We start from the raw sequence: 144,179 nt of genomic DNA on the forward strand, positions 1-144,179 counted from the left end.
TTAAACAAGGTTACACAAAACATTTTTCTGCCTGATGACAGGGACGGCTGGCAGTTATCGGGCAGTTATCGGCGGGCAGTTATACTTGCGGCGAGGTTATATTTAGCGAGAATTAAACGAACAGATTAATCTTGGACCATCTCAAGTGCAGTAATTTTATTATTATGAATGGGGCTTGCGTGAGGTTTCGCGTGCTCCAGTTTGCAGTGAATTAGTGTCTAATATGGCGTTAGCTTTAAAGAGGAAGGAGCATTCAAAAAATGACAAGTGTTCTAGCGTGCGGTTAGTACTGCTTATTATGTGCTGGGTGCGAAGAGGTCAGATGCTATTAGTTATGATGTGGATGCCAGAGAGTTCATATGACTGAAATTATTCTTAAAGAAAGGTAATTTATTTTCTTACGTGTTAGATTATTATATACTGCCATCCTGGATTTTGGTCGAGGTTTTGAGTGGAGTTGTATATGGCTCGGGCTTTTATAGGTACACGTTAGGTGTGGTGTTCGAGGCAGCCGATAACCAGGAATGTTAGTACTCTCTGGCGATGACTGCATGCTCGTAGATGGGCCGGTAATGTACAGTGTCTTCTGCACTGTTACTTATCTAGCGGCGTGCCACCTGGGTCCATCAAGAGGGCGATATCATCCGCATACATAGCATGCTACATAGATTGGGGGATGTTATGCCGCTTCTGGGCTACCCTTCTCATGACTGATTGGCGACAGGATGGAACCTGGCAGGATGGACCCTGGCGTCTGGAAAGGATTGGGACTTTCTAGTCTTGCACCATATTTTAAGTTTATGTCCCTGCAAGAACGCACAAGAAATTGATGAGACTCCTTGTGGGGCAATATTAGAGCTTCTCAATCACCGCAGTGTGTTCGAAATAACTAGACGTTGTGAACAAAAAAATGATTATTTGAAAATTTGCCAATGGTTTAAATTAATAAAGCTTCGGTAGGTCCCATAATTTTGAAGGATGCTGCCTGCCTTTTATTAAAGAATTGTGTGATATTTTACAGGATAAACAAGTCAGCCTTCTGCGCTCTGGAAAAAAGCAATTGCGGAGAAGATGCTCAGGTAGGCTGCTCTCTCTTCTAGCTTAATGTATGATTTTTCGGATGAAGTTAAAAGCTGCTATCACTAGAAATGACGGTTGATTGGAAGCGCTAATCAATTCTGCACGACGGCAGGCATGATTTAAAGTCGTACGAAATGTGCGTCAGGAAGCAAGTGTGTGATAATGTTAATAGGTACATTCACAAGCCCTGAGCAGAAACAGAATGCACTCACGCGCACGCGTCACAGTCTTTTTCTTTCAGCGACGCGAACAAGACACGACATATCAAGCACGCACACACGCTACTGAAATTTTGCCGAAATGTAGCTGAAGAAAGCATTGGGATCACAAGATTCCTACTGCGGGCTCCGGCGCGCGTGGTTCTGTCGTCGTGTCACAGAGCACCTAAGGTGGACGAGTGATGACGGGACAGACAGCATGGGGAGGGAACGGCCCGGATGCAGGCGTCAGCAGGCAGCAGGGTGGAGTGGTACTTGACCTCGGACCTAGGTGTCCGGCTGGGGCTAGCTGTATCTCACCTTGAAAAAATACCGAGCTTCCGGACGGGACGTCTCGCCACGCAGCAACGCGCTGACACGCTTCTGCTGGCACGTGGCCACACTGTCACTGTGCGCCCGAACCCGTCAGTATCCGCATCAGCACAACTGTCACTGTGCGCCTGAACCCACGCGCCGTCGTCGGTATCCGCATCATCACAATCTCTTGAAGTCTTTCCTTTAGGCCTTGATGTTCTAGTGCGAGAAACACAAGGGACAGCAAAGACAACGGGAGTGTTGTCGTCTTTACTTGCTGGTCCTTGTGTTCAACTACCTGGAATAATATGATGATCAGTAAAAAACTACCAAGTGCATGACACTTCAGCTTTTAGGTTTGGCACATGGGCATCAGCTGCCCTTTCCTAAAAAACAGACAATCACTGCACTGTAAGGAGAGAACTCCCGGACTTCCAAATAGTGCAGAAGATGCTTAACTTTACTTTGCATGGAGTTCGCCTTTTAGCATTGTAATCTCTTGATATATCTCTAGCTTTTTTGTTATTTTTGAAAAAAAAAAACTTGAGAAAAGGTGCTTGAACGAAAAGAGGTTTAAATATTTATTTTGGTGCGGTTACCGTTAGTTTTTAATTAGACTCCTTTCAACGACACCATACATCCTCCTATGGGACGTGAGTCGACATCTCGCATCATCTGGATATATGCTTCGCCACGGGCACATTAAACCCTCTGTTCGCATTCCGTCTGCCAATATCCGCATATACGTCATGCGTTTAAAAAGTCATGGGCTCGTGTAATCTTGTTCACGTACTTGACAAATTTCAGTTCCTCGACGATCTAGTTGAACTATGGAAAAGTTGGTCGCGTAATACTGGCACTGATCGCCGAAATTTGACAGAGACCTGAGCCAAACCGAGTCGGATGCTGAAGCAATTTATATCTCTGCCTTTATAGGCGCAAAGGCAAGAGTGGAGCAGAAGCTTTTTCCTGTTTTGTTAATATAGTATGTAACTTTGTGAGTCCCAGTTTTTCCTTATTGAGTGTCTGATTATGACGAGTAACTCTTTTTCTGCGGTCTTTGAACTTGACGTAATGCGCCAGCAGCTGCTTTATGCATCTGTTCAAATGATTTCTCTCTTACTTCTGGCCGCCGTTGCAAGCCACGCCGTGAACGACTGACAACCCTGGCGTATGACCCGGAAGTCCAAGCGAAGGTGGCTGTTTCCGCGGCCAACATGTTCGAGTGTTACCTGCGATCCAGTGATCCGACGTGCTCTGCGATTCGATGCAAAGAAAAGTAGGTCCGGGGATGGTCCCCCTCATTTCCCTCCACCAGTGGGAATGCTCCCGTTTCGTGACGTCATTTGCCACGAGCCAATGGGCGAATTTTATGACCGGACGATGAATTTTGGTCTCACGGGGCTTCTAATGCTACGGTATTAAAAATTTTCTCTGTATGTCACGGGGGTCCCCCGTTCGCAGCATAGCGCGCACCTACTACCGCCACCCGTACCACATGTGCTACACCCTGGACTTCGTAGAGTACGCGGAAACTGGCAGCACGTTTCTCCAGTGCAAGGCCCCGTGGACGTGGGGTGAGTCACTCTTGCTGCTCAACATTCACACCGTGCTCACTACAACGTCGCAGGTATTGTATGGTATACACGGGATAGTCCAGTTCTTGGTTTATTGTGGTTCCAGCTCGTCCTGCAGAAGACATTCACTTGATTTTAGAAGTGTTTTGTACAGCTGCCATTCAAGAAAAGAACGCTGCACTTGTCTTTCAGTGTAGGTTCTATGTTGCTCAATCGTAGCATTACCTTCCTTTAAAGCAGAAATTTTCTTAAAAATTCCTGACCACCGATGTCAGTCGCGATGCCTGGTGGTGGAAACGTGAGTAGAATCAAGGGCGTGTAAAAACATGCTGTTTTCTTCTGCTCGTTCCAGAGCTCGAGATGGACGTGTATTGGACGACGAGTGGGTCGGCTGCGATCGAACAGGCGAACAAATTTCCCGTGATTGTGCACAGACCCGAGACGTGCCTCCCAGATAAGCTGTCGGCGATTGTGGGGGAAGCTGGGGTTGCCTATGTGCTCTCCGTCACGCAAGTTCGTCTGCTCTTTGGCTGCTTTGTTTTGTTGTTTTGTTGCTTCTACGTGTTAATAAGCGCACATTCTACCCGTCTCATGTCTAACCGCATGAAGACTACGGGCTTTCTCCGTTTTTAACCTAATCTACCGTCAATTCCTCTTTCCTTTGGAGGAGAAAAGAGTCGTATGGAGCGTCAACTTGGAAGGCATACAAACAGGAGAAAGTGGCACGCATGTTGTTTCGCTGTGCTTATGTAGCTTGCAAGCGTACGCTTCATGCGATAAGTGCCAAGAGGCTCAGTTGCGATCCATCTCGCAGGAAACAGTTGCTCTTTGTACAAAACCGCCTTCGCACGGCGACGGCCCGCTTTCATTTTTCGGCGGAAAGTGCTAACCAATTCAACGGAAACTATGTAGTGACCAGTTCTTACGCAGGCGCAGTCATACGCTCTGCAATTTTAGGCACTTTGGGTCAGGAACTGCAATTCTCTCTCCCCCCCCCCCCCTCCCCCTTTTTTTTTCGACTGCATACTCTGGGCATCACTAGCAAACTCTTACAGATGGTTTTTTTTTTTCTTGCGCCATATGCGCATAGTCTCAATAACGTGTGATTTGCCATTTATGCCGCACAATGCAACTGTAGGCGGCCGAATTCGGCTGTGTTAAGTGAAACAAGTAATCCGTGTCGAAGTTTAAATTTGTACTTGCTGTCAAGCGAATTGTAAAATTATCTGTGTAAGAACTGCTTTGTCTTTGAAAGATCTTTGTTCTCAGATGTCGCAGTTCGAATGCGCTCACTTCTGTAACCTTCGGTACGGAGTATTAATGCGAAAGCACTATTCCGATCGGTAAACCCCTTTGCAAATCTTGCGATGTTGGTGGTTTTGTGCCAAGTTAAACAAACAAACAAACAAACAAACAAACAAACAAACAAACAAACAAACAAACAAACAAACAAACAAACAAACAAACAAACAAACAAACAAACAAACAAACAAACAAACAAACAAACAAACAAACAAACAAACAAACAAACAAACAAACAAACAAACAAACAAACAAACAAACAAACAAACAAACAAACAAACAAAACATTGCCGCGACAGCGATTAGAAACCACGGCGGCTCCAACAGATTAGCTTCACTGGGCAGTGCATGAGAGCTATCGCCGCATTTTTTTTCAATACATGGTATTTGTTACACGAGGTTATGTGCGTACAGAAAGGGGATATAAACAGATTATTTACAAAGCACGCAGCTAGTGACTGCACTGAACTAGCTTGACGTAAAACAACACAGCTAAAAGGGCTGCAGAGATCGACACCACATCAGCAGCGGAAACGAGTCCCGTATAAAGTTCTTTTCATTCCTACAGGGTTCGTTACTTTGCGGCCACTCAACCCGATTACGAACCATATGACATGTTTTTCCTCATTGGACTTCATAGCCTGTAGAAAACGCACATGCTGGACCGCAACTGTGAACCTCTTGTTTCAGCCAGAAGCCATTTCAGTCGAATGATGCTCCAACTCAGGGAAATTTATGAATTATGATGCGAGGCTTTCGCCGCAGCTGGTCACGCCTCGAGTTGAACCTCAACGCACCCTCGCGTTATGCATTGCACATCGTCGTCTTTATCAATCAACTTCCATGTGCGGCGCGAAGAGACAGAACTATCTGTCTTCATCGTGGTCGTTCTCGTTCATGCAATTCTGCTTTCGCACATTTATAGAGTTGAGGCAAGAATTCTTTGTCATTTCTTTTTTATTTTTCTGCACAAATATATGCTCATCTTCGTTGAAGGCAGAGCGGTGCTCAATACAATGCAACTCTCTCTTCCTCGAGCAGCAAACAGTGAAGCGCCTGCCGCCACCTTATTCATCCAAGTGTACCGATTACTCCAAATATGGAAAGCACAGCGCATACGGTGGATTTATGAATCAAGACGTGAGTAGACGCGGGAGACATGATTCCCCCTTCTCTCTCTCATAAGGAAAAGGGCAGCTTCATCCGCGGCAAAGGTTCTGTTCACTGCTACATTTGCTACGACGTAGACCCAAAGGTTTAATCACAATGTTTCTGCAAACAAGCAACGATATATGTACAGTCTTTGTCAAAAGTAACCAGGCTGCATGGTTTGCTTCTAGCTTGTATAGTGGAGCCCTTGCGGCTTTCATAAAGATCAAAAGGTGTCGGAAGGTAATAAGACCCCAAGTCCTTACCTTTAACGACCATTTCAGCTTCAGGGAAGCTGTAAGGGCTCCACTGTAAGAGCTAGAAGCAAACCATGCAGCCTGGTTACTTTTGACAAAGACTGTACCTTGGACACTGGTGCCTGTTCAGGGAAGGTGCTCTTCGTCGTCAAAAAAACATTCGAAATTCTGTACCAAGCGATTTGGAAATGAGCATGCAGAAGTTCTGACAAGACATCTTATTTTTCGGCAAAGTTTCTCTCCCGTTGAGTGTGATTTAGCATTGCTTCATCATAATCTACACGTCGAACTTTGGCCGCTCTCCGCGCTTTCAGACCTGTCTTCAGGACTGCCACATCCGGCTGCAGACAAGACACTGCGGCTGCGTGGATCCAACGCTGGGATTCGCAGGCCCCGTTGGCGCCAGGGCGTGTGCACCAGGCAGCGCCGGTGAGTCCACGTTGTTCGTGCTTTTTTCACGCGAGAGCGTTAGTACTCTCATGTCAGAAAAAAATGTCCGGCGTCGACGTCGACCGTTTGAAGCTTCGCAGCCGGAGCGGCCGGAACAAGTGGCTGCTCCGGGTGCCTAGGTGGGCCACCTAGGTCACACGGCCATGTGACGTCATCACATCCTGCCCACCTGATTGTGAGCAAAGTGACCATCGTGGCAAGTCGCAGTTAATTTAACGGTTGGTCGCGAGAGGTTGCTCGGGAAGGGCAACTGGGTCGCACAAGGCCCATAGATGGCAGCACCCACCATCCCAGGGCAGTGGCGCATCGCTTGGCCAATGCACCACTGCGCCAGGAGTGGCGTGAGGACTCCCAACGATCTATGAATGTAAAGTAGAGAACGACCGATTCCGCATGCATGGGCATTAACCTATTAACGCTATCGTGCGATACCCTCTTTGTTGGACAGTGGGACACATGCATCCCACTTTTTCCACAGCTATGTTTTGAGTTACGAGCCTAAAACCACTGCATCCATTGCTTTGATACCCCTCGCGCCGCCTCGTGGGTGTCCAAAGTGGTTTTTGCGCTTTTGTTTTAATAGTGTTGACCTGGTTCAGCAGATACTACTATATGAAACAAACCGTTCCGCTCGCGCGTGCTGCACTGTTTTGCAAAGGATTTTGGCGCGTTATACAGCCGGTAATTAATGAGTAGTAAGGGGCAAAGTTTATTTCTTGCTGTAGCAAAGCAGACATTTGGGCTAGTGTTTTCAGTCTTAGTTTGCGCTGTTTTTTCCACCATGAATTATTTCTTGCTCACGACTCCCTAGATATCTTATTTGCGTAGGTTTTTTTCGGTTCTGCCGTACAGGTTCGTCAAACAATTGTGCAACGTGTAATGCACAACCTTTTAGCAATGCATTTCGTCTGTGCTTTATATTATTTTTATATGTTTTTATAATCCGGTGGTGCTTGACGAAAGCAACAGAAGTGAGAACACGATACACATGCAAAGCCTGTAGACTACCTCTGTGCAATCTGGTTCCTGTGTGTTCAAAACGGTAAGTAGCCTGCTGCAGGCATACCCATGTCTGTTATCCGGATATCGACAGCGAGTGGATGCAACATGAACATTTCTGGAATATTTTTTCGCAGAAAGTTGGTTGTTGTATGTTTTTCTCTCATTTTTTGTTTGTTTGCCTGCACTAAGTTCACATCATATGACAACAAATGGTCTTTTTCTTCAGAAGCGGCTCTCTCTACGCGGAGTCAGCGTAGACAACAAAACGTCGTAGAGAACAATTTTCATTTCACTGCTGTCTCTGAATATTTGCCTTCTTCAGGAATTTGTCTAGCAAGGCTCAGTCAAAACAACACTCTGAAGGTGTGCCGAAAGAAATGCCGGGCACCGTGCAAGTAAGAAATTCTGCTCGCTCGGCCATTTCCTTCTCCGTCTTATATTTGCCACGCTGAAAAGCCTTTCCTTCCTGACAGAGACACCACGTACGACGTTCGCCTCACAGGAATGGGGGTCGCTTCGGTATGTATAAGAATGCCTGGACATAAGCTACGAGCAATGTTCGCTCTTAAAGCGCACGTCCTGAACCTTCTCGCCGGTCAATTGAACATGATTCAGGCCGCGGAGGAATCAAAATCATGAAGGAAAATAAGCTAGCGTACAATTTCACTCGCATGATTATCACCGTCCTGTTGTCTTGCTCTGTGTCGTCCCTAACGCAAAAAAAAAAAGAACACCCTTCTATTTTGGTCCAATGTTTAAGGGAAACCTCAAAGGTAGACTGTTGTTTACTTACCCTTCTATCTTTCAACACAAGGGCGGTGGCAAGAGCGCTCGAGACTGTAATATGTCATCAGAAAGATGTTATTTGCATCTGCCGTTTTACGTGATTGAATTGAGGTGCGTCCATGATAGGGAGACACTTTTGGTGGTCCCCGGCAATTAACTGTCGTCACGTGTCACAATGTCAAACTGTCCTTTTTTTTTTGAAATCAACAGTTGACGATTACATCTATCTTCCTGGAGTGAGTGACACCTATTTCATTTTATTAACTGACACACTTTTGCATTAAAAGGCAAAGAACAAACATCTGTGCTGTGCTGCCTTTGAAAAACAGGGCTCAGCTTCGATTTCGACAGCCTTCATTCCTTCATTTTCGCAGTACAATTTTGGCCAATAAAATCAAAACTAAACTTTTTTAGTGAATTTCAGTTAATTGATCGTTTATTTATCGAACTCTATCACGTACACAACGTACGCCTTGCTTTACAATCCACCTTCAGAGATAGCACAGATGTATCTCTCGCATTTTTAAAAATAAAAACCTTTAAACTTTCGATAAATTCACCCGACACAACTGATGACCGCTCCAGTATAGTTTCTTGGATATTTCCCGCACTTCGATGCACAAGGCGTCAATTTGTTTTCATTTAATATGAGATAACGCAGACGAAACAAAGCGCACGCCGATGGCGAGCCGCTCGTGTTTTTTCTGACCCTTGTGTTTGCCATTACTTGTTCTTTTTCTCTATTATTTTCCAGTCCAAGTTCCTTACGAGCGACGAGTAAGTTCGCTGTCATCAGCAATTTACAGACACGCGCCAGCTGAAAACCAGGTGTCAGTCCCTCTTCTTTCTCGTTTCAAGGGTAAAGCTGTTTGGCCTGACGATAAAGTTCTCCTCGGACACGCAAAAGATCTTCGTCTACGAACCTAATCTCACGGTGAGTGGCTTCGTCCGCATTCCTGGGACGTGCCTCAGGCACTCTCACCGTATGCCAAGGCAGCGAGACGTGATGCCCGGTCATATCCACAGAAAGGACAAAGAAGGGCCCTAGACCTCACCGTACAATGCATGAACGTTTTTATGATGTCACGTTTACAAGTACCATACAGGAAGAAAATGGCGCCCTTGTGCTGGCAGTTTCCTTAGCAAGTGCACTTGATAGAGTGTACTTTGCCCTTATTTTTTGGTCAGTGCAGCTTTTTTTCAGGCCGTGTTAAAATCGGTCTACTTAGAATAGGTACCCACTCCAGTACTCGTGTCGTAGATACAGTTCTCATATATTTTAGAGCTGTTTACTGTGGATTTCACGTACCTGAGCTGGGTGAAGCCTCAAACGAAACATTCACGGAAAGGGAAGAACGAACGGGGAACTTTTCTCTGCGAAATAGCATTGTGTTCTTCTGCTCTATGCTCACAACCTTTTGCATAACCAAAAGTGGCTCCACTACGCGCACCTGGAGATGCACTGCACTGATGCGTCATGAACGACCCGAGTTTGAATTTGAGTTGAATGGGAAGTAATACATAAGGTCTTCTGAACCCCTGAATCTTCCTTGTTCATCCTTTTTACACACAAAAAAGTATGCCTACGCATTTATTTCTTTTGTCCATTATTTGCGTTGGTGCATAAAAAAATGTTTGAATAAGGTTCTAAGACTGAAAAAACAATTCACGGGCAACACGGCACACCTACGTGGCTGTCTTTCGACCCCACTGGGCAGCGGGATGGTTTCAACGCAGTGAGAAGAGATGCTCAGCCATCTCGGATGGCGTCATCGGCTGCTTTCTGTTGTGCTCTGGTCCTCTGAGAAAATCTGGCGCCAAAATAACATCTAAATGCACCTGCGTTGATTTGGCTAATGCATTTCCATCAGCGCCCGATTACCTATTGTGTACTTTTCGTTCTTTTTGCATACAGACGCCTTTTCCCAGAGAAGCCATTCTCACAAGGCTTTCGCCTCCAACCCCATTTCCATTTACTGTCTGTGCTAGATTGTTGAAGCCTTCGGCTACATGGGCGGCTACCTGGGTATGTGGCTGGGATTCTCGCTTCTCTCAATACTCAAGGGCCTGGAAGAGAAAATACTCGATTTCTTCTTCGGGAGCGACAGAGTGACGTCCATTAGGATCTCAAGGTACTGGAGCACAATCGACCGTCTGCTTTTTGATCATGGTTTGCTTCTGGTCACCTTCAAAGGAGCACTATCGCTAAATACTGAAATCAGATATTTGTTTTGGCCGATTTTTGTGCATGCATATATACTTTTCAAGGTGTACTAATCACGAATATCGGATATAATGTACTTTTATGGCTAAGTCACCGACTGATTTAAAAACCGAGCTTCTTGCTTAAACGGGCGTCGTAACCGTGACGAAATGGCTTTTAGCTCGTGCGCAGCGTTGGTGTCGCCAGCCTCACTGACATTGGTGAAGGGTGCTGACGTTAGAGGTTGACTGTTGCTGGCGGTGTGGGATGTCTTGTTCCTCTCTCATGTGATGTCGTGACCCCATGCGATTACGAGGTGCACTTGCGAGGGCGCCGGTGAAGTGACGGTACTACCGGTATTATTTAGCTTCATGGTGTGGGCTAGTTGGCTATGAATTATGGGATTGCAAAAGCGCCCGAAAGACGAAGGCAAAGAAAGCACGCTGTGTGTCTGCCTTTCTGTGTCTTCGTCTTTTGAGCGCTTTTACAATCCTGCAAAGATATTCTTTTGCAGTTCAAACTGCAACCTGTCGCTAGTGCTCTGTGATTTGCGATTCCATACAGAGCCAGTAACCTGAAACCGTGACCTGACCTTTTGTCAGCACAGAATGCTTTCAGGGTATCGCCGAGGTATCTGGGAAGCACAGACTTGAGTGCTTGCCTACAGTCACACTGTGGAAATTCCTAGTTTTCGTCGTCAAGAAGGGCCTGTGACTACGGTCACATCTCATGATGATGATGATGTCCTCAGGCTTAATGGCACATACACATCTCATTTCCATGGCGAAGTCGGCTGTCATCCTTCTTCTTCTTCTTCTTCCTCTTAAGACATGGCTGTCATTCTGCCGCTCTTCAGTTTCACTTCCTTCATTCACTTTGCTAACTAGCCGCCTATTCGCCACAAAACCCAACAACCCATGCGTATAGTGCAGCCAACCGGGCATATTCCTGGTTTACTTTCCTGTCTTCTCCCTCTCTCTCTTTTAGTTAATGAACCAAAGTACATGGAACGAAAGAAACCAAAAATCATTTCTACCGTCAGTAAACAAGCTATCTCAGTTAACATACACCAGCTAAGCCAAGAGTTCTAGAGAAATGAATATGAGGGCATACTTGCAGTAGCCGTCCAGTGTTATATTTTTCTTCATCCGGATGAATTATTCGGATAACAATTTAAATATTTACTTTCTCGTTGTGACGTCGCTCAGAAGCCGTGCGGGGTCATGAGCAACGTCTGATTCAGGTGCTTCCAACCAATTCTCTTCTTCCTTTTCCTTCGCAGAAAAAGAACGATCCTTAACTGATGACAAACTGCGCGTGCCTACAAAGCAGAGCACTCAACCATCATAATTTAAAAAATTCCAGTGGCAGTATATTTACCGTTTCTCAATTGATTATTTTGTCTCTTTATTCCTGGTAGCTGCCGCCTGTGACATGAGCGGTGGCATAGCGCAAGCACTCCTTCGATTATCTCTCTCTTATCGCCTTCTAGCTGCACCTGTAGGGGCATATGGCGTATCCCTGCGGCAGTAAGGACGGCCCACCCTTCGACGCAGTGGTGAAAAGTTAGTCAAATGAAAGTGGAACACATTTTCAAAAGTGTCACTGCAACTAATGAGCATTAGTTTCATAGCTGGCGAGCAATGCAAGGAGCTTTTTCGGCTCCATTGCAATGGCCATAGTGGGAGCACTGCTGCCGCCGAGCATCTGGATCTGTCGGATGCGAGATCGATACGAGGATTTAAAGCACGTAGCGGGAGACACTACGAAGCAGAACATGCGGTGCGAGAGCCATGGCGGAGTAGTCCAAGGCTTCGAGGCTGCTCTGTGCCTGCGCTGGCTCGACTCCCGCTCAGGGCTAAGACAGCAAAATTCTTTTTTGTGCTAAAGACAGCTCGAATGTAGAACTTCGGAAATATTCGGGAACGTACGAATCTATGTTCTACTTCATGTTCACCTTAAGTTTTTTGTTAATTTTAGGCTCAAGTTCGCTGTTGTTTCCAATATCCGTCTGAATTTGACGAATGAAAGCTAAAAACGTTTCATGCATAAAAAAGAATGAATTCTAGAAAAGAGTCCTTAGAGATAACGGCCTTTGCCGTATTTTACAATGTCTATGACAACTATGATCAGTGTTCTTGGTTGAGCTCTAGTAGGTGCTTTTTTGCTTTGGTGTACTGATAGTTATGTGATAAGCTCTCTTTGTTGTGTGACATTAGAAAAAAAATGTGACAAATTATTGAGGACAGCTTAACTCCAACGCTTTCTGCATGTAAACGTTCAGTTCTCACACGGTTGCACTCTTCGTGGAAATTTCGCACCTTGGAAATTAAGAGTGCGTGATGGGTGAAGTGCCCCGTTTTCTCGCAGGAACGTCCCGAAGCAGGATGCAGTTCAAGCTACGCGTCTGCATCACCGCCGGTTTCAAGGATTCGAAAAAAGACCGTACTAGGCCGCCGTGAACGTCAAGTGGAAACAAGTTCAAGTAGATTATTTGCAGTGCTACAGTGTATGAACATGTACACTGTTGCAGTCACCTTGCAACGTCTTCAGCGCACTATCCCGCATGTTCAACCCAACGAGATTGCGACTGCCGCTTTTGCGCTTTTTTTTTTAACTCAGTGCTTGCACAGCTAATCGAAAATGAGCACTAATAGATCGTGTGATGTTCAGTTGACGTTCAGTTGTCTTTGTTGGTCCGATCACGGATGAGAGCGGCTTCCAATCTCACAAGACGATGCGCGGCACACTTAAGGCCCGCAAGCCGCTATGAATGGGCTAGCCGCGCAGACTGCCCACAAATACGCGGAGCCCTCGGGCGACGGCGGGAGCTTTAAACCTGCGACCGCGCACAGTCGCTGCTTCGTTAAAACTGAACCACACTAGCCGCCGCCGAACCTCTGTTCCTTCGGCGTGCGGCCCGCCCACGCCTTGCTTATCTCAGCAGTTGCGCGTCATTGCTTTAACACTCTCGCCATGGGTGCATCGTCCACACACGGCGCGTGTTTACATCTGCCGAGGCCAGCCATCGCGATTCCTAGGTACGAGCGGAGGCGTGAGAAACCCGGGGATGACCGGGCACCAGGACTAGAACCAGACACGGGTTTTGTTAGCGGCTGCGAGTGCTGCGTTCCAGGGTTCGGCCAGCGCTGGAAGAGTGCCACAGTGCCGACATCGCTAAAGTGCTTCTGCACGTCACTATTACCAGCATTAGTACCATTGAAATTTAGAGTATATTTATGGATAAGACGGAGTCGAGGCGTGCGCTTTAGTCTGTATTGCCTTTTCCTTTAGATCTGCGTATTTCCTGTAAGTGGGCTGTACTTTTTCAAACGTACTCCCGAAAGATACGGCACGGCTTTTGTTGGCCTGTATACATCGAACATCTTTTAGTTAGGAAATTGGTCAAGCTTGAAGAATGTCTAGAAGCAAAGAGCGCGAAACCTGGGACATCAGACGTCATAGACAAGACGTGTCGCTGACTGAAAAATGAGGCTTGTAATCCGCAGAACGCGAATATGCACGCCAGAAAGAAAATAGCCTGATCGCCCCATGTCCTGTGTTTCGCGATGTTGTTCTTCGATTGTGTGCCCACTAGGTGAACTTCGCACTTGCCTGTTGAATGTCTATGAAGTCTGTCATGTCAATGGAGACATTGGCAAACTAAATATACACAAAAAAGAGAGTGGTTTCAGCCAGGCATACGATAAAAATGGCGCTCGTCCAGCTACCACAATGCAGCAGTACACCGCAGACGCATGTGCGTGGGGACCATTCGTCATGACAACGCTTATTGAGTAAGTTCAACAGACCGTGAGCATGTTACAGTAAATGTGCCCGTACCGTGTCCTACTAAAACTGCGCAGCACTACAGATGCTGCAGCTGACTCCATCTAACAGATCTGACCAGGGCGAATCCACAGAGCTGTCAGCGGGAAAAAGCAGCTCGTGATTGGCTGATGCTTTGGCAATGTTGTGATTGTAAGTCGCGATTGGCTGCCTCACAGGGGTCGACTTCACGAGAAAGTAGCTTTGTACATTTCGATGGAAGTTGACGTGAGCTACGGCTTCGAAAAAGCTGCGCGCTTTTGCTTAGTTGCGGTCACACACGGCTACGAGCAGCGTTAAAGGAAGACGGCGTAAAGAACATGACCAGGGGACTCGTTCCTTTGGCTTTTCATTAATATAATGGAGTTGCATCTGTGCTCGGTCGAGACCCGACATGACCCGGGCCTTGTCCATCGTTCCGAGCATACAAGGCGCAAACAGACTCGGCGCCGATCGATCGTGCCTTTTGTGAGCTCATGCCAGTTTCAAGAGCCGTCCAGTTTCGTCTCTCCGAAAGGCGACGGCGTCGCAATTCTTCCAACAGTGAAGTGGTGGGCTGCAGGGTAAGTGCTGGCATATAAACACTAGCAATATCGTTGGTGAGTAGTCAAGGCTTAAGCTGAAGAGAAATGAATTATTATATTGAAGTGCAGTAATTGTGATTCCAAATTACGTGGTATGAGACGCTTCGACAACACATAAGCAGGAAACTCAAGCATCACATGTAAAAGAAAAACGCAGTTACCGAGACATCTCGGGAGACATTCCCACCAAGCCCTTATAGTGTCACTTTCGACGTCTCATGATAGTGCAGTAGTTACATAAAAAACAGTTATAACAGTCATTAGTAAGATAAAATAGAACAGGAAGGCGAAAGGCTTTTTTAGGCGTAAGCCTTACTTGCCCAATTGAGCGAAAACCCGTATGTGTGTGTGATAATTCACTCGATGGTACCCATAAAAGATGGCGTCCTCATGCAACCTGGCAGGTGACGGTTGAATTAACAATTGGCCGCGATAGGTTGCTCAGGAAGAGCATCCTGGATCGCACAAACCCCATCGGTGGCAGCACCTTCCATCGGAGGGCTGTGGCGCACCGCTGCACCATTGCACCAGGAGCGCTGTGAGGACTCCCACGCACCTACGAATGTAAAGCTCAGAATGACTTCATGCAGTTGGGCAGCGCATCCGAGTGCTACGTGGTGCGGCGTCCTGTTGGAGAGGGAGGCGTGGGCCGCTGTAGGGCGGCGACTGCCTTCACGAAGTTAGCGCACAAATCAGAAGGGGTGTGGTGGTGTCGCGGCGGAGGCTACGTAGAGCCATGCAGAGGTAGAATTGCCAGCTGCGTGGCGTAGGGTTACACCACGCCTCAGCGCGCGTTCACGAAAGGAGCGGGCGTGCTTGCGCCTTCTCACATGTAAGCAATCTTAAGTGTCTCGCCTGTGGAAAGCGAAGGGCTTTTTATTTATTTATGGTTTATGGGGAGTTGAACGTCCCAAAGCGACTCATGTTATCAGGGATGCCGTAGTGAAGGGCTCCGGAAATTTCGACCACCTGGGGTTCTTAAACATGGACTGACATCGCACAGAACACGGGCCTCTAGAATTTCGCCTCCATCGAAATTCACAAGGACATGTAAGAAGAGGTCGGTCCCCGACAGTGACCCCGGCACCGGCTGCTGCAAGTTCGTTACTTGTGCTGATGATAGCAGAAAAGTCACTAAACTTGAATGGCTTCAGAATTGGTAACCTGAACAAAGCTTTTTGGTGCCTAATCACTATTGGCTTCATAACGGGGATATGCGGGTGTGTGGTGATGCCTCTGAAGTTAGTCACGTGATGAGGGAAATGGCGAGAAATAAGCGAGACCTTGAATGAAGGTGATCTTGGGCAACGTGTAGAAATAAAATATTTATTTCCGCGACTGCGTTTCGAACCTGCTATCGCCGCAGCCGATCACGCATCGTGTTAAAGTGCGACGCACTCTGGCGCTGTGCATTCCACGTTGTCGTATTCATCAACTTCCATCTGTACGCAAGTCACGAAAGGAAAGGAAACGCTCTCCCAATCACGCTTTCACGTAAGTGGCGTTGGTGTCTAACTGCAAAAACTTGCTTTCGCACAATATTTTGTGGTTAGCAATGCTAGACTGAGAGCTGTTTTGGGGGGAATTCATGCTTCCAAATGTGGACAGCAAAATGCGAGCCTTGCAAATGTTTTTCATGTAATCACTGGCTTGCAGGCATCGAGTTATTTATGGTTTATGGGGAGTTGAACCATTACCTGGCTCTTTCTTGGAATGATGACGCTTGTCTTACAGCAAAAGATGCATTATGGCTGAGTAAATTGAAATAAATAAATATTCGAGCTCGACTGTAATGCCACAGCGTTCAACGGCTCGTCAACACGAAAACCCGGCGTCGCCAAAAAAGTGGCAGCGCTACAAAGCTCGCGAGTGGACGAAACGGTGTTCCGCCATTACAGGTGGGAAAATATGAAACATTAAACAGTTATATTCATTACTTACAACTGTACCTACTACACAGAAATAGAATAGGATCAGAATAGGATTGCGATAGTATTGAAATAGAATTGAACGAAACTGGAATAGATTTGGAATGGAATCGGAATACAATTATTCTCATCCTAAAAATAACGTGTTTACTTGACGTTTTCACTAGTGCTCTACTGCTCTAATATGTTTACTGATAAATATATTATTCTTACTTTCGTCTACATCAAATGTTTTAGCTTACAGGGGTTGGGACGCTTAAACGACTTTTGTTGGGTCCCTGAGAGAGAGGGAGGGTGGTAGAGAGAATAAACATTTACCATGTAAAAGGATACCTGAATGAATTGTGGGAACTGGTCACCAGTCCAGGAATCCAGTAGCTTCCGCCAACGCTTTGGCGATAGAGACTAGCGCCTCCTGATCTCCCAGGGTGCCCTTGGCCAGCGTCACCTCCCTCTGCTCCAGCGTCGCGTTGAGCAGCTTTAAGTGGTCGGGTTTAGCTGTGCGTGTCCATGTCGTGTGGGTAAATGTAGGAATACCACCACACCGGGGTCATGTATTTGCGTATAATGCGGTGTGGGTGGTGGATATTGGGGGAAGTGAGTCTTTGGATGCGGCTGAGGTGGTTCGAGTCCGCCGAGGAAAGTTGCTTATGTGGCGAGGGGTAAAGATGCCTATTTAGGCGGGTTGAAAATGGGTAGAGTCAATGTGCCCCGCCCGGTAGGTATAATCTCGAGCTAGGGCATCGGCCCTAATACTGCCATCAAGACCTGCATGTCCTGGGGCCCAGGTGATGACATGATCATATTGCCCGTCCACAAGTCAATGCAGTACCATAAACTACACCTGTTTGACACTCCAAAAACTTACTCTGATGCTTCTTTTTGCATCCCCTTGGGCTGCTCGAAAACAGGTTGGTCATCCTACACAATTTTGACGGCTTATCGCGGGCAGAAAACACCAGCACCCTCTTATGCCTGTGCGAAATGCCATGGATGTACGGCGTCACCGCCGTCCTTCTTTTTCCGGTGGACTGCTTGGATTGGCTCTTTCTACTCGAAGCAGTTCACCGGAACAAGAAGGACGGCGGTGATTTCGTACATTCATGGTTGAAGCGAAGAGCAAGGAACGACACATGCGTGAGATTACAGAAGCAAGAATGAGTCGCAAAAAGGCAGCCGAGTGCGTCAGAACACCATCAATTAATCTCTCGGATAAGGAAATGACGTTCCTGGATGGAATTTGCTACCGCATGCGTGGAGTTCTTTGTTATTGTATTGGCTTCAGTACTTATATGCTTCCATGTCGTCAATAAAAGTCAGTTGCAAGTTAGCGCTTTGCCCTGCCTCTCTCCCGCTTGTCCCCGTCTTCTTGTGCTCTTACTTTTCGTCAAAATGCAAGCAGTAGCCCAACACCGGCACTGACCAAGAACTTCTTGACACCCTCCGTTCCCAATATTTCGGTACTCGACAGCCACTTACCTCAACTAACACTTACGTCGGGGCCGCCGCGGGGGCTCAGTGGTTACGGTGCTCGGCTGCTGACCCAAAAGACGTGAGTTCGATCCAGGCCGCGGCGGCTAGAATTTCTTTGGAAGAGAAATTCTAGAGGCCCGTGTACTGTGCGATGATGTCAGTGCACGTTAAAGAACCCCATGTGGTCGAAATTTCCGGAGCCTTTCACTACGGCGTCTCTCATAGCCTGAGTCGCTTTGGGACTTTAAACCCCATAAACCAAACCAAACCAAACTTACGTCGGCTATGTCGGACAGACTGGCAGATGCCTGAATGAAAACTTAGCGGCGGTACACAAGCTCAGTGTGGCACAACCAAGATATGGTCACCTGTCAGAGCACTGCCATGATAGCCCCAGCAAAACTTGCGAGCCTTTATTCAGTGAGTGCATGGTTCTTATTTGTTATTGTATTGGCTTCAGTACTTATATGCTTCCGTGTCGTCAGTAAAATTCATTTGGAAGTTAGCGCTTTGTCCTGTCTCTCTCCCACTTGTCCCGTCTTCTTGTGCGCTTGCTTTTCGTCAAAATCAGTAGCAACAAACTAGCCCAAAAATCGCTTTATTGTACTGCTTGCAAGGTTCTATTGGTAGGCGCCTTTCTAGCTTCAGGAGGCTGCGGACTATGGCCCACGTTTCGGAAGTACTCAGGGTGCTACGGAGGGAGCCGCAAAACTGATGCCAGTTTTGGGTGGAGAGTTGCGTTGCGTAGTCCTGGACTTGAAGTGTAAACTGCGCTATGCGCTTTTTGAGGTTCATCGGCGGCACTGCGCTTCTAGAACTGCGGACTGGAGAGGACAATTAGGCAAAAGACAACTATCAGTGGAAAACTAAAAATAGCGCCCTAGAACTATACCGATGTGAGGTCGCTGTGATATTCTCTACCACAGCATACCGCACCACAGAATACTGCAAAGTATACATACCTTAACAACTGTTGCTGAACCTCGGGTTAACCAGTGGTAACCATTCTGTCAGTTTTTTTTATTAGTTTTCACTACAAATGTGTAGCTTGTATACAAATTTTGCAATGTTTTTCAATCTTGCTGTTGCCTTAAAAGTGGTGAGAACTCAGCCAAGCGTCTTCGCTATTTGTGCATTCTGTGACGGAAATAAAAATATTATTATCATTGTTATGTGATGCGACATACGACAACAGCGTACCTAGCATGCTGCTGTCGTTGTGAATCCCGTTCCCTGGGGACACTTGCTACACATGCCCGCTGCTGACTCGGTTCGCGAAACAATGACGCGTGTCGTCGTCTTAATACGACTTCGTTATTACTTTTGGTGACGCAGCTAAAGCTTTGACACTTGCCGCGACGGCATGAAAGAACTGTGTGACGTGCTGTGCATAGCTGCAACCTATCTAATTTTTGTTGTTTGTTTCCTGAAAGATGAACTTACACTCGTCGACAGTGGTGCGTGTGCTCGTGTGGCTGTGCTGCATGTGCGGCTTCCTGTACCAGACCTCGGAGATCATCGAGATGTACCGGCGCTACCCTTTCACGGTAACCATCATCGAAGAAGTCAGGCAGAACATACTCTTTCCTGCCATAACCGTGTGCGTCGAGAGCTGGTGAGTGCGGTTTCTTTCTACGCGCATCATCATCATCATCATCATCATCATCATCATCATCATCATCATCATCATCATCATCAACCTGACTACGCCCACTGCAGGGCAAAGGCCTCTCCCATGTCTCTCCAATTAATCCTGCCCTGTGCTAGCTGTGGCCACCGAATCCCCGCGACTCTCACCCGCCCACCTGACTTTCTGCCACCCCCTGCTACGCTCGCCTTCCCTCGGAATCCACTCCGTTACCCTTAAGGACCAGCGGTTACCTTGCATTCGCATTATATGCCCTGCCCAAACCCATTTCTTCCTCTTGATTTCGATTAGGATGTCATTAATCCGCGTTTGTTAGCTCACCCACTCTGCCCGCTTCCTCTCTCTTAACGTTACACCTATCATTTTTCTTTTCGTTGCTCACTGCATTGTCTTAACTTACGCTGAATCGTTTTCGTAAGCCTCCACGTTTCTGCCCCATCGATAAGTACCGGTAAGATACAGCTGTTGTGTACTCTTCTCTTGAGGGATATTTGTAAACTGTCAGTCATGATCTGAGAGAACCTGCCATATGCGCTCCACTCCATTCTTATTCTTCTAGTTATTTCTCCTCATGATCTGGATTAGCGGTCTCTACTTCCCGACGTAGACGTATTCCTTTACCACTTCCAGCGCGTCGCTATCAATTGTGAACTGCTGTTTCCTTGCGAGACTGTTAAACCTTACTTTGGTTTTCTGCACGTTTATTTTTGAACCCACTGTTCTGCTCTGCCTGCTTAACTCAATGATCACGCTTTGCAGTTCATCTCCTCAGTGACTTACCAAGGCAATGTCATCAGCAAATTACTTAGGTATTATCTATTAACTCTCATCTCCAACTGTTCCCATTTCAGGCCTCAGAATACCCCCTGTAAACAGGCGGTCAATAGAATTGGCGAGATCGTGTCCCCTTGCCTGACACCTTTCCTTAGTGGAATTTTAATTCTAAGTTCTAACTTTATGAAGGACTATGGTAGCTGCGCAGTCGTTATAGATAGTTTTACGTATTTTCACATAATACTCTTCTATACACTGATTCGGCAATGCCGGCATGACTGCTGAGGTTTCCACTGAGTGATATGATTTCTCGCAATATATGAGCGCCTAATATAGCTGTTGGGTATATTTTGCGAATTTTTCTGCAACCTGATTAGTGGTGTGAATATGGTCTATTGTCGAGTATCCTTTACGAAAGCCTGCCTGATCATTCGGTTGTTTGAAGTCTAAGGTTTTCTGATTATATTTGCGATTACCCTAAAATACTTTGTAGGCAACGGACAGTAAGCTGATCGGTCTGTAATTTTTCAACTCCTTGACGTCTCTTATGAATTAGAATGACGTTAGCGTGCTTTAAAGCTTCTGATACGCTCGAGGTCATAAGGCATTGCGTGTACAGGGTGGCTAGCTTTTTTAGCGCGCGGGATGTCTCATTGCTGAGCGCTACTGTCTCTCGCATTAACATTCTGATTACACTGGCTTCTGTATAGATCTGTGTAGAACTCTACGACTACTTTAACTATCTTCTCCATACTGCAAATGACATTGCCCTCTTTGTCTCTTAGGGCATACATGTGTCTTTTACCTATGCCTAGTTTCCTCTTCACTGGTTTTAGGCTACCTCTGTTCTTTAGAACATCCTCGATTTTCTTCATATTAAACTTACTTATGACGCACCTTGCGCTTATTTATTAACTTTGATAGCTGTGCCACTTCTACTCTGTCCGTAGGGTTGGACGCTGTCAGTCTTTGTCGTTTCTTAATCAGACTTTTGTCTCCTGAGATAGCTTGCTGGTATCCTGTACTACGCACTCCGTAATGATAGCTGTGAGATTATCGTTTATTGTTTGAGCATTAAGATCGTCTTCCTCAGTGAGAGCCCAATATCTGTTCTGCAGCGATATCCTGAATTCATCTATTTTCCCTCTTACCGCTAACTCGTTAATGGGCTTCTGCTTCACTAATTTCTTCCGTACCCTCTTCAGGCTTAAGCTAATTGGAGACCTCACCGTTCGGTAGTTGCTACAACGCACCTTTCCAAGGACCTCCACATCCTGCACGATACCAGGCTGAGCGCATAGTATGAAGCCTATTTCATTTTTAGACTCATCGCTGGGGCTCTTCCACGTCCGCTTCCTGTTCTTTTGTGTCCGGAAGAAGATGTTCATGATGCATAAATTATTTCTCTGTGCGAAATCTACTGATAACTCCCTCCAGCTATTCCTGGAGCCTATGCCATAGTTGCCTACCGCCTGGTCTCCGGCCTGCTTCTTGCCTACCTTCACATTGAAGCCGTCCATTAGTACAGTGTATTATGATTTAACTTTTTTCATTGCCGATTCCATGTATATATAGAAGCTTTCAACGATCTGGTCATCATGGCTGGATGTAGGCGCGTAGGCCTGCACCACCTTCAGCTTGTACCTCTTATGAAGCCTAATTACGATAGCTACCACCCTCTCGTTAGTACTGTAGCGCTCCTCTATGTTGCCAGCTACATCCTGATTGATGAGGAATCTCACTCCTAGTTCTCGTCTGTCTGCTGATTCACGACAGCACGCCACATGCCCGCCCACTAGTACTGTATACGCCTCATCAGTCCTCCTAATCTCACTAAGGCCTATGACATACGATTTAATGCCTGCTAGTTCCTCCAACAGCACTGCTAGGCTAGCCTCACTGGATAAGGTTCCAGCGTTAAAAGTTGCCAGGTTCAGTTTTCGTTATAGATATCTTCCAGTCTTTTTTACATAGGGCCTTCTACACCCTGATTCCACAGAGCCTGCATGACTGCTAAGGTTTCAGCTCAATCAAATGCTCTCTCGTAATCTATAAAGGCTGTATATAACGGTTGGTTACGCTCTGCACATCTCTGTACCACCTGATTGATAGTGCGAATATGGTCTATTGTCGAGTATCCTTTGGTTGATTGAAGTCTGGGGAGGTCCTGATTCAATTGGCGATTACCTCAGTAAATACCTTGTAGGCAACGGACAGTAAGCTGATCGGTCTGTAATTTTTTAAGTCCTTGACGTCTCCTTTCTTATGAATTCAAACAATGTTAGCGTTCTTCCAAGCATCTGGTTCGCTCGAGGTCATAATGCATTGCGTATACAGGGTGGCTAGTTTTTCTAGCACAATCTGCCCTCCATCCTTCAATAGATCGACTATTTCCTGATCCTCATCAGCTGCTTTCCCCCTCTGCATTGATCCTAAGGCGTTCTTTAGTTCCTCTTCCGTAAATGGCAGGATGTCCCATTGCTGTCCGCTACTGCGTCTCTCATTAGCGTTCTGGTTACATTTGCTACTGTATAGATTTGTGTAGAACTCTTCGGCTACATTAACTATCTTATCCATATTGCTAATGGCATTGCCCTCTTTGTCTCTTAGCGCATAGATCTGGTTTTCACCTATGCCTAATTTCCTCTTTCTCGTTTCACGCAGGATCAACACAACGCGATTGTGCGAGTTATATCCTACGGCGTGCACTGTCGAAGCACAGGTAAATTTCTTGCGTTATCTTTGCCTTTGCCTCAGCTTACTTTCTGCCCGGATTGATTTACCATGACTTGCAATCGAATCGAGATTGGTACTGGAGCCTTACTTTCTTTTGGAGTGTTGTGGAACTTAACTCTTGCTGAAGGGCAATGGAGACAAATTACGCATATACAGCGCCAAGGTAAATGTTCACATGCTTTTGTGAGGATTTTTTGTACAAGCAGAAATCAGCTCTGTTAAGATGAAATCGAATGTTTTTGCTCCCTCACTAATATAAAAATGACTAATTTGCAGACAACCTTATAATCATTATGGTCCTACTTCCTGGTGAACACGACCAAAACCTATTAGGTATGTTGAGTTCATCGGCTGTCGGTAAGAACACGTGTTGATGATAGCGTGGCTGAGGCGCAGCTAATTCCTATAGCATGTCTGCAAGGAACTTCCTGGAACATCTACAACAGAGTAACTGCTGCGCTAGCCCTGTGAAGGTATTCTGGGCAAATTGCAAATATTTCGAAGGGACTATGAACATCACCAGGCCCTTCATGACTGTGATACTGGGCTTGAACTTATCGCGTCATTCAATGGCTTCGTCTGTAAGTCGAAGCCAACATAGTGGTCGCCCTGAACAGCGATCAGTGGAGCTCTGTTGTGCTTCGCAGACGCTGACCGATGACGTGTTCCAGATCCAGTACGACCCTGAAATGCGACAACGCGTCGCTCTGGAGCAGAGGGACCTGTTCCGCTGTAGCATGCGCTCCACCGTCAGCTCGTGCCTCTCGTTCAACTGCCTCGAAGTGTGAGAAGCTTCGCGCCTACACTATGCATGACTGTAGGGCGCAGCGCGTTTGAGAGTCTGTGGCTGTAAAGGGGCGCTAGGGTACGAGCCTAGAATATTGGACTTGTTGGTGGGAGTGTATTTTACGAGCAGAGGCGGCCATTAGGGTATCTACGTGTAGTACGAGAGGAGGGAGTGTAGCAGGGGACGGCAGGTGGATGAGGTATGGAAGGATGGGAGGTGGATGTGATTGTAAAATTTGCGTGGATTGAATGGTTTCTCCTTGCACAGGACATATCGATGGAGAGGGCTTTGTCGTGCAATGGACGTAACAAATGTCACATACATACGAGTGTGCCAGACACGGCGCGTTCAATCTCAGGAGATGCCCTAGCCTGACAAGCTCAGCCAGTGTCAAACTGACAAATGGGGTAGTGTGTACCAGCTCTCTATGGTTGCAAGCAAGAGTATGGCTCACAGTCTAAAGTTCGCCAAAACAACCATTTGTGTACAGGAAATAGGCGATACAGAGGAAGTTCAAATAACTTGGAAGAGCTCAGGCAAAGTGTTCTGCGAAACAGTGCAATCCATGCAAAGCAATAGTTAACCGAGGCTATAATGCAAAGAGAAATGCAGATGAAAGGAAAACAAAAGAAACAAATAATTCACTAGCCACTGCAGCGATCCATCTATCGGGTGATAACGATGAGGCCGTTTCGAAAGATGGCGCGACCACTTTCGCAGGTCCGCGGTTGGGTTTCACTGGGCTTGAATCTCGGGGTTTGTGCGGCAGCGCCTCTTTGAAGTCAAACGGATGCAGCCGCTGGCATACATGACATATGACAACTGTCAATGCATGCACCCCAGAACATTTCCCAACACACCCAATGCTCCAAGCAAGAATGCCGAACTTGAGGCACACTCCCGCCTGCATTTCAACATGCCTTACTTGCTCAGTGCGTAAGACAGGTGCTTTCATTTGAGTTTTTGTCGCATTAGCAGTTTTCGCCCATTAAATGCCCATTGTAAGCTACTAGAAGACGAGAATTCGGCCCTCAAGAGAACAAATGAATTAGTACTTACTGAATGCATGGCTGCAAGCCATGTAACAGAGCTTTTGAGCATCCGAGGATGTCCTAAGCTTCGTACAGGCGAGTACCAGAGTTCCTCTTACGGTCAAGAGATTTGGGGGAACTTAGCGTGCTACACATCGTGGCCCGAAAGCAAAACTTTGCCCGAAGAGTGTACTACATTATGCGAGGGACAATTTGTTCCGTTTTTTTTCATCTTTGGCAACTGAGATGCGATACCGACACTACCAAAAAACCTGATACATCCAAATACCGCAAACTGGTTGCGACCGCACCAGCGTGTGCATAGAAGAGAAAACAGCTGCCCTTGCGTGGCATTTGCAGGATGAGGATGACGTACTTCCGGCCGCCGGCTTCCATGTGCTACACGGTGGACTCGAATCAGTGGTCGGACCAGAACCATCGCTTTCACAAGTGCAATGTACCCTGGACCTGGGGTTCGTAACGTTGCTCTTGTGTGCTGTTTTTTCTCCCGTTGCCATTACTTATTGCATCCGTGGAGATGAAAGTGGTTGAGCTGTCCCTTATACATTTACTCGCACAATAAATAAATAAATAAATAAATAAATTAATAAAAAATGGTTCATTAATTGTTCGTTGTTTCATCGCGCGAGCCAGTCTGCAAGCGTGTCGGCGCAACTTGCGCCGCAACCACGGTCGACATATCGGCCTGCCGGAGCAGTGAGGTCGTTGCGCCTTTCCAGCAGCTGATTTCGTTCACTTAAGCCAGGATTGAGAGCTGCGCAATCGTGGCGCGCGAATGCGCTAGTCACGTGATTTTTTTTGTATTTCGCGGACTTTCTTTGGAGCTCGGAAGAAAGATGCACGTGATGCTTTCTTTATCACCAATAAATAGAAGGGGGGTTTCTGAAGGTGCTCTTCAACTTTGGTGCTCACATCTTTCGCGTTACCGCTCGAAGGTTTGGCACGGGGCTGTCCAGCTCTCGTCATGGTGATTAGGTCGTGTTCGAGTCGTGCTAGGTGAGGTTTCTTTCCGCTTCATCTAATCAGTTGTTGCTGGGCATGCGCGTTTGGTTCCTAGAGCTCGGGAATTCGCTTCATATTTTTCAGTTGTAAGTTAGCGCTGGTCCTGTGTCTTGTGTCTCTCTCGTCCCTGTCTTTTTTCGCGCTACGCCTCCCTTAAACATGCTTTACCAACTGGCCCAGAACACCACTATGCTCAAGGTGTTCACATTTGCTGTCTAAAGTCGATATTTACGTGTTTAGAAAAATGATACTAATTGCTAATTAATTAATTGCGAAACAAAAATTGCCTATGATGCGAGAGCCGGTTAGTAGGTGTATGTACAGTCTTTGTCAAAAGTTTAGAGCCCGGGGGTTTGCTTCTAAGCCTCGCAGTGGGACTCATGTAACATTCGTGGTAGTCCTACCCATTGGAGGAGGCAGGACCAGAAATATTCTTACCTTCAGCAAATTTGGAGCGCTGGAGATGCATTACGAACCAGACAGTGTACTTCAGAAGCAAACCCCCTGGGCTTCAAACTTTTGACAAAGGCTGTACGTAGTTTCCCTGGCTTACCTAAAATATTTTATCTTTTAACCCTTGGCTAAAGTAACCCTGTATATACACACAACAACCTGCCTACCTGGTCAGGCAGCAGCTTATTTAATCGTGAGAGGCTGCTCGGGAAGAGCATCCTGGGTTGCAAACCAACACAGGAAAAAAGTCCCACCAATGGCAGCACCTGCCATAGAAGGGCAGTGGCGCATCGCTTGACCACTGCGCCAGGAGGGGTAGGAAGACTCCTATGTATCTATGCTTGGAACGGATGACCAATATTCTCCATATATGGACATTGACCCATTACCGCTATCTGAACACCTGCCTTCCGTGAACACTGCATCTGAACACCGGAAAGGAAAACCGACCTGCTAGAGCACCTGATTCACATTTGGCCCAACCACGCACCTTACGGCTGATAATTGCTGGAGTGGACACGCCAATTGCTAAGGCTGCTGTCCAAATTTTAGACGCTATTGAACCGGTGCTTGCCACCCTTTAATAGCACTCAAAAATTATGGCTCTACCGTCGTCAGCACCCTCACTACAGGAGAGAATCTCTCGATCGGCGGTATTACAATGGAATGCTCGAGGTCTGCGAGGCCGCCTAGCAGATTTCAGGCAGAGGATTTTCAAGTACCGATTTCCAGTGCTTGTAATATGTGAGCCTAATATCACATCTCCTTTTCGACTGTCTGGTTATGAAAGTTTCCTCTCTGAAGCGGCTGGGCATTTGAGCAAGGTACTACTATGCGTCCGTCGTGACCTCACTTACATTCGGCATCAAATTCCTGGGGGCAGTAGCAACGAGTATGTTGCAATCACTGTGACTCTGAATGGGCGCACAATCTCTATTATAGGTGGCTACATACCACCAAGGGGTCGATTTGATGCCCTACGACTACAATCGCTACTCGACAGCGTTTCAGAGCCCCATATAATAGTAGGAGATTTCAATGCGCATCACCACGGCTGGGGAAGCACCATTACGAACGTTCGAGGTAGGGATATCGCCACGTTCATGGACAATGCAGGTCTTGTTTTGCTCAATGATGGCGCGCCGACATTTCTACGAGGGACTACCTACAGCAGCTGCCTGGACCTTGCATTTGTATCCAGGCGCCTCTCATCGTTCGCAACGTGGTGTGCTGATATTGAAACTTATGGAAGTGACCACATACCAACGTATGTGCAGCTACGGTGGTTTCACCGTCTTCCAAATGCCAAAATACGTTGCACCGACTGGAGTGCTTTCCGCATTGCTCTAGAAGAAACCTGTGGAAACCTCGCTGATCCAAGAGATGTGGAACAGCGTATTATTTCGGCCATGCAAGATACAACGCGCAACATCTCGGCGCCCAATTCCACAGCTCCAGTGGATGTGATCTACGCGCAGCTTCGGGCGATTCGTCGGCGCGCAGAAAGAAAATACCGGAGGACAAAGGATGTCTCGGATCTCCGGGCCTCTCGACGTGCCCAGAAGCAAATACAGCGCTATTTGGAGAACCTAGGCAAACAACGGTGGCGGTAATTTTGCAGCAGATTGGATCCCCGCAAACCACTCTCCAAAATCTGGCACGTCGTTCGAGCACTGCCGACATTTCCCCAGCAGAAACACCCTTTCCGTGCATTGGCACTTTATGAAAGACGGCAAGAACTAGAGGTGGCAGAGGATTTCTGTTCGAGAATTGCCGGAAGCGCTTCTTCACCTCGGCAGCATCGATGTGCTCCCCCCACGATGGACGATCGACTGGACATCCCCTTCACAATTCAAGAACTGAAAGCGGCTCTTTCTGCTTGTACACATCCTTCGTCCCCAGGACCTGACGGAATAACATACAATGCGCTTCGTCATCTAGGCCCACAGGTAATGGAAGCCCTCTTAACATTGTTCAACCACTCTTGGGCCTCTGCCACTGTTCCACAGCAGTGGAAAAGAAGCCGCATTGTGGCCTTGCTCAAACCAGGGAAATCGCCACTCGACTTAGCATCCTACAGACCAGTAGCTCTGGCAAGTTGTATTGGCAAGACGATGGAGCGTATGGTGCTAACCCGTCTAGAATGGTTCCTTGAAAAACGTGAACTGTACCCTTCCACAATGACGGGTTTCCGCAAAGGCCGGTCTGCCATCGACAGTGTAATTGATCTCGTGTCAACGGTAGAACATGAAAAACGCCGTCACAGGTTGACTGCTGCTCTTTTCCTCGACATCAAGGGCGCATTCGATAATGTTCAGCATGATGCAGTACTAAATGCACTCGATGAATGTGGCATAGGCGGACGTCTACACAATTGGATTGCAAGCTATTTGACAAACCGGACAGTCTACATGGAGACTCTTGAAGGTGACACAGCAGATCATCATGTTGCTTGTGGTGTTCCTCAGGGAGGAGTGCTTAGTCCAACGTTGTTCAATCTCGTGCTCATTGGCCTTTTCAAACAACTGCCGAAGACTGTTTCGATATCCGCCTACGCAGACGATATTTGCATATGGACATCAAGTGTCACGCGTCCCCAAGTGCAAGCAAGATTGCAGCGTTCGGTTTCCATTTCGTCTGCGTACTTGCGCCGTCAGGGGCTTGAACTTTCGCCAACTAAAAGCGTAGCATTGGCTTTCACACGCAAGTTAATGGCGTGGTATCCGGTCACAATCGACGGGCAAATTGTTCCATACGTAACACATCACAAATTCTTAGGTGTTACGATAGACCGTGACCTGTCCTGGACGAAGCACATTTCTGTGCTCAAGAAAAAGCTCGACAGCTTTGCAAGTATTGTGCGGTGTATGGCAGGAAAATGTTGGGGTCCCTCTGAGCGATCTTTACTACATGTGTACCAGGCGCTGGTAGTCGGTCTTCTAAGATACAGTGCACCCGTTCTCTCGGGAGTCAGACTATCAGGCCTGCATGTGCTTGAAAGGGCGCAGGCTCGTGCTTTAAGAGTATGCTTGGGTTTGCCATGTAAAACTTCTACATGGGGCACATTTTATGAGGCCCGAGCCTGCCCAGCACGAATTTATTTTCAACAGGAGCCACTGCGTGTGCATTTGCGGCATCTGACCAGGCATCGTCATCACCCCCTGACCAACATTAGTGCGGCGCGTCCAGATGCAGCCTTTTCCAGAGCCCTTAGGATGCGGCGCAATGCGGTGCCTTCGAACTATGCGCCACACCAGATTGCGGAGGTGCCACTTTGGGCAGTACCAAAACCATCTATACGGACAACAATCCCCGGGATAACAAAGAAGACGCACATTCCAACAGTCGGACTGAAACAGCTGGCGCTGTCATACATTACATCTATGTATACTAACACCCAGCATGTTTTCGTGGACGAATCCGTGACGACCACTTCTTCAGCTGCAGCGGTGATAGTGCCAGGAAATGCCTCATGTCACCGTTTCAGGCTCATGCACAAAACGTCCTCTACGGCAACCGAATTGGCAGCCATACGAGAAGCCGTCCTTTATATTGGTCACCAGCCAGCGCAGCAATGGACTATATTCTGCGACTCGAGATCGGCACTGCAGGTCGTACAAACTTATCTAAAACCAAGGGCATGCGAGCAGCTGGTTCAACAAATTGTGGTTTTGTTAGCCGAAGCTTTCCACCGCGGCCATATCATAAAGTTTCAATGGATACCGAGCCATTGCGGCATAGCGGGAAACGAGCGTGCTGACGCCGAGGCTCGGATGGCACATATTCATTGAGATAGCCTTTTCTAGATCAGACATTGGAGCCTTGTTGGCGCATTTAATGCAAGCGGCAATGCAGTCGCACTGGCATGATTCGAGTCATCAACAAGACCGCGTCTGTAAGCTTGACGCTGGCTCACGATTACATTTGCCATCTATGGTGGTGCGACGTCATGGGACTTTACTCCACCGGCTACGGCTTGGCGTTGCCTACACCAAACACTATCTTCACAAGATCGGCATCGAAAGTAACCCAAATTGCGCACAGTGCCACACTCCAGAGACTATTGGACACCTTCTTTGCGAGTGCCCGAACTATACTGCTGAAAGAACAACATTGGAGGCGACCGTGAAACGACTGGACTCTCGCCCCATCTCTGAGGAAACTCTTCTGGGCGCCAGGACGAGACGTTCTGATTGGTGCCGTGTGACAAAGGCCCTGCTCAACTTTTTGTGTGAAACAGGCCTGGATACTCGTCTGTGACCGCCTGTGCACAACCTACATGGTTAATGACATGTGTCGGTGTTTGTATTGCTGACACCAGTTTTATGAGTTTTATGTGCGTCTACTCACCGCGATGCGAGTGCCAGCCAGTGTGGTGTGTGTGGTGTGTGTGTGTGCAGACATCACCCGAGAAACTCATTGTATTATGCCATCATCAGCCTTCATTCGCACTTTCCTTTTCCTCCTCTTCCCTTTCCCCTGTGTGGAGTAGCAGGCCAGGGCCATGTTACCACCGGCCGACCTCTCCACCTTTCCCTCATTAAAATTCCTTTCTCTCTCACGCAAATCGACCATTATTTTTTCTTTTTTTTTTGACAGCCCACTCTATTCTATTTGTTCAGAGGCCCGGGCGGTGCACTATCTCCCATTTATTTTGTTGTTGCTCACCTTATAACGGATGCGTTCATAAGCATACCATTGTGCCGGCAGGTGGCGCGGGGACAGCCATTTTAATTTATTTATTTTAATGGCCGTTTCAAAGTTTTTGTTCAGGAGCAAGATCAAGGCAGGCATTATGGAAAATTTTTCCACTTTATTGTTTTATTAAGAAGGTGAAAAATGATGCCCGGCTAATGTATGAGGACCTTGTTTGGCGCCCGTGCGGCTGAGCGTATTTATATTTGCTTGGATTCGTGTTGTGGGCGCGACTGCGAATCGCAGAGCTCTCCATTCGAGCCGCGTGGACTCCGGGCAAGGTGATGCAGCTGCAGGCCACGGACAAGCTGCCGCTGGTCATCCACCGGTCCGAGACGTGCCCACCGGACAGGCTGTCCTCCATCACGGTCAAGCCGGGGCTCACCTACACCGTCTCCGTGGCGCAGGTACTCGCTGCGTCCGCATCGCTCGCCTGCATGTACGGCCTTGGTAAAAAGTGCTGCTTTCGAGCCTTGTTACGAAGCACTTACGTCACACTTAGAGACTAAAAAGTCTTATGAACAACTCGAATTTCGCTCGAAGACGGAACAAATGAAAGGCTTATTTTTTCAAAATATTAGCGGTACAAAGAATATCCATCATGAAGGAAGGAAAACAACTTTATTTGAGGCCAGCTCTGAGGCCCAATGAAGAAGAGCGCTTATTCCGCCAAGGCCCACTGATAATCTGCCGTGCCCGAATGAAGCCGAGCACTCCAGGAAGGAGAGTGAGGGGAGGGGGGGGGGGTAACAAGGCTTCGTTTTCCTTTACATCTGCCTCTATTCATTTTACGCCTTCTGTTCATTTGGCATGTTCCGCAACCTCTACATCCGAGAGAGTGAGTAACGCTTTTTTGACTCATGGCTTGTGGCTTATGGGGGTTTAACGTCCCAAAGCGACTGAGGCTATGAGAGACGCCGTAGTAAAGGGCTCCGGAAATTTCGACCACCTGGGGTTCTTTAACGTGCACTGACATCGCACATTACACGGGTCTCTAGAATTTCTCCTCCAAAGAAATTCTGCCGCCGCGGCCGGGATAGAACCCGCGTCTTTCGGGTCAGCAGCAGAGCGCCATAACCACTGAGCCACCGTGGCGGCCGCAAATTGGACTGCGTTTACTATTATTACATTGCTGATTTCTAGTGGTATTTATAATTACTATAAAATTATTACCAAATAAATAAAAAATTACAGAGCTGCAGCGATAACGGAGAGATAAATAGCACAGTAAATGAATCGAAGAAAGTAGCGGCTCAAAATAATATGTGTGAAAAACATGGTATATCGATACGCTTTGTAATTGCCAGCGGAACTGAGCTTTATGTTGCGGTTCCTAACCCTTTGTTAGCCTCTGACTGACCTTATTTCATGTGACCGTGAAAATGAAGTTTCTTGCTGACATTTTTTGTTTGTTTATGGCATATGTGTGATGAGCCAGAAACATAGCTATTGAAAAACAGTCAAGTAACACTCATAGCTTTATTCGCTGTGACGCTAGCAGTATTGCACCTGCTTTAGATCAAGCGTTGTTGTGACCGTGCTGGAAACATAGCACGTGCGTAGGCATCACTGGTTCAGCGCTCATTTTTTGTGTTCCCTTCCCAGCAAACTGTGCGTCGCCTGCCGCCTCCGTTTGCATCGAGATGTTCCGACTACAGGGCAGCCGGTCTCAGGAAGGAGTTTCTGGGGTACCTCACCCAAGACGTGCGTGTCTTTGTTGTAACATTATGACATAATCTCGCTATTTTGTTTTGAAGGCTATCTTGCTGCTTTTCAAAGCGAGGAGGTTCGTACTGTATGGTACACCTGAGCACTACAGTTTACCGGGCATAAGATGTAGTGGATTTTCTTCTTTTTTTTTAAATGCGAAAGCGTTAGATGGCTATGTAGACGGCGGAAGTGTCCGCAAAATGTGGGGCCGGAAGTTGGTCCCCTGTGACATCATTAGGTATGGGACGTTAATAGGGAGATGAATAAAAACAGGAAAAGAAAATTGTGGTCGATGTGGGATTCGAACCCGGGCCGCCGGGGTTTGAGATGACGTGAAAGGACCACCCAAAATTTAGAGTGATGACGTCACACCCGAGATGAATCACAATCGTTGCCACGTCCAAAGAGGAGAGAGGAGGAATGATGGAAAGAAACGGCGACGCTGGTTTGAGCAACAGATATCGCAGGTGCGCATGAAATCCCAGCGGTGTCTTTTTTCTTTATTGCCTGGCTTTGACACAAAAAACTGGACAACACAAACAATCAACAAAAGACAATAACTATGTACACACGACTTGTGGTCAGCCAACATAAATCTGGCTTCGTCCAATTAAAATTCACGCAACGTACAGAGCGGCTCTAGTCTTGAGAGCCACTCCGGAGGCTCCGCAGCGGCTTTCTGAATGGCCAGAAACATCTCCATACTTTCGCGAAAGTAAATTCTGGCAGGTCTTGCGTCACTGTCACAATGCCAGCCTGCCATTCTGGAGCGCCATATACAGTGGAGGCCTGTCAGCATTATTAAATCGAAAGGCACCCCATCCTCATTTTCAACACATAAGAACCGGATGCCATACGGGTCTAGTGGAAATTCTTTCTTTAATGTTCGCTGCAATACATCCCAAAAATAAACCCCTTCCCAACAGTGTAAAAATACATGGTCTATTGTTTCCGGCTTTCTGCAAATTAAACAGTGAGATCCCCAGGGTAAAAACAATTCCTTTCCCTCTAAACATTTTTTAACCGGTAAGGTCCCGGTGTGCAACTTAAAAAAGAAGGTTTTTGTTCCAGGCGGCACCTGCATTTTTTTAACTCTTTTTAAAACATCTTTGCCTGGGCCTCCACTGTACAAGGCCGTGTACAAGGGCTCGGGGAAAACTACATCGCACAAGGCACGGTACAGTTTCTTTCGTTTCACACTGGACAGAAAGTAATTGGAAAATCGCGCGGAAAGAAACCTTACACTGGCTACGACTTCCCGGTAAAAACCGGTGACCCTACTATACACCTCAGCAGTTCCGACTATGTACTCTGGAAGTAGATGCCGCAGCCTAACTTGGCATACGGTACTCAAAAAAGGGTCTCTTGTGTCCCTAAAAAACAAAAAACGATTGACCAGCTGTCGCAAAAACAAATGGCCCAATCCCAACCCGCCGTCTTGTACCCGTCGGAACAGGTTGGTCCGGCTGCAGCGCTCCCATTCAGACGACCAGATAAAGACGGCGAAAATTCGGTGTAGCTTTTGAATACCTAACCGTGAACAGTGCAACACCTGCATTACGTACCAGAGCCTGCTGATAAAGAACAGGTTGCAAACAGTGGCTCTGGCGAAAATCGACAAGGTCGTTCCTTTCCACTTATCAGCTCTCTCCCGTGTCTCTTTGACCTGTCCTGTCCAATAATGTTCACTGTCACGGTAAGCATCGAACGGAACGCCCAAGTACTTATCTGGTGTTGTCGTCCACGGCACACTAGCAAACCTTTCAGGCGTAGACGCCCACCTTCCATGCCAAAGCCCGAGGCACTTCGACCAGTTAACCCCGCTGCCTGTAGCTTGGCTGAAATCGCGTACACATTGAACAGCCTCGCTTATGCCTCCCTCGTCAACGGCAAACACAGCAATGTCATCAGCGTACGCCAAGAGCTTCACTTCGGCTGCTTGTAATCTGAATCCGGTAATACTCCTGTTTTTCAGTATCTTTAAACAAAGGGTCTCCACATAAATACAAAATAAAAGGGGGCTGAGGGGACAGCCCTGGCGCACCGAACGCTGCACGCTAATGGGGGCCCCCAGACTCTTGTTAACGATCAATCTCGTCGTGCAGTTCCGGTATGCCAGGGCCACACCCTCGCGAATAACAGAACCAACGTTAACATGGCCTAATACTGCAAACAAAAGTTCATGGGCAACGCAGTCAAAAGCCTTTTCTAAATCTATCTGGAGTATAGCTACCTGATCATTAGTGTCATCACAGCATTCTAATACACTGCGCGCAACGTGGATATTTGTAAAAATGGACCGCCCTTTAATCCCGCAGGTCTGATGCGGACCAACTAATAAATGGATCACGGTCTGTAACCTTCGTGTCAAAACCTTCATGTAAATTTTGTACTCGACGTTAGTGAGTGCTATGGGTCGATATGCTGCTACCAGTCGTAATCTGTCTGTGTCGTCCGTTTTCGGAATCAGCACAGTATGGGAAGAGCCATAGGACGGAGGCAGTGATTTTAGTTTAAAGGCTTCATTAAAGATGACTGTCAAGACCGGGGAAATTACATGCTTAAATTCTTTGTAGAATGCCGCGCTGAACCCGTCCGGTCCAGGCGACTTACCAGGGTTTAAGCTGTCTATTGCTTGCTCAACTTCCAATTGAGTTATCGCCTGCTCTAATCTGTCTTTAGTTTCGTCGTCCAGGCGCGGCATCTCGGCCAGAAACGCCTCCTTAAAAGTGACAACGTCTACCGGATGCAATGCGAAGAGCGCCTGGTAATGCTCGAAAAAAGCTGCTTTGATATGATCGATGTCCGTTTTAGAAACACCTCTCCATTCTATTTCGTTTATGTGGTTTCTTTCGGCACGGGCTTTTTCTAAACCAAGCGCTCGTTTCGTTGGCGCTTCCCCTGCGGCCATGTCTTCTGCCCTTGCCCTCACCAGCGCTCCCCGATAACGTTCTTCTTCGATAAGCTGTAACTTTTGTTTGGTTTTCCTTATGTCTTCTATCCATTTACCAGGCGCTCGGCATTCCTGTTTTATCATCTTCTGAAGCAGTGCCTTTAGCTCCATTTCGTCTTTTTTTGCTTCATGACGTATACAGGTGGCTCTATCTATTGCTTTTAATTTTAAAGTTTCTTTAGTGAGCTCCCACTGCTGCCAAATCCTCATGTTACTACTTGGTTCTATTTTTGCTATTTCTTCCCTTACAGCTCGGTTATAAAATTCGTCCTGGAGTAGCTTCTCATTTAACTTCCACATTTCCCATGAAAAACCATTCCCCTTCTTAATGAATCCTATGCAGCATTGAACCAAACAGTGGTCAGAAAATGAAACCGGCAGAACTACATAACTATTGCATTTAGTGACCGTTTCCGCGGATGCATAAATTCGGTCTAGCCGTGCGTGACTTGTGCCCTCGAATCGTGTGTACCTTACAGCACGCGTTCCTTCAAGACACTCTGCTACATCCTCGAGGTTGCAGTTCACAATCATTCGTAACAACACTTCGGTGCTTTTATCCCTGAAGCCTCGGACGCTTGTCTTGTCGCGCGCACTAAGAACACAGTTGTAATCGCCCATAACAATGAGCTGCCTGTCCGTGCGAAGCCGTTCTTCGACGCTTTCAAAAAACGCGGCTCGGTCATCAACCACATTAGGTGCATACAGACAAACAATGCGCCAGTCGATGTTACAGAGCGAAAAATCGATGGACACGTATCGACCCGACAGGCACGAATGATGACCGTGTACTTCTATCCCCGGCAACTTCTTAACAAAAAGAATACAGCCAGCCGATGTGCCTACAGCGTGGCTAACGACGGCAAAATACCTAGACGTGAAACGTCGCACCATGCTCCCGGTCTCCTCCTCCCCGTCGACTTTGGTCTCCTGCACTGCCAGTATATCGATATCTTGCTCCGTTACAAGTCGGTACAGCTGGCTTTGTTTTCTTTTACCTGCCAGGCCTCTAACGTTTAGGGTGGCGACTTTAAACGGAGTTGCAGAAGCCATTTTAACTTAGGAAGAGGAGACCGAAAGCATGGTGCTTACCTCTCGCGTCCAGCATGTCGCTAGACGATGCCGTCGCCGCCGGTGTCACCCGGCGCGAGCACGTGCTCCTGGTCAGGCGGCGCCTTGTCGCCGCCACGCTTCTCAGTCGGGACCTTTGGGCGCGGCCGCAGGCTGGGCCGTCGCGCTTGCGGCGTCTTTGCCGGCGGTTCCTCCACGCTGGGCTCTGTTGCCTTCTCCCCGTTGGCCTTGGTCTCGGCGTGCGAACGCTTCGCAGGTGTAGTCACGCCGACGTTCACGCGGGAGTCGGCCTTGTCGTCGTGGCTCTCGCTGGCCGCCTTGCGTTCCACGTCCACGTGCACGGGCGGGCTCGCTCCATCGTTGGGCGTTTCCACTGGCGTCGAAGGCGAGTCAGCAGCTGGCGACCCGCTCTCCTGTGCGACAGCCGTGTCGGTGTTGCGACTTGCAACAGCTGGCTGAACCGCCACCCCGTCCGTTTTGCCCGCGTCGTCGATACCGCTCGCTGCTTCCTCCGCTTCGACGACGTCCATGAGCTCTGCGGAGTCGCTCGCCGCTACACGGCCGGTTGCCGACGCGTAGGTGCGCACGCAGTCAGCCTCGGAGTGTCCATAGCGACGGCACTTTGAGCACCTGGGCACCTTGCAATCACGGCGCACGTGCCCCGTCCCGCCGCAGCGCAGGCACTGCATCGGCCGCCCGGGCACCACCACGAGAGCCAACTCGCCGGCGACACGAACCTGGTGGGGTAGGTCATCCACCTTCATGCCAGGCTTCATCTTTAGCAGCACGGTTCTCGTGGTGGACCCCTTCTCCTTCATGCCGGCGACGCGCCACCGCTCCCGGGTGACCTCGGTCACGTTGCCGAACGCCGCGAAAGCTGTCCGGATGTCCTCGTCGGCGACGCCGTGCAACATCCAGTGCAGGCGAAGCTTCACCTGGTGGTCTTCTGGGTCGAAGACGATGCAGCGGCGTCCCTTAACCTCGAGCACCTTCATGGCGGCCAGTTTCTTTGCGGCATCCCCACTGCTGAAGGTTACCGCCCACACGTGGTTAATCTGGTACGCCCCCAACGCCACGACGTCGGGGAGCGCACCCACGTTAGCGAGGGCGTCTCTAAAGTCTTCGACCCTGTAGGGTCGCACACGCACGTCGCCGTGCAGAAAAACCGTGTTTAAAACAACACGTCCGGTGGGCAGGGTAGGCAGAACGATCTCGTAGTCCTTATCAGCGTCGCTGGCAAACCTGTTTCCGCGGCCGGCAACGGCTGCTATCGCCGCTCCGTGGGAGCCCATGATTCTGCGTCCGTCACGCTCGGTGGCTGGAAGTAGAATGATCCCAGCGGTGTCATCACTGGTTGTCCTTAATGTGGTGGCAGTATTCACGAGTACAGCCACAAAAAATTTGAGCAACGTTCGTCATACAGCATTCCGGGTGGCATTCCGGGTGGTGTCATAGCATTTCTCTTTGCATATAGCTTACATGTTTTAGTCGAGTTGGACGCTAGATTGTGAGATGGGTTCGGACCAATGGCATATGAACCTTACGGAAGGGTATATATACCATTCCGTCCTTCAATAAACCCAGTTGATAGTCAGCGCTTGTCTTGTCGTTGTCCCGCCTTTTTTGCGCTGTTCACCAGTATATATGAACCTTCAGTTGCATGCTTCAAGGCGCTGTTGAGGCGTCCACCGAGATATCGAGATTTCAGAGCTACTGCGCCCTTTTTCCCTCAAAACACGTGCTTTCCCATTCCACCACTTATGCAGACTTTAATGTCTTCAGAATTTTTTAATTGTGAACGTTAACACTGCACTTAATCAACTTACTTTAAACTAGGGGGGGGGGGGGGGGGGTCGAATAATAACGAAAACGGGCATAGAGAGCTGGTCTAGTTGGTGTGAGTTGAGAAACATTGGCGGCACTCATTTTCTTTCGACGACTCTTCTCTTCGACTCTCCTTTAATGCTGCTCGCTGGCCACAAGAAGTTTTTCGTACCCCTCTGCAATTGATGGCGCCATCTGGTCGGGAGGGGCCTGCTAGCAGGTTGGAACTAGCCATGGCATTCAAGCGCCTTCAATGGCCGTTTCTTGGCTGTTCCGTCTGGTGTCGCCGTTTCTCTTCTCCGTGAGGGCCCCGGCTTCTGCTACCGTCTCTTCTTTCTTTCTTTCTTTCTTTCTTTCTTTCTTTCTTTCTTTCTTTCTTTCTTTCTTTCTTTCTTTCTTTCTTTCTTTCTTTCTTTCTTTCTTTCTTTCTTTCTTTCTTTCTTTCTTTCTTTCTTTCTTTCTCTCTTTCTTTCTTTCTTTCTTTCTTTCCGGACTGTGCTGCTTCTTTATCTGTTTTCTTTACATAAGCTACCTTAAACGACTGAACCATGTCGGAACAGACTAAAAAAATGACGGAGAATTTTTGCCTAAATTCTGTAAACGTACGAAAGCAGAACTGCATGAACTTTGGCTTGTATTTTTACTTTACTGTTGCATTTTTAATGTTGGCTTATCATGCTGTTTTTCATGTCGTACTATCGTTGTGTACGCATGCTTTTTATCGAAATGAAGCCCACTATTGTGTTTATATGCCGACGGATGACGTCATCACGATTGAAGGCCGCGATGTGAGTGGGAGTATCGTCCAAACGAGGGCGCTAGGAGTGTAAACGATGTGGCACTTGTTCCCGCTGTACAGAAAATGGCGGCACGATCGGCAGTGATGGCACAAAACCACAAACATTTCAAGATCGTGCTCGCGGTTTACCCTTCGTAATAGTGCTTTCACGCTAAAACTAAACGCTGGTTTGGGCATGTGCCCGTGGGACCAGTCTCAATCCCAACCTTTTCACGGAGCTAGGCGACGAGAAAGATTGGTATTGCTTTGTTCACATGCCCGGTAAACTTTTGTGGCCGCGTGTACACCCGCGGTAAAAAGCTTATGGGAGAAAAAAATTAATTTGATCTACGCCTTTCCATGCATCGTGGAAAAAATGTGTGCAGTTTCAGCGTCACTGTGCGAATTACGCAGTGGGACATTAAATCTCGACCAATACGCTTTGGATGCAAGGAAATCAGATTTCTTCGGCAGCGTCGCCTTCTGTAAACTTTCAAGGGGCTCTGAAACACCTTCCGAGGAGAGAATGTCAACTCTCTCAACCACTGCAGTGTGTTGTCATGAACACCTGAGCCAAATAATACAGTTCTACACGCAGCAGCGGACCCACAATCACGCGCGAAAGTAGGCGAGCCCATAGCATGGCTCTGGGCGAACCCTTCCCGTCGTCTTTTACATGCTCGCACCCTCCTTCGTTGCTCACACCTGCGTTTAGAAGTTGAGAGACGGCTATTGATTAGGTTCTTTCAGGCGTCAGGCAGCTATCATGGCCGCGGCCAGTAAGTCGCGTAACTCCGCCGGGTCAGGAAGCCCCACCCCCGAAGGTGGGGCTGACGGAGCTGAACCTACCTTACAGCGTGCAAAAAGTGACAAGAGGGAAAGACGCGAAGACGCTGAAATTCAAAATTTTTCTACAGATTCTACTAAGCGCATTAAAAAAAAATTGTTGCTGGACAATATTCGTGAAGCGGCGCGCTTTAACATCCCAGGCATACCGCAACTTTATTACATCCCCGTTCAGAGCCCCTTTAAACTTTTGACGGCGGTTTACAGTCTTTCGGATTTTTAATATCTCACGACCGTCGGCCGCGTGGTGTGTCAGTGCCTTATAGCGGCGATAAGCAGGGAACTCGGAGAGACTCAGCGCAAGAGCACAGTAGTCCTATCCAGTGTGATAGTCATCTGCTAAGGTGTTCCCTGCATGTGGACGTACGTCCCGCCTCGTTAATTGTTAGCAAAAACATTGGGGGGGACACTGAAGCGCCACCTTAAGGGTATGACGAGGTAGAGTTAATGGGCTGATTCCCACATATGCAGAAGCTCATTTTCTGCTTTACATTCATAGACCCCTGGGAGTCCTCATACCACTCCTAGCGCAGTGGTGCAGCGGGTAAGCGATGCGCCACCGCCCTGCAATGGCAGGTGCTCCATGCGGCGGACCTTGTGCGGCCCAGGTTGCTTTTCCCGAGCGACCAATCATTAAATTAACTGCCATCTGCCGAGATAGGCAGGGCAGCAGCTTGGGCATGCTGGTTACTCATTTACGCTATCGCGTTCCATCACTAACAAGGAGGGGGGGGGGGGGGCAGTTTGCTCACTATCAGCTGCAAGGTCACGTGTCCTAGTTGGCCGAACTGCCTCCTAGGTTGCTTTATAGGGACCACCTGCCAGAGCCATGCTTGTGATATTTCGCTCACAACGCCGGCCACGCCGACAACGCCGACACCGGATTTTCTTGTGTAAGGGGCCTTTAAGGCTATTGCGTTACAAACCTGGGTACAGTGCAGCACGCGTTTGATTACGTGATCTGTTACAGCGACGCGCGTTCCCTTTTACCCTGCAGCCCACACAAGCGATGAGTAGGTAATGCGAGAGCATTTTATAGCTAATCTATTCCCTTTCTTATTACACTGTCTGCCAAAAAAAGCTGGATTTGGATGATTACCGGGAGCTATCGGGAGGGTGGTTATTACGAGTAAATTTAAAGATTTTTCGTTCCTTTCTTCGGAGGGGCTCCGGCGTCCCCAAACGTGGTGGTTCGGCTGTGATGAAGGAGGAGGCAATCGATGATGCAGATGACCAAACGAAGAAATATATTTACAGAATTTACAATACAGAAGACTTCAGGTTACATAAGCAAAGTCGCACAGGCAGTTTTAGCAAAGTGTAACTTAAAGCAAAACAATCGTAGGCAAGCTTGCTGACACTCGTTTGCGGCAGACATTTGGCGCTTATGGAGACGATGTCGTCCCAGACAGCGGTGGCGTCGGACACATGCGCACTATTACACATTACAATTCCTTTTCTCACACTGTCACGGTAGAAGTATCTGCCTTGGACGCGCACAAGCACCAAATCGCACGCAGGCACCACAGCCTAGAATTGCTCTATAAGTACCTAGAGTCGCGCGTTTGTTTTCCCTGCGCCGCTCGCGACTCTACTGGCAAATGCGATGATATGTCTGAAATCATCCATGCATTGCGGAGAAGGCAACTCCTTTGCATCGTTTAGCACTAGACAGTTCGTACACCTACTGTTCTCGTGCTTTGAGGCATTTTATTTTGTCCGAGTGCACATGTTGACTGAAAACGATGTTTTATTGCCGATAACACGCTATTTTATTGCAACTGTTCGCCAATTGTTAAAAAGAAAACGTTTCTGATTCTTGGCACTTACAACAGATGGCGCCACCCATCCGCCACATGGCGAATATTTCGTTCGTAACTCTTTGAGATAGGCCTTGGTGCAGCGGACGCATCACTCGAAAGTTGCGTCATATATTGCAACCGCAATTTGCCTAGAGTAAGGCAATTTCGGCAGCCAGCATCAAGGGAATTGAGCCTGCATTCGTTCTAACCACTGCACCAAGTACGCCTCCTGCATCCAAGAGTTGCGGCTTTCCCTCATAATTAGAGTGCTTGGGGGAGCAGTATGGCGGACCTACGCACAACTCTAGGGACAATGTAGTAACTCTACCTCAGCCATGCTTTAGGTGACAGCGGGAGTCCCGGAATGAGGCCCGCCTATGATTATGACGGATTATGATTATGGCGGGAGATTATGGCGGGAGGGGAGGAAGCAGCACGGTCCGTCTGCAGCGGCTGCGATGCCGCGCGTCTTCAACGGTGGATCGGAGAACAGCGATTGCCGAGGAGCAAGCATGCGTGGAAAACCTAAAAATGTTCGCTATAACTATACATATGTGCTTTCGAACTGTCTACCTCAATATATCGAAAAATGGCAATGCTTCAAGAGCTGTCGCTGAATCTTGCGTCACACAGTGGCAATCGTACTGTGTGTATGTGTTTTAAATTTTAACTCCACATCGCATGAGTGGCTTCCGATAGTATGAAAGAAAAAGGAAACATGGGTCGCAGTGCAAAATCTTGGGTGATGCGCGCGCTCTACTTCACACCGGTTTTTCGCAAACAGGTAGTGTCGTGCGTCTTTGGGAAGGGTTTAAAAGCATAGGAGATGACGCTCGCACTGGAGAAACTTCGTGCGCGGACTCCCGCCGATTTTTCCGCTCATCGTTGTTATAAGGCCCTGTCATGTTGGACTGTCGACGGTCGCATGATATTAAAAATCCGGAAGGACGTGCATCCGCCTATCTATGCGGCACTAATAAGTGGTAAAGTGCGTTTAATTATTTAACGAAGTAACAGAACAGCTGCGTCTTTTCGGAATAACAGTTAAAGTGCATAAGCAACGTAGTAGTTAACTTTAGAGAGGATTCCTGCAAACGTATCACAGAGTTATGTGATCTACTGAGAACCAAAACATAAATGGGCGCAGATAATCGAGGACGTTAAAATGTTCAGCGCAACGCATGCTCCAAGTTTCGGCCAGTTGAATGCGAACAACAGAAAAGTCTGTCTAATCTTGTTGTATTGGTGTGTGTCCTTCGGAACGTGGCTAATTGACCTTTGCCCGTTTTCTTTTTCCGAAGCTGTGCATTCAAGACTGCCTGATTCAACAAGAAATAAAAACTTGCCGCTGCGTCAGACCACAACACGAGTACGGTTCCAACTTTAACGTGTCCACGTGCAGCTATCAAGGCACGGGTGAGCCAAAATTAGATTTGACTTGGTGTTTTCTGCTTTGTATTTTCTTCTACTCTCGCTGTTTTTATATCTTTCAATGCTAGAATTGCGGCCGCTCCTTTTGTAATGCCGCAGCATCAAATGCTAATGTTTATTTTAAGTTCACAACACCGAGTTTTGTATAGACATCGGCCGAAAGTTCTTAGTTAATCAGGACATTGGTCAGCAACCCAAATGTTCTTTAGACTAGTGGAACGTTCTTAATCTTGTAATGCTTTCAAGTTTTGAAATTAACTGCTCCAGTTTTCACACAGTGGCTGAGGGCTTTATTATAATTCAAATTATTCAGGTTTTCCAGAATCTAAGTGGTTTTAACAGCAGCTAACCCATTATAGCCGGTCATCTCCTGAACATCCTGCTCCTGGCCCTGCGAGGATCCTGCGCTATTACTTTGAAGATTTCAGAGACTACTCAGCCGTCACATTTGTCACCTAAGTTTCATAGTTGTTAATCAGTATTTGATTTATTAGCTTTTATGTTGACAGAGAAAACTGGCCATGATATGCTTTTTAAGGATTCTATAACCCTGTTTTTGTTACAGCGCGTTTATTTTCAGGATGCATTTATCATTTTTTTTCGCAGCGGTCTGCGACAAGCAAATCACAAACAAGACCGTCACGAAATGCATGAAGAAGTGTGGAGCGCCCTGCGAGTAAGCAAAGGTTCCATTTCCTGCTGGTAAATAACGGAAACTTTAGAAAGAACATTGCAAGGTGTTTCCTAACATGGTGTAGGCAAGCTGGGAGCATCGCCTCACTTAACAGGTTAACAATGTTAATACTCTAATGTGAACTGTCAGTGATAAAGCGATCTTTGTTCTAATGCCTTTGTATTGGCACAAAATTGAGTTTATTGCCGGAAAAATATTCTTCAACGAGCAGCTGTTTTGAAAATGAACAGAATATACAGATGCTTTTTGGCGTGCATGCGGTGCTGTGTGTAACTAGACCTGCTACAAGATTGGCCAGAAAGTTTCGGTCGACGCCTGAAGGCGACCTTCACCGCATGCCTGAAAACCAGCGAAAGTTTTTTTTTCTTTTCTCTTTTTCGTTTCTGAACGAGTGTTCATGTCCGGCAGATCTGATGCGATGCGGCCTTCGCAATGCACTTCATGAGCTGGTATGTCATAGGTTTGACGACGCTTTTCAGAGAGACGACATACGACGTACGTCTCACAAGTCTTGGAGAAGACAGGGTAAGCATGTGCGCAAACGTCTTCATTTTGCGGACCGATAGCGGATCTTGTACCATGATGAGAAGCTCGAGCGTTACTACGCCGCCCCTGTAGGCGATAATAATGTCTTAAAGTCAGCAGGTTACTTTTGTTCAACGTTTAAAGGAGCGCAAGAACTTGACCTAAATATTGGACTACTCATTCCTATGATGGATTTAAATGTGGCGTTTAGGCGCGCCGCTTTGCTTGAAATTCGTTTCGTCAGTAGCCTCAACAGCCTGCCATACCTGGTTGGACCCAGGACCGCGCGGCATGTTGTGCCAGAGGCCGGATAAGTTCACCAATAGGAAAATGGCCATCTCAAACTAACAATAACGTACAGCCCCCGTCAAAAGTATACAGCCCAAGGGGTTTCGTTGTGAGGTCTGCAGCATGCCTCGTTATGCATGCTTAGCGACTGTAATCTCTCGAAAGAAAAATGGCTTTGCATCTGCAATCCTCCCAAGGTTTGGACTGTTTGATGTGTTAGGGAGCCGCGCTAAAGGGCTCAAAAGCAAACCCCTTGGGCTGTATACTTTTGACGGGGACTGCACATAGTGTTGTAGACGAGGCTACGTGTTTAGAGGCAATTTGTTGGTGCACCATTAGCCATACTGCAAGACTATGCTATCAAAAAAATAAAACGCATTGCGATATTTTTCTGTGCACTGCTACGTGCTGCCTTAACTTGCCTTTCTAAAGGTCACTGCATCTTCGTCTTTTTCTCCCTATTTTTTTCACTGTCCTTTTATAAGAAAGTGTGGCTAAAGTACCTAGCTGGCATTTTTGATGAACCATAGATGGGATACCGATAGCTAGTGGCACCTACATCGTAGCCATAGGTGACACATCTTTTAGTCATTAAAGTCATTTTGCATAAATGCTCAGTCCTTAGCTAAGTTGTTCAGTCCTTAGTTAGTGCTAGTCAGTTCAATAAAGAGTTCGTTTTAGTGCCGCTTTACTCTACTTGTCTGTTATTCCACGACGTTGTCGCCACCACGTGAAAATATGAAAGGGAACGAATTTGCACGAACACAGATTTTCAGTTATTTCTCTAGTAAAACTGAAAATGATGTTTGGAAATTATAAACGAAAAAAAAATCTAGTTAGAAAACTGGAAAAGGCGTGCATGTCACGCATGATTATGGAGTAATGATTATCTGAATGCTGACACTTCGCTCCCTTTCGTATTAGAGGCACCTGGAGAAATAATTCTGGGTGTCATGCGACAACGTACTACATTACCTTTAACAGAACCAACTTTATAAAACATTAGTTACGAACACTTATTTTCAATTCGTATTAATTCATATCCAGCAAAATGGCAGCGAACATACAACTACACGGTCTTGGTAAACATGTGTAAGGACTCTGCGAGTGATAAAACAAAAGTACAAGTTTCAATACGGCTTTGTCTAGGCTTCTGCGGGGGCGCGGGTATGAACTCGCTTTACGTCCCCCTGCATCACTGCTGAAAAACTTGCCTCGTAAGTTGCTTGCACAGTGTTTTCTTCTCCTTCAGTCTTTCCCCCATGCCACGTTCCGGTCCCTCAGTTTAAGTTCTCAGCCTTCTTGCCTCCTAATCACCTCCTCTTTGTTCTTCCTTTCAGAAAGAGAAGGAGAGGTAAGTAACTTGTCTTTTCTTTGTTGTCGTTACGCCGCCTCATTGCCGTCAGGAATTTTATTCTTTGCTTACTCCTGTTAATGCATTCGGTTCGGGTAAGCACTCACGAGCGGATTTTTTTTTTTCTGCGCTCATATCTGTTGCTCGTTAGCCGGTCTCCTTGGATAAGCCTCTGCAGATGACCTTCATATGAAGAAAAATGAAACAGCCGATCAGAATTTTATTTAACTCGCCCCAGGTTGTATTACACGGCTCTAACTTTTTCATGATTGCACGTTTAAGTTGGCGTGAATAGCTTGCGGCATGTGCAGAGAAAGTATTTATTCCGCTAGATAAGTTTGCTTGCTTTTTAAAGAGATAAGGTTAAGGAGCTCGTGTCGCAGATAAACAGGCATCATCGTCGGCGTCGTTGAGCGTGGGCGAAAAATCAACGAAAAATTCCAAGAGAAGCAACCTAGGTTTTAGGCGGGCCACCTAGGTCATGTGACCTTGTGACGTCATCACAACCTGCCCACCGGATAGTGAGCAAACTGCCCACTGTGGCAGGTGGCAGTTAAATTGATGATTGGTCGCGAGAGGTTGCTGGGAAGATCAAGTCCTAGATCTTCCTAGAAGTCCTAGATCTACAAGATCTAGGCCGTACAAGTCCTACCGGTGGCAGCACCTGCCATCGCAGGGCAGAGGCGCATCGCTTTACTACTGCACCACTGCGCCATGAGTGGAATGAGGACCCCCAGGGATCTATTAATTTTAAGTAGAAAATGACCAATTCTGCATATGTGGGAATTTACTCATTGCTTATTTCGTCATGCCCAAAAGGCGGAGCTTAAGTGCCCCTCCAATCTTCTAATTATTGTTTTCTGTTAACCAGAACGAGAGAACAGCGCTATGAAAAATAGTTTTATGCGTTAACGAGAAAGAGGTACGTCCGATTGATATGCACTGTAACAGGGTAGTTTGGGTTCAGTGTTAGGTATTATTTTGTAGCAAATATTTCCGAAGTAGACACACGCTATGAACATACTGTTCGTACTTTATATAATCATCTCAGTTCTACACATGCATATCTTGCACCGATATGACAATAATGGACCTCATCTTACAGGAATTCCTTCTCAGTGTACGTGAAGTTTTCCTCTGACTCGCAGAAAATCTTCGAGTATCAGCCAAAGCTAACGGTAAGACCACTACGGGCTATCTTTGGCATGTTCAGCAGGGCTTAGTACAGAGTGCAACTTTTTGCGCGTAAAAAGCCATTATTCATTTTCTCTCGCATACTTAGGTGGCAAAAGACTGAACGTATAACTACCTCTTTCTGCCTCTGAAACGTGATTGGTCTCGTATACGACGAATATTTTGCTGCTTTCAAATAACTGAGTTCTTTAAACATAGCCTATAGGAGCAGGCAAGGCGGCTCTGACATGATTGCTAGCAATCTTCGCCCGTTTTCTCTTTGCCTCCCGACGATCCCACTGACGCGCCTCATTTTTGGCCTAGTCGTGAACGCACTGATCATTTCCATGATTCTTGCCCCTTGCCTTGGCACGCAGCTGATCGAAGCGTTCGGCTACATGGGAGGCTACATCGGCATGTGGCTGGGGCTCTCCCTCTACTCCCTCATCACGGATGCCGAACAGTGGCTGCGAAAGTTTTTGCTGAAGAGAGCTCAGGACAGAAAGGAGCCCGTCAAAAGGTTAGTGAGGCTTTACTTGTCACGCATGTTTCCACACGGCAGCTCGGACTAACCTGGCAGCGTGATCCGGCTGTATCCAGTTTCGATGACCTAGTTACGCTTGGTAATGTCAATAACCTGACTCCATCTTTTTTTTTTTCAGGAGCAACGCACCTCAGCCTAAAATTTTCACCACAAGCGGCTACGGCTCACGGAGGTGAGTGGACATTCGTGTCGGGTGCGCTGTCTTGAAAACATCAACGACTTCTTGGAGGATGTCTAGAGGACCAATAGCAGCGCTGCATTAACGCTGAACAGAGCATTCGGAACTGTGTCACTTAATTTCTTAGATCAAAACAAAAGAAAAGTAAACAACAGAGAAGAACAAGACAGAACGCTCACTACGCACTGAAGAAATGAAATGGTCGATCTTCCAGTTCCACTGTGACTATTCTTTATTGGTCTCTTCGATTTGTCGTCCTGGGCTGGTCGAAGCTGCTCGGAACCCCTATCCACGATTTGATTTGCCAGGTTAGCTCCGCCCCTCAGTTTGACTGTTTCGAAACGTACTCTTTTTCGTCCAACGGATAGTTCAGGGTAGTGCGGGGACTCTCCTTAATTGCCCCGCCTTTTCGTTCGGAGTGGATCGGACACGGAGCAGACGACGACCCGGTATGCGCTGCTTGCGGCATGTCTTAAATACTCCTCTCTTAAATACTTTTCGCTGCTCAGCTTGATTTCGAAATACTAAGTACCCACTGTAAGGGCGAGTGAATAACATTGTTCAACGATGTTTTCGGCGCACATCGCACCGCTGCGAGCTATTCAAATTCGCGCTCGTTTCGTTTCTGGTAGCCTCGCTGCTGAGTGTGCGATGAGTGACGATGCAGCTGTGGGAGATTCCTGCCCCTCGGGGACGAAGGGATGAGTGTTCTCGACGAGAGGAAGCTGTCTAATGTCACGAAACGTAATTAAATACCACAAAGGGTCCGCATCGCGGTCTAGCGAATATGCAGTTTCCCCTGTAAAGTCGAGAGCCAGCGTTGGGCTAGCGTCTCACCGATGTACTAAGCGCATCGGATCCGGGACAGCTCTGTGCAGCTTGGAGCTGCCTGTATGCGTCACTCATGGTCCTGCCTCCGATCCGGACACAGTCCCGAGCTGCCGCCCGGGGACGGTTCTGTTTTAAGCTTGGCGTATCGAAGAGACCATCATATAACTGTGCGACTGTTCTGGTCCTCTTATTTTCATAATATTTGTACTGTTCGCGCTGCACATGTTGTGCTTTCGTGATTGCTAAAAATTTGCATTTTCCTTTATTGTATTTTTACATAGATAAGTCGACGGTTGTATTCAGTGACACAGACGTGTGAGCAAACGTCACAGTCCGCATAATGCATACAAACACCCACACCCATCTTTTCTCTCCATTCTAGACGATGTAAACAAATCTGGTTTTCTGCCTTTTCGTACATAAAGTTAACTTCTGCAGCACTCACACTTTATTAAACACGCGTTGCGTATCAAAACAGTACTACGGTTAAAAACTAAATGTTTAGCACTTTTGTTTTCCTACGGCTCAAAATTGAAGTTTTGAGAGTTCTTGTAGAGCTAAGAGATAAAATCAAAGTTCAGGTAATATTAATATTGAAAACAACGATAAATTAGTCCTGAAGCACCCGTTACAGCGTCATCCGCTGCACACGAAGGTGTACAGCTCATTTGTCTCCGAGGCTTCCTTATCTGGACCGTGCAAAATTAAGCGGCCATTAGGCCTAGTTGGTGTTTCATGTTCAACTTCATTGGTACGCTACCCATGGGTACGGACAAAACCACATACGGACAAAACCACATGCAAAACCACATAGGGCCCCGTCTGTACCCGCCGCGGTGGCTCAGTGGTAAGGCGCTCGTCTACCGAGCCGGAGTTCCCGGATTCGAACCCGACCGCGGCGGCCGCGTTTCGATGGAGGCGAAACGCAAGAGGCGCCCGTGTGCTGTGCGATGTCAGTGCACGTTAAAGATCCCCTGGTGGTCGAAATCATTCCGGAGACCTCCACTACGGCACCTCTTTCCCTTCAAGAAACTTGTTGAAAGATATACTGCGAGCGCGCGACGCAGCATGTGGCACACAATTTTCATTCAGTCTAGCGTGAACGAGCTCCGTATAGTTGGCGTCTTTGACTGACACCTGCCGCGATGACTGAGGGGGCACGACGTTCAGCTACCGGGCACGAGTCACAGCGAAGGTGAATTGCGAAAGTCATAGAGTTTCTTAGCAGGCGGCACTGCACGTCATCCACCAACGAGAGGCGCAGGAATATGCTCAAGAAAAACTATAGTTTGGGCTAGTTGGTTCATGATTCAGGAAGAAAACAGCACAAAAAAACGTGTACAAAAGAGAGACAAACGCAGGAGTGCCGGAACGGTGCGGTTTTGTATTTGGCCTGACTATTGTTGGGCATGAAACATAGGTTCGGCTATAACTATACCCCTCTCCTCGCGCACGCCTCGAAGAACAGCTGTGAAAGTTTCCATTTTAGGTATTAGCGGGGTCGCAGCGGAGCACCAGACAGAGACGACCAGCGTGGCAGGCTTCTAGTTCCGGACTGCGCGTGCCGGGCGTGCGCTCCGAGCACGCGCTGTCGTTCTTTATTTTCTTCTGTCGCGGGAACGCCGATCGCAGCGCCTGCGCTTTATAGCGTCGCCGGGCGCTACAGGGCCCCCCGCCTAGACGGAACGTCGAAATATACGCGCCGACGGGGCAGAGATGGAGTAGCCACGGCAGGCAAGCAGGCAGCTGGAGTAACAGTGTCCCCACGGGGTCGCTACAAGGTCCGGTAAGTTCATGTCGGGGGCCGGGAAGAGCTGTCGGGTGGAGTGCACGGGCTCAGGTGGACGAGCCTGGCTGCTTCGCAACGGGCGAGGGATGCATAAAGGGGATGGTGATGACAGCGGCAGCCGACATGAAAAGTCACCCAGGAAACGTCGACGGGATGGCCGGAAACAAGTATTGACGGCAACTGGTAGGGCTGACAGTGCGCTCGAGGATAGCCTGAAGATACACTGGCGGCCAGTCTTGCGAGCGTTTGCAGTGCGTTGCCCCAGAGGGTGTGGCAGATGGTGCTCGAGGCGGCGAAGCAACTTCAAGGCAGGCGTAGGCGGAGTGAGCAACGGGCGGCTGCCATCTGGCGGGAAAGCCATGGCCGACTCGATACTGGTAGCACTAGTTGGAGAAGTAGGGCAGAAGTCCGGCACATGAGCATCGAAAGGAACGGGATGCGCTGGTGCTCCGACCACAGGCAGTGCTGGATGGGGCCCGCCCAAACGCGTCCATGCCGCAAGCAGGCCACCACCTTCGGTGGCTATGTCGTCTGTCGCGGAGGCAGAGTCACTTGCGAAGCTGGCAGATGCCCAGAGAGCCATGGTAAGCGGTGCGGGTTGCGCATTGTGAGCGACAGGGCTCTGATGGGGCTTGCAGGCGCGTCTCGCGATAGGAAGGACAGATGGGCTCACCGGGAATGGGCATGAGGTGGCGGCCCAGCTAGCGGTGTCAAGCTGCTTTGAAGATGCAAACACCGGCGGGGAGCAAGAAGGGCCCACATCAGTGGACTGGTCGGGCTTGAGAGAAAGCGCTGACACCGGGTCAGGAACCTTTTCAGGCAAAGTGGGGCTGGTGGCAACCGCCATGCCTGTTACAGCTGTCATCGGGTTGGCTTTCTCATCCTGCTCCTGATGACGAGTAGTGCTCTGCGGACCTTCTGAGGGGCTGGGGGTGTGACAAGCAGGCTTGGTCGTTGTCGAGGGCTCTTTAGCATCAGCGGGCGACGGCGTCAACCTCACAGAAGAGGCCTGCAGAGCTGTTGGCGGTAGTGACGAGGTAGATGGAGATGCCGGAAGCCTCGGCACGGCTGCTGCCGTAGAGTCGTCTTTGGCTGCAGGAGGCTCTGGCGACAACGCCACTGAAGCGCAAGGAGGCAGAGCCAGAGACGCGGGTAGGAGTAGTGGGAGCAGGACGCGAGGCGGAGCTCGTGCGGATCCCACCTGGTGTGGCGTCGAGAGAGACAGCCGGGCTGGAGACGCTGGACGGGAGTGGCGGTGATGCGGCGAGGGGCTGCTGAGGCGGGCCGGGTTCTGATGAAGGCTGCGTGGGCGCGAGCGAGGCCGGTGCAGGGCCAGAGGCTGGCGGCGGCGAAAACGGGTCCGCTGCGTCGTAGAGCGGCGGCGGAACGTAGTAGGCGCCGAAGTACGCCAAGACGGCCGCACGCAGCTCATCGTATGGCCGGCCGCCGAAAGCAGAGTAGGTGAGCCGACGCAGGAGGTCGGCCGGGAGGATGTCACAAAGGACTTCGTGTTTGAACGGCTGGATGGTGATGCCGTTCAGGTACATCGCAGCCTCCAGTTGGGCGAACCGCCCGCCGACGCCTGCAGGCCGGAACGCCGGGAGCGGCGGGTCGAAACTTGGGTGCTGCCAGTACGCCATGCTGGAACGCCGCTGCGATAGAAGGCACGGTTCGCCGGGTCACCACTGTTGAGAATTTAGCGGGGTCGCAGCGGAGCACCAGACAGAGACGACCAGCGTGGCAGGCTTCTAGTTCCGGACTGCGCGTGCCGGGCGTGCGCTCCGAGCACGCGCTGTCGTTCTTTATTTTCTTCTGTCGCGGGAACGCCGATCGCAGCGCCTGCGCTTTATAGCGTTGCCGGGCGCTACACCATCTTAGCCTGAAACCCGGGTTCATTTTGTTGAATAAGTGAAAAGCGCACTAGGAAGATAATATCACCTACGCACATAGAAGAGCATCGTGGTCTACAGCGGCCCACCCCGCGAATCGGAACAGAATACACCATTTTTTGCCCAACAGTAGCCAAGCGAAATAAGAAACCTTGTTTTCTCGGCATTCCCGCGTTGAATGATGTGCTCTTTAAGAATCTCGCATAGACGGCGGCGCCAGCTTTCCGTCTAGGTGTTACTGAGAAACGCTATGACAAAAACGCGCGGGCACTCAGATAGCGTTGTACGCCGAACAACTTCCAAGTCAGCGAAATTAATCCCAAGCCCTTCGCTAAATGTGCTTCGTAGTCCACAGTGCTGCTTTGACACATAAAAGCCGATCAAACGAAACCCGCATCTTTTCCGATAGTAATATTGTAAGGGTGTTGTCGCCCCTGCTGTAAGGGTAGCATTTTTTTTTTATTGTCGCAATGTAAGGCACAATGACTAACAAGTGATAGAAATTTTACTGCGATCCACGTAGGGCAAGAAAGAAAAAAATATGCGACTGATAAGGTGCAGGGAGGGGAAGTGCTTACTTTTGTTTTGGTGTTGGCATTTCTCGGTGAAGGTATCGCTCTTATGCGTAGGCCTAATGTATGCGCTCTGCTTCTACTTGCAGGATGATGTCGGGCTCCAGCGATCTGGCAAGAAGTCGCAACGCAGGCAGCAGCCCCAAGCGCTTGTTGCAAGTCCCCTACTAAGAGGACTCGCTTCCCAAAACGTTTGCAAGGAAGAAGAGCCATTTGCTGCGGCCGCTTCCACATAATTTTTTGCTTCCCTGGCTGGACGTGTTCGGGCAAACTAATCAGGGCAACACGTGTTAGTTGCACGTAATAAAACTTGTACTAAAGGCACAAGGTGAAGTCTGTGCCACGTAACTCTTTCAGTAAGGCCCCATGTTTCGGCTCCCACGGTTGTCTCTTCACCTTGTGAATCTGGTGCTGCATTCAGATTGTCGAGCGTTGTTGTATAGATAAACCACGGCGTGAAGTGTTTCTGGCAAAGAGTTAAATAACGGCTAACTAGAAAGACGTTTCTTCCCTGCGTCTGTTGTATGTTTTCCCGTCATTTTACCCCGCTCTTCTCACACGCTCTGAACTGAGTGCGTCGTGTATCCTGACAGTTTTATCCTGCTATTGGAAGAGCTGCTGTGGCGGGGATAATAGATGCAAACAGCTGTAACAATGCTGCATGGGCGGAACAGCTGGCTATACTGCGTCCGAAACTTGCGTGAGGTCGAATTGTTAAACTTTTGGATGGACTTTCGCAAATGATGAGGGCTGCAGAGAACGCTCAATTAAGTTAGAGATATTTATATAGACGTAGTTCTAAGTTGATGTAGTGGTCAGACTAAGTTATGATGCTCATGAGATGCCAAAATGTGTCCCGTATATCAAAAGGCAACCTTAATTGGCCTGCTCACGATCATTCATTGCTTGTTTGAACGCTGCGCATACATGAAAATTTTCGTGAACAATTTTCTTTGAGCGAGGTTTAAACTCAGTCTGCCAGATGGCAATATTGTGAAGAAATGAAACCATGCATTGGGCTAAGCGATTACGGCTTCATTACCCCACGTCGCGCGTCTTCTACTAGGTCATGGTTAAGGACAATGGTCTTCAGGTAGCCTCCACATTTTGTACGGCCAGGAGTTGGCTGCACGCATACTTAGTCGAGTGAAAATACTACTCCATACTGCGCGCTAATAAATGGCTGGTTCGTGCGTTTAGCGCGTCACAGCGCAGGGACGGCTTCGCTTCTGTTTCGTTGTGCATTCCCTGAATAAGTAAAACGTGACATTACACACCTTGTTTTTGATGTACAATGCATGTCCTGCTTCGTACTAAGCGCAAGCATTACTGCAGGATTATGCATGGAATCATGACGAGCGTATAAAGTAAGGAGCGTTTTTTCAGTCGTCCATTTGGAGAAGACGACGGCAAGTTGAAGGCTCGGTGCTTGTTTCGACGTATTGCGGTGAAAGATGACGTAGAGTCCGGTTGTAAACCCTTAAAGGTATGGAACAAAGCCTGGTATGTAGTTTTTTTTTTTTTACGCCCGCGCGTCAAGTTTCACTGCGATGCTTGGAATGCTCACTACATGAATAACGAGAAACGAAAGGAGCGGGCACTGTGTACGCCATGGAGGTGTACGCTATGTACGCTCCCCGGAGTGCGCAACCTGGCCAACCTGGCGGCAGCCGAAGAAATCCTCGCCGCCGAGCGTTTCAAATAGCGCCAATCGTCGAGCTCCCAACAGATGGCGGTACAATACCACTCCGCTTACGATGCCTCGGTGCCTGGGTGCACACGCGCGGCCCGCTTACGCACGTCGAGGCTTTGAAGCCCATTTGTAGTTATGCTCGCCGAGAACGTATTCGTTTTGCTGCTGGTGAGTTTGGAGCCCACATGTATGACCAGTTTGGCGAGCTGGGAACGGTTCACCATAAGAAAAAGAGCGCACGCAGATGGGAGAGCAGCAGATGAAGACAAGCATGTCGTTTGTTTTTCTCTGCTTCTGCCCCGTTTGTGCGTGTTCATTTTATTTTATGGAAACCATGTAGCTGTTGCGGGCTCGTTGGGCAAGGGCACGGGGCAAGGGCCGTCGTGAAACGAGACATGAAACGAATTGCTGCGTGTGATTCCAGGTGCAGAATCACAGAATTTGAACGGAGGTCATATTCAAGATGTCTCCAACTCTGGAGCCCAAATGAACCAGAGAAGTCTCTTATATGCAAAAAAGTAAATGCCATGCATAGGTGTTACATATCCAGAAATTTCGGACGGCGACTGTCTGTGTCATCTGTTGGTGAATAAAACCAAGTGGTGGCTTAACTCATTGTGAAACATTGTAGAGCATTGGAAGCAGGTACGATTGAAGGTTGGACAGTTGTGTGCTTTAACTTCATATTAGACTGGTTGTCTGCATGTGCAGTATTTCTAAGTTCACCGGCGAAATGCCGCTTGAGTAGCAGGTGACTCACGATCGTGCCTCGAAAGATCTCAGCATCCTCGCATTGTGCCTAGGACTTCTGTGTTGTCAAGCACTCAAGAAATGAGTACTACTCCAATATTAACCTCTTGGCTTGATTTTAATATGTGCACCGACATTGAACTCCACTAGCTGTATTTAAGAGCGGAATTATACCGTCGTTGTTTTGCGTGGAAAGTAGTGCGCACGTTTTGATCCGCGTCACTTCTGCAACTTATATTTTCTGAAGGGCGGAGCGTGGAATAAAAGCCACTAGATTTTTTCCGTTCGCGGTGCCGGCATTCTTTACTCATAGCATCACGGAGAGATGGCTCCTTCCGCGCGGACAAGAGGCCAGGTTAAAAATATTTTAGCACTGTGTGCAAGACTTGCGTTGGCAATCATATTTAAATCTGCGGTGGGTGAGTATTAAGGCAGTCTAGAACACGACGCAGACCGTCATCGTTATATTAATGCACGAATGCAACATTGATACAGGTATTCACCACTGTGTTCAGGAGGAGTATTTTGAACTTTTTTTCTAGGTCGATTCTTTTGTGCTGTAGCTGTTGATGCCCATGGCGCCTTTGACGTCTGTTAGCAAGAAATTAATTTGCCGACACAAAGCTGGTGCTGACCAATCATTAAAAAGGCAGAAGAATGGTTGGAGAAAAGAATCTTTACGAAATACTGCCGTCGGAGGATCTTCACGAGGCACTTCAGAACACTAGTCATAAAAAAAATAAATAAAATCTTGGAAACCGTATTTCCACGCTCGGGCCACTTACTGCATTGTTCTAAAAAGCTGATGGCTTACCGCTACTGCAGTTTTTTTTTAAAGGGGCAGCACTTTTTGTATTTCAGGCAGCACGAAACAGCTGAATACGCAGGCACACAAAGAAGATGAAAAAAAAAATAGAGAAAGAAAAAAGCGACTATATAAGCTGTTTTTGGACGCGGCTTTTTTATGCAGTGCGCAGTTTATGGCATTTGTCAGAAAATGCCGCTCGCGCAGAAGCAGTGCATTCTGCTTCGGAAACATACTTGCGCCTGGAGCTTTTAGGGCGGTCTTTTTAAAGCCACTGTCTCTACGTTTGCCTGCTGCCGGGGATACTTGTCGTTTCAACTGAAAACATAAAAAATAAAAAGCCACCACCGGGAGGTTTAAAGAGCACTAGTTAGCGCAGACGCAGAAAACTTTTTTTTTCAATTGTTGGCCAGAAAAACCGAAACGAACGGACACTCATACCATAGACGGAGTATGTGCACTGGACAATTTGCAAAGGTAGCCATCTTGTTTCCAAATGAGTATTTACGCGTGTTTACTTACGTGGAGAGTGCTGGCAGGGCCACAAATGAATACATAATAATCATATAAGTAAACAAAGACCAAAATTTTGCACTCTGCATGAAAGAAGTGTCGCAAGTGTAACCTTTGCACGCACACAGCGCGCCAGCGCTTGTCACTGCAGATGAGTCAGTTTCGCTAAATACAGAGTGACAGCCTCAGAGCTAGCGTTCACCGCGACAGTCTAAGCGATGCCATGAAGATTGGCTCCGGCATCGGTAACTCGAAACGACTCAGGAGCCGGCGCATCTGCCGAGAGTACCGGCCGTCTGACCCAGCAGACGCTACATCACACATGCGAAAAATGGCAACTGAAGAAGGAAACAAAGCTATAAAACAGAAATAGTGCCAAAAAGTGTCGTATGTAGCCAGGTCTTACAAGGGAAAGTGCTCTCGATATCTTGAGGTGCCTGTCGTTGTGGTGACTGCCCAGATCCAAGCATAGGTTCAACGTCCAATGTATCTGTCATACTATATCACATCTGATAACCCGTGAGAAGGTAGGAAAAAGTAGAGAATGAGATTAAATATAAGAAGCAGAGCAGATCAGGAGTGGTTTGAAGACGTTTTGGTGAAAATTTTCCTAGTCACTTCTCTAGCTTTCCGAAATAATGTCCGCGTAAAACTGAGCAGCCGCGGTCGCAAAACATTGGCAAGCATCGTCTGGTTTAATTTAATATACGTACAGTCGGATGCAGAAGTTTGTCCAACACTGCAGCCTTGAGAAAATTTTGATTTCATTTCTCCCTGTGCATCTTGCCTGCGATCGACTAGTGTAGGGCGTTTGCGGCACTGACAAGAGCAGGCTGCACTTTTCTGTCAGGCTCTTCATGCCTGAGCCACGAAAAACTTCTGTAATTTCTTTCGTACTTTCACGCTTATCAGGCCTTTATAGCAACTGGAAATACGAAAGGAAAAAAGAAAAATATCGCGTCTTGGTTCTCTGAAAACTGCGTGTGCAATGTCCATTGTGGTTGACAGCGCTTAGACACACGGACAGGGGACAGAAACAGAAAGGACGACGGCACAGGCGCTGCTGGATAAACCACAACTCGTTCGCATTATTTGAGGATATCACTCTCGCACACGTTTTCGAGGACAAAAAGAACATGTTCGAACGGGACCTGCATCAATATATGTCTGTTGCGCAGCAGCAGCTAAATTTGGCGCTAAGCTTCTGCAGTGCTAACTCTGAACCCCCGTATACTGCGGGATAAGCGGCCACGTTCCATTTTTCCCCGCTGCCTTCTATTTGTTCGTTTTCCGCTCGACCCCTTTTCTTGGTTCTGGCTCGTTAGCGGCATAAAAAGACGGCAGGTGTAAAAACAAGGCCCGCAAAATGGCCCTCGCAACATTTCTTCTCGAGAAAGAAAAAGAAGATGGAAGTTGCTACGGTTGTAGAATCCACGTGCTCTTTCAAAGATCGTGGTGTTTTAATCGCTTGTTACTCTGTCCGCGTTATTTTTCCTATTACCTCTTTGAGCACTCATCCTCCTTTATATAAGGGCACGTGGCAGCTCAGCGGCGAATGACTTGTTTTGAGCGAGAAGGTCGGACCTCTGTGAAATCAAAGAGACATCTAAATGATACTTTGTTCTTCCGCTTCACATTGTGTTGTGCTTCTACAAAATACAAACTTCGTTTGTAATGCGACGAGTAAAAGCTATAAAGCCACCACACAGGAGGAAATAACCGCATTTTAGTGAATTGTATGTAAGTAGTTTTAAGCTCAGCCGAGCACGTGCTCGAAATACTTGTGCTGTGCTTCTGCCTATCGCCATGCACGTTGGGGAGTGCTTTCTTGTGTCCGGAAAGGCGTTCGATGGTTCAAAGATCGCAGTTGTGGAGCAGCTGCATCCCTGTTGCATGAAATATCTTTAAAATCAACCGCATTACCATGAAGACGAAGGAAACGAGGACTATAGGTTGGTCTCTATAACCCATTGTTGCATTGCGCATTCTGTTCAAATTCCTGTCTGCGGTGTTTTCTCCCAGCTGTTCATTGCCACCGCATGACATCGGCCTTGAATGCTCGTCCTCGTGCCTTGAGCGGAAAATAGCGCTCCAGACTCTCGCATAATGCAGCCCTTGTATAGACGCAAGAGTGTTCCGATTTGTATATGTGGTGTATCAGATCTCCGGCACCCTCCACGCATGCAGATCGGAGTTATTTGCCTGAAATTTGCACAGTGTTTGCTTCAATGGGGACATGCGCTCAGGCGACACCGCAGTTATTCACGTTCCTTGCTGCGACCACCCTTGAAAAAGACAAAACAAGAAAAAATGCGTAGTTTTTCAAATGTGCCGAACGGTGTCAAACCTCTCTCTTGTATATGAGATTTACCGTGATTTCTTTCGTTCGTAATAACCGACAACTCTTAACAGTGACTACAGATGCGAGTTCCTGCATTCATGTGCACTTCTACAAGAGATAGAATTCTTGCTCCCCTTTGCTTGCTTACCGGAAGTACACGTTTGGTTGCTTGCTCGGACGACATTAAAATGTCGACACTAGTGTTGTCCATAATCTACTCATGAGGCAGAGAGCCTCTATGAACTCACGCTTGCTTGTACCATAGTGGTGTAACACAGCGCCGAGCTCATTCACAATGCACTGTGGGAAACTAGAGCCACTGCGGAAATCTGATTAAGGCGGGTCACTCGCCTTTGCGCATGCAGCGCAATGGGCAGCGTGCATAGAAGACATCATACGTGCGCAGCGTAATAGCGGTTGGAACTTAGCCGATGAGGCATGCAAGTTCCAGTGTGGTAAGCGATGCCCAACACATCATCGGCATTTGGTTGCAGTGCTATCCCATAAGAAGTTATCTTTCTCGCACATTAAAGCGGATATTTCGCTATTCCTTCGAGGGCATCAATACTGTAATCTCAAGCTTTAGAAACGAAAATAAGCTCGAGAGTTAAAAGAAGTGGCAGAAACAAAAACCTTAGGTCCGTTAATTTTTTTTCGGGACTCGGGTATCTCTTTTACTCAGGCCTCGGGAATTCGATTGTATCTTAGTGATATGTTTGCTTCTCAGTTGATTACTCATTGAGAGGAGTGATCGCCAACGTAGCCGCGTTTTTCTCAGGCAACGCTCAACCGGCGTCCACCGCTATGTGGACTATGGACGCAAAAGGCGCTCTGCGAGAAGATGGGGCCTCACGGCGAAAGAAGCTGAGTGACAGGCTTCGCGTGGATCTCGGATCATCTGTGTTGATGCTTTTTTTTTATTGCGCACTGAAGCTCAACATTTTTCCTTTCCGAGTGAATCAGGTGTGCTGATTTTTTAGCTACTATTTTAATTCTGAAACTTTTCAAAATTTTATTTATTTATTAACCATTTTGTACTGAGACTTTGGCCAAGCAGTTTATTCGCTCTTTGCTGGACAGGGAGGTAGCTCCAACGCAAAACGTTCAAGGCGGCGGGAGGTTTTATTGGCCTCTCCCTCAGCGTCTGTTTATTGTGGCATAAGCGAAATATTCCCCCACTTTCCGTGACAACTAGCACCAACCGGTATCTGGGAATAAAAAAGAAAATTCAGCGTAGCGAGCGAGATTTCGTTTTACTTGCGTAAGGGGCCTTTGCTTGAAAGAACAGCGGCCGGAAAGGATGCCAGCCTTCAGCACCTTGCTTTCATTAGGGTTGCAATTGGGGGGGGGGGAGGGGAGGGGGGAGGAGGGAGGGGGGAGGGGGTTGGTAATGACTCATTGCTGAACAGTGTGGGAAGACGGGAACATGAAAGAAACGCTTGTGTTGTGTCCCCTCTTTCCGCACTGCTCAACCTTGCTTTCATCTCTGTTTTTCACTCCACGGGCGCTATTAAAAGAATTGGAGAAAAGAGTCTTCACGCAGGAATGTAATGCCAGTGAGCAAGCGATCTTTCAGAAAAAAAAGATAGCACTTTTTGGTTCGGTGGAATGAAGTGGGAATGAGTTATTGGCCGATTCCCTATTCTTTTTATTGTTTCTTGTTCTCTTGACACTCGTCCCTTCTTGCACTAAGAAGTTGTGTTTCAGGAGCAACAACCTTGAGTCAGAGTCATTTTATTTCTGCTGTGATTTCAGGTAGTACTGCGGTTCGGTCTGTCGCGGCCGAAACATTGACATTAGGCGCCGTAATGAGAACGGCGGACTGGAGTTACTAACTCACTTTCACAACTGCAGACTCTGGAAAGAGCAGTGGGCAAGAGCTAAAATAAAACAAGAATAAGGAACGGGGCCTGCAGTCCTTCGCACTGTTTCATTGCTTAGAGAGAAAGTGGTAATAACGGTTAACGTTCACCCTGAAGATGATTATCGTTTGCTGATGCAAAGCGAAGCACAGAGTCGAGACAGTATGTCAAGAGAGGGATTCCAAGAAAAGGAAAATGCAAGGCGGTGGTGATAACGGGTCAGGCGGGGGTTAGCAAGTTTATGAACATGCCATGCTTGGCGCTGAACAGAATCATTTGGACATTATCAAGAGATTATTTGACCTGGTGGCACGCAGAGAGCCTGACTGGCGATAGTGACGATCGTACTGGCGATGGTAATTGCCATCAGTACGCGTGGGGCACGCCGCAGGGAAGAGCAGCTTCTCTAAAGCGTGCGCGGGGTACCGCTGAGCTGTGCGGTGTACCAGTGCATAGACACAGCCAGGCGATTCACCTGTGTTCTGAGGTATGTCATATATGAAATATTCAGTCATATTTCTTAACAACTGGCGCGAAAATCATCTTTCTTTTTTGTTTTACTTCCTGTAATATCATGCATTGAATACTGTAAAGATAAAGAAAGCGTGCCACAGAAACCTATATTGCCTAATCGCATGTGGCACTTAGTACATTACATTACATATGACAATATATAGTACGTACGACATGATAAGCATTTGTTATCATCGGGCAGATCGGTTATGTTTATTGTCTTCAACTAAAGGGCGCTACGAGCGCAATTACTCGGAGTTTGGAGAGAGAGACAGAAAGACTGTTTTTAGTCGAACACCACGGCAGCTGTTGAGAATTCAGGATCGCTCTAACAGTCTTAACCGAAGATTCCTGGTAAGAGCCGAGAGGCGGAGGTAGTGGAATAAGCTTTCTTACCCCGCGGTAGGCTGTCTTCGACCTATCCTAATTTTGCATGGTAGGAGTAATTGCATGGAGCAATTTAAAATATGCCGTGCGTAGAGCTTCTCCTCCAGTAAAGGCGAAGAAGACGGGACGCAACAAAGGAACACACAAGACATGTATGTACGGTGCGCAAAGATGAACCAACTCGCCCAAACAACAGTATTACTTACTTATTACTGCTTTAAACGGTAGATGAAAATTTTTACTGCGTAAGCAGTTTGAGTGCCATAAGAAGATAATACCAGCGTGCGTATCTGCGTGGCCACCGATTGATGACTCCGGCGGCTGCAGCGAGTCCGGTGGGAGAACCCACCCCCGAAGAGAAGTGAGAGGTAGAATAGGCTTTGGCGGAGGCGGAGAGGAGGCAGCGTCACCTCCAAGTGAGCGGCTTGAGCGGAGAGAAAGAAAGCTTTGGTTTATGGGGTTTAACCTCCAAAGCGACTCAGGCTATGAGGGACGCCGTAGTGAAGTTCGCCAGAAATTTTGACGACCTGGGTTTCTTTAACGTGCACTTACTTTGCACAGTACATGGGCCTCTAGAATTTCGCCTCCAACGAAACTTGGCCGCCGTGGCTGGGATCGAACCCGCGTCTTTCGGGTCAGCAGCCGAGCGCCGTAACCACTGAGCCACCGCGGCGGGTCTGAAAGCGGTGCCACAGTTGGCCCAACTTGCAGGCAATGGGGTTCGAAAAAAGGGAAAATCATCAAATGGAAATGCATCAAACAAAAAAGCATGAAATAGAAAAGCCCCATCCTAAAAGCGCATTCGGCTTACACATCCCACCACATAAGACCACCTGAGCGTCGGCCAATTTTCTTTCCAGCCCTCCTTTGCCACCGAACTTCATTGATCGCAGTCGTTGCACAGTATAAGTTTGTTAGGTCTTGGCTGCTCGCATAAACGCGACGAGCCACTGTGCTGCTTTATCATCGCTTTCATAAATAATAGTGGTACTGTGTCTAAATATCTTCTATTTTGCTCCATTTTCTTTCAGTCCTGTTGTTGAGGATTGAAGACGCGAAGCCATTCCTCTTTCGAGAGATTACGGTCGCTGAGGGTGCATAACGAGGCACGCTGCAGGCCTCGCAAGCAAACCCCTTGGGCTGTATGCTTTTCACGGGTCTGTGCCTGTCGTGTTGTGCTTGCCCAGAAAGCTGAGGTCGTTATATGCTCGCGGAGAGGGGAAAAAAAAAGGGACACCCAGTGCGAAAAGGGGCATGGCAGACCTTTCGTTTCCTGCGCTGTCGGCGAGGTGTAAGAGATCCCACTGACGTATGGAAGGATCTAAATAGGCGAGCCGGATCGTTGCATCAGTGACAGTGCACGGGAGCATTAGAAATAGCTAGAAAATTGAGGGTGGTCGATTTTGCCACCCACTGTAAAGAATGCAAGTGTGAGCCTGAACTTAGCAGTATTAGGATCCTAGGGAGGAGTCGCGAACAAGTGGCGCTTGAGATACTTGGGGCCTTTTTGATTAAAAAGAATGGAAGCACATGTGTTAGCGACTCCTCTGTAACCTTTCGAAGAAATGAAATTTCCTACCTCGAAAGTTGTTTATGAAGGCATGTACTGCCGGAGATTTCTTCCATGTCTAGCGTTGTGTGCATGGTATAATTGGTGTTTCTTTATTTTTTTTTTTTGGGGGGGGGGGGTGAGTTGTTGTCTGGTTTGTATTTTTGTTTGTTTTTGTTTTTTTAGGTTTTGAATGTTTTGGCTTCAAATGCTTCAAATCAAAGGTTTTTGCATTCAGGCTGTAATCCTGTGACTGGCTGGGTTCGGAGCGATAATTTGCTGTGTCCCGTCCTTGCGCTGTGTGTTATACATGTGTTTTCTTTTAGTTTAATAAACGGTTGGTAGTGTGAGCATGCGTCATCTTTTGTGCTGTCGTCGTTGCGCCGACGCTCATTTCATCGTGGACCAACTCACCCCACAGGCCGTTACCGCACCCAGACACAAGTCTGCCTACTTCGGACATCAGGGGCAGTACTTTCTAACAACATCCATATCATTTGCCTTTTGATTTGGCCGCGATGTCCAATGCAGTAGCAGGCGGGGAAGCTTAGAGCCAGTCGCAGGGTCGCAGCGCCGACGCTAGCCGCCATCACGCCACCGCATCCCCGACAGCTGAGTCACGCGCACCGCGCTGCACCAGTTCGTCGCACCACCGACGCGCAATTTCTTTTCCGAGACTGGGATACACTCGGGAACAGCTTTCTATGGCTATGCAGTGGAAGCTACGAGGGCGAGGAGCAAGCTTTTTGCAAGCGTGCTCTTATCACCCGCTCTCGAGGGGGAGAGACAGGCGTTTGAGCTGGCGACGCGCACTCGTAGCTTCCACTGCATAGCCACAGAAGGCTGTCCCCGAGTGCAGCTTCGACAAAACGTAGCAGTGTGAAACGCACCGTCGTGCTCCGCAGTTCTTCATAGGCGCGGGTCGGGTTTATTCAAGGAAATGGCACCACAGGCTCGTGCCTACGACGACTAGCATAGCGTCTTCTCTCACGGCCAACAGCGACCGCTGACGGAGAACCAAATCAATGGAAATGAAATATATGTGTGGGGAATACGGCTTCAAAGCGCACCCGGACAATCAAGTTTGCGCGCTGCCATTTCTGCGGTGTTTCCGGTGTTTCAGTGCCGCATCTCGGAATGCTTTGCCCCTTCAAATTGAGTGTGACCGAGAATGACGGGTATTTTTAGCCTGACTACCGTCCCATCACCGCCACCAGCTCGTTTCTGCTTGTGAGCACAAGTTCGCCCCACAATTTGTTTGACCCCAGCTGCACCCTGATTCGCCCGTCGTCGACCAGTGTGCCTGTTGTCACCGCCACACCATGGCATTCAAGGCAGCGTCTTGAGGTGCGCATAGTTTACACGTAATCTGCTGGTTTACAACGGTCGGAGCTGTTCTCCGCTCGCAAAGTACTCGAAGAACTGGGACGACTCGGGTGAGTGCACTCAAGTTTTTTAAACGCAACACGCCTTGTAGACAGTTTTACCGAAGACAACTAAGACTGTTTTGAAGGTTCTGCTGGTTTCGACAGAGTAACTGGCTGACATCCGCAGCCGTGCTGCTCAGAGTGAATAGGCATCGTGAGGTCAATGACTGACCTGAAAAATAAAGAACCTAGACATGGCTCTACCTAGAAATAGAAATATGGATAAGATAGTTAGTAGGCGAAGATAGTAGCCGAAGTTAGTAGCCGATAAGAGAGATAGTAGTCGAAGAGTGGTACGCAAATCTATACAGCAGCCAATGCAATCAGGACGTTAACGAGATACCCAGTAGTGCACAGCCATGGAACATCCCGCCAGTAATGAAACTGGAAGTACAAGAAGCCTTAGGAGCAACGCAATTAGGCAAAACAGGTGGTGAGGATCAGGTAACAGCAAATCTGTTGAAGTATGGTGGGAAGATTGGGTTAGAAAAACTAGCCACACTGTAACCGCAATGCCTTATGACATCGAGCGCACCAGGAGTTTGGAAGAGCCCTAACATTGTCTTAATTCATCAGAAAAGAGACGTCAAGGACATGAAAAAATTACAGACTGATCAGCTTGCTGTCCGTTGCCTATAAGCTATTTACAAAGGTAATCTCTAGTAGTCAGGACAACCTTAGGTTCAATCAACCAGATGATCAGGCAGGCTTTCATGAAGGATACGTGATAATATATCATATTCATGCTATCAATCAGATGGTAGAGAAATGCGCAGAATATAACAAACTTTATGTAGGGTGTTTCACGCAACGTGAACCAAGGAAAAAAAAAGTGGTGTACCGGTGTTGTGATAAACTAGAGGTATTATTTCCCGTCGTGTGGAGCTCCTCAGAGTATTTTAAAAATTCCACGCAGTTAGTTAATTAGCTAAGATTGGTTCTGCAAAATTTTTATTATTCACTTTTCGGTCCCGTGCTTTTTTATAAGTTATAGACGGGGTTGAGAAAGAACCAGTCGAGGTTTTTGTATCGACATACCTCCTACGTGGTCCTTTTTTCGGCATTGAAAGAAAGCCCTCCGAAGTATAAAGTAAAAAACACGTGACCACGCTCATGCGCTACCACATTCTAGCGCTTACAACCGTGTTTTGAAGGAACAAAATGTGCGCGCTGACCATACCCAAGTGAGCTGCCGCCGCTGAGTTAGACTGGCTGCAAAATGATAGAAATAACAAAAACAGAGGCTACCTTGGAATTCGCGACTTGGCTGTTTTCCCTTTTTTTTGTTTTGTCGGCGTGATGACTCAATAAAAACCCTGTCGGAATTGACAGTCGCTGGCCCGCCTCTCACTTATCGCATATCACGGCGCGGCCGTGTTCATGAGGTATGTGTTGACGCACTTTCATGACAATGCTGAGAGCGGCGTAGGCCGCTCACTTCGGGACGGTGAGCGCGGACGCTTCGTTGTTTCAGAACGCGCTTGACAGCGCTACGAGACGGCTGCGCAAGAGCGCAGTCACATTTTTTTTTTTTTTGCAGTTAATGGGGTGTAAGGTAGGGTGGATACATTTCACTATTACTGGCGATACATACTTGAAGGCTGGCAGTGTTGAAGGAATAAGTAAATAAGTAGTGACCGAGTGGCAGCCGGCTGGGCCGTCATCGCTGCTGCCACGGGGGCTGGGAAAGGATTCTGTCGGCACTTGGGTATGAAATTCTCGGGCGCGCACATGAACGCGTTCGGCACCGGGAATACCCTCGTACCCAAGCCCCCACGCGACGGTTTTGGAGTGTCGTGGGGTGTCCGCGCATGCGGTGGCCTGGCGCGGGATGATGCCGCGGAGACAGGGGCGCTGTGCTGTTTTGGGAATCGGTGCAGGTAGTCGTCACGTCGGTGGTCCGGTCTAATGGTCGATGGCTAGGGCTTAGGCGTCTCATTCCGCTTCTCCAGCGATCAGGCTGCGCGGGGTCTCCACCATCGCGTGTCTCGTGATATCCGAGGAGGCCGCCGCGGCTGTGGCAGTGTCGCTATCAGACGGGAGGGGAGGCTTGTAAATTTCAGCGGCTTTTAAACTTCAGGTTTAAACTTCAGGGTCAGGTTTAAAAAGTTTTTAGATATGTTGATTTTTTTAATCCTTTAAGGTTGGGGGCTTTTGCGTGCTTTGACCAAATTGCTTTATTGGTTTTAACTGCTTTTAATCAACAAGGAAAAGGGTTGGTTTTCACTCAAGAATTCTCAGACAACCAAGACTTGCGCTTTTGAGACCAGAAGCTGATAATCTGTAGTAACAATCTTTGCCATGTGTACTCTCCCCGTGGCAACAAAGAGTTTTGAACGATCTCTCAGCACACTCCAAGGTAGTGAAATGAGCTGTGGCCTCTCTTTGCTTGGAATCAGCTCTTCAAAAATCGTGCCCTCATAGAATGCAGGATAGCCTAAACAATAAGGTTTCCCTTCTCTTGACGGCACGCTTCCCTGGACTAGTCTTATCAGCAGTCGCTGAAACCATCCTGCATAAACAAAAAGTTGCCCCAAAAAAAGACCTGATCCCCCCTTCTTCAAAGCCGGTGTTGGTCCCATATGCCCACCACGTCTCGCACAATGTGAAGAAAGTGGCCGACAGGCACCATGTGCCTTTGGTGTTTTCAGCCCCTAACAAGATTTAAAAGCTTTGTTCTCGCATTTCTGGCGTTTGTGACGGGGCTGCAAGAAGAGACATGACATCGCCCATGTCAACTGCACCACAGGAGTGGTTTACACTATCCCCTTTTTCATGCGGGTGATCACATGTAGGCCAAACTGGCCGCTGCATCAATGACCGACTCCGGGAGCATGCAAAAAATATGCATAGAATAACAAACCTCGAACCTTGCCTCATCTTGTGCAGGCACATGTAGGGCCCGATTTGAAAAGACGAAGTTTCCGGGCGGGAGCGTCAATATAAAGGCTCAGCTTCTTCTAGAGGCCTTCCACATCGAAAGGCTATCTGATCGCTGGGCGGATGAGATTTGTTTGCAGAATAATTCGGAATGCGCTTACCTAAGTCCTTTTTGCCACCTCAAACTGCAGTTGTTTGATGTGTGTGTCTGCAATGCCCACCGTCTGTGCGCATGCTCGTTTTCCCTTTATATTTTGTGCACTGCACTAGAACAAAATAGTTGGTCTTAGCTCTTAACCGTCTGATTTGTCTCCTCCGTTGTCCTTTGTCTTTGTTTTTCGCCCTAATTTCTTTACAAGCGGCCCGTGAAAGCTTCTGAGAAACGCCGGGCAAGGAAACTAAGAGCAGGGGACCACTTTGAGTGCTTGAATTAAAAAAAAAACACGAAATCTAGGAAATCGGGTTCACCAACCATGGTGCAACGGGTCTAAGCGATTCGGCAAGAACACCTGTGCGCCGTTCTTTCTTTTTTCAAGGCGTGTTTTCATGAGAAAGAAAATTTTTGTTCATTTTCTACCATTGTGCCTGGCTCCGACACCAGTCAGCCACCTCTTTCGCACGCAGAAATGAAGCTACGGAGCTCAAGTAAAATTACTGCACTGAGTTTCACTTTTCAGGAGCAATACGTGCAACAGGCGAGAACCATCTGCGGTTACGCAGATATTGCAGACCCTTACTTGAGCATTTCGCAGGTTCAGACAACTGACTACGCCTATGCGGAGTGTCCTCACATATTACAGTAATGTCAATCTCGTTAAAACTGGACCCAAACGGCGCCAGCCTAATAAGGCTAAGCGCTGTCGCTAAGCGCAACGTTCATCGGAGACATTCCTGCATCGATAGCTCAGTTTTTCGTGTTTGATGCTGGCGAATATTATATGCGTTGCGTGCCGGATACTTCCTGCAAGAGCGCAGCACGGAAATACCCGTTCTCGTTGCTCTCCCGAGCTCCCTCGGAGGCAGGCAAAAGCGGGACGCAACGAAGCCTTGGCGTGAGGGGCAGCTGGAGGATCCTTAGGACATCAGCAGCAAAGGGGGCAGAAAGAGTGAGAGTAAAAAGAGAGAACGAGAGGGAGAGCAGCATCCCGATGAAAGAGGCGTGCCGGATCCCATGGCCACTAGAGAGGAGAATGCCCTCAATAAACGCCGCCGGTGTAGCCCTTGTTTCCGCTCCAAGGCTCGACCGTCTGCCCCCATCCCGGGTGTAACGAAATTACGACGCAGCCCGCAGGGATGCGCCAAGTGTTCTCCGCTGCGCCTGCGTGCTTGCCTGCAAGTGTGGGGGGGAGGGGAACGGCGTCGGGAAACGCTGTCGGGGAAACCAGAAACAACACCGAAGGCAAGAATTCGCTACTGACCGTGCACGAGCAAGGGTGGATGCAAATAAAAGAGCGCGAGGGTGCTGAGGCAGGAGCAGCAGCAATGGGACAGTTGTGGCGACGCTGGAAACGTTTTTTGCTGCTCCGACCTAAAGAATGACAGAGGAAGAGAAACAACGTGGCAAATATGGAGGAACGACAAATAGACGCAATAAACAGCAAGGCGTGACCACCCTTTATCGATTCAATAGCCATTTTTGAAGCGAGCAGCATTGTGTCAACCCTCCTCAAGGCACGCAATCGATAGGGTAACCCATGGATGCCAGCAGCGAGTGCTATATACGCCCTAGGATAACTGGACCTTGCTACCAGCCACATGTCCTTCTAAACGCCTTTTCGGTTTCCTCGTCTCCGGTTTAACGCTCCTAGCCCGTAACCACTCGTGTATGCAATCACATCTTGTCATCTGATGCGTGATGCGGAGGCGAGTCTTGCAGTTTTGTTGTGTGCATCACTACACGACAGCAGCGGCTCTTAGTGGCTGGCCTCTTCTGATTGTAAGCCTACTCTGGCAAGATGTTCTGATAATGAGTTATGAACAGTAACGAGGTTTCCGAAGCAGCGTTGCCTGTCTGGTGGCGACATGCTCGAAACGGGAACGGCTCGTGGAGCACACATTAGCCGTTTAGCTCCCACTTTGCCAGCGTACGCCTCTGTACCTTCATCCCTTTTCCTCTTTCTGTCCTGCTCAGACGATTAACAGCGACGCCGAGACGATGTTACAAAGTTTTATGCGCGGAAATTGGGCACCAAATAAAAGCGAAGGGCGACGAGATGCACCAGCATTAGTACACATACTGGATGTCTTTTGAGCGTTACCAAAGTACAGTGCTTCGAGATTAAAAAGCGCAGCTCAAGGTTTAGTGTTACGAATGTTCTCGACAAAAAAAAAAAAAAATGGCAGTGACTTAGCTCTGCTAGGTCAGGATATACGTAGCGAAAACCGTTGCCGCTTAGCGAGTCGTTCTTCTCGCTCTTCGGGTGTCTCCGATGCTCGCTTAGCTTTCCTCGCTTCATCCTCTCTCTGCTGACCGGCCTCGTACCACGCGACCACTTCTGGATCGGAAGACTGAGTTTTCTCCTGCTTATACTGCTCCCATACTGAGCACGGCCGCTCTTCTTCCATGGCGCACGACTGATGAGAGAGTGCTTCACTCCCCGGCTTATATCTCAGCTGCGTGGCCCGACACGGCGCATGCGCAGTAAGGCGCATAGTTAGGTGACGATGTCACGCGCAGCGCGGCGGAGGAGTCGGCGCGGCGGCTGCGGGGGCGTACCTGTGGCTCCGGAGCAACCGGTTGCTATGGTAACGTCGCATGCGCAGTAGTAGTCTTTTGCAGGCACCGTGAAATGTGCTTCTGCTAACCTAGCGTAGCGTTTCGCTACAAAAAATTTGAGCGACACTTAAGCTACGTCTTGAAGGGTACGAAGCGATAGCGTTAATGACTCCCTTCAGTAGTTTCTCTTCAGACACAGTCACTGTTCTTTTGTTCATATTCACACATTTATCACAACTGAATTTGCACATTCGTACCTCTCAACTCCTCCACACTTCAGTTTACGCACATAATGTTACTTCTATACACACAGACATACTGATTATTACTTGCTGCATCGCACAGACAATCACATGGCCACAAAGGAGCGTTCCACCCGAACACACTTTCTGCACTAAGAAAACTTTATGGCGCTCACTCCATCTGTTAGGGTAGCGGCGTACCTCAGACCGTGGGACTTTTCCGGTGGCCGCCGCATGCAGGCGCCGCTGTGCCACTTCAAGCAGAGGATATGAAAGGACAAACACGCACTTTGCTACTCGCTTAATTGCTGCTTCCGTAATTAGAATGTCTATAATTGCACACACATTCATTACCATACCCTCGTAGGATATCACTTGACGTGAACGACGCCACACACATGTAAAACCTCGCTTGTACCTAATACGTGCAAGAGTGCTTGCGTGGCAACCCAAGGGTCTTGGGCTCGAATCCTGCCTAATTTCACATTTCGAGACTTTTTTGGTTATTTTCATTCCAGGAGTCCGCACGTAACATGGGTTTCTGGCCACAACGCTGACGCCAACTTTTCCGCGGAGCTGGAGCCTTAAATCTCTTGTAAAAAAAAAAAAAAACAACTACAACAACCATGGTTGCCACAGCTATTCGTGACATCTACCAGCAGTATCCTCAGCTAACAATTTTGACCCCAGCAGTGCATGTGCTGTCAATGATCGCCTGCATTACGAACTGCCCTGTCCATGGGCTTCACAGACTGAAATTATCTATAATTGCCCGTCTGACCTTTGTAGCTAAAACATATCTCATTGCAATTCGTGGGACACCGCAAAGAAAGAGGGGGGAGGGGGAGGAATGGGAGAGAGAAAATCAATTGGGTTTTGCCACGTGGAACTGCAGTTTGCACCAACAATTCTGTGGACTTACTTTACTAAAGAAAGTAAGCAAAAAAGATGAAGCAAAATGAAGGAAACGAATATGTGGTGAAACGTCCAATTTGAAATGTGCAAAACGACAACAATGAAGTAAGAATCACGGAGGAACTCGCTCTTGGCATTGGCGGCATTATGGAAACTTGCTTGCTCCGCCAGAGTGCGCTACATTTGAGCATGTGTCTATGCAGAAAAGCAGACTTAACGAACATGGCCTTTGCGGCAAAGAATGGCGGTGAAAGGACCAAAGGAAGACAAAAGTGCCACGTTTCTGTGCCGGGGCACTACAATAGCTACAGGAAACTGAGGACGCATGCAAAGCTCTGCGACTGGACGCGCTTCATTTGCGCGAGAACGGAAGCAAATAATACAAAAAAAAAACATGACTGATCAACATTGTGCAGCTGTTAGAGCTGCCAAGTTCATTTAATCGAGGAGTTTTGAGAGATTTCCAGCGACCGAAGATCAAGTAAGCAGAATAATTATTTGGCATGGCGCTCTGTATCACACTTGCGCTAGATGCCATGACGCTCAACGTCTTTATTTTTTTACCGTCTTTATGACCCCACAAGAGCCAGGCCACCATAAATCGCTTCAGCATAGCGCCAATTTCGGAGGCGAGAGCGATGGCTTTACCGCATTGCTTCGTGACAGTTTCACTCAAGCTGGTGTCTAACCAAAGATGGGGAATGGTCGACGCGTACGAAGCCAGAATTAATTTTTCTTGCACCAACTCATGGGTGGGGAAAAAACGCTACTGAAGAAACAGAACCGACGATCGCCGACAGACAACTGAGGACCCGACTCAGAAACTTAATTGGCTCTTTTCCGAAAACCTGTTGCGGAAAGCACCGTACGGCGTTTTCCATGGAAAGTGAACTCACCCAATGGCAGTCGCGCTGTATTCGCTCGCGCTGCATAATTAAAACCGAGCTGTCTACCAGTCACTGCAGCGGCAAAGAACGCAATTAACACCGAATGCTCCAAGCGCTTATTCGGTGTCACGGACGCTGCTGCAAAAGCACCTAAGGAGTGCTGCTGAGGAGTCAACACAGAAGCGTATGGAACAGTGGGGCATTACAATCCACATCTTTTCTCTGGTGCTATTCTTTGACATCCTTGCGATGACCCCCAAATTGTTCTAAGGCATTTATTTCCCCATTTTCTTTTTTTTTTTTTTACTGCTGAAAGCCACGGCGCACCTCACGTCTCATCTCTCCCCATAATTTTATTTGATAGTGTGTTTTTTTTTCTCTGTCGTTTATTGCGAGCCATGATCGGAACCTCAATTTTCAACCCAGGATTGCGTTGGGAATTGTCATTTGAAACTTCCTTGCTATACGGTGCTTGTTTTTGTCTTCTGGAGCGTCTGTGAGATTCTCGCACGGATTCGGCGGCCCAGTGCTTGCGCTCTATTCTAGCCAGTACAGTCATTTTGTAAATTTGCGGTAAATAGTTTACTACGGACTAGAATACTTAAGCTTGATCTCAACTTTTGTTCTTACTTTCTTTTTAAGTGACCTCGTTTTTCTGTGTGGCCGCAGAGAAAAAATCATGAACCTGAGGTAGGAATTTTCGGCGCATTCTTTAATTTTTATTTTGCTCACAAGGATTGTGAGTGACTCGTAATTTTTGCTTTGTTTTAAACCACCGAGTGATACGTTAAGCTTTGTTTTCGTTATCCGTCTATTATTTTCCCTATTCCTCGAACTATTAAAGCCATTTCTCGTGTGTTTTTATTGAATGGCTGTGCAGAACCACATTATTCATTCCAAGCCGGCTGGTCGATGTTTTTTTCTAGGAAATGTGAGGAAGAAAGTGTAGGTAATATGAACCTCGTCGGAAGCGGGCCCATGGAGCCATACTAGGGAATTTCTGTTGATGTCACGGCGTCTTACTTTGCAGGAGAAGTGGTGCTGAAGTATGGAACTACTCAAAGGCCAGCTGACGGTAATCTTTTATTTTTCCGTTTGTCGCAAACATAGCCTGCCCCTTATTTCAGTTAGATAATGCCTTAAGTGTTGCCGTCCAAGTCTCTTCGTACTGCACAATTTTCGTCCTGTTAGACAGCTCAGTTGAAGGACCAGGTACTCTCTACTGCTCGAATGGCGTCAGAGCTGCATTTGTACCGCTCACGCGACGCCAAACGTCTGTCGATACCGAACGTCTACTGATGGAAAACACAAGAGCAGGGCCAAGGACCACAACTGCTCGTTTTTCATTGAGAAAGAGTGTTGGAAAGCAGAAAGATACCCGACTGCAATAACTCCCTAAACGGGTTTCGTGTTATGTATGTACTGTAACATGAGTTTGATACTAATGTTTTTCAGTGTAAAACAAACAACAAAAAGCATATTCGCGGTTGTTTCCCACATAATTTGCGTTGTGCACTCAAAGTAACCAGAAAAAATTGAACGCAAGGCTGATGAAGGATTCCACAGAAGTAGATAGCTTTCCTTGGTTATTAGGAAATATAGCCCCATTTTACTGACTCTAGATGGCTTTCGTCGGTTGTATCAGAGAGCACAATAAATTTATCGATTTTGGCGAAGCTAATTCTGTCGTAAAAAGCGGAAGAATTGGCCTGCTGTCGGTTCCGTGTCTTGGTTTTTGACGGCAGACAAAGTGAGAACGAGGAAATTGCGCGGCATATCAATTTTCACTACTATTCGTTACCACGTATTTCGTCGAACCTGTGCCTCGCAAAATGTAGAATATTTGCACTTCTTGTATTGATGAATGTCTTTGAAGTGGCGACACGGAGGAGGCCACTAAGCTTCGTATTTTATTTTTCCGGTATGTCTTCCTCTCATTCCTAACATCCGAGACAACGAGCTGTTCATTCCTAAATACGTTTTTTTTTGGTTAGTTTTAAGATTTGTTTAGAAACAGCAGCCCCACGTGTCACTCTTACGTTTTTTTGACCACGCAAGCGCTCCATTTTTTTACTGATTACTCATTAAAATACTACTGGATAACAATTTCCTTCCTTAGCTACAGCACTTGTTGCAATGCCAGTGTTGTCTTTGCAACGATACTGTCGCAGTCTACAAGCTAAATGGGAAGCAGTCGCCACTGCGTCAAAATTATTAAGCTGATGGTTGGAGCGCTCAAGGAACACTGATAAATGAGAGATAATAAGAGCTAAAAAATGCAAGCGTTGCGTATTATTTACAACGTTCCTCCTTGAGACTCGAAGATCTCGGCTCGAAGACTTAACTCTATCGTTTCCTACGTAAAGTTTCGTCAGTCTCCGTCAACTATTTTCAATCCTCTCCTTTTAGCTTTGACACCAGCCTGCACGGAGCGCACTCGCACACACTGATATTAAGGCGCATATGGTTGGCAAGTCGCTGGTCGAGAAGTAGGAAGGAGGCACTAGTCTCAAAAGACATCATGCGCGCGCGCAGAGAATCGGGTGGAAGAGTGTCATCACGGAAGCAATTAACCACCCCAGTTCATGCACGCAGCAGCACTAAAGTGCCTCTTTTTCACAAAGGTGGTTTGTGTAAGCCCATATTTTCTTCAACACGAACTTCACCGTCTTTTCGCATCGGTCAGCGAGCCGTACGGAGAAATATATGCAGACGCCGCCTTTCAGGCCCATGCGCTTCTAATGGGAGGAGAAGTGGCGGTTCTTTAAGTGCACGTTTCGAAATAACGGCGAGGTCGTAAGCCGCTCCAGATTTATAGCTGAGGTTTTATGCGTTGAAGATATAGAACCTCGAGATTAATGTCACTGTACGCTGCATAAAATTCAAGTGGTGCAACGTGTTTTTTTATATTTTAAATCTGAAGATACTCACCGTTTTTCAAGAGCAAAATTATTCTTGAAGATCTACTGCTGGCGTTAAAGGAGCAATTAACTCTGTATTTACTGTAATTAGTTTTAGGCTGCGCTGGTAACAAATGTTGTGTCATGAGATTCGAGGGAAAGTTTGATGAGGGAACTCAATACTTTTAAATCAACGGAATGGGAAGTGATTTTTTTTCTGTACTCGCAGATGGGAATGCCAAGATAATAATGAACCATGGATGAGAATATTTAGATGTTACTAGCATGCAGTAACGGTGCAGCACTACATAAATAATTGCTGAACTCAATAATGCGTATTGTTTGCGTAATCTCAGTGTAGTAACTGACACTCTTATTATGAGTAGTTTCTAGAGGACGCTGCGGCCGCACAAAGAGAGATGCAGAAACGCCCGAGTAGTGAGATTTCGGTGGACGTTGAAGAACCCCTAGGGGTCAAAGTTAACCCGAAATCCCACACAGCTACGTGTCTGAAAGCTGTCTGAATATCAGTATGGCATTCAAAGAGCTTCGCAAAAAAAAAAAATTATCAGCGATCGTACGATGCAATCTGACCAATCTGTGGTGGTAGCAGTTCGGGTTTCATGTTTCGCTTTTGCAACGATTGCCTTTCAACTGCGACTCTGAGTTTGATTTCGCCGCCGCCTCTAAAGCGAAAGCCCTACATCACGATTAAAGCTGCAAAAGCCGTTTCATCGCTGAAACTTAACTTTGAATAAATAAGCAAATAAAATAAATATTGCCGCGACTGGTTTTCCAACCCGCGGAGGCGCGAACGGATCAGCTTCGCTGGCCTGCGCACGAGGGCGCTATGCTATCGCCGCAGCCGATCGCACCACGTGCTAAGCTGCAACACACTCTGGCGCTGTGGATTGCACATCGTTGTCTTCATTAGCTAATACTACTGCCTAACTAATATAGTCGCCATACGTGCCGACGAACCAGCAAAGCAAAATCTTGAGCCAGCAAAGCTAAACACGTGCTTTCGCACGTCTACTCTGCTTAACTACGCTAAACCCTACCACTTTTCTTCTTTCTGGTACTGCCCGAGCTTCTTGAGGGCGGTTGCGGGTGTGTAGATGGTTGTCGATAGAGGGCGGAGGTAGTGGTCAATCTGGAGGCTAGAGGTCGGCGAAGGCTTAGGACACATAAACAGAGACACTCTCGCTGAATGAAGGTTATTCCGCTGACGCAGTAAATTATTTAGCGGACATTAATCACGGCGGTAATACGATTTTCGGTGACAGCGGGGTAGTGCAAAATGTCGATGTCAGTAGGAATATTTCTAGCAACTCTGGGTATGAGTGTGGTGTCTGTTGCGTTTATGCCGGTACACTCGCAGTATAGCTTCACGGCCAAGCCGAAGCAGAGTCCTTCAATACTCCTAATGGTCATCCACTAAAGTTGGTTTGGGGACAAAAGCGGCCGCTAGGGGCGTCATCGCTGATCGAGAAAGAGATCGAAAATATATTAAAATGCAGGTGGGATTTGTGATGAAAAGAAAATGCAGAAAACACGAAAAGGGAACGCAAAATTAAGCTACGATCACGTAGCGGCAATAGCAGCAGCAATAGCGCAATTATTGCGCACTTTTTGATTTGGTGTTCCCACGATTCCTCCACGGCAACAGAATGGCTAGGAAAGAGCTGCAGCAGTTTTCCACTCATCTGTCAACGAAACACGTTAAACTAGTACGTATGCAATTTTCTTCCTCTCATTTTTTTTTGCGTGAGCCATTTGCACTGAATTCTGCTGACAGAGCTCGGAGAGAATGTTATATGCAGCCCCGGCACTAGACTACTCAGCAATTTTTCCTCCATTCCAAGGTATTTGTTTCCTTCTCACACTGTTATTACTGTTATTAACATTGCCTGGAAAGCTGGCTACACACCCGTGACTGCTTTGTCAACCTAACTGTTTGTGTGAACTGACAAGAGACTGAACTGCCGGAAACTTACATGGCGTCAGCAGACAGCGCCATTTGGGCCGCAGGAAAAGGCGCTGAATTAAATGCGCAAAGGAGCGGAAACCTCGAAGTGTCAGGCAGGGATTGTAAAAGCGAGTGTCGAAGAACGGTTTGTTAGTAAAATGAATCCGACAGGAAAAAGCTCAGCGGGAACTTACGCTTAGTTGTCACAAAAGAAAGGGCGGAGTGGCTCCATTTAGGGCATGATAAATAGCGGGAGCGGAGGACAAACCGTCTGAGAAATGCTGTTTAAGAATAGCCGCCGGGATGGGAACGAGTGTGGCGAGGGAAGGGCGACGCAGGGCAGCTGAAATGGGGAGTAGCGCATATTGGAAGAAACGAACCTTCTTATTTAAAATTGCGGCACTGAGCACGCCCGCTTGAAAATACTTGTGTCCCTAAACAAATGAAAGATGAAACCACTGAAATAGAGAGAGAGAGAGAGAGAGAGAGAGAGAGAGAGAGAGAGAGAAGATCCAGGTAGGCCAGGCTTTGAAACAAAAAAGAGTATTCGAAACTACACGGGCCGTAATATAGTCGTTCTTCGACACATCGGCTACATTAAGTGAAAGGAAAACGAGACGAATGGAAACGAGCCTCCTTCCTTCGATGTGTTGCCACATGGCAGTGGCCAAGGCCAAATGTTGAGGAAAAAAAAAGGCGAGACAAGAAGGCACGTCTGCAAGACAGATTCGTGAGGGAAGAAATATTCCCCTTATGTTGGAACAATTTGTGCGCTAGGCGTTCACCTGCCTCTGGCTATATGTGTTCTTACAGCTATAGCTGTTTGTAGCTCGTTGTTCGGGTTCGTGCCGACCACGGGCCACCCACAGGGACGTTCGCGATCACGTGATAACCTTGCACCTTCGACGAAGTAGGCAGTGGATTGGTCTGCGAGCTTCGACGCGGGGGAACAGAACACGTGCAGCCACCTGCCAAGACAGCAGCGCGTCGGTACGTGCCGCCGGCAGGACTACATGCATGGTGCCGTGGCTTGTTCCTTGGCGGTCATCGTTTTATCAAGAATGGAATCATGTTTTGCTAGAAAAGTCACCGAGTCCACCAGTTCGTGAACTGACTGGGTTAAGCTGACAACTTCGGCTTTCAAGAGGAGCAATGAATCAACCTTTTTGTTAAGCTCAGGTAGACATTCTAGACTCTTCTTTATCTCGAGCAGTTCCAAAAGCAGAGGTGAATCCGCGCCTGCACCTTCAGCAGCATCGGAAGAAACCATCTGAGAGGCGGAACCACCAGCGCGTTTTTTTTGGCTTCTCTGCATGTTTTACACACCCACATGTCTCTTTTGGCTGAGCCCATTGTATTGAAGGTACTTCGTAAAATTCCGGAGCATGCCTGACCGAAGCGGTAAAATAGCGTACAATTCGCACAGGTCATGAACTTGCCATCGTCGGGCACTTCTTTGTGGAAAGCCGTGCATTCAATAGTACCATTAGACATTGTAACAGGTAGCCAGTGCACGCAGGGTGCAGTTGACAGCAACTTCAAATTAACAAAGCAGGCAACGAAAAAGACACGCTGCCTATTGAAGTACAATGTGTCAGCTTTGGGCAACGTAATCACCGCCGACTGCAGAGGATCCCGCATTGTCCGTTGGTTTAAGTAGTTTTCAGATGAATTCAGGTTTTCAGACGACGTTGCTGCTTTCCGCCAGAAGCGGCAGAAGGTGATAGTGGCATCCAGGGTGTCACGGGAACCGCATACAGGGCACCGTCTGTGGGAATACAATATGTCAGCATTGGGCAACGTAATCGCCGCTGACTGCAATAATAAATAATAACTATAATAATGCCTTTATTTTCCATCACAAGGATGCGGGAGGTAGAGAGAGAAAGCTAAGATTCTAAAGACTGTTCGCAATGTGTCGAAAGGGCGCTACAAAGGGAGGGAAGAGGTGAAAAAAGAATAATCTCGGTTCTAAATCTAGAGCCCAGATGCGTCGAGGCTGAGCACTTTGTTATCAGTGTTTCGGCGCAATGTGCCACGCAGAGCAATTAAGCTAGCCGCCACACCTGCTTCCGCGCGCGCCCCTGCCTGCCCCCTTTTCTTACTGGTGCTTCCACCATCGGGTATGGAGACAGCGCCGGCTCTAATTAGTGGGGACAATGCGATGGCGCGAGTGCGGTGGCGGCGTGAAGCTGCGGCGGGGCACAACCTGCGAATGCATTTCACCCAGCGCTGGCTTCACACTTGCGTAAGACGCCGTTTTCGCCAAACCAGATTAGAAATTAGCCCCGCTGTGGAAGACAATGACCATCCAGCAACGTGAGACCATTTAAGGCCACACGAAAAAAAGACGCTCCAGCGTGTTCAAGGTAGTTGCTTGGCGAGGCCTTTCAACGGTTGTTCCAGCCCACGCATTCCCCTGCTCGCTTCTTTCAAGCTAGCTGCATGTCTTTTGCACTGGGTCAACAGCTGCTGTTGCATACGTCAATCAGTTTGTAGAAGAAAATAACCAGAAATCACTAACATTACCTGTTCCCTGGCGAGTACCGCAAGATTGCTTATTTGCACAAATATTTTTTTTATCTGTACAAATGACATTCCGACATCCTTCACAGTAAAATTAATTCTTATGAAGATCATGTCCCTTCAAATAGCTCACTGGAAAGTTTGTTAAAGCCGTGTACAGAGAGGAGAATGATACTAAATGCTAACAAATGCGTTTTCTTACTAATAACGAGGAAATATCGGGCATTTTCCTTAGAGCATTAAAAGTTGTCTAATGACCCCAGTAAATGGACGCAAATACCTAGGCTTGATACTCACGCGCAACTTCAGATGGGACTTGCAAGAAAATAACCCACAGCAGCTGCTACACGAAAGCTACTTTTTCTAGATCTTTCAGACTTGTACCACTCGAAACGAGATTTTAGCTTACAATGCCTTTATAAGATGAAAGAATATGCTAAAGTAATGTGACTGCCAGCAACTAAACAAAACATAAACAAACTAGAAGGGATGCAAAAAAAGGCAATCATATATATTTTCAACAAATATGGCTGACTCGCCAATTGGCGTACTGAGCCTGGAAAAATGCGCCGTAGTAGCACACCTGAAATTTTTGTACAAACTCCTGCATCATTTAATATAGATACATCGAAGTACATGGTCATCGCAGATACAAAACTCACACACCATAAAGATTCTTCCACTTTAAATATATTTACTTGTTATTCTGACTGTGAACACTCATTTTAATTGCGAAAGCAATACTACTTTCACTTTCAAGCCTTTGCGGTGCGACGGCGGTGCACATGAAATGACCTTTCGCATGACTTCTGTGTGACGTCACGCCGAAGAGCTGGGCGACCATCTCGCGCCGTCCGCGTGGGACGGCGGTACAGTGAACTAGAATATTTTATTCTAGTTCACTGTAACGGCGGTGCACATGAACGGCGGCCTAACTCCCGCTCTCTCCGCCAGGAGCGCCACAGGTGTTGTGACGTCACGCCGAAGAGCTGGGCGACCATCTCGCGCCGTCCGTGTTCGACGGCGGTGCACATGAACGGCGGCCTAACTCCCGCTCTCTCCGCCAGGAGCGCCACAGGTGTTGTGACGTCACGCCGAAGAGCTGGGCGACCATCTCGCGCCGTCCATGTGCGACGGCGGTGCACATGAACGGCGGCCTGACTGGACTGGATTGGACTGCACTGGATTGGACTGGATTGGATTAGAGTAGATTAGATTAGATTAGATTTAATTGGATTGGATTCTATAACCGATGCATCGCCACAAGTCTAACCACAAGTACCACCACCAGCTGAACCATGGCGAACCATGGCCTACCAGCTGAACCATGGCGTAGGTACGGATATTGCTTTCGCAATTACCGGGCTTAACCAAGCTAAGCCACAGCGAATTTTTCTCCACTTGCAATTAGGAAGTGGAACAGTTTGCGAGCATCAGTTGCACACAGGTACACACTGGATGTATCTGTTCAGTAAACGTAGTATTTTTTCACATAAATGCTTTAATTTTTTTTACACAGATTCTCATCAGCATACATTTATCACTTGAAGACTGCACTAAATTCTTCTTTCATTTTTATACACAATTCGTGTATTTCACTGAGGTGTCTTTTCAATTCAAATAAAATCAGTTTTATTCAAACGGTTAGTAAAAAATACATGCGGATCATCTGGGCCCAAGTCTAGCCGGGAAGGCTAAGGGCCCTTAGCCTTCCAGGCTAGACTAGGGCTCATGCAGGAAGTGCAAAAAATATTACAGCGAGACCACTCAGTATTATACAGCAGTTACGCGACAGTGATATACAAAAAAAAAAAACGAAATACTCAAGAAATTATGCAATAGTTAGGAGGACGGGAAAAAATTAAAAGAATGAATGAATCTAAGAAAAACATGGTTTATAGTGGAGTCGAATATTGCTGGCTCCGAAAAAAACTATTTCAACGATTGACAATTGACCTATTTTTAAGTTAGCCAACCTTTTATTTTAAGTTACAACCTTTTATTGTTATGTATCAACAGTTTCAGTCAGTCATTATTGATATTGTATTTTTTTATCCAACAACGCTGCATTGTGGTCATTAATGTACACTGAGCATTATTTTTTTTCGTTTATGTCTTACTGCGGTTTCCTTACGCTTACAAATTACTGTTCATGCTGTTAAATATTCGTCGAAATATTGTAGGACTTTTCGTATGTGTTTTGGGCCCAGCCTACAAAAATCCTGCAGGGGATTGAAAGTATATATGAAAAATAAATAAATGACAACACAGGGCGGGGAAAGGGAACGTGCAGTCAGGCCGGAATGAAACGCGAACAGAGCATGTCAAGAAAACAAAATATTTTACCTGCCTACTTTCAGCTGAAGTGTACAACTAGCCTGATTCATGTGCCTGGGTAAAGAGCGTACTGAAATGCATAATCGGAAATAGGTTGTAAAGGAATATCTTGCTGCAAAGCAGAAATGTATGACATATGCGTGTTCGCGTTTCATTCCGGCCTGACTGTACGTGTGATCCGGGGCTAGTCTTATTTTTAAATGTGAGCAACGAAACCTAAAAGAAGAATATCAACACAGGTTCATAAAAATTGGGCTCAGAGCTGAATATTTTAGCACTGAATATAACTGATATAAGGGTTTTGAGTTCATATCAGATCTTTGCCGTGTTAAATCTTGGAGCATAATGTGCCCTACGAAATCGCAGTATGAGGATTCCTCAGACAACGGCTAAGTTGGGGAAATTCTTCAAAATGAACGTCTGCACATGCCTGCGGAAAGGTCGGTAAGGCGTATCCAGTCGGCCGGTCGGTAGGTCAAGACAATTAAAAGGACGGCTGCTTTGCGGCTCGGAGAGCGCGATCACAGCGGAAAAAGACGAACTCAGCAAAGCTTCAACTGGGACTCCTATTGAATAATGTTAGGAATGCGCTGGCCTAAGGAAACAAGGAAGCAAGGGAGGACATGAGACACACACAGGTGAAGCACAATTACTCACAACAAAAGGTTGAGTGTGTTGGTGCGTGCTTTTATACATGTGACCAATATAAGCGAAAAAAAGATTAAGGAAATTAAACATGTCCTCGCTCCGCCGATCTCTAGCGATGCCGAAATGCAGTGTGAGGAAACCTCGCTCAACGTATAGTCGGCGAGCGCTTATTGAGAAGCAACTGGGGCCTTCTTAAGCCCATTCCTAGAAAGAAAATGCGATAGTATTTGGAAGTTAGCTCAACTCCTAAACTTTCAAAGGACCCTCAAATTTTGCAAGTAAGCCTAACCCAGAAAATGGATTAAGGTGGACTAAGGGGAATTAATGGGGGAATTCAGGTGGATTAGGGAGGATTAGTGAGTGGGCCATTGTTGATCAGTGGGGATTAGCGGATGGATTAGTGGATCTACTTAAATCCTGAAAACCAAAGTAGATTCCCAAAATGTTTGGTTTTCTCGCTGTATTCTGTAAAATAATTTCCTTGTGGTTCAGCAGAGCTCCTTCAGCAGACTTTTTTTTCTGAAGCCACACTAGTATTCAGTTACTAATTAAGCCGTGTGTTCGAGAAAAATGATCAATTAGCTGGTTAATAATTTTTCGAGACCTTTAGAAAGTTCTGGCCAAATAGATATTGGGCGGTAGTTACTTCAGTTATTTTTGTGCCCTCCCTTGTGTGTTACTGTAACTTGTGCTAAACTGCATATTCTTTGGGAAAAACCAGTCGCAGGGCAGATTCATCTGCGTGTGCTAGCACTAGTCCAATAGGATCAAACACATGCTTAATAGGCTTGACTTCAAAGCCATCCCCGTCTATGCTACGACTATTTTTAAGGCTCAGAAAGATAATACTTATTCCGATAGCACAGGTTGGTTGAAGAAATATGCTGTTAGGCGTTATTGGAATGTGAGGGATGTATCTATTACAACACTGCCCATTTCCTATTTCAAAGAATAAGTCGTCGAAACGGTCTACGAGCTCTGAGCCGTGCTTGACTTTGCTGTCTGTGACATGGCTATTGATGAGGGTGTTACTGATTCTTCTATTTAGTATTTCGTTTAATTTCTTTTAAACTTTATCACTCCTATGGTGGCAATTCGCATGAAAAATAGCCCCTTTTAGATCTTTCTTTTTCGCTGTTCAGTTTATTATGATTTATTATGAAATTCTTTGTATTCTAGCCACCTAGCCAAATTACGTGATTTAAGAAACCGTACATCTTATTCTTCTGGCGTATTTTATGAATTAAATCCTGAGTAATCCAAAGTTTCGAGCTCTTATAGGCTGGGGGTGAGTTCTAACAGGAAAACAATCAAAATACAATGCTTTGAACATGGACACAAGTTATCCATAAGTGGTGTTAATGTCTGAAATGTCAAAAATACCAACCCAGTAAGTATTCGTGCCATACGTTTTCTAGTGTTTCAGGAGATATGAAGCGATGCATTTTTTGTTGTAACTTTTTATGCTGAGAGGTTTTGCGGTGGTGGAACAAAAATTGTCTCGTATATCACAGCTTTAATGTCCCGGATCGCATAGATGAATTTGTAATGACAATGAAGTGATGATGAGGGTAATGCGGTTATGCGTGTCGGTACGGAAATAACATTGTAAAAACCATTTTATTCATTTATTGGGTGCAACTCTGTTTCTTGGGAGGACGTTTTCATTAGACGTATAGCCGCCGCGGTGGCTCAGTGGTTAATGGCTCGGCTGCTGACCGATGGACGCGGGTTCGATCCTGGCCGCAACGGTTGAATTTCGATGGAGGCGAAATTCCACAGGCCCGTGTACTGTGCGATGTCAGTGCACGTTAAAGAACCCCAGGTGGTCAAAATTTCCGGAGCCCACAACTACGGCGTCCCTCATTGCCTGAGTCGATTTGGGACGCTAAACCCCAAACCAAACCAAACCAGACAAACCATTAGGTGTATATTTAAATCGCCGCGAATAGTTAATATGTATCTAAAGTCATATGCATAAACGAGAAAACGGTAAAAAAAAACTCAAAGAAGTGATTCTTGCATTTAGAGGATGGTACAATAGGGCGAACAGGCCAGCCGTCGCCCCGTTGAACAATGTGGGCGACAGCACCGAGCGCTATGGGAGCTACAAAACGTGACCTTCGAGACTGACGAGACGTGGAGAGAGGAAGGCATCGATTCGCAACGATTCATGAACAATTCAGCGAGGAAGTGCGCGTGGGTAGGAAAGGCCGTTAGCTCTCGGTCCAGCCAGTTTTGAGAATTACAGCTCCCCGCGGGAAGCGGACCGAACAGGTCGGGAAGCACGCGCGGCACACACGAGTCCCCCGGCGGTGTCGTCTGCAGCAGACAGAAACGCCACCATTGTTGCTGTAGAAAAAAAGAAAAAACTCGGACGAGAGGCAGACGAGCGCGGACGAAAAGAACAGAGTCTCCGCGCTGGGACAGGACCTCGACACTCCGGCTAAGTTCGCGGCAGGCGTCATCGATAAAGGGTTGCCGAAGGAAGGGCTCTCAGTGATGTCATGCGTTTTCCCCAAACGATGAGCTGGGGCTAAACAAATCCTATTGTGGTCTGGACTGCAGTGGAAATGCGAAGCGAAAATATTCCAAGCGAGAGAAAAGATGGACGGCCTTTACTTGGGAATGTTGAAGGTTATTGATAATTTTTCCTTATATGTTGCACTACTAGACTGTACACAAGAGTCGCAGGACACCATCACAAGCTATGAAAAAGGTAGCCTTCAGCCGGGATGCGCTATAAATAGCTTGACGAACTGATAAATTAGGTAAATATTGTGACTTTCCCTTCGGCGGTACGTGCGTGCATAAAGCATTTAGTTGACTAATACGACACTCTACCTACTGTATAGCCGGATTATGTCGTTTGTTCTATCAGAGATAAAAGAAAACCGCACAAGCGCTTAAAATACAAGTGGCTTATCATCAGCGGTTTAAATATTTCTTGCAGATAAAGGCACTTCTTGAAGCAGTATCAAATGATGAGCTGTAAGTACGCTTTAAGCCTTACTCTTTTATCAAGGAGTGAAATTTGTGGCGCAAGATGAACGCATTTTTTTAAAACACGTAGGATGATTTGAATTGAACTTCCAGGGAAATACAGGAAATGGGCCTTGGACAAAAAGGCTGCGAGGGTAGCTTGAGAGCTGCCCGAGGCCCGGCTGGGAGTTAAAAAGTAAAATAAAATAAAATAAAATGAAAAGGCAGAGTAACAGTTCATGTGCACACTCACAAACATATACATGAAGCTTGACGTGACATAGTGTAACAGGCAAGGACAAGGGAACAAAATACGTGCACATGAGCACTGACTTCTAGCTCAAGTTATCTGAAGCAGCCAACGAATACATAGTGTGCAGATACCCAATCTCATCCAAGTCACAATGTCGCACCGCAGCCAAATATCGGTAAGCCTGCTGTAAATGGAGCGTACTTACTTGACAAGCATGATAACATATCTTCAGAACCCATGAGTATTGTCCGTTTTAAATAAAAGAAGCTGGAAGTCAGAATTTATGTGTACACTCTTTATTTCCGTCTCCTCGTCTCTGTTCGTCAGCTGCGATGTAAACTCGTGTCCTTCCCTCATCCTGTATTTGTCACCAGCGCCGTGGGCAATGCCTTAAAAATATGGAACTAAATTCTGTTACCTTGCTGATAAAAAATGCGGCAGCTACACATCTTTATCACGGTACCAGATAAACGTCACATCCTGTCCTGTGATGATCAGCTTGCTACGAAAGAAAGGGCAAGGACCAAATGCGGGCTGTGGAAATGGGGCTGATGATACGCTAGGAAACATACCTGCGCATTAGACCCCGGCAATGGTTTAGAAACGAGTCAGGAACGTGCGTTCAGTAAATTATTTGGAAATATTTTCTTGCCATGCTCGTAGACCACTCCCGTTTGACTTTATTACCCTTCTCTCATTCGCAAGGTTTCTCCTCCTCTTGAGTTTCGGTCCTTGCCTTCTCCAGATTCGAGGTAAATGCAGTTATACGCCGCGCGTCTCTGCAAGGCGAAACCTCGGATTTGTTTGAATTTCTGGAAGATCATGATCGATGATTATTTATTGGAGCCGGCAGCTTCCACGGCTGAAAGAGCGCTGAAAATAAAAGTGCGACAGCAAGAAAGGAGCCCTACTTCAGTCTATCTACTTCACAGTGGGTTTGCTGATTAAAATAACCAAACTTTACACCAGAAACGTGCTGCTTGAAAACAAATTAATTGTTTGTTCTTTGGTCGACACGGTGAAAAGTCCAGATTTTATGCGCACGAACGTGCGTACATGTGCTCATCATCATCATCGTCATCCTGACTACATCCACTGCAGGGAAAAGGCCTCTCCATGTCTCTCCAATTGGTCCTGTCCTTTGCCAGTTGTGGCCATTCTATCCCAGCAAACTTCTTAATCTCATCCGCCCACCTAACTTTCTGCCGCCCCTGCTACGCTTGCCTTCCCTTGGAATCCACTCCGTTACCCTTAAGGACCAGCGATTATCTTGCCTTCGCATTGGATGCTCTGCCCAAGCCCACTTCTTCCTCTTGATTTCGACTAGGATGTCATTAACCCGCGTTTGTTCTTTCACCCAATCTGTACCCACATAGTACAAACTCAGCAGATTATAACACGAGTCTGGTTTCAATCTTCTTCCTTAAGGTTTTCGTCCTTAGTGCAAGAGGCTGGCAGGTAGCCCTTCAAGCGAGCTTAAGGCGAATGACACCTGAGATGATTTGCCTATGCGGTTCACGCTGCTTTCGTGCATCAAATCAGCTATGCTGATTTCTGTAGACTTTTACCGTGCAATAATCGAATAATCAGGCAATGAAAATGTCGACGAACGGCCCCTGAGCCCTAGCATTTACTATCCAGTGCTGCGTTAATGGCCGGTAGTTTCTACACGGGGTGATAGCGATGGCGACTTCCGCTCGTGAAACACACCCGCGGCAGCACTGTATGAAGAGAGACAGCGCTCACTGAAAAGCATTTCACTGCGGTGAAAGCCAGAAGTCGAAGGCTGCGTACTACGTGATAGCTCGGTAGGACAACCAGTGCATGCAGTGAAGTCTTCAAGGCGGCTACCACAAAGGCTGTGAACAGCTCTTGCCATCCCTATATTCACTGATTCTATTTGAGGCGTTTCCTAATGCGATTCAATTGAATGAAGAAAAAAGTCATAAAGTTTCAGGTCATTTCAGATGCGAACGTTCTATGCTCACTTCCTTGAGTCAAGCAACCTATTTCACTATTTTGACAACGTTATTCTAACATATTGCACCCCAGTGGACCGCATAAGCGATTCTTTGCCCCGGCACTCTTCTGTGAGCGTGATGGGCAGGTTGTAGAGCGTGAGCTAGTCCCGCACTAGACGTATTCCCGCAAAAGAAAACATGTTCACTGCACTTGGCATGGCAATCACGGAGCGCAATAATTATGTTGTTTTCGTCGCCTCTGAAGGAATGGCACATAAGGCCGATGCCGCCAGGGCTCGTATCTCGTCGTCACCATCTTTTTCCGCTGATGGGAAACTCGGTGGATGAAAGGGGTCGGCTTTATATGTTTCCAAAAGCCCTTTTAACTATTGTGCTCTCTTCCCAATGTGCACAATCAGTGCCCTTGCTGTCGATGGAATTCTACGTTTAGGGATAAACATCGCGTTGGCCATACCGTATTCTTGGGGCCTTCGCTGCTTGGCCGCTTAGGCAGGGTATATACACAGGCCCATGTGGTCTAGCCAAGCTCTATCGCACGACCACAAATGCAGCATTCTTTCTGCGCTAGCATGTGAACAAACTTCTTCCTAACTTGTCATGAAGGTAAACAGGTTATTGCTGAGTGGCAGGTCATCATTTTTTGTGCTGCGACAGATGTAATTGTGCGCTGTTGATCCCAGTGCTGGTGCAGTCATATGTTCAATTGATGAAATTATCTTTACTACTTTAATTAACCCTCCCCCTCTGCCCCTGCCCCCAGAAGCCAGTGTAATGTCGGCACGGAGATCAAGAGAAAATAATGAGAGAAACTTCTACTACAGAATAAGGTTGGCGCAGCTACACGTTCGTCATAGGAAAGAGCGAAAGTCTTCATACAGAACATTTCCGAGCACGCAGAGCCTTTAAGTAATCTGCATATAGCAGCCGGTCATAAACATCGGGGCAGTAATTCACATTGCCTGCCGTATTTAATTTCGGTCCGTGGTTAACACGCACTGTGACGCCAGATATGTTTAGTGAACGCTGCTCAATAATGGTAATTTTTGCCAGGGGAAGAAGACACGATCACTGTCAGGCTCGCGCCTTCGAGTGAGTGGATTTTGTGGAAATTAATTTATTACTAAAAATTGGCGCAGTCTGCACTCAAAACTAATGGATGCTATCACGCACCAGTAATGCAAGCTGGTAGAGGCGTATACGGGACGTCTAAGGAACGCACTGGATATGCACAGGGCACCTGTTTTTCAATATTTATTGCCTCTCAATGTCTAACATTGAAAAAAAAAAAATTCTCCAGCTTTGGTGGCATCTTTGCGAGCGTCATAAAATCAAGGCAAGAAGCACCATCTTCTCGCATCCTTCGGTGTTTGTTCTTGGAGCGAGGCTCGAGCAGTGGCCGCCACGAACCGGCGCTTCGGGAATAAGGTCGGAACCATGTTTGCGCGGCGTAAACAGAAGCATGCTTCCGAGAACTCTTCGCAGCACTCGCATTTTCCGTCCCCCCCAACCTTCTTCTCCCCTTCCCCGAAGGCATAAATAAGGGAAGTCAAGCTATGAACCGAGAAAAGATCGGACCAAGTCGCGGTAGCCGACTTTACGCTTCGGGCAAGTTAGAAGGTCAGGAGTTCGGACAGCGACCGACATATGGCCTGAGCAGTGATGTGCTCGTGCCCATGTTTGATTTTTAACTCTCTTTCAGACCGGTCAGAGAGGTCAAGGCGGGAAGCGCCGATTTTGGCGCCGATTGATTTTAATGGTTTTGTGAGGTTTGTAGTCCCAAAGCCGCCCAGGCTATGAGGGACGCCGCAGTGAAAGGAGCTGCGGTCAGTTTCGGCCGCCTGGGCTTCTTTAACGTGCACTGACATCGCACAGTACACAGGCCTCTAGCATTTCGCCTCCATCGAAATGCGATCGATGCGGCCGGGATCGAAAGCTAGTCTTTCCTGTCAGCTGCTGAGCACCATAACCAGAGAGCCACCTCGGCGGTGGTTGATTTTTAATAATTTATATTTAGCCTCATTATTTGCAGGTTAAGTTGTGTGCTTCTGTCTACGAGAGATAATGTTCTTTGTTGTACGCGTCTTCATAATCAGCTTCCTTTTATGCGAAGCATATTAACGTAGGTTTCGGGCCTTCGCGCGGCGCCCGGCGGTGGCCACCATTGACCTTGAAGTGAGATCACATGATGTGATGTCATGTGATGACGTCACACCGGCTGCAGATGGGGCTTCATATCGCGCCGTCGGACGTCGCCCGGCGGAGGCCTCCACGCTTCGGTTCGCGCCGTCGCGCGCGACGCGGCGGCGGCGCCACCATCGCTGCATCACGTGATATGTGACGTCACGCCAGGGATGAAGCGGCGCGCGCCCGCCGTCGCGTCAGTCTCTGTGCCCGCAACCGCGCCAGCGTCTTTGCGCCGGGCGTGTATGCGGTCAAGATGCCTCCAAACGCTAAGGACGTTAATAATAAGAATGCAAAACGAAGGCTGCTTCGCATCCACTGGGCTTAACCTTGATAAGCCTCCAACTTTTTATTTTATACTTTATTGAACCGAAAAGTATCTTGAGCGTAATTTATTTTGTTTAATTTCCTGATTGTCATTGCAATTTTGTTTCTGGGATTAAACAATTTGCTACTTACACCTGTGATCTTTGTTTTGCGTTGTATTGTTATTATTTATTAGCGTTATTTCTGTCTTAACTTTGTATTCTTAGCTCTTGATTTGTCTTCTTAACTTGCAATGTAATGCAAACCTGTTCTTCTCTTCTCTCTTTTTGTTTTTGTTTTGTGAAGCTCCACCTCCATCTATAATTCCCACAAGGCGTAGAGAGTAACGTAAATAAATAAATAAATTGAAAGGGTGAATTGAAATAAATAAATGTGCTGAGAGCTTTAAAATTTGTCCCGCTCAAAACAAGGAGAAAGCAATGCTGTGGCTTTGATAGTGCTAAAAAAGTAGCAATGATAACAGCAGTACATGCATGAAAAAATTTCTTTTTTAAGTAATTAAGTTACATTACCAATTGCTTCCAAATCTCGCAAAAGTAAATAACTTGCATTACAAATTACTGCTCTCAGAAAGTAATGGTTTTACAATACAGTCATTTGCCAAAAGTAATGAGAATTACTTTTAAATTACTTTGTAGTTTTGCGCATAAAAAGTAGCGAATTGGTCGTAGTTCGTACAAAATTTTCAGATTTGTGTGTTTGCACCGCCACTGAGGTTAAAAGCGAGCGTCGGAAATTTTGCCTCTCTTTGACGAAAGGTAGCGAGGCACCCTTGGTAGCCCTAGTCCACTGAATAGCCTCTTTGCTGACGTAGATGAGGTCAATTTAATTTCAAAACTCAACCCCGCAAACGCGATGCCGGTAACTAATTTTTGCAGTGAAATTACTGCTGCAAAGAAACTCATTATATTACTAAATTACCAGCCCAGAAAAGTAATGAATTCCAATGCAAATTAGAAGAGAAGTAATTTATTTACAGAAATTTAATTACTGCCATGTCTGCAGCGGTAACTCTACATGCAGCAGCAGTGAAATTTCCAGTAACGGCAGTGGCAGGAATGTTAAGAACTGTTTCGTCATCGCTGTAGTAGTGTTGCCTAAAGCACGTAAAGCGGGAGAATCCCAGAAGTTATGGAGAACACGAAAGCGTCGCAATGGCGCCCGTAATTACTGAGCCTTCCAGTAATACTGCACCTGTGTCAGTTCTCCAATCTCAAGGGCACAGAGGCTTCACACAGTGGCAAAGTGGTCATGCGGAAATGCGGTGACTGGCCATTATACCGAAAGCACTACAGAGTAGCATATTATAGCTAACGCATTTGCGAGTGTACCTCTGTCTCGGCAGTAATGCTACTACACTTGGCAAATGGCGTTGCATTGTGCCACTGATGAACACCAAGCTATGCTTCCAGTTTCCAGGGAGTCCTCGTCTCGTGCGAGAATTGTTGCTTAGCAGACCACTTGCGGTGATGGGTGCCGCAAACTCCTGGTTTAGAAGAAATGAGCTCCCAATATCGTTCCCGTGCGTCATGTGTATAACGATTTTTGCGTGCTCATTGCCGACAGGGATGGAAGCGAGCAGCGTCGAGGCAAGACAGGAGCTGCACGCGTAAACACGGGCTACGTACATAAGTGACACGAAAGACGAGATGTTAACTGCCACTCCAAACGCCTGCTTCAGCGCACGAAAAATTGACGACGGTCGGAAAAAGCGTGTTCCGCAATGCCGCGAAGCAATTTACGCGCTATCATTGCAGGGTAACAGAGGCTACAGACTACTACCAATTTTTTCATGAGTCTTCGAAATGCCGTGAAGGACCACGATGTTGATTGCAGTGGAAATAGGTGGACACAGCAGCAAACACTGTGTAGGGCTTCCTCGCCTTCTTTCTTTCTTCTTTATTTTTAATATCATTCCTTGAGCAGCCACGCCAGGGTACCCAACTTGTGTCCAGAGAAACGCGAAATCGCCTCCATGGACGGTCATCGTTCTTTTCTTCGCTATGCAGCGGCCATGCGCTGTTTCCAAAAGCGCCTGTGGGTCAGTGGGCGGCAGTTCTTCGAGTGGCGCGCTCTAGAAACGCTTTGGTTGCACGAGGTTGGTCACCTCCTTCCCTCTCCTTCTAACTCTTGCACTCCGTCTTTCACCGTGCGTTGTCGTCGCTTCAGGCTAGAAAGAGGCACCACGCTCGCAAAATGTTTCCCTCCCTAAATACCCATGCCTTGCCCACAGCACTGTGCGCGACTGACCCAGTTTCGTCGCCCCATGACCTTTGGTGCTGTGACACTGTTAAAGCCAGTGCCAAGATGGTCCACTCGAATTAAGAGGATGCGTTGACGATGAATGCTAGACGGTGACTCTACTCGAGACGGTTGTGGCTTGTCTGCGAAATTACATTGTGCGCTCTGCTTATTATCCTTCCCTCTTGCAACATCGCCGCTGCATCATTCTTAGCCCAATCCCGACCGCCAGCGGCGCGCCTGCCGTCTCATATCTGTTCAGTGTCATCTGACAGCGCAATCCTTTTTCACTTACAGCACGCCGGACCGCGCACTCAAAATGCGGTGCTGTCTGCGAGGAGTACGAAGTGGCTAAAACCCTTATCCCGTTCGTTGTGTAATCACTCGATATTCGAATGGCAAAAGCCTCCGGGCTGCGCTTTAAGACAGGACGACGCTATTTCATATCTGGAGCGTTCATTTATTTTTAATTTGGATGGTATCCCAGAAGACGTTGGCATCCATTGCTGGAGCCAGCTACTCATTTTCTCGTAATGCAATAAATGCAAAGAACAAAATAAATATGAATAACAGAAACCGCGTCACAGTGCATTCCACCTTCATGCATTAATTATGACTGCTACTCCCGACTGCGTTAAAGAGATCTGCGCTAGTGCGCTTGTATGTAATAATGTGGCAGTTGGCTTCACTTCTGTGTCAGTGGATCACTGCGAAGCACCCAAGCCCAACATTACTCAGGGTGTCCGGGATGTATTAGCGAGCAGCATGAATTTCTTCGATGTCTCATGCGTGCAATATCAGCAAAACTCTTATATCGTGTGTCACGAGGGTATAAACATAATCCTCTGCGTTGTCAACGCGAGTTATAGAGAGAGTTCATATTGTTACCTCCTTTTAGAGCTTCTAATATGACGCGACACACAGTCATAATTAGGCAATGCCTGCGAAAATATTTGTTTTGTATGCGTCAGCTTTTGATGTTGAAGGAAAGCCTAGCGTGCTTTTCTTTTCAGGTGCAAAAGATGTCTTATTTCCAGTAAAGTGTCACTATATCCGAGAATACTTTCTTTTTCGCCTAGAAACCAGGCCGTTGTTTTAAAAGACAAAATTGTCGATTGCCTGGTCATCATGTTATCGTTTGTACTCTCAATTTAAAAGTAAGGAAAATTGCTGCAAGGGAAAGTAAAAGCGAACTTAGTTCGCTGGAAAACTTGTGAATATTTTCGCGTGAAGCCAGATCAGTTGTGGTGATGCTATCGGGCCGCGGTTCTTTTTGATACCTTTAGTAAATCTGGTTTTATTGGTGAAAATTTGTAGCCTGCACGATTAGCAAAGAATTAACTTTAGTTGGCTTTGTGGTTTTATTTTTACTTTTAGTACGTACTGAGATTATGTATATTAATAACACACCTGACGTCATGAGACTTTTTGAGCAGCTGGCTCTTTACCTCAGCTAAAAAAATGCCTGAATATATCCCTGGTTTTACTTTCTTGGCCAGCAGTATTGGCTGGATAAGGCAACCTTGCCTGAGAATAAGCGACTAGCTTCTGGTGGTGATTTTCTGCGCCAGTTGAGCTACGTTGCGTGGTGAACAGCACATCTTCATAGGTAAAGGTTGATTTCTAAGCTGGGTAACAATAATAAACCATGTAATGAATGAATGAATGAATGAATGAATGAATGAATGAATGAATGCAGCAAACAAGCAGACTAGAGATCGGTGCCTAGAGCAGAGTTTCGTTTTGGTATGTAAATACTCAACGTTATGCTGTCGTTACAAATAATGCAGAGTGCGATGAAAATACTTCGAAGTCGCATTGTAATCCGCTAGTGATCTGAACGTCAAATGAATTTCATGCAGATCATGAAAACGGTTTCATTTTATGCAGCGTTTATAAACGTGTTTCGATAACCTGTGCTTCCCTGCTTATCCAGGAGAGCAAGCTGCCGGGCTAGTTGGTGAAGCATGTTAAATTGAATTCAGCGCAAAAAAAAAAAAAAAAACAGACAAGGGACAAAGAGAGACACACAGAGACAACACGAGCGCACATAGCGCTCGTGTTGTCTCTGTGTGTCTCTCTTTGTCCCTTGTCTGTTTTTTTTTTGCGCTGAATTCAATTTAACAAACTTCCCTGCTTATCTATGAGGACTTGAGCATAAAATCATTACAAAGAGGGCACTGCACAAGCCTCTGTCAGCATAACGAAGAAAAAATGCAATACGCACAAAAAAAGAAGAAACCAGCAAGAAAGGGCACCACAACTCTACTTCATTATTTTTGCTTTTGAGTTAGGCTTGCTTCTTCATTTCTGCCTTCTTCGCTAGGATAGCCCGCATGAGCAAGAGCTATTCAGCTCCCAGGTGGACAACTGTCCACGCTAGCGCAGCGCCCTTGACCGCTGGCGCCTTTGTTGCACGGCCGAAGCTGCATCCCTTATCACCCCGCGCAGCTCCGTTTCTAGGCAACCTGAATCGGGGCCAGTCCCAGCGAGACTGCTGCGCATACGCGTCTTCATCTTTCGCCACCCGCTGTTCGGTGCGATAGCGTTAGCGTCTCGTGAGGCGAAGCGCAGAGGCACACACTCTTCGGCCCCAGGTCAAGAGCTGCGAGGGCGGCATAAATGAGCGTGCGCGCTTTGAAAGGACCTAATCATTGTCCTTATCGCTGTATGTCGCCTCTCTCCTTAGCCTTTTGTCTGCCAAATTCTTTGTACATCGAGAGGCGTAGGCTCCGCCCTCTTTGATAACCATACTTTAACATATAATTCACATCTCTCTTCTTCCTATCCCCACTTCCATCTGTTTGGTGGGAGGTAGGGAACCGGACATTTCGATTCACCCTCGTCTATCTTTTTCTTTTTATCTGCTGGTGCAATGTACTGTATTTGCCGCTCGAAAAACTACAGAAGATCGATGCGATTGATGCAGCAGAGTTTGCGTGAGTATCAGTGCTCTCACCTGGTGGAGCAGCCGCCGCCGTTGACGGGCTTAGGGTGTGCAAGCGGGTGGCGTGGTCCAGTCCGTCGATCACCACGTGACATGCGGTACCCCCCTCCGCTCTCCAGATCCCATCCGGCAATCACAGTGGGACACGCCGTAACCCCTCTCCATTATTCTGCCAGTCTCTCTTCGTCTCCAACTCTCCTCTTACTCCTGCTCTCCCCAGAAAATGTCGAGGTAATTCCGTTTCTCTATTTGGAAACCTCCAGAACGAGGCTTCAGACGAAAAGATTTTTCCAACGTGGGGCTTGTAATGCTAACTAATTGAAAATTCTGAATCACGATCTCTTTGGTCCTCATCTCGCCCTTCTAGTAACAGTGAAATATCTGCATTAAAGAACAGACACTCTTCGCTTTTCCGTCAGTGCCGTTCAAAGTCATGCTCAGGCTTCACTGCAGTAGTAGTATCAGACTTATTCCGCAGGTGACATTTTTTCTCGAATAGGTTGATCAGCTTGGCGGGTTTCAATGCATTATTTTATTCTGGTGTTTGCAGGTCATATTTTTGCGGCAGCGCTTTTGCGCCACCACTGCAGAGCTTGCCTCACTAACAACAAAGACAAACGCTGTCTTCGTAAAGGCGCACTCCTACATGGCCGCATAAGATACAAGGACACGTTGTCTATGGGATTCACTACAGTTTCGAAGAGGACGAGGTAACAGGCGCAGAATAAGATAACCTCGAGACGATACATGGGCCTCACGGGGCAGTAGTTGAGAATGCATTTCTCGCATTTCCCCTCCTTCCTTCGATGTCAGCCTCCAGGAGGAAGGGCGGGCAGTTTTCTCGCAGAATCGACCCAGCTATTTTCCGCTCAAGGCCAGCCGACCGTAAAATCCGTACAGGCGGCGTTCACATGTCAGGAACGCCCTTCGAGTTGAGTCACATCGCATTTCCCCGCATACTTTTCTTGAAAAATCAAACGCACTCCTTGGAGGAATTCCTGAGGTTTGGGCTCGCAAGCAGATGTCGCTCTGCCACTGCAGAAAAGCGCAACACTAGAGGCCGCTCTCTAGAGAAGACGTTCGGTTGAAAGAAAGTGATTTCACCGGCTTCCGAGCCATGGACACGGAGTGTACTGCGACACTTTCCCTTTGGGCCGTCTTATAAACTCTGTTCAAATTCTTTACTTCTCAAAAGCTAAAAAAAAAAAAAAACGCGCATCGTTCGTTCCATTGTGCTAAGCAATGCAGTTTGTGCTTTAGGTTCGTGTTGAGCTCTGACCGCACTGCGCGCGCTCTCATGCCCTAGCGATAAACAAATGCTTTCACACGAAAACAGAGGCAATTTCTTTGCAGTCTTTTTCAGTGCATCGGTGTCGAAACGCAAAACTTGTGAGATGGCGAAACAGGAATGAATGCTTGTCGTACTTCAGCTATCGCACTCCTTTACTGGCTGTCCTGGGCGACGGCACGAAATTTAAGAGCAATGCAACGAGTGCATAAAGTTGTGTTCACTGAGAATGCTCGTGTGAAATCATGGCAAAAGAAAACTCCGCAGCTCGCTTGGATTCCTTAATTTAGGTAGTTCACGTCCAGTACAAATTCCATCGCAGCTTTGACTTCTCTTAGATTCCACAGCGTTGCATTATAGGGCCATCGATTATCGGCTCAGCGCATTGCGTACCCTGACCAAGTCCCTTTCCTCTTCTTCATTTAAGCAGCTCACGCCTTGTCGAAGGCGGGTGTTTCCTATTTACTTCAAACGCTTCGCGCTGACTCACTCCTAAACTGTTTTGTTCACATACTCTTAAAGATCGCTTCGGTTCGTTCTTCATAGTAATTATTATGCTAACCTATGCAGGCATTCTGGCATCGCTAGAAGAATAGGTTGCCAACCCTATTAGAAGCTGAAGAACTGCGAGCGAGGACGTGCTTAGGTGCGCGCCACATATTCCTATCACGAGCTGAAATTAGCACGGGTTCATCCAGCGTCTATACGACCCCGCTTCAAAGTTTACAATCTTCAAAGGTCCGCGAACTACAGCGCGTTCTTCGCTTAAGTCTCACTCACTCAGGTGCCAGAACGGGGAGAGCCTTCGAACCACGCATATTCTGTCGAAATATGCGATACTCCTATCACGTACGGCTCCTCGGCGATGAATGAATCCATCATGTAGCGCCTGAAAAGAAGTGGCGAGGCTGGCCAGGTTGGCCAGTCGATCGTGACGTCCAAGTGCACTTCAGCGCTAATGCCAGCCGAGACCGAAGCTTCCGGTACAAAATTGTTTGTAATTAATTAATATCGCTGCGTAGTACGGTGTTCTAAGCTGATTTTCATGATCGTTAGGCGCGTAGATTTCTTTCAAGGCAAAAAAGGAACAGCCAAACAACTTGTTTCTCTGCCCCTTCAAGCAAGGTTTGAATGCCTAAGAATTGTTTAAAAACCTGATAGCACCCAAAGTGTTCTTTTATCACAGATATGTCCTTAAAAATGCATACCGCACCGTCGTCATCATTTTAATCAAACCCGAGAGCGCCGTTCATCTCCCCAGACAGACTTGCTTGAACCAGCGACCAGTAGACTCCTCAAACGCGTGCGCTAATGAGGATTCCCAGTGATAACAATAACCGACACGCGGGAAACGTGCAGCACAGCTTGACGGCACGAGCGGGCTGCCTAGACAGCGTGTGTCTGAGTTTATTCCACACCGAGACATTAAGATAGGGAGAGCTACAGAAGCTTCGATATGATAGGAAAGACACACTAAATCGTCAAGTAGATATTAAGGTGAACGTCCTGGAAACAAAACAATAAATAAAGCGCTGCGCATAATTATTCAGATGGGTGACTTGTTATGTAACACGAAGGATACGCTATCACCGGCGTGCGGCTGTCCTGGCATTTAGCTTCCTTTTCACATTTTACATTGGGCTTGCCGTGCTAAAGCAACCACGAAACAAAAATAAATGTTTCGGGTAACAAAAAGAGCCAGCGCTGACACAATGACATAGGACACTGAAGAGAGGGAGCAGCCAATCTTAGCTTTGCCTAAAATTCTCACTCTGACACGGAGAGCCAGTAGCTGTATCTCGGATTAAATGGCGGCGACCCTTGCTAGAAGGGCTTGATATTCCTGAATGGTATATTCGAAAGTGCTTTCACATTTCACCCCTTGGGACAATACAAAAAAATAATATTAAACCTAGCGACACACGCTAGAACAACTGCACATGAAAAATTGTAAGTTACATTTTGTGGACTTTAGCATCCTGGATCCAGGCTTTAAGTGCTGCTGAAGTGGAGGGCTCCGGACTAATTTCGACCGCCTGGGTTCCTTAAACGCAGCTCCTTAAACGCTCTCAGTGAATCCAATTTTCAAATCTAAAATGAAAATTGTTCCATCTTACGGATGGAAACGAGGAGGGAAAGTCGAATCTAGTTACAGGTTCAAGTTCAAAAAGGCGCATAATTGCTGCTTGCTTAGGCGCAGAAAATGTGCTATCAGAGCTTTTATGCCATGTGTATTTCCTCAAGGGCTAAAGCATGCGTTGTGGGTGAGCTCAACTAAGCTCTTCGGTTGCAACGGCATACCCGCTATGCGTGAAGCGCACATTAAGGAACGTCCCAATGGTAGGGCTGAGGAAAGCTAAGGAGAAGTTCGCGAGATTACCCCAACTGAACCACAAAATGCGCAGCTTTGCTAGCTAGCTAGGCTCGTTGAAACGCCGTCTGATTGTGGCACGCGCCGTAACTGGGGTGCAGAATCAGCAAGAAGACACGAGTGCTTTTTCTTCCACTATGCCACGCAAATTGTTTTGAGACAAATGTGCGTCGCAAGCGGCGGTTGCGTCGAGCGAAGACGGTATTAATCCCGCCACAGCAGCAGAAAGGACGAATGCCCGAACTTCATGGGAGCTGGGCCTCACTCGATCTGCGTTAATTGCCCAAATTAAGCCAATCTCAATGGGCGCACGGAATTAGTGCAGCGCCACTTAGCGAATCCCCGCTGGGACTAAGTCCTTGCGTCGCACGTTTCGAGCGCCCCCTCTCTCTTTCTTCTCGGCGAGAGCTCGGCGTTTCTTCAGGGAATCGTAGGGCGCGCTGCACAACTGTCTTCTGCCGGACTAGCTTTAAGGAGATTCGGGTTTCGCAAAGCGGCGCTAACTAAAAGCGCGCGCTTATGAAGCAAAAATAAAAAAAACATAATGGGTTGGTAAACATAGGCGTTAATTTTCAATGATTCTGCAGTGAAATGTTCTTACACCGGAGCATGTAATACTTAGATGAAAAGTGCCGCCGCGGTGGCTCAGTGGCTATGGTGCTCGGCTGCTGTCCCGAAAGACGCGGGTTCGATCCCGGCCGCGGCGGCTGGAATTTCTTTGGAGGAGAAATTCTAGAGGCCCGTGTACTGTGCGATGTCAGTGCACGTTAAAGAACCCCAGGTGGTCGAAATTTCCGGAGCCTTTCACTACGGCGTCTCTCATAGCCTCAGTCGCTTTGGGACGTTAAACCCCATAAACCAAACCATAAACCAATACTTATATGAAAAGGAAATCTACTAATTCCCTACAATTTGGTAATTATTTCATATACTAAAAAAAGTAACACACAAGGAAGTCCTTTGAGAAGTGAAACAATGTTTCGACGCAGTCAGAACGGTGAAGCCGTAGACACAGCAAAGACGCCAAATGTTATTAGACTGGCATTTTTTACTTGTAAAGCATAAATATAACACGTCCTGCGTACTTACTTGCAGAGCAATGATGTGCGCCAAGAAGGCTTGCACGACAAAGAAACTAAGTGAATTGGCGCTATTCCAGGCGTAGCTTCATTTAAAGTGTTTTCGCTGAAGTGACATTGCACCTTAACTGTAAATGCACTGGTGTTTTGGTAACTTTTCCGACGAAAGCCGACTTTTAGCGCTTGGCATGTAACCCCTGAGATTTCTCCTTTGAATTCGTACTACAATCCTGAATAGAGCATTCTCCCGGAGTTTGAATTCAAACGTGTGATAAGCATAATACTTTCGATGCTAATGCATGAGCTCGAGCGATAAGTTTTTATCGTAGACGACCTTAGTGTACTGTGGATGCGCATTATAAAAATTAACGGACGGGAGTTGTGATACCCGTTTAATGCTTGTTTTCTATACGTAACAGCACAGCTCGTCCAAATGCTTGCCACAATTTTATGGAAAACTTCTAGTGCTACGTGATCACTTTCTGTCATCGCTGATGATTACGTAAAGTGCGGCTACACTACTGCAGGCTACACTACAGGCTGGTTCGAACTAATCCTGAAGTTACTAGAATGGTGACAAGGAATGAATCGATAGGCCGCAGTCTGAATAGACTAGTCTTACTACGCAAATACAGCGCGAGCTGTATTTGCGTAGGTCCTCCAGTTTCGGTTTGTCGTCGGTGTCGTCGTCGTCCCGTCAGCATGCACCATTCCTCCTAGCTTAGGGACGTACCGCCTTAGCAAATCAAAATCGAAGTTAAGACGGACGAGCGGATGAACGGGAGGGCGGACTAAAGGACAGATGGAGAGGGATAGATGGACGGCTGAACAGGCAGGCAGGCAGGCGGGGTAGGAGCGCCCCCTGCTTGGGGGCACTACTATTCGTGCAGCTTGAGGCTAACTTGCCCGACCGAATTCGGACCGTAAGCTCTAACCTGTACCGTGAGGCAGAGTATACTTCCGCTCAGCCACGAATCTGCTGAATCATACATGGGATAGAGCGGCTATTTGTATTTCATTAGAGGCACTGGCGCATGGCGTCATCATTGTGCTAACAATTTCGCGAACCAGTTAGCGTTTGTCTTGTGCTGTGGGTAAGCATCCCTCAATTTCTTTTCTCTTTCTCCTTAGCTCCATCGCCATCTTTGGGCTTACTTTCGTCGTGAAAGGCGCGTATCGAGCATAAAAACGTTTATCAGCTTCGCTAGAACGTTAGGTCGCAATTATGAACTCACGATATTGCATAAATGAAAAACGACTCCACTATGCAGTGCCCTCACGTGATACGCAGTTAGGCGAACATAATATTAGCACAAATGTAAGCGGCTACACTACTGGATGCCCTTGCTGATGTCAAAGATCCAAGATCACGATAAGTAGTCAATTACTAGGTGAAAATAAAACAGCCCTTCGTTGAATGACATACCTAAGAAAACTAATAATTATGTATACAAAATCTTGCATAGTTTTCTATTCCGGAAGAGTTCTCTGTTTTCGGAGTTTCATTTCGGGAAATTTAAAGGATATGTTTCAGAGTTTTTTCCAAAGTTTTCGCAACTTTTTTTGCGATAAGTAATAATCCAAGATTTTCAGGATTCGTTTTTTCGCCTTTCCAAACCTTAATAAGCAGTTAGAAGCAAACTCACTCTCCACTTTTATGCAGGCTTCTTCGTGTTCTTGTCCAGAAATATTATGAATGTCCTTCCGATGTTCGCACTGGACACTACAAGAAATAACACGGAAAGCTAACGTGCGAATGAATGATTTTATTCTGAAACACCGTTCGCATCTTGCGACTGAGATTTGCGACTGAGTATCATTATTCCACAAAGAGAGCCCGCATGTCAAGCACTGAGATGTGTGCGACAGAATATATCTGAGATTAGAAGAGACAGGGCATTTATTGGCAGGTGCTTCCCAAAAAAATTCATGAGTTGTTCTGAAAAAATAAATAAATTAGCAATTGTTTAAGCGGCGTAATTTTGGTGTTTTTTTCATACTTATTCAGAACGCAGAACTCTGCATACAAGGTTCAAAAAATATTTTCAAAAGTAAGTCTCAAGCCATGTGTGAATAAGGCCAACACTCAGCGACGATGATGGGCAATGCTCGCAGCCAGTTATCAATATCTTGCAAGCTGAGTGTGCATGTCTGCGTGTGTGTGCGGGGGGGGGGGGGGGGGGGGGGAGGGAAGAGGGGTAGACAAATAGGGATCACCAGATGTTATTCAAGCTAAACTAGCAAGACCAAAATGTAATGCTAGGACCGTATTCCTGAATCGTACTTTTCCTTAATCTGCCTTCTTTTTTAAAGTTACTCCCCCAAGTGTCTCACTATGCTTCAATGTTGAATGGTTTCAACTAAGTACTGAGTAGCCTTCAGTGGGGTCCCGATCAGCATATATAGTGGTTTCCCGTCTGCGCAGGTAATTGGCGACGTCGCCTTTCCCGCAACTACCGCACCGAATTTTTTTCTGTCATTACGGCAGCATGTTGGATTGCCAGACCTGCCAGAACAGGTGCTTCTTTACATGGATAACTTATTCCCCAGTAAAAACGCGGCCAGGCTAATCGAAACCCGGAATGCAAGCAGTGGTGAAATCGACACCGGAACCAAATAAAAAGAAAAGCAAAACAAATGAATGTCTACTTCCTGGTGGTGGTGGTGATGGCGTTAAAGCAGCTTGGATTAGACTTCTATTTAACATGCCGACAACTCTTCCGCCGGTGTGGCATAGTCTGAACAAAATAAACTTCTCTGACTGCCTCAGAAGGCCATGATCTTTTAAGAACATTGATAGCTTCCTTGCTACCTCTTCGTTTCGCTTGGACCAGTTATGCGCCTCCCTTGTGAAACTCCGGGTCTTTCACGAGAAACGCCATCTACTGCACCGTCCGCATGCTGACTCTTCCTTAATGCATGCCTGGTTGCATAAGATTCGTCGTGCTGTGTGACCTATGCGCTCGAGCTGTGCCATTATGTGCTGTACACTTCTCTTAGTCGGCTGATTTTTCTCATGAGCGTGAGATAAAACGGGATGGGACACTTAAGCTCCGCCATAAGGGTATTACGCGATAGCGTTGATGGATTAATGCCCATATATGCGAAATTGGCTATTCGCTACTTTACATACCTTGGAGTCCTCGTACCATTCCTGGTGCAGTGGTGCAGCGGTTAAGCGATACGCCACTGCCCTGCGATGGAAGGTGCTGCCACCGGTAGGGCTATAGAGACCCATGTTGGTATTCCCGAACAACCTCTCGCGACCTGTTATTAATTAAACTGCCACCTGCCATGGTGGTTAGTCTGCTCACAATCCGGGGGCCTGGTTGTTATGACCCCAAGATCAGATGACCTACGTGGCCTTCCTTGGTTCCGTCTCCGGGGATTTTTCGCTTACAACGCCGCCGACGAAAACCGAAAATTGAGACTGCCAGCTACGGCGAAAGGACGCGATGGACGCAATCTCCGACTCAGTTTATTTGAAGCTAACGATTTGCCGACCAAAGTATGGGCCTGACAACTCATGACACCGTAATGCATGCCGAGGCGCGGAGAGAGTCCGATAACTTACAGGCCAACATGCGCAAAAGGATTTGATGGTGGCAATACTGCAGAAGTGCACAAAGATGAATAAAAAGCAGTATTGAGAAGCGCAAAAACATTCTCAGTATGTGAATGGCTAGCACTCTATTTCGTGCTAGAGAAAACAATACTAAACGGAAGCAGAGACACAGTACTGAGTATCTCGGTCGCAAGTGCAAGAATCTCACATCGGTTCATAAAAATCTCAGTTCTGAAATTCTGGAGATTACGCCATTAAAATTAGTATAGACTGCATATACTGCTTTTCGCAATCTTCATGGTCCTTGCTGGGCACTGTCCGAGGACATCCAACGAGAAAAGAGAGCAGAAGTATTCAAGTGACAGACTAAGCTAAGTCGATCAGAATTGAAACAAGCATAACTCTGAAAAATAACACTGGCACAATGCAAATTCTGCACTTGCCTGGACCTGATATATCTGCGCGTAACCGGCCGTGCTGGAAATATAACGCAACCACGGGAGGCTCTCATCAGAGGCTTATCGCTTCAAAGATTTTCGACCGTTACTATTTTACGTGCATGTTCTTTTTTTACGTTTGCCTGCCTGCCTGCCTGCCTGCCTGCCTGCCTGCCTGCCTGCCTGCCTGCCTGCCTGCCTGCCCGCCCGCCCGCCCGCCCGCCCGCCCGCCCTCTCGCCCGCCCTCTCGCCCGCCCTCTCGCCCGCCTGACCGTCAGCCCGCCCGCCGTCCGTCCGTCCGTCCGTCCGTCCGCCCGCCCACCCACCCACCCACCCACAACGTCTGCACATTAAAACTTCATTCCTGCTGTAGACTCGCCTGTAGTACGCTGGTTTTGGGTGAACCCTGTGTTAGGCCGAGTGAAAACTATCTTCACCTTCCTGTCCTCTTAATCCGACATTAAGAGAAGGCCAAATTTGCCGCTTAAGAGTGTATCCTGCCCAAGCTTCCCGTGTTCGTTCCCCATCTCGTGTTCGTTCCCGCAGCACCGACGACGCCTGAAGACACCACTTTGACAGTTGCCTTGTCGACTACGCAGGTTCTTGGCGCAGCACTTCTGTATTTCCACGTCCCTCCACGTGTGGCACACATCTGGACCGACGGGCCAACGCTGCTGCACGGTCATCACCGATAACCCTGATATCTACCTCGTCTGCTGGGTACCACGAGGGACTGTGACGTCACCGCTCGCCTATATAAACTCTGTGCTATCCCTGGACGCGCCATTTGGCAGCACCGACGACGCCTGAAGGCACCACTTTGACAGTTGCCTTGTCGACTACGCAGGTTCTTGGCGCAGCACTTCTGTATTTCCACGTCCCTCCACGTGTGGCACACATCTGGACCGACGGGCCAACGCTGCTGCACGGTCATCACCGATAACCCTGATATCTACCTCGTCTGCTGGGTACCACGAGGGACTGTGACGTCACCGCTCGCCTATATAAACTCTGTGCTATCCCTGGACGCGCCATTTGGCAGCCCCGACGACGCCTGAAGGCACCACTTTGACAGTTGCCTTGTCGACTACGCAGGTTAGTTGCAGTCTGTTTGTTGTTGGTTTTTTTTTTTAGTAAGGGCGTCGTTGCTGCTGCTGAAGTGTTGTTGCATTGCCGTTACATTGACTTCTTTGAAATTGTTTGTCGATTCTTGTTCGCGGTAGCTCTTCTATCAGGAGGACCTGTCTAGAATGGGAAAGGGCCCTAATTCATCTGAAAAGGGCGCCCGGAACGACAGTCGGGAGGAGAGGGCTGAGATGAGAGAAATGGTCAAAAGTATGGAGTATATTAATAAGGATCTTGAGCAATTCAGAAAAGACTTGGGGGAGGTCCTTGCCGAAAATAAACAGCTTAAGAATGAAAATGAGTGCCTTCGGAAGAAGTGTGAGGAAAATGAGAAACGTATAAAAGATCTTGAAAAAATGTTTGTTCACAACGACCAGTACTCTCGGAAATGCAACCTTGAGATCAAAGGTGTAATCCAAACAGAGACGGAGGATGTTGTCGAGCTTGTTAGTAAGATTGGCACTGCTGTCGGCGAACCTGTCTCGCCTTTAGATATTGAGGCCTGCCATCGTGTGTCAGCGCGGAATGCTCGACAGAGCGACATTGTTGAGCTGAGCGAAAATCAAGAAACAAAAAAGTTCGCTGCGAGCAATATTGTTGTGCAGTTCAGAAGTCGCCAGAAACGTGACCAAGTTCTAGAAAAATCAAGGAAGAAGCGCATCACTAACGAAAGTCTAGGATTGTTTGACAGCCGTGCTGACGGTACAGATAGCTCTGCAAGCAGCCCTTCAGTGTTCGTCAACGAACACTTGTGTCCAAGCCTGAAAAAGCTGCTGTCATCGGCCATTGTACGTAAGAGAGCATGTGAATGGCGGTTCGTGTGGACACGCAATGGCAAAATATTGGCACGGAAAACTGAGGGTAGCGATGTTGTTCACATTGAGTCTGTGGACGACCTTACTAAGATCTCCTGAATGGTTTTGTTAATGAAGCGGTGCGAATTGCAGCTACCATAAAATGTTCAGTCTTTCTGATGTCTTATATCAGCAGTTTGTTGAACCTAGAACAGCTAAACTGTGCTCATCTGCAAAAAGCACAGTATCCTTTATTCACCTTAACATCCGTTCTCTGGCAAAAAAACACGATGAATTTGCTCTTTTCATTGAACAGTTTTCTTTCCGATTTAATGTTATCATGCTAACTGAAACTTGGTGCACAACGAGCAACTGTGCGCCTTTGCTACCTGGTTATAATTTTTTTATCAATCGAACCGACAAGCGTGGTGGCGGCGTTGGCATGTACATTTCTGACAGTTTATCAAGTGAGAAGGTGTCCCAGTTTACCGATATCACCAAACATTATGAAGCACTTTGTTTGCAACAAGAGAGCACTCTTTTCGCTGTCGTATACCGACCTCCTTCAGGCGATGTTAAAAGATTCATGGACTTTGTGGATAACCTACTCGAATATGCATCCTTCGAACGATTGCGGCTAGTTCTTGGTGGAGATTTTAATATTAATGTTACTGCAGGTAATACCTCTTCTACTGAACTGAACAACAAACTTGCAGCCTGTGGGTTTCAAAACGTCATTAAAACACCAACGCGTGTCACATCAACAACTGCATCGGTTTTGGACCTATTGATTACGAACAGCAACACACCAGTAACCGCAGCCGGAACCGTCAATTGCAGCCTGAGTGATCATTGTCCTGTTTTTATGGCTTATTCAGACGTCGCTGTGGGTCGCAAACCTTCTCGTTCAAAGTTCATTTTTCAATCTATAAATGACACCAGTCTCGATGATTTTAGGAACAAAATTATTAGCACTGACTGGTCTGAGGTTTTTGCAGAAAGTACTGCAGATAAAGCTTACGACACTTTTATGACTATTTTTTCTGCCCATTACAAGGCATGCTTCAAACTGAAATCTGTTAGGCAGCGTCGATCGATAAGAAAACCTTGGATCGGTATCGAGCAGGTAAAAATGATTGAAGATAAAAATAAGCTTTTCGCTCTGTTCTTAAAAACGCGTAAGCCTTCCATATTTGCAGAGTTCAAGAAACTACGCAATCGAATCACATCAGAACTAAGGAAAGCCAAAGTGCAGTACTTTCAGCAGCTGATTCAGGATGCCTCGACATCTCGTCCTGATCGGATCTGGAAGATTGTGAACGACGCACTCGGCCTGCGTACAGCTGCGCCTAATCAGTTTCAGATGACTGTCGAAGGTCAACTGCTTACTGAAGGTGCTCTAGCAGAGCATTTCAACACCCACTACATAACTGCCATGACTAACAATGCTGCTCCTTCTGTAACGTCTTGCGCCCTTGACGACAACCTCTTGAACACTGTTTTTATGGTGCCAACTAATACAGCTGAGGTTTACAACATATTTACGTCACTAAAGAACAGTAAAAGCCTTGACATAGATAATATCCAGGTCCGACCGGTCAAATACGTCCTCGACGTCATCTGTCCAGCCCTCGTACACATTTGTAACCTTGCTTTGGAGACGGGTTTTTTTCCACTAAACATGAAACGCGCAAAAGTTTCAGTTATATATAAAGGTGGCGACAAAAATGATGCTGCCAACTACCGACCAGTGTCAGTTCTCCCAGTGTTTTCAAAAGGTCTTGAAAAAGTTATTCTGTCTCGTCTCGACCCCTTTTTTACCAAGCATAAACTTCTTTCTGAATGTCAGCATGGGTTCAGAAAAGGGTGCTCTACCGAGTCTGCCCTTTTGATTCAAAAGGAATTGATACTCAAAAACATGGATGCAAATAAACTAACGCTTGGGGTGTTTGTAGATTATAGCAAAGCCTTCGACTGCCTCAACCATACTGTTCTCCTTAATAAACTGTATCACTATGGCATTCGGGGCATACCCCATTCACTCTTAAAGTCATACCTTGCAACACGCATGCAGTCTGTAGTTATCGATGGCAGTCTGTCGTCCTTTAAAGAAATACCATGCGGCGTCCCTCAAGGCAGCGTTTTGGGACCGTTTTTGTTTAATATCTATGTGAACGATGTGGTTCGTATTGATAAGCATGTCAAGTTTGTTTTGTACGCTGATGATACCAGCTTGTTTTTCACATCAGATAATAGTTTTCACCTACTGCATACCGCTAATGAAACTCTCTGCAAATTGCTTGATTGGTCGAGCAAAAACTGTTTAAGAATAAATCCTAAAAAATCAAAAGCCATTCTGTTTGCTTCAAAAAACAAACCAGTAAGTTTGATTGGCGGGCTCCGCTTGGGCAGCTCTACAATCGATATAGTCAAAGAGCACAAGGTTTTAGGAGTGGTACTATCGCACCGTATGACTTGGGATGCGCATATACAGCAACTGGTGAAAAAACTCTCTTCCGCTGTTGGCTTAATACGTCGATCTCGAGATATTTTTCCAACTAACATTAAACTTCAAGTTTTTCACTCCGTCTTTCGGTCCCACATTAACTACTGCACGTTAATTTGGGCCACGACTACTAAAAAAAACATAACTATACTACATAGGCTCGAAAAGAAAGCTGTTCGTTGCATTGCTAATGTTTCATACTTTCACCACACTCATGACCTCTTTACTCAGTTCAAGTTGGTCAGTATACAACAGATTTACGATTACCGTCTACTATACCTGCTGTACTTCTCAAGTGTATCTTACCAGCAGTTCCTGAAGGAGCTGTGTACTCTTACTTTGCAAACTCGCACATATCGAACCAGAGCGTCTGAGGAATGGTATGTACCGCAGCCACGCACTAATTATCTTCTGCAAACATTAACGTACAACGTACCATTTCTATTAAACAAGATTAAAACACAATTTTCTGGTTCCATTGCCCTAACGCGCACCGCATTGCGCAGCATGTTTGTTTCTGGGCAATTTTCTAAGACTGTTATATGATTTTGAGTGGTAATTGTGAAATTGGGCATACAGAGTGAGTGTGTGTGTGTTTGCCTTCTCATCGGGATCCCATGGGTAAAACGCTTTATGGTACTAATTTTTATTCGTTTGTTGCGTAGTTTTATTGTAGGGCACATTGTTCTTTTGTGGCGTAGTTAGTTGATGAATGAAGTCCGTGTATTCCATTACAATATTCACTTGCATTTTAACTATTGTACTCAGTAAGTAAGACAATGTATGTATTCTGTTGCACATTTCATTTGTATTTGAATTATTGAAGTGTATATGAAGTCGCTGCTGCCAAAATGGTTCCCTGACCTAGTCAAGCTGTCCTCACAGCTTTTTGTCACGGAAGCCATCAACATTGTAATGTTGAAAATAAATTTTGATTTGATTTGATTTGATTTGATCTCGTCGTCCTCACTGCGTTCTCTCCTTCGAATGACAATGGTGTTTGTTGCCATTGGACAGCGCGAATGCCACCGAGGGATTTGGCCTTTTTATAGGCCACGCGTGATTCCCGGCAACGCAACTTGTCGGTGCAGCCATGCCCGCAAGGGAGCTGTAATTCTCAAAAGTGGCCGGACCGAACTAAAGGCAATCCCCACCTCACCTTATTTTTCGCTGCACTGTTCCCGAATCCTCGCGACTCGATGTCTCGTTCATACCCTTAAAGGGCAACTGCAGCACTTTTTTTAGAATTTCGCGTTATTCAAGGATTCAAATCTATATAGGCTGTAAGTAAAGCATGCCAAGTGTTTTTGCACTAGCATTTAAAATAGTGACGTAATTGACGATTGAATTTTGCGCTTCTTCTCAGTGCACCAGAGGAGTGCAGAAAAATTCAGCGTGACGTCACGGAAGGTATGATTTCAAATTACCGCTGTCGTCAGCTACACCCTGTCCTTACTCGTTAGGCGCTGCCAAACAGCTCTCGGCAGGGTTTGCCTTCGGTGGCGTTGTTTTTTTTTTCCATCGAAGCAGGCGTTTGTGCGTTGCAAATATACCGATACCTTCGATGACGTCATCATGCGCCTCCCGCTTGGCATTGTGCGCTGCGGAGAAGCTTGAAGGGCGCCCGGATTTTAATCGGCGATTACTTCACTATTTCAAGTGCTAGCCCCAAAATATTTCTCATGCTTTACCTGCAAGTTTCACACATTTGACCCTCTTGAGCTCGTTGATTTCTAAAACCTATGCAGTTTCCCTTTAAGGCGGGTACAGGACGGACTGTTTTCGCCCGTCTACGCGACTTAATTACGTTAAACCCCTGCCTGTTTTTTTATTATGAATATTTTCTAGTCCTAAGCTTCAAGTTTTGCTACCAAATCTCCAAGTAGTCTCATTTCTGGCGCAGGAATGACTCTTGAAAGGTTAAAGAGGGTGGTGAGGCGGGGTGTGGTGGTGAAAACATCGATTTAATCATAGTGAGAGGTGTTGGAGGTCCCTACAAGCACTAGGTGAGAGGCATAGTCAAGCACACCATTGGCGGTTTCCGCAACCCGGGCACGCTTCGTTAAGGCCCCTGGGGCCCCGAGGGTGCAGCAGCCGGACAGGGTCGCCTCTCAGTCCTCTTCTAGGGTGGCGTTTGGGATAGGGGTAGGTTCTGCTGGCAGGCCCACGCCATGTGGTTGGTGTCAGACACATCTCCACAGTGCGAGCACCGCCCGTCGAATTGAGGATCGAAATGGGTAGTCGACACAACAAACGTTCGGATAAAACAAATAAATGGGCAGGTTTATTAGCCTGCGAAGGTTACATGAAAACACTGAAGAGACGGAGCACAGCACGCATGTCCTTTTCCGGAAGAGTTCGAACGGCACTGCTCGTGTCTTTCTCCCCGACCGGATGTCGAGGGGGCCGCGGTAACCGGCGAGCAGTGTCCAGATGCGGCTCCGCGCATCTCGGGCCCCCTGTTGCTCTTCCAAGAAGGGGAGCGTGGTCGCCGGTGCTCGGAGAATGCGGACCACCGCAGGGCTCGAACGGCCGGCTTCGCCTGTGCACTTGTTCCCAGAATCCGGAGCGCCTCCGTCGACAACAAATGTTTTAGAGTTACCGGGAACAGCATCGTGTTAGTGAGCAGGCGCAGGAGTACCCGCTCGTTGGCCTTCCCCAGCCCTTTGCATGGGGTGGGAAGGGTTTGGTGCGTGGACTTGTAATAATCGCGCATTTCCTTAAAATGATAAACCAGACTGAAATCGGAGTCCTGCTCGGCGTCGGATCCCGTGGGAAATGCCCGGAGAGAGAGCGCGCGGGCGGCGGCGGGAGACTGTTCAAGATGAAAAAACATAGAACCATGTAACCTTCTAATGGAGCATTTTATTATCTTCCAGTAAATATATTACTGTTGGCAATGGAGGCACCAAAAATGTATCTATCATTGTTTTTTCAGGTCAGGCCAATCGAAAAGGAAAGGAAACACACCAAAACAGCGTTTGTGGAGGTTTGTGTACCTTTTCCTCAGTAAATCTAACGTGGAAGCAAACGAAAGTTTTCGCAAATTTTAATCAATCTGTTTTACATCATTGTAACAAAAATCAGTAGCCTAAGTCAGTTTGTATTTTTATACTAAAAAAAGCATTGATAGATGGCAATTTTATAGTACCAACAAAGCAATAAATATTTAATAATTTCATTTTGCTGCTGAGAGCGCTTATTTTCAGTCTTGCTTCTGTAACATAAGCGGTTCAAATCTGAAAAAAAAACACAAAAATTGGTTTTGAGGAATGCAAATGACGCAGTAACTGTCTCACATATATTGATGGACAGCAGAGCCGCGCCGTCAGGGAAGGCATAAAAGAGGGAGTGAAAGACGAAAGAAAGAGGTGCCGTAGTTGAGGTCTCCGGAATAATTTCGACCACCTGGGGATCTTTATCGTGCACTGACATCGCACAGCACACGGGTGCCTTTCGCATTTGGCCTCCATCGAAACACGGCCGCCGTGGTCGGGTTCGAACCCGAATAACCCGAACCCGACCGCGGCGGCCTCGTCTCGATGGCGGCGAAACGCCAAAGGCGCGCTTGTGTTCTGCGATACAAAAGTTCAACATTCTCCATTCATTTTATTTTAAGAAAGACGTACGTAAGTGGAAAAATAAAAAAAAATTAACATGAACTATATTAGACAAAATTTTAATTTAATTTTAGTTCGAATGGAAGCTGCATCCATTTATACGATACTTGCAAGTTTCATAGCTTTTACTGCCACTACTCTGCCGCCAATCTTTGAGAATAGTTATCACTGTCTCACCCCTCTTAATACCAATGAAAGAAGCCAACAGTAATGCAAACCAAGGAAAGCGAAGGTTGCTGTTTTAAATGTTTTTAATTTGTGATGTTCAGGAATAGGAGAAAGTCGTGGAGCCATTTCTTCCTTAAAGGTAACTGATTACAAAGTAGAAGAAAAGAAAACCTATGGGATCCGAACCCACGACCTCCGCATGTCGCGCATGATGCATGCTTTCTCTACTGAGCTATGGCGCCGGCTGTCCAACCGTTTACTTTCGAGTGCACTTGCGCTACGTGAGAGAGTGTTAACCAGCGCCACCATCATTCATAGCGGCAGAGGTAAGTACTACGCGGAGCGTTATCTAACCGTGAGATCGGTGGCTGCGAGGGAGCCCTCTTATGCTACTTTTGTTATCAAGACTGCCAGAACCGAGGCTGTTGTTAAAGGGGCATTGAGGACAGATTAAAACCAGCCTCTATTGATCGGCAATCTTGCTCTAGTCCCAGGCAGACTACTCTCACTGAAAAATAGCTTTCTTAAGCCAGAAAGCATCAACAAGCGAAATACAGTTTCCGCCATCACCGGCCGATTTCTCAAGTGATCTGCACGCGTCGACACTGATTTTCGGGCGGGGATACCAGAGGCCAGGCTGCATCGCTATTCATTTCAAAACGATGGCAATGAAACGTCAATGTAGACGTCTCTAGTTTTAATAGAGCTTCGGAAATGTTTTTTTTTCTCAGCCATGAATGCCAGTTTTTCTGTCGGGCAAATGCCAACAAAAACAAAAAGAGCCAGAGAATCTATTTTTACTTATCCTGAGTGCGCCTTTAAGCTATTTAGTCGACAATGGTAAGGATATTGAGGGGCTCGTTATGCATATGTATGAAGGGAGCCAACAAGCACTGAAACCATAGAAAACGTAAAGGAATTTGGAAAAAAAAACATTCCTTATGCTTTCCTTGTTCCTGCCGATGTATGTCAGAATTATACTCTCATTTCCCTACCCTTAGTTGTCTGTTCACTACAAGTTAATAGAAGCTTATGGACCTCGAAGCCTCTGGCTTCAATTTGACTTCTCATATTCTGAAACGGAGACGCTAGAGCAACGCCCTGGAGTCGTTTTCGACAATATTTGCAGCACAAAGCGAAAGATAAAGGTGTCCGGAAAATGAGTTGGAGACCAGCAGTGTACGTGGAGCTAACCGAGAGAAGATCGACCCCAGTCGTTCACCTTTCGAGCCGGGCGCCTATCGGATGGGTCTGCGCCTCTATGGAAACTTCGTTGGCGCTAATTAACATCCGTTTGCCTGCCGTTTTTTTCGGCAGGAGTAGCGCAAAGGCCTCTGACGTCACTAATTTGGTCTTGTAGCTGCCGCTCGTGTACCTCAGGACTGCAGCGCTCTTTTATTTTCATCAGCCCCGACTCGTGTGACGGTCAGTCGAAAATTCCTGCCTTCGGCATCGTTTATGGTTTTCCTGGCAGCGTTGCCCGACACATGCCAGCAAGCACTGGAGTGCAGCGGAGAGTGCGTGGTGCATCCCTGCGGGTTACGTCGTAATGTAGTTGCGCCGCGGGAGGGGGCAGGTGTTTGGGCCTTAGAGCGGTAACGCGGGTTATAGCGGCGACGTTTATTGAGGGCATTCTCTCTTCTAGTGGCGCCCTTCTGTGTGGCGTTTTGTACCTGGGCTTGCCATCTTTTGCGGTACGCCTTTACTTATCGGGACGCTGCTCCCAGCCCATTAAGCGTAGAAAGTTGGGCTAGTTGGTTGGTAGTACTATTATGATACATTCCAGCGGCTAAAAAGACACGGACGAAGGTAGACGAGACATGACGAACGCCGGACTTCAACTGAGGTTTATTTCACAAACAGCGATAATATACAAAAGGGGGCGCAAGGAAAAGTAATCCGTGACAAGATTAACCCATAATCAAAAAAGTGCAGAAGGCTCCTTTGCCATGCCACTCATGTTTTCCACATCGGCGCACCTACTATCTATCGCCTACCTGGCTGAATCCACCCGTTTGCCTTCAGGTAATCTATTTCTTTTTTGTTTAGCGCCACAGAAGGGCTGCTGACATTATCTGAGAAGGGCTGCTGATATTATCGCTGTTTGTGAAATAAACCTCAGTTGAAGTCCGGCGTTCGTCCTGTCTCGTCTACCTTCGTCCGTGTCTTTTTAGCCGCTGGAATGTATCATAATAGTGCTCCCAGCCCGTTCGCTCCTTCATCTATCGCTTTTTGCATTTTTCCCACTCACTGCTTCCGATGTCCCGAGGCGCATACGCTCTCTCTTGGGCTTCCCACTACTCTTTTGCTCCTGGCAAGACCTCTCTGTGTTGCACTTACCAGCCGTGAGCACAGCTCTAGGGAATCCAGCTTCCAAAAGGCGATCGATGTATCGCTGAAAACTTTGCCTCATTTGGTGTTGACATTATTTATTTAGAACTGACTGTAACACAGCCCTCACAATTCTTTCTTTAGCGTCTTGGCGTGGTTAGACTTGAATGGTAGGAACTGACTGTCTGGTTTGTATTTATGATTTATGGGGCTTTAACGTCCTAAAGTGACTCAGGATATGGGGGACGCCGTAGTGAAGGGCCCCGGAAATTTCGACTACCTGGGATTTTTCAATGTGCGCTGACATCGCACAGTACACGGGCCTCTAGAATTTCGCCTCCATCGAATTTTGATGGAGGCAAAACTCTTAAAAAAAGTTAGTAAAAATTATTAAGTACAGCAGTTACTAATTCTGACTTCATTTTATTGCTTTTTACTATCTATTTGCTACCCTCTTCAAGTTGTAGTCAGCAAAAGTAGCCCTTCCTTCCTTCTCACTAACTATGTTCGCTAGTTACTGCCTAGTTAATAACCGTTCCTTTAACCCTAGAGTGAAGTCAAGGTAACTTACACAGACTGCCGTGCCAATACATTGGTTTTGTTATTAAAAATTTCTGCAGGGGCTTGCGGTTAGGTAGGCTAAGCTGTTTCTACAATCACAACTTCATAATTAACGCTGGTATCTTAGCTGAACGGGTAAAAGGCACTTGCCCGTAATATATAAGACTGAGAAATATTTACCTGTGCACGCACAGTGCTCGTGTGTGGCTCTTTCTGGTTAGTGGTTTTCTTGCATTCTGAACCTTTGTGTGCGCCCGGTAAGGTTGTTTGATGCCAACACCTCGCATAATTTTTACATGCAATGCGCAATAAACTTAAACCTAAGTGTGTGATTTACGGTCAGCACGCTGTGATAGCTCTGATTGGTTTCGAGAATTAGTCAAATTGACTATGTAACTTTTTTATTTTTGCAGTATGTACAAATTTAACAAGCCATGCCAGCACACCGTACGAAGAACCTAGCAACATACGCCAGTTTTTATTCATCTTATTAGTAAAACATTACTATCCTCCCGTTACTAACTGCGGGTAGCAGCGGTTACTAATTCAGTGGGTTAGTAACTGCTACAAACCTTCCCGTTACTAACTGCAGTTACTAAAAGGGTAGTAACATATGGGACAACCAGTTACTACCCCAAAGCTTGTAAGTACTACTACCTTTTTTTCTAAGAGTGTACAGCTACTGCACTTTCAGTTTCGAGTTGCAGGCTGCTGATGTCTCCTCTCATCAATGGTGGGTGATGTTTATCGCTTTAGGGTGTCATTTACCTTCCAGATGTGCTTTTAACTTGACTACATAACACAACCACGTTTGACAGCTGCACAGCGTGGCAGAAACGACTGAGGAGAAAGACGAATGCATGCTGCAGCGCGTGCTTTTTTCGATGTGCACAGAGCGAGAGAAATCGCGGACAAGAAAAATAACCAGAATACAAGCCAGAGCACTGATCACAGAGCTCTGGGACAAGTGCTATTAGAATTCAACAGTACCAAGTATCACGAATAAACGCCCATTCAAGCATAGTTTGGTACAGTACGAAACAGTATTTGTTGCACTCCGTTGGAAAAGCGGTACCATACCTTTTGGAGGCGCTGATATGAACAAGGAGGAAGAGGAGGGTAAAATTTATTTCGCCAACAAAGGTAGTGGGTGGTGTGGGGGTATAGCCTCATCAAGTGGCCATGAGCCCGTGCCGTTCGGCGACTTCTATGGCTCTTGTCACAGCCCAGATCTGTGTGTCGAATCGGAAGTGAGCAATGCGGCCTCCCACTAGACTGGTCAGGATTCGAGAGCTGCAAACCTCGAGGAGGAGGTCCCGAGGGCAAGCCCAGAGTATGTGGGATAGAGCGGCATGTTGGCCACAGAGCTTACAGGAAGGGGAGTTCACCCCAGAACACCGTCGGCACCTCACCAAATAGTAGCCGCGCCCTCGCTTCGATTAGATGGAAACATAATTTGGTAAAGTGGTCACTGCAAAGTCGGCTGCCTTGGGAAGGTTTCCACCTAACCTTTCTTAAATTCATCCCCTATTGGTGGTACGGCATTAGCCTAAAGCGCGGGAACGTGCATCACAATAAAGATCAGAGTTCGCGACGCCAGAGCAAAGGGACGACACACAGCTGAGAAGACAAGGCGTCAGGTCGTCTGCTAGTGTCGCCCCATTGAACTTCAAGGAACCATCATTTTGAAGCGTCTTTCCCGAAGACTTTGCTGGTCTCCTATGCAGTTCACGGCACAACAGATAGGCATTGTCGTGGAAAAAGACGAGAACGGCGCGAAGACGATATGCCAAGGGGAAAACGAAAGTTGAAAGAGAAACACCGTGCTGAGGCCCAATTTCGTGCACTGCCAAAGGCTGACTGGCTGACGGGCGAGGCGGCTTACTTCCGGTTGCTTCACTTTCGTGCAGCCATCATCGCTAGAGTCGCAGCGAGCAAAAAGGATGCGACCTTGATCATGACTAATCGCGGAATGGTCACGTGAATGCGAGGAGTTGCCGCGGTATTTAAGCGAGAGCGAAACCGGACAGAAATCTCCGAACAAGAAAAGATCTTCGGTCGGAGTTCTTGTGAACAGCAGGTGAGATTCAGTGCATGGCCTTATGACAAGGGTGGGCCAGTTGTATCTGTCACGATTCACCACCCGCGATTCATTTCACGGGTGTCCGGTAAGCACGGCCTCAGACCGACCGATCGTCCACCGCCACACAAGGGGCGAGAGCACGCGGTGGCTCTCAGGTTGCAGCTATGAAAATGTGAGGATGGCTGCGCCGACGCTGATGCACTGCCGAGGCTTGTAGCTTCTTCTTCAATGCTAGGGAGCGGGCTGAAGGAGGCTTGTCCCTCTTGTGCTTGTTGGCGCTGTCATGGTATACCCGGAGGGTGTTCGCGGGTCATCGACTGCGCACTAGTGGTGTGTGGGTGATGCATTCCTAAAAGTTATGCATCACTGTTGCCTCAGAGGTGTCGTGCGCGTCTCTGTAGAAATCCCGCTTACGAATGTAAAGAGCGCGTGTGTACGCGTGTGTCTCATTCCAAGATGGTATGTTGCGCACTTGCAAGGGAGGTGTCTGCGGGGATAGATTTCCGCCATGTGTTTGTGCGCAGTGTGCATGTGTGTTTGTATTTATTGTTCGCTAGCGTTTAGTGGCCATTGCTAACATTTAGTAGCTGTGTGTTTGTCTGTTTGTCTGAAGCCGGTTTTGTGGCAGGCTACTGACCTACCCACCGAGTGGCGGGCAGGTGAGCAGCCTGCCCACCGTGTCGGGTGGCAGCTCAATTAATGGTGACAGGCTGCTCGGGAAGTGCAACTTGGATCGCAACGCAACCCAAGCAACCCAAAACCCACCAATGGCATTAGCTGCCACAGAGGAGCAGTGACGGATCGCTTGATTGCTGCACCACTGCGCCATGAGTGGCGGGGTGACTCTCGGAGATCTATGAATGGAGAGAATGACCAATTTCTTATATATGGCCATTAACCCAATATCGCTATCCGAACAACTGCCATCCGTCAATACTGGATCTGATCACCGGAACCGAAGTGGAAACCGAACTGCTAGCGCACCTAATTCGCATCTGGCCTAAATACGCAATTTCGACCGCCATTTTTTTTTTTCCTTTTGGACTCCGCGACTCAACTGAGCTGTCAGTTTGACAGCAGAACAAGGAAACGAGTCGCATGCGCTACTGAGGACAATAATGATCAGTGCGCCTGGCGGCATGTCCCCGTCTTAAGCGCTGCTGCCCGCGGGTAGCAGCGAGTAATCCGCGTTGTGCCCTTTTGTCCTGACTCGACTGCGCAGCCGCCGGTTGCTTATGTAGTCCTTTGCGGCGGTTCCGGGATGGCGTATCGTCAACGAGCCGTTTCCTGCGATAGTTTCGAAAGGTGACAGTGACCGCTCGTTGGCGCGCGTCATTCTGAAGTGAGGCGCGCAGGCAGACGCGCTTTGTCGGACAGGCTGTGTTCGCCCGCCGACTATGCCCGCAAGGGTCCCTGAGCTCTCTCAGTAATGACAATCCAATAGGCGAGCCCCGGGGACGGGTTTTCGTGTAAACTGTACTTACTGTGTCTCTTATGAAAGAAAAATTTGCCTAAGCGTGGAAAAGCGAAGGTGTTTTGCTAAGCTAGGGGAGGGTGAATTTACTTGTGTAGTAATGGACGGGGAAGACATCTCATTTTCTATATATTCAATTTGCTGTTTCGTCCTTTGGCCAGGCTTTGATCGAGCGGTTGGGAATGTACTCAGTTGGTTGTTGTCGCCACTGAAGGCGGAGACATACAGATTAAATGAGGCGGTTTTGGGGGAACCGGGGGCTGGTTTCATGAGGTCTGTTTGCGAGACAGTTTTCTTTTTGCTGTTCTTATGGTTTATTTTTGTTTGCCTTGGTGTAAATAAACTGTTAACCACTCCCGACATTGTCTTAAAGTAATGCGATCGAGCAAGTTCGAACCTGGAAGGCGTTTGCGATATATTACGTACATGAGCATTTATTTTCCCCTTAATAACAACAAGAGAGGAAAGATCACAACTCTTCCCATTTCCGTTGGGGTGCGTCTCTACAGTAGTCCAATCATGGCCTCTCGTGTACTACATTTTTCTTCTATTTGAGAGATTGTAAAAGATAGCGGGACAAGAATCTTCGGCGGTAATAACGGAAGTCCTCTTTTAACACAAGAATTCACGCGCACGCGAATGGGTCCTGTGAGCAGATGGAGCGTTTCGCGCTGGAATCCGGATAACCATCCGAAGTAAGGTACGTCCGTTCTCCCTTGGACTAGGAATCACTTTCTGTGCCCCTCCCTCTATTGCCTCTTTTCAGCGTGAACTCTGCAGAGGTAAACAAGAGCGGCGTCACTCACGTCCCTCTCCGCACCAGTCTTTTATCGATAGAACTCGCAAAGTCATCGGAGAGCGCAACCTGTTATTTCCGAATTATCATGTGCAGGATACAAGCTCGATTATCCTGTTCGTCGATTTCTGCGAGCAAATGTCCTCCGTCCTTTTCCTCATTGCCCTGTCTTCACGCATTCTACCCGCCTCACTAACGACGGTGGTGTTGCAGTCGTGCATCGAGAACACCGCGGGAGTTTCCCTCATTTTATGTGCCGCGCCTGCTTCCTGACCTTCGGGGCAATCTTGCCCATTGGGAGCTGTAATTCTCAGAAGCGGCAGGACAGCGCTAACAGCATTTCCTACCTCACACGGTTCCCCGCTGAATTGTTCACGAATCTCTGTGAATCGAAGTCTCCTTTTCGCTGCACTGGGTTGTCCTCGAGGGTCCCGTTTCGATACGTGGAGCGGGGCTATCGTGCGTGAGTAGTTGTTCTTTAGTTTCTTTTTATCTCCTTTGACCAACATGGCGCTCTGCGTCTCTCTTCTTCTCGTCTCCTGGTGGTAGTTCGTTGTCGTCGTCGCGAACCCTGAGACTAGTAACTGCACACCCAACCTTGTAGCGCCCTCTGGTCTTCTCACACAGCTGTGCAATACTGAGAGCGCAAAGGAAGCAAAATGAATTTTTTTCTCATGGCCGCTGGGGGAAGTCAAATGGGCGAATGGAGTTACAGCCCGATATTGTTGCGAAAGCAACACTACGCGAGTCGCCGAGCCATTTCGCGGAGCTGACGAAACGACATAATGCGCATGCGCGAGGAACAGTGACGTCACACGGCCCACAGCTGGCGCGCCGCCGCCGCCGTCGCTGCGCGGGTGACTGAGAGGTGCCGCCGCCGCGCTCGCCGGTTGAGCATGAGCAGTAGCGGCGCATAGCTAGTGGGCCGGGGCCGCCACCGCTGCCGCGCGCTCTCCATCGCCTCTCTCTCTCTCTGCTCGCTGCTTTCGCAATCCTCCAGGTTTAACCAGAGCTAAACCACCGCCAGTTTTTTTTTTGCGCTTCACCCTTAATATTTCGAAATATTAATGTGAAATATGACCATGTCCTTCTCGCCAACAATGTAACTGAGTGTACCAGTGTTTACAGCCATCGCAGTGCCCAACCTGAATGTGGTTAAGTTCTTCCGCGCATCCGTACTCACAAAGAATGGCAATGGTTTTTTAATTAAGCATTCTGTTTCGGCCAGGCTGCAGGTTTGTCTTCGCTTCACTGCACGTGGGACAGACTGACATTTAGCCTCCAACGAACCAGGAAAGCTTGAGGCTTGTCCAGGACTTGCAAGGTAAAGCCAGATAACCAAAAAAATTGATAAGCAACAATACCTCTGAATCCACACTAGTCTTTCCTTGCCAAAGAACGCTTACATCAATTAATATAAGTCAAAATGACCAGCCAGAAGAAAACAGAAGAAAGGAACAAAAAGTGACTGCATACAGCAAGCAGGAAATGCACGGACACTAATGCCGAAACACCAAAAGTGCAATAAAACCAAAAGCCAGCCCTTCACAGTCAGCCAACCACAGCAGGCCAACTGGGCGAGCCACTGACTGACAAATAACCATATTTCAGCTGACAGCAGTCATATGAATGGTAATGACGCAATAAAATTGTATCGCACAAAAAGGTTTTAAAACAGTAGTTGAAAAAGTGAGCAAATCTTGACGGTTCGAATCTATTTTCAACGACCCTCACAGAAACTGTAGCGGCCCAGCCTCTACATTTCAATGGAGGCAAAACGAAAAAGCGTCCGTGTGTTGTGCGATGTCAGCGCATGTTAAAACACCTGGGGTGATAGCTCTAAATTAACCCGAAGCCTTTCACTACAGCGTCCCTCACTGTAAATGTGTTGCTTCGGGACGTTAAACCCCACTATTTACAATTGCAAGCTGCCGAGATTCACTAGAAGTTTTAGGTTACGTCTTGAATTTCTTTAAAGGCAGATAACGATCGCTGCTGCGGTTGTAACTAACTAATCTTCGAATGCCAGCCTGGTTCCAATTGCAGTCATTTAGGTTTCTAGTGTGTTGTGGTTCCAAACTACAAGTGCCGTATTTTCGCTCTTAGCGCTGCCCAAACCTTTATGAATACGTATGAATCTGCAAAGATAATTTGTTTCCTTTGTGATATCCTCTAATATTCAAACCAGGTTCGACCTATGCATCGCCGATGCTAGGAAACGAAGAGGTCATCATCACCATCATCCTAAGCTTTACAGCGCTGTATCATGGGGGCTGCCATCTTTGATCACGAACGCAGTACAATGCATGAAGCAGCCTTCACAAGCTGGCATGCAATTGTTTCCAAGGATTCCGCGATATAATTGTTATAACGCGCGCATGGCAACGCGTTCATGCTACACGAAGTTCCCAGTTATGTCAGCTACACATATAAAACTGTGGTACGCTCCATGCACGATATGCGCTTATGAAATGCTCGAGGTCTCGTTCATTGTAAGTAATGAACCGGAGTCACTTTTAATGACTTCCTTGCACAGACCGCGAGGAGGTGACAACCGCCGAGCACAGCAGCCGTGACGCAAATGTTTTACTCCGATTGTGGCCGAAGAAAACCGCGCTACTTGGAGCGAAGTTCAACAGTAGCACCAAGACGGCGTGTAATACACGGACTGACGGTAAGCGTTGTCCGCTCGCACGGCTATGCACTGCACAACATGCAGTACAGCTATGTAGGAGCGTAAATCGTCATTTTTCTTTCGTTCCGAATTCGTGCTCGGGCGCTCCTTTTATGAATGGCCGCACACTTTAACCTACAAGCAGTGGGGTCTCAGCATACTGCACAGCAAATGAAAGCACAAAGTGACGGTTTCGGCGGCGGAACAGCTTGTTCATGCGGCTATATGTTGTCCACTCCCATATTTTCCAAGATCGAAACCTTTCTTTCTGTATTGGCTATCTAGCGCTGACGAACATGTTTGTTGCGTTTGCCGTTAGGAAAGAGTGGATGGCGAACGGGCGCGAAAAGGGGCAGTACGTCTTTGTGGAGTTCGTCTCCGTGAAGATAGCAAACAATCGCATCCCGCACCTTTAACTTTCTGTCGCAATTCTTGCAATCCACAACACAGCACGTATTTTTTGGCCGCCGCGGTGGCTCAGTGGTTATGGTGCTCGGCTGCTGACCCGAAAGACGCGGGTTCGATCCCGACTGCGGCGGTTGAATTTCTTCGGAGGAGAAATTCTAGAGGCCCGTGTACTGTGCGATGTCAGTGCACGTTAAAGAACCCCAGGTGGTCGAAATTTCCGGAGCCCTCCACTACGGCGTCTCTTATAGCCTCAGTCGCTTTGGGACGTTAAACCCCATAAACCAAACCAAACCAAACAGCACGTATTTTCTCTGCCTTTTCACATCTTTGTAGGAAGAACACATTTGGCAGCCATCCGCGACATTTACACTGCTGCGTCGAGGCATACACGCCGGCAACTTACGAGATCAGTAATGGCGCCGTGTGCCGAGTGCACCTGTGGAGCCATATGGTCTCAAACGGAAGAACTGCGCGCTGTAAACGGTCTATACGTCCACTACAAGACGAAGGCCTCTCTATATCCCTCCATTTAACCTCCTCTGCCATCTGCGTACACATTATTCCCGCAAACTTCGTAATCTCATTCTCCCACCTTATTGCCCGACGCCCCCTGCCGAGCTTGTCCTACCTTAGAATCCACGGCTATCTACAGTTACCTTGCCTTACGGTTACCTTACCTTCACTTTGCATGCCATGCTCATGCCTATCTCGTCTGGATTTCCGCAATGATATCATTAACTTGTCTTTGTTCCATCACATACTCTACTCTGTCTTAATTTTACACTTATTATTTTGCTTTCCATAGCTCGGTGTACTGTGCACGATTAAGGTTCAACGCTTTTCGTGAAACTCCGCGTTTCTACCCTATAGGTTAGTATTGGTAAGATGGGTACTGGTGAACTGTTATTAATGATTTGAAAGTGCCGGCCAAATGCACTCCACCAAATTCTTATTCTCGCAGTTATTTCACACTCATGGTCTGGATCCGCGGTCACTGTCAGCCCTTGTCACTTCCAGTGCTTTGCTACCTATCGTATACTGTTGTTTCCTTGCGAGAGTGTTGAACATCACTATAGATATCTTGAAATTAATCAATAGGTCAGCCGTTAAGCCCTGCCTCTTCAGGCCCATAATCATGCATTGCATTTTGTTCCCTGAGCTGCGGTTTAAGACAACGCCCTTAGTGATCCGGAGATTATTAAGGTATTCTCATGAGTTTTTATGCCAGACTCTTTTCAATCAGTTCTTTGAACAACTTCTGTACACACGTTGTCGTTATTAGTGGACAGATCGTGTGTGCCTACTTGGCGCCCTTCCTGATCCGTATTTTATCTTTTTCCGTGGAGGTCTATGTTGGCTGTGCAGCCGCTATAGATATTTTCCTGTGCCCGGAAAGGAAAAAGGAAGGATGGTGGGTTCAGCGATCAGTTCGCTGATGCGTTTCGAAGTTAGGGAATATGCACGATAGGGAATATGCACGATAGGGAATATGCACGATAGGGAATATGCACGATAGGAGCATCGTAACACGGTTTGAGGCGGTCGACGTGCACTGTTTCACAGACATGATGGCGCGCAACCTAGGGCGGCGAAAGTGGTTGAGTAATTGCCTTACTGGAAAGGTGAGGCAGATAACACGGTACGGTCCTTGGTACTTTGAAAGGAGTTTCGTGGAGAGGCCGAGACCGCTTGACGGAGCACAAAGCCACACGCGTGAGACTGGAGTATACGACGGAAGAGGACCGTTGGGGGCGCGAAGGTGCTTCTGATGATTCTGGTCCTAGGTGGTATGAGATCAGACAAGCTGGCGGCATTCTTCAGCATATGTGGCTGCTTGAGAAAGGGTCATGGACTCGGACACATTAGGGCGATACGGGAGCACGGCATCCATGGTGCAGCTGGGCTCGCGGCCGTAAATAGGGAAGAATGAAGCGAAGCCTGTTGTGCTTTATGTGGCAGTGTTGTAGGCGTATGTGACAAAAGGTGAGAAGGAGGTCGCAGATTGAGTGTTCAGGAGCTACATACATGGGCTGAATATCACTCAGTGTTTGGTTGAAACATTCAGTCATGCCTTTGGTTTGAGGGCGGTCGGCCGTTGTATAGGGTTAAACTATGCAGCATTGTCGAAGGTGTGCTTCGACAGTGTCTGACAAGAAGACACAGCCCTGGTCGCCCAGAAGTTCCTTTCAGGAGCCATGGCGCAGAACGAGATGGTGCAGGATGAAAGACACAACGTCTTGCGCAGACGCGGATGGCAAAAATGAGGTTTCTACGTGGCGGGTGAGGTGATCCACTGCCGCTATGCCCACCGGTGTCCAGCTGGAGTGGTAGGAAGGGGCCCGTAGAGACCGATGCCAACGCGGTCCAATGGGCGCGCGGGGCAAGAGAAGGGCTGTGTGCGAGTGGTGGAACGGCGAGGAGGGATTTTGGGACGTTGGCATGTAAGGCAGGAGCGAGCGTATTAGCGGATGAAGCGGTACATTCTACGCCAGTAGAAGCGGAGTCGAAGGCGTGCGTAACTCTTGACCGCACCAACGTGGTCGAACCAGGGATCGGCGTGGAAAGAGGCGCACACGTAGGAAAAAAAGATCCCGAGGAAAGACAAGGTGCCATTTGCGCACGTCTAGAAGGTAGCTGCGGCGGTAAAGCAGGCCATCCCTCATTGCACAGCGGTGGGCTTGACGGCGAAGTGTTCGGCCGCAGGACGTGTAGATGGCGTCAGTATGAAAGCGAGGAGGGAAGCGATCTTGGGGGTCAAGGTGTTGTTCAAGTGGTATGTCGGCAATGGCTAGGGAAGAGGAATCACTGCTGTCGAGAGATATCGAGTCGAAGTCGCAGGGTATAGGTGCGCAGGAGAGAGCTTTGGCATCGCAGCGGAGGGCTTAACGAGCAGGACGGTGAAAGGGGCGCTTGAGGACAACCAGCAGTTGTCATGGTGTTGGGTAACGACAGAGAATGGGCGACCATATAGGCTAGGTAGGGACTTCCCAATTGATAAAGTGATCGCCAAGCTTTCTCCTTCTATTACAGAACAATTATTTTCGGCTTTTGTCAAAGTGCAGCTGGCATACGCGGCTATGCACAGTGTCCTGTTTAACAAGGCGAGCTGTGCACGCCGCCAGAAGTTGGATGCAGTGCGAGCTGGCAGTGCGGAGGAAAAAGTTTGAAACAGGCGTTGTAACTAGACGTTGTCGGCGGCAAAGGGCGGCACTAATAAGAGAGACAGCAGCACCCGTGTTCACAAAGGCAAGAACGGCGACACCATCGACAAACACTTCGACAGCATTGGCGGGGAAAGATGGAGGACTTGGACAATTGATGAGAAGTGCAGTTCTTCTGGAACTGCGGCCGTTAGTTTTCCTCAGGGCGGCAAGGAGAACGACGGCGCTTGCGAGAGAGAGATCGGCGACGGGGAGAAGGTGGCCGGCATGTAGAGCAATTAGAACGGTCAAGATGGGAGGATCCAGTAGAGGGGCCGGAGGAAATAGGTGGCGAAGAGGGCCGAACAGGCGTGCACCATCTTGGAAACTCTACACATGTTGGCGAGAGAGCCGTGAGAAGAGGCCTCAAAATCCATAGGCATAACAGAGGGGGTGGTTACCCGGGGTGCGCCATGCGTTCATGATGACGTGGCGACGTGGCCGCTGACGGCGGTGGTGGCGGCGGCACGACGGATGGCACAAGTAGGCGTCGGGGCGCCTTGGTCTGGCGGAAATATCGGCGTAGTTGAGAGGGGCGGTCACAGGCGGAAGGTGAGGGCTGGAGGGCAAAATGTTGGCGACCTGCTCCTGGATGGCGTGTGGAAACGCGGGATCGAGGGATGGTGCAGGGTCTCCAGACACAGGCAGACGTGATAGTTGGTAGGCCACTTCTTCGTTGTTTAGTTTAGCGAGACTTGTAGATGTGCTAGATGGGGCATAACTTTTTTGGAATTAAATAAAAGCGCAGAAAGAGACACTCACGAAAAGGCCGAGAAAGACAAGGGCACGCGCTAAGGACATTTTTTCGGGAAGCCGTGGGGCAGGTTTCAGAAGCGAGACGGTTGTTCGGCGCGCAGTTTGAGCACACAGGGGTGGCCGAATATATCCGAGAAACTGGTGTTGAAGGAAGACCAGCTCGGCAAGTCGGCCTCGTGATTGCGGAACTACAGGTTAGCCACGTCGGATAGGTAGAATAGGACATTACCGAGCTTGGTGACATCGTCCCACTTGTAGGCGCTAACACGCTCGTACGACTACAACCAGTTGGTGACATCGTGGTCGTCGGCGCCGCTGAAGGCGCTGGAGTCGCGCTGCTGGAGCCCGCCGGAACCGACGATGGTAGTTGAATGGACAGGGGCTGTCTGGCTGGTGAGTTAAGGTACACCGGACGTCGGAGATAAGGTGCGGCTACGGAGCTCCAGGATGAGATGAGATGGGGAGGTACAGCAGCCTCCACCAAATGTAAAGGGGATTGTTGCTCAGCCGAATCAGAATCACATGTGGCGTCCCACAACAGTCCTGAACAAGCGTTGGTTCAGCAAGTGAGCTTCAGGCCTCTGGGTTGTCGTCTTCTTTCACTGTCTAAACTGAGCATGGCTGCTACGCTACAGGATTAATAACTTCAATATAGTTTATGACTAGTAACACTTTCATTACTTCTGTATCTGTATGCGCGAGTGTGCTAATTGTCTTCTTTGCGCAAACACGTGCCAAACTAAAGAAAGAAGGTCGAAAACGGTTCATATTCAAGAATTTTGTCGAAATAAACCTAGAGGGACGACTGGAAGACCAGTTGGTTATTATAGGTATGGTCATATTATTAATCGGTAATGCTTTTACCTTGGCTAATTTATTTTATACTTGCGCTAAACTGTTATCCTTTAAGACTCCTATGGAGACTTGTCTCATTATTTTGTGACAGTGACAACTCATTTGCATTTGAGTACTGAATGTAATACTGGCAGCGTAACGCGTTCCACAGTGTAGACAGCAAGTCGTTACTCGGCACTATTCTTTTGGTTCCGTAAGTATTTAGTGAAAGCTAAGAAACGTGGAGGCTAAGAAAGAGGGCTCAGCTTAAGTTAAGGACAACGCAGCGAGCTATGGAAAGAACTTGATAGGTGTAACGTTAAGTGACCGGAAGCGGGCGCAGTGGGTGAGAGAAAAAACGCGGGTTAATGACATCCTAATTGAAATCAAGAGGAAGAGGCGGGCTTGGGCGAGGCATGTAATGTGAAGGCAAGATAACCGCTGGTCCTTAAAGGTAATGTAGTGGATACCAAGAGAAGGAAAGCGCAGCAGGGGCGGCAGAAAGTTAGGTGGGCGGATGAGATTAAGAAATTTGCGGGAATATGGTGGCCGCAACTAGTGAAGGAAAGGTTAATTGTAGAGACATGGGAGAGGCCTTTGCCCTGCAGTGGGCGTAGTCAGGCTGGTGATGATGATGATGATGACGGTGATGAAATGTTCTAGCGTTATAGAGGAACCACTGTAGCGGTTGATGTCAATGGTATTTCCAGCAATGACCATAACGAAAAAAAAAGGATTTTACTCTAGAATTCAATACTTTCTTGCCGGGATTATTGGGAATCAGGACACAATATATGTACAAAAAATGAAATATGCAGCTTGATATTATTCGACGCCTCATTGTTTCCTTGTGTACATTCATGAATATAAGAGGCGCTGACATCCTAGATCTTCTGCAGCATGCAGTTTGGAATAAATGCTTGTTATTGACCGGCGGAGAAGACTCCTGTCTAACGTAAATTTCTCGCTTTTGTTTATTTCGCGTAAAAACTTTGAACTAGCAGCATATTTTTGGTTGCGCGTGCATGCATACATATTACATTCACGGCATTTTATGAATAGCTCACCTCAAGAATTTTAAAAACGCGCCTACACTTAAGCAGGCACAAATTTCTGTGCGGCTGCCGAGTGATTCTTTTAGCGATGACGCATGCATCTAGCAAGAATTTGCTTTAGTTGCACGTGCGCGAGCACTGCATGCTCGGAGTCAAGCTTAGTGTTGAGCGAACATCGGGAGAAAAGTGCCTCAAAACTTTTGAAGCTTTCGTGGTCAGCGTGGCGTTTACCAGCGTTACCAACTTTTGCGCACCTATTTTCGTTTTGTCGGCCTCGACGCAATTAAGGACGCATTGCATCGACTACACGCATACGGGTTCTATTTCAGCGCTTAGCTTGTGCTTATTGCGGTTTGCTCTAGTCTCGTCATGTGCTGCTGGTTTTTTTGCTTGCTGCCATACCCCAAGCGGCTGAAACAAGCGGCTGAAAGTGCTCGTATTGCTTCAGAAGGGATTTGCAGGAAAGTATGGTGGCACTTTCTTCCTTGCATTACTTGGAGCGGAATATCAACTAATGATCAGTGCGATTATAAACAGCCCTGCCATTGAGGCATCCGAGTAATGACTGCAATAGTTTTCGAAAGAGCTAGGATAATGGAAGGTAGCTAAGATTGAGCCACTCAAGGTTACTTGGAGGGGAACAAGGTTTAAAAAATTCTCTAAAAATTCTTACAACAACCACACAGTCCTTAAGACGGGGAAATAGCAAAACAAAGTGATGCAAGCAGAAAGCTAAAAGAACAGCTAAGATGGCGGTTAAGCATTCTATTTCTTAGGAAGCGCCTATTACCATAGACATGAAACGAATAACTGAACGACTAGGTTACCGCGCAAGTGTTCGGTCAAGAAACGCGTGAAAAAAATATCCGATCGCTTCAAGAAGAAAAAATGGAGGCTAGGAGGTTCCTAATGAGAATTAGTAATCTCCGAGACCAGCGAGAGCTCATTAATTGAGTTTGCCCGCGTGATACTCAGTGAATGGGGACAGAAAAACCAGCAGGAGGCAAAATAAAGGGAGGTGCGATAAAAAGTTAATCCTGCTTGGTCTCTGATGGCTTTGCACCAGAAAGAAAAAGGCGAGAAACAAATGCTTCAGAACAATACTGGGGGGAGGAGTCTCAGGATTGTGGGAGAATAGCACCAGAGATAAGGTGCGCATTATAAAGCCCCACAGTTACAGTCGCCTCTGCGATGGCTCTGGCCGCACGAGCAGCGGACGTGACCCCGAATAAGCGTCTGGAACATGCGATGTTAATTACATTCTCCGGTGCCGCACCGAGTGGCAGACAGCTTCGGTTTTAATTATGGAGCGCAAACGAATACAGTGCAATCGCTGGGGTCACTTGGAAAGCGCTATTCAGTGCCGAGTCCACAACAGATATGCGTGAAGGAGACAATTTAGTTTTTCGGTCCGGTTCTCACTCGTCAGTCGATGACCCTCCCCTGCTTTGAGTCCATTTTGTGCGTGTGCGTGTACGTTTTTCCACTCATGCAAAGGCGTACGAAAAATAAATTGCAGTTTCATGCTAGTCGGCTTCGATTAAAGCTATTAAATACTGCAAGGAGCTTTCACCTTTGCAGTAAAGGTCGCTTTGAAACGGCTAAGAGCGCCCGGGCTACTATAGTGTTTACAAAAACCCTAAGAAGATAAGTCCATTGGTATACTCGCGAGCTAACGCAGCTATGGCGCGCAGAGTTTTGTAGGCAAGAACTTCACTGCTTACTCTACCTGAAGTTTCTGTAAATACAAGTTTGAAATATAGGGGCAAACCAAATTGTTGCCGTGCTTTTGTAAGTTTAACGCAGCGATAGAGCACGTGTAGTGAGTTGGGAAACAAAGCGTTCTGATTTTTAGCCTCAGAAGATATGACTTCCATTCGTTGGTCGTCATGTATTCTGCTCTGTAATACAATGATGATAATAATAATAATAATAATAATAATAATAATAATAATAATAATAATAATAATAATAATAATAATAATAATAATAATAATAATAATAATAATAATAATAATAATAATAATAATAATAATAATAATAATGCTTTATTTCCACCAAATCAAATACAATTTGATGGAGGAGGGGAGAAAAAAAGCGGCTATCCGCTTAACGGAGTTCTCCTCTCCTGTTCAGACGGCAGTGACAGAAAACGAGGAACTAAATTGAACATCAAGTCATCAAGTCATTAAGAACATAAAACGAAGAACTAAATTGAACATCAAGTCATAGATGAACAAAAACATCAATATAAGCAATGTCTGTAACCGAACAGAATACACAGAAATCAAAAGGGGGTATCAACAACGAAAAAGGGGTATAAGCACAGTAGACGACCAGTCATCAAATAACAAAAAGGGTGGAGAGCAATTCATAAAACAAGAGTGGATGTATTAGCACTTAACCAAATGAACAATCATGCTACGCAGAGAGGAGATGGTGATTTCACGGAGGTTTACACCTGCTTCAATTAACTGGTTTTGTAAATACGGTAGTTGGTAATTAAGTCTTTGACGACCGTAGCTAGTTCTTGTGAATGGTAAAACCCATTGTGGTTTGTGGCGATGCGGATATGGTGAATCGGACTGATGCAAAGGAGCCATAGATGAAATGGTGTCAACATGGCGCTTTTGCTCAACTGTATACACGCGCAGCAGTCTGTAAGCATAAGCATGCGCTGTACATTCACAAGGCTTTTTGATGGCTCACTTTATCAAGTAAATGCTCTCATTTCCTACTGTATCGACGTTATAAAGTTTATTTTGTAGTTTTGGAGTCTTAGTAGTGCACTTTAAACGGAAGAATAGCATTAAAGGACCACTCCACTCGCAAAATGACTTTCGGCTCACTGAATCAGTAGCCATTATGTTTTGCGTTATGACCTAATTCTTACTTCTTTTTCTTACCCTTCTAGAACGTTTTTTGGCATTCTCAATAAAAGGTCAAAACAAACTAAGAGCTACCATAAACTTTGCTCCCGACAAGGAATGGGCTTGAAAGGATAGAAGAGAAAAATTTATTTGAGGACGTCTTCCGGAATAATATCAGTTAAATGCTGCTGTTTAAATAATTTGAGGCAGCAAGTGACTGTTCAAACAAACCACTTTTTTGTTTTGGATAGTATATGCTTCAATCAAGAAATAATGGCTCTATTAAGGTCTTTACAGTTAATTTGGCCCACACGGCTTTCATTTTCATTGCAAGCGGAAAAATGAGTGCACAAATCGTAGAAGAAAAGTAATAAAATAATATTTTATAAACCTGGACGCAGCAGTACTGGCTGACTATTCGTCAGGCCGCAAGACGAGTCCGCGGAAAGTTCACCAAACCAGAGTGCTGCAGCAAAAGTTTTCCTTGATCCCGTCACACAACAGAGGCAGCTCATTTGAGTTAGGCGAGCTTTGGCGGCGCAGCTCTGCAGTAAAATCCTGCTTGCAATTCAATGGCCTGGTTGTCTTAGGTATAAGTATGAAACCGTATTTTCGAAGCTCACTGCTCTCCCTCCTAGTAGTGGCTCCGGACGTTGTCACTGGGAGTGGTGGTGGTAGTGGTTTATTTAAAAAAATAAAAAGTGAAGCAAAAGAGTGTTGCCGGCCGCGGCAATTGCTATCTAATATCTTAAGCACCCGAGCTGCAGCCGGCGGAAACGAAAGGGAAAGGAAGAGGATAGTGAGGAGAAGTATAGAGGGGAGCGACAGCAAGAAAGGACAGGGGAGAGCTTTGTACACTATTTACAAAATACAAAAGTAATCAAGTTCGCGCCGCTCGCGCGCTAATGTCCAAGCACTGTCCGAAAATAAGTGCGCGCGAGCGGCCACTGCGCACAATCACTTACACAAGAAGTAAACTGTATGTACACAGCCGCGCGCACGTAGCGTCCTGTCTCGGACTAATCGCGCGCGCGGCACACTGCGACGTTGTCTGCCTGCACGCACTGGAATGACTTATTCTTGTATTAAGGGAAAGCCTTTAATGGCTGATACTGCCTTCCGTCCTTAAACAAAGCGTGTCACACGCGTTTAACTCGGGGACTAAAAAAGATAGAAGAAAACCAATGGTTGCTTCAGATAACGCAGGAAAAACTGAACCCAGAAGGCAAGTTTGATGACTGTAGAATTATTAGTCAATTAATTATAGGCAAAAATGCTGTAATTGCATCGAAATAGCGTGGACGTCGATATAGCCACGGGAACGGTGTGGCGTCACAACCACCGGAAGTCGTCACGGTATAGTGAAAATTGTCTCTGAATGGTCGAAAAAACGTCTGATTTGTGTCAAATTAGATGAAAAAATGTGTAATCAAGCGTAATTAACACTTAAGATAACTGAAAGATGTATAATTTGGGTATCGATATAGCCACAAGAACGGTGTGACGTCACATCCACCGGAAGTCGTCATTGCATAGTGTACTCGGCTTTCGCCTCAGAACACTTCAGTTGCCAAAGTGTCCTCGCAATTTTGCGATGCATGTCCCTGCGCTCTAAGCATAAGTTACTGTTTGTCCGCCTTTACAGAAGTTCTACTTAAATATAGGCGGATGTTTCTGCTAGGTGCACTTTCTTTCCGGATGGAAGCACTCCTGCTTTTTTTTTTTTAATTCGAAAGCACTATATGGTACATAGGCAACTAAACCAGGAGTCGGCGTTTATCAGCCGCAGTGGTCCCAAAAATCCCAGATGACGGCACTGTGGCGTCTAAGAAAAATGAAATTGCTTCCAAAGCTGCGGCGAATCAAACCCAGGACTCTCATAGCGAGCACGCATCTGATAGGCCACAGAACCGCGTTACTTCTTGGAGAATAAATAAGAACCTAGTGTATGCGTTGCCTTACGACTGCGTACTAATGAGTAGGCGTGTCGCAAGAAAGGAACAGAAAAAAAACGGAAACAAAAAAAGCAATATTTTCTCATTCAAAGCACGTAAGTATGCTAAATGCTCTTCGTAGTTTTTCTTGCATGACGTCAGTGCTGGCACAGCTAACATTTTGTATGACGACGGTGGCAGCGGTTTTTCATGCCCTTTAATCAGAGAATGCTGAACAAAAGAGGAAACAATTGCCATTGCTTTAGGCAAACATGTGTATTGCATTCTTCTCTGACGGGACTTCATCTATTCAGTCTTCCATATTTGTTTGACCTTTATTCCCCATTTCTGCGTGCAGTCTCACTGTTGAGGCCAATAAAATTAAACCGCAACAAGCCATAGTTTGAAGCAAGGCGTGGATTTGTATCCATGGCGTGTTCCAATTTTGGACCTCACTTAGAGATTGTGGATGGACGACCTTTTCTTTTTTTTGGAGGGGAGAGGGATAGAAGTAATGACACTTTAAGAACACAGTGCAAGCCATTCTAATGTTGAACATTTGCTCAATGCGACTGGGCGAACTCGGTGTTTTTACTTTAGTAGCAGACTCTAATAACAACAATCGATGAGCCTTTTTCAGTGTCGTTAAGAGCACGAACGTCTTTTGCAGCTAATCTACTAAGAAATAAAATAAGCCTTTTCAGAAACTCGACAGGCCGCTAGAATTATACTCGTGGAGAAGCTAACGACGCATGAAGAGCGCGCTGCATGCAGAGGTCAGAATAAACGTTCAGGATTAACAGAAAAAATGCGCCAATAACGGTTACAATGAACCCACACGGTATGAGCGCAATGGGTGCCGAGGACAGTTGATTATGCTCAGTTGTACTCCTGCCAGGTGCAAGATTCGAGTGTTTTAGAGCGGATGTCTTAAGCGCTCATTCGTGGGTTGAGCCAGGTCGCCGCTGTCTGTGTAATCGAGCCAAACAATAAATAGATAAATAAAAATAACTTTGCCCCGACTGCAATTCGAACCCGTGGAACCGCGAACAGAACAGCTTCCCTGGCGACTGCACAAGAGCTCTAGGCCGATCCCGCCCCTTGTTAAACTGCAACACACTGTCGCGATGTGCACTGCACATCGTCGTCTTGATCAACTAGTACTCCTATCGAACAAATATCGTCGCCAGACTTGCCGACGACGGAGAAAAGAAAAACAGTGAGCCTATAGAGTCTGACACCTACACAACCACGCTGAAATTTCGCATTTAGAATTTTTTTTAATCGGCGGAGTCTGGAGCTGATTCCCTGGTTCTTTCCAGATGATCAATTTTGCTTACAGTAAAGTGGAATGGTTAGACTAAGCCGCTCCGATGATTAAGAGCTGAAATAGCCGACGTCATCTGCAGTGGGTTCCTCTCTATTATCGCGACGTTATCTTCGTCAAGAAAGGCCGACTTTCTTCTAATTAAATTCCTTCGTTGTTGTGAACTCCTATGGGGGTACTTTATGGGTAATTACCATTTATGTTTTATTTATCTTTAATTTTCGTAACTTTCGTGAGCAAACGTTTTACTTCTGTATGCTCCTATATTTGAAAACTTTAAAAGGGCGCAAACACACACGACCACAAAGTACAAGAGACGAGACACAAGCGCCGACTGTCAACTGGTCGTGTGTGTTTGCGCCCTTTTAAAGTTTTCAAATATGAACCAACTTGCCCAAAAAGAAGTGTTAATGATGCCCCTATATGTCTAAACTGCATCACTTTTCCGCTCAATTTGGCCAGTTCTTTAAAAGGAACTGGCTGCTGACACATCATCTTAGAAAGATAATAAAAAGATAGTGGTTCTGCCGTCGTGTTCTCTTATAAATCTTACTTAGCGCGCTTTATATTTACCGTACCTGACAGGTTAAGGGGCCGCGGAGCTCGGGGTCGGTAAAATAAATACTGGCCTTGTAAATATGAGTAAGAGTTACTTTTCTGTGTTCTATGTCTGCTGGTGACAAGTATTTCGTCTATTCCCTCCCCTATTGACATCAGAGCTTTCAATTAAGTTTGGAACTAAAAACTACAACTTTGAGCCGGAGGGTCAAGAAAAGATTTAGCGAAACATCCGCAAACATACGGGAGCGGGTATTCAGCTCCACTTACACACACATCTGCATAATTTTACGTGTTGGTGCACAAAGGCAACATCAACAAGGGTGATCTAAAAGAGGCATGCAGGAGAGCCGGAAAAAGGAATATAAATAAGCCTTATTGTAATTTATGTTGTCATTTCTGCATCTGGTTCATTTGGACAGGACTTACCATTCTTTTGGGAGACTGCGCAGGCATGCGAAAGTAGGATCCCTACACGGTGCAGTGTACTACGTAAGCTGATTCTAGTGGATCCTGCGCAGTCTGCAACACAAGGTATTTGCGCTTGTGAACGTCCGGATACACACGTTGATGGTACAGTGGGTTAGAAAAGGTGAAAAGGCATCACGAATGGTGACTTTCAGGGGATGATCAATTACGTGAGTCATTTATAACTTTTCCCACAAAAAAAAAAACAACAGAAGAAAACAGAAAATAAACACAAAGCAGAAACATCCGAACCCTGCTATTTTTTCATGTATTGCAGCTCTGAAAAAGCTCCCCCCCCCAAAAAAAAAAAACTAAAACAAAAAAGAAGCAATTTCATGGCTATCCAGCGATAATGAAGGTTTGTTGACGCATGCGCATCCACTCTTATCAATGTGATAGGCTTCGACTGTCGCCCTTAATATTGGATCCTAATATTTGGTAATTACAGACGTTTGATGTAACAAAGGGGCGCTTGTCGTTATTAGCCTCTTTCGTTCACTTTCGGTGCTGTAAAGGAAGCAGGACTGCAAATAAAGAAATGTTATCCAAGGCCGCCAGATTGCAAGTCATGTTTTCTCTAGGCTTCTTTTCCTTCATCTAGCGCATGAGGCGTTTACTGCGTTTCTATTTTAGGGCTTCCTCCGCATGTTAACAAATGCGCGTGTGTATAAAATTAGCCGCTCCAGCTTTAGAAATAACGGCGAGTAAACCTCGCGGATGTAGTTTATTGTTAACAATAGGCATTCATAAGCACTAAAACCAAGGCTCTTCTGCCGGTTATCATTAATAGGCGCTACAAACAAGTTAACATAACTTGCTTCCTAACTCCTTCGGCCGCCGCGGTGGCTCAGTGGTTATGGCGCTCGCGTGCTGACACGAAAGACGCGGGTTCAATCCCGGCCGCGGCGGCCGAATTTCGATGGAGGCGAAGTTCTAGAGGCCCGTTTACTGTGCGATGTCAGCGCACGTTGAAGAACCCCAGGTGGTCGAAATTCCCGGAGCCGTTCACTACGGCGTCCCTCATAGCCTGAGTCGCTTTGGGACGTCTAACTCCCATAAACTATAAACCTTACATTCTTTTTCTTTCTTTTAAAGGGTATGTTCGAGCAAATATTAGATAAGACAGAATTCCGAAGTAGCGATCTGGCCTCCAGTGCGTTCCGGAACCTAATTATTCATGAAGTGTGCGTTCTAAGGTGCCACGTGAACAAGGGGCCCTTTTTTTGAATGATGCTTACTCAAGTATACTCAGGCACAAGTGCATGGAGGCGAATAACCACTACTAATGAAAGCTTTGCAATAAAAACGAAGTACACTGTTGCCCTTCTGACGCCGCGATAGTGTACTAAGACGCTATAACGAGAGCTTGCATTACTGTGGATAATGGTTGATGAAAATGCGACGCTAAAGCAATAAATACACCTTTCCGAAATTAGTTATGTCGCTCAACGTGCGTGTGCTGTGCGATGGTCTCAAGCATCTCCCTCTTACGTGTACTTTCGAAGTCGAGATAGGGAGGGCTTCACACTCATATTCTCACTGCTGGCGGCTGAAGTTATGGGATGCATTCGCACCAGGGGTGCTGCATTTTCTCACCGATTCCAACTAATCCTTCCTACCGGCAAATAGGCAGTCACTCAGCGCCGTAGTAGCTGTGGCTACATCGCACTGTAATGTTCAGGCTTCCTACTTCAAAGTGCATTAGGTTCGCTCAAAATCGCGGCTGTATATCCGTGGTCCACTTTCTTCCCTTTTCTCTTTCCTCTGGTCTTTTACTCTCCTCTATCTGCACGTGGAAGCGGTGGTGGCTCGGCTGGAGCCAGTTGGCAGGCCCGTGCAATTTCATTTGCATCCTTCTCTCAGTCACAACAACAACAACTACTTGAATACAGTTCATTTCCGGACTCCACACGCTAGCAGATCGGTCAGCTTATTTAGCGGATAAGAACCAGTTCTACAAACTAAAAACGCGGATATTTTTTTCAGTGCAACTTATAATTTCTTATGGTGACGGTACTTTGAAAAGGAAAAAGTAAAAAAAAAAACTTTTTCTTGAGTGCTCACATTGCATTTGAGCTTACATAATACCAAACTAATGCACTTCTCTCGCTAAGTTCAATTCATGTTACTAGTGAGCATCCTATTTTTAATTAGGAAGTAGAGGGAAAGTAACAGATAGGATTACGGAAGCCATCCTGTTTAGTACTGGACGCCTTCTTTCGTTCACATTAAACCCTGCGTAACATGCATCGCAAACAGTTAGGTGAGGTAATATTGCCTGCTACGCTCACCACATATGGCCCAAGTGGTGCGCCAGTTTCATGGTAGGACAATCTTGGCAGCTTTTTTTTCTTCTCATCATTGGTAACAATTCGGTGCTGTCTGTGGAGGTCACTCGATTCCACACACAGCTTCGCAATTGCGTTAAGCCTTGTGAAGAGCTGAAGACTGCTGCTAGAGGGCAATCACATGCAGCAGCTTAAAGAAAGCATCATTTTGTGAGGCTTAACGCTACTATTTTAACAATATGCTATAGTAATTTGACCATAAGCTCAGTTAGCTTACTTGTCGATCACTGAGAAAAGTTAGCTTTGAAACCAGAGTTAAAGCAACTCGATTCATAGGACACAGAAGCTTTGAGTTATAGCGCACATGTCATTGGGCTTGTGTGTTTCTAAGATTTGTTTCTGCCCCGCGCAAAGAAGTCATGGCGCGGAGCGTTGAATGATTTTGGTTTGATTTTGCGCAATTATTATTTTCCACTTCGCAAGAACGTTCCTGGTTACATTCCTTTTGCCTTTTTGCTCATGTTTTTTGCAAGACACTTGTTCGTTAGGCTGGCTTTTTTCATAACAGCACGGTCAAGCGTGATGCACGCTCTACAGGCTTAACTCTAACAACGCCATGAAGTTCGACCACGAATCTCAACTCAATAGCGTCAGTTTAATCGTCTCCGACCAAACATTACAAGGCAATACTCATCGCTTCTTTGTTTTGCATTTTGGTAACTTCGTATGCCAACATAAGTGACAAGAACTGGTGGTGCCCACTGCACATACGATTGCTAAAGCCTGGTCTATTTTCTTCGCGACCTTACTGTATTCTGCGAACTGCACTATCAAGTGCGTATGGCGCCAGGTATTAGGCAGGCAGACAATCTTCAGCCATTTACGTAGTTGACAAGTTAGTGGGTTCTACAGGCGAATATTAATAGTGACAGCTACTACAAGGCTTGAAATATTCGATAACAGTCTCGGTCGGAGTTAAGTGATTCACTGAGAAACTTAACAGACGTTATAGAACAGCGCAATTAAAAGAGGAGAAGAGGGACACGCAAAACCCAGGACGGGCTTTGTCCGGAACGGCACAGAACGCGCGCAATGCCTTCTGCGCGCCTTTTGCTTTCGTCGCTCAATATTAGTCTTGTAACTTCATCCAGTGTTGTCTGGGCGCACTGCTACGTCCTTTCAACCTGTGGCCCTTATCAATGTCTCGATTTAACTCGTGGTTGTTTTTGTTGTCCTCAAAATGGCGCGTACCCACTGCGGGGGATTGGCCAAGACACAGGCGGCAAATGACAGGTGCTCAAAATGTGAAGCAATGAAATAAATAACGAAAAAATATATAATGGTAATAAGGATAATATTAACAATTAGTAAATAACTGAGAGGAATTATTCAGCTGCGCCAACAGCGATGGTGCTTCTTCTTCAAAAAATTTCATAGTACACGTATTGAAACAGTTTTAAAAATCTCGCATTACGGTTTTCTGAAAACTGTGAAATGACACTCAGAATGACTTTAGTCATTCTGCGTCATTAGTCATTTAGTCATTTAGTCATTAGTCATTTAGCGCTCGTGTTGTTCATGTCTTCTTCGTGTGTCCTGTCTTAATCTGCGCTATTATATCGCTATGATCATGCACCAACAAGCCCAAAAAGCTACGCTTTTGACTTTAGTGCATCTGGCCTCCTGTAGGTTTGATTTCCCCTCGTCAATTCTGCACAATTTTGGCTATAGTAGCGCACTGCTGTCGCTCCTAATGATCTGTGCCGAAGGGAACCTGGTAGAAGGCTGATCAGAAGATGAGGAAGAGATCGGCGCTAGGGGGGGGGGGGGGGGGGGATTAAGGAACTATGGAACACTTCACTAGCCGCTCGCCTTTCGAGCTCGTGACCACGGGATCAGCAAGGCCCAGTCGAAAGCTTCGTTAACGGTCATAGCTCAATACCAGAGCAGCTATCAAGACTGGGGTTCTGAGCATAAAGTGCCTGCCGCTGACAGCCCTTGACCTCCTGTAGCATGCAGAGAACAAGAGCGCAGCACTCGTCGCTGCATCACACATCAGATAACAAGATGTGGTTGCATCCACGAGTGATTGCGGGATAGGATAGTTAACCAGGAGCCGAGGAAACCAGGAATATGTTTAGGAGAGATTATGGGCGTAACAAGAAGATCCATTTATCACAGGGCACCAGAGAGTCGCTGCTAGCAAAAAGACGAGTCCTTGGGTTGCCCAATTGAATGCATGTCTTGAGGAGGGGTGCCACAACGCTCCCCCGCTTCGGAAATGGCTTTTGACAGAGAAGAGAAATGGATGGAGATCACGCTTAGCTGTTAATCGCCATTTCAACATTTCTGTTTCGTTCTTTCTTTTTTTGTGCCTTTATTTCGCTCGGAAGTGCGCGAACTCGTCTGACGTCACCAGCTGCTCGTTCCTCAGAACTCTGGCGCTATTTTATTTGAGTTCGCATTGCTTTTCGAGAGGACACTAGCGAATTCCTGCCTTCGGTGTTGTCTCCGCTTTCCCTGACAGCGGTGCCTGACGCCCTTACAGCCCACCCTCATAAGCACGCAAAAACTCAAGTGCTATGGAGAACACGTGGTGGATTCTTTCGGACTTCGTTCTTCACGCCGTCCGCTTAAGTACTCTGCGTAACCGGAATGCACACTCAAAACCTGCCCTCCATTCTTGGCCGATGCCCTAACTTTTCCCGAGGCATTCCGGCTCCGTTGTTCCCAGGCACAGCCGAGCGCCCTGGCACCGAGACTATGCGGTGGCAGCAGGCGAAAGCGCAAGCGCCCTGGGTGCCTCCCACAACCTCCGGCCTTTCGTGGAAACTGCTGGCTCGATATCACCCTACTGGGTGCTCGCAATTGTTGACATCTCTTATGTTTATAGCTTTTAAAGAGAAGGAGGTTTACTTGAGAAACTACATTCTCACCTAGTGCTTGGCTTAATTTTATGATACACCTCAGACACTTTCTCCTTCCTGAGAAGAAGGTCGATGTCTTTATTTGGTTTGTCAGGAGCCTCGAGATCCTTTCCAGCCAAGGACTGTTGCTCAGGTTACCCGACTTTTTTAACGCTTGTACTAACAGCCAGTTATTAAATTTATTTGCTTTGTTTTTACCAGGTAGTAGGGACTAACTTTTTGGGCCCTCTGCACCACCGTTGTTCTTCAGAGTTTTAGAAAAATTCCCCAGGAAACAATTTTTATATACCTTTAGCTTGGTTGGCCTCTTAAGCGGCACTAAAGCCAACACAAAACAATACAGCGACACGCTTCCACACGCTGTGGTAACAACGTTTTTGTGGTGGAAGCATTTTAGGGGCCTTCACGTGATTATTTTATGCTGCTCTAACGTTTACCGAAGGGGCTCCACTTTTAATTGCTCGACCATGGAAGCAGTCAAGCGTAATCTTTCCTTTATCTCTTGCCTAATGATGCACATAGAGCACGCGCGAACGAAATGAGAGTTTGATGAGACGTCGCCTTCGCCTTCATGTTATTAGAACAGGCCGCAGGCAACACAAAAAGATATTGCGAGAAACAGCGACTGAAGTGGAATGCAAATGGGAAGTTTAATCACGGGCTGTCAAGTACTCGAGAAATTTAACTTCGATGAGATAATTAGGCTAAATAAAGCGCAATGATAGCTTCCTGTGTTGAAGCTGAGGAAAGAGCGAACGCATTCCCTGTAGGAAGGAGTTTTTATAACGGTTTTTCTTGGCTAGCAAAACCATTGCAATGCCGATAATTACTTCCTATAAAAGGAATTATTGCATAAAGCAGGCATTTCTTTTCATTGACTTTTTATATTTTTCATGAACTTAACATCATCCTTCCGAATAAAGAAAATTATCTTGCCGTTCAAAGATATGGAGCCTCACAAAGCTTTGCAAAACTCGTACTGAATTCTATTGCTGCAGCCAGTGAACTTCTCTTAATTCCAGTTCTCGCAATATTCTTCCCTCTCGCATGTTTCAAAAAAATACATTGTATGTATGTTCTAAAAAAGTGGTTATGGTTTATGGGTTCAGCGTCCCAAAGCGACTCTGGCTATTAGAGACGCCGTAGTGAAAGTATGCTGAAATTTCGACCCCCTGGTGTTTTTTAACGTGCACTGACATCGCACAGTACACGGGCCGCACAGTGCACCTCCATAGAAATCCGACCGCCGCGGCCGAGATCGAACCCGCGTCTTGTATCAAGGCGGCCATATTTTTTTTCAGTCCGGTTAGAGAGATTAATATTTTTTTTAATATGAAATGTGCCGTCAGTCATCGGATGCTCGATATAGAAAAGTCTGACTCGATAGTGCCTGGCCCTCCAGACCCCGTCAGTCCGGTGGTTCAAGTCATTTCAGTGCAGATCAAAATACTTTCAAGTCTTATTGCTTCTTACTTAATTTTTCCACTGGTCTGAACTGCCTTTTCGTGCCATCTGACTTCACAAGTATTAACGGTCGTTAGGGCCGGTAAATGAAAGTAGGGGTTTGCAGCCTCAGCCTTCAAAAGACATGTCCGCGCAAACTCCTCGTCAAAAGGCATCAAAGAGGTTGAAGCTCCTTCGATATTTTTCGGCATATCTCAGAGCATGTTCCCTTCTCTGTTGTGCTAAAAACCGCGCACTCACATTCCGCTTCACACGTTGACGATGCGCATGCATGCGCGTGTATGCATGAGCGCGTATTAAAAAAAAAATTACCGACGATTACGTTACTTCCTAATGCGAAATTTGAGCGCAGCAAATAAGCTGTTTCACCTTTTCGATAGATTGAGGCAAAGAAATCGAGCAACACATGTATGCGCTATCACAGAATTTTTTTTTTATTTTTCGCAGGAAGAGGGGGGAGGGGGGCGGCGTGTACACCCAGCGGCAAACGATGGGGGCAGAAGCGCGCGCAGCAAGCGGACAACACGATAAAGGGAGGAGGGAAGAGATAGCAGCGACTGACTGATGCCGCTGACGCCGATAGTGAGTCAACCCCAGCTGCGGAGTTGGTTTCAGGGACAACGCCGCCGATGCCGACACAAACAATATGATACCCTCGCTATGGATCGAAACCCGGCGTATTCTACGTGGATGCCTCCGGCCCCCACCACGGGGGATGGTACACGGCCGCAGTCATCCACCAATCCAAAACAGTGAACGGCCTTACTTTCCGAGCCCGTGACATAACACACGCGGAGGAGGTCGCCATTGCGTTGGCTGCATCTGATTCCAATTCAAAAACAATTATTTCCGACTCGCGAGGGGCATGTCGGAACGTCGAGCAGGGCTGGGTACCATATCTAGCCTACCGCATTC

General features: G+C 47.1%; 3 protein-coding genes and 1 long non-coding RNA gene across 4 annotated transcripts; 3 read left to right on the forward strand and 1 right to left on the reverse strand.

Annotated features, from left to right (window-relative positions):
* The first annotated feature begins 1,023 nt into the window (after positions 1-1,023).
* Positions 1,024-19,750, forward strand: LOC149339878 (degenerin deg-1-like). The gene is made up of 12 exons (XM_089551011.1): positions 1,024-1,079; positions 2,735-2,871; positions 3,057-3,169; positions 3,522-3,682; positions 5,513-5,611; positions 6,192-6,306; positions 7,652-7,724; positions 7,803-7,848; positions 8,870-8,892; positions 8,974-9,049; positions 10,105-10,224; positions 19,565-19,750. Exons 2-12 carry the CDS (start codon positions 2,810-2,812, stop codon positions 19,748-19,750), a joined length of 1,074 nt encoding a protein of 357 aa, XP_089407137.1. The 5' UTR covers positions 1,024-1,079; positions 2,735-2,809.
* A 3,453-nt stretch (positions 19,751-23,203) lies between these two features.
* On the forward strand, positions 23,204-44,373 carry LOC149339879 (uncharacterized). Its single transcript, XM_089551012.1, has 7 exons — positions 23,204-23,275; positions 23,937-24,073; positions 25,468-25,580; positions 31,525-31,685; positions 32,884-32,982; positions 43,564-43,678; positions 44,300-44,373. Exons 2-7 carry the CDS (start codon positions 23,979-23,981, stop codon positions 44,371-44,373), a joined length of 657 nt encoding a protein of 218 aa, XP_089407138.1. The 5' UTR covers positions 23,204-23,275; positions 23,937-23,978.
* Positions 37,054-38,304, reverse strand: LOC149339880 (uncharacterized). The gene has a single exon (XM_089550595.1). It carries the CDS (start codon positions 38,302-38,304, stop codon positions 37,054-37,056), a length of 1,251 nt encoding a protein of 416 aa, XP_089406721.1.
* Positions 44,374-47,571: 3,198 nt separating the features above from the next.
* On the forward strand, positions 47,572-54,012 carry LOC149339881 (uncharacterized). Its single transcript, XR_016283828.1, has 4 exons — positions 47,572-47,732; positions 48,105-48,247; positions 48,390-48,443; positions 53,620-54,012. It is a non-coding gene; the product is annotated as an uncharacterized LOC149339881 (long non-coding RNA).
* The last annotated feature ends 90,167 nt before the right edge of the window (positions 54,013-144,179 follow it).

Source organism: Amblyomma mixtum, chromosome 6 (assembly GCF_055824585.1).
Source record: "Amblyomma mixtum isolate Tamu chromosome 6, ASM5582458v1, whole genome shotgun sequence".
Lineage (NCBI taxonomy): Eukaryota > Metazoa > Arthropoda > Arachnida > Ixodida > Ixodidae > Amblyomma > Amblyomma mixtum.

Coding starts and splice junctions, on each gene's coding strand:
- LOC149339878 (XM_089551011.1), top strand. CDS start 2,810: ATGTTCGAGTGTTACCTGCGATCCAGTGATCCGACGTGCTCTGCGATT. Junction 2,872..3,056: donor GCGATTCGATGCAAAGAAAA/GTAGGTCCGGGG, acceptor CCCCGTTCGCAG/CATAGCGCGCACCTACTACC. Junction 9,050..10,104: donor TCTACGAACCTAATCTCACG/GTGAGTGGCTTC, acceptor TGTCTGTGCTAG/ATTGTTGAAGCCTTCGGCTA.
- LOC149339879 (XM_089551012.1), top strand. CDS start 23,979: ATGCGACAACGCGTCGCTCTGGAGCAGAGGGACCTGTTCCGCTGTAGC. Junction 24,074..25,467: donor TCGTTCAACTGCCTCGAAGT/GTGAGAAGCTTC, acceptor TGGCATTTGCAG/GATGAGGATGACGTACTTCC. Junction 32,983..43,563: donor TGGGGTACCTCACCCAAGAC/GTGCGTGTCTTT, acceptor CTTTTTCCGAAG/CTGTGCATTCAAGACTGCCT.
- LOC149339880 (XM_089550595.1), bottom strand. CDS start 38,304: ATGGGCTCCCACGGAGCGGCGATAGCAGCCGTTGCCGGCCGCGGAAAC.